Below are 144,179 nucleotides of genomic sequence, written 5' to 3' on the forward strand. Positions count from 1 at the left end.
ATATTGCCATTATCTTGAAAGGGTGAAATGGATGTAGACACAATTTTCAACTGATCTTCATTTTTTTAAATTATTTTTAAATTATTAAGCTTTTTGTCCGGCAGCTCTTCAGTTTGGAATTTCAGCAGCTATCTGGAGATTAGTCCTAGCATCCAGGCAATGATTTGACTGATGGTTTGGAAGAATTATAGCAGAACCTGATTAGAAAGATAAGTAATAAACAACAAGTAACAATGAACTCTCAATTTTAACTACAGGTGTAAGTGACCCCCAACAAACAAATATCATTGCAAGCTGGAAAGAGGCAGAACAGGTAGCCAAATAATTCAAAAAGTAAAAAAAATGGAGACAAACTGAAGGATTACTAAGGATATGCCATTCCATTGTATCTTAAAGTTAACCCGAAGCTCCCACCAAAGAGAATCTTACAGCAGCCCCTCTAGCATTTCCAGGCCAAACCTGAGTGTGGTTGTAGATTATCTGTTTCTTAGCATAGTTATGGTAAGTGCATATTAAAACATGGAAAACCATTAGGTAGTATGTGTGGGATGAATTGAGGTGTTAGGTAAAAAAATAAAAGGACTTATGTTAAAGGATTGAATGAAAAGCTGGATGTTAAGTGATCTCTTGAAAGCCTGGAGGCTTTGTGAGTACCAATGGGAAGGGGGATGGAGTTCCAGAGGATGGGTTCCATATGTGAAATGTCCTGGATGTGGGAATGTAAATAAGTAATGAGTGAGGAGGACAGAAAGAGGTTATATGTTACATCTTGGGTTATACTTGGTAATTAGAGAGGTAATGTATGGCTGTGCAACATTGTCGACTGCTTTGTAAATGAGTATAAATACCCTCTGTGTATGACAGCTAGCCAGGACAATCTATGATGATATCTTTAAGGGGGCTCCTTTTGCCTATGTATTAGAGCTCACTTTATTAAAATCACCAGAAATCCTGTCTCTCTACATGCAGGGTTTGTGCCAAAGTCAGTTATTCTGTTTGACCTGGAATACGCTATATGATTAAGCTCTAATCTTCTCAGAATCAAAAATCTTTTCAGAATTTTGATACATTTGTATAAAAACCGCTACATTCAGACAAGCTCTGTTTGGTAGTTAGGAGTAGAGAGACATAGTTACCCCTTTTGGAATCAGCAGCTTGAATTACTGGGGGTGAACTATGAGAAATGGATATTCATTTAAGGCTTGTTGTTTGAAATGACTGCATTCTGACAAAATGACACACTGATCCACATGACAAATATTTGTTCATATATTTCAGACGGTTAGGACATTTTTTGTAAATGAGCCAAAATTTAGGCTGCTGAGAATCTTGTAGGACTCCCCAATTTTATAAATTGTCCCTATTATATATTTCTACTATGGACTTATTTTATTAACTTGTTTCCAGAATTCAGGCCATAGCACACCCAACTGCTTTTAGCTAGAACATTTCAACTGGCAGAAAAGGGCCCTAGACTGCCTAGTTGTGGACAGGTGTCAGTGTTTTCAACTTAAAAACTGTTACAGAGCATTTTTAGAGCAAACTGCTGATTTTTAAACATAGGTTTTAAATGGCAAAAGTGCAGGTGCTCAGAGCTGCCAATCCTGTCTTCATTTTGTAACTAATTTCTTACTGTTTGCTATAGACAACTGCACTTTTGCAATGTACCACATATCTGTTTGTAAATCAGGCCCAGAAAACTTACTACGCCTTAACTTTCACATGATTCCCATTCAAATCAATTGGAGCAGAGGGTGGCGATTAGGTCAACTGATACATGCAGATGAAAAGAACTGTGTGCGCCACAAACTTTGCCTTATTTTCACCTCTGGGCTTGGCCATTGACAAAGCCATGAGTTATCAGGTGATGTTAGGCAAAGGCCTCTGAATCAGCTTGATTGTCTGCAGAATATTTTTACAGTTTTCCATAAAACGCACACAGCAAATTTCTCTCTGCCAGCAAACACAGATACCAAACTAAATGTGGCCTTTAACATAACTTAGTACATGCTTCATTTCTTTTTTCTTTGTACAGATTCAAACAACATCTTTTAAGATTATGCCAATGAGCAGAACACTTTAGTTACTACTGTTATGGATAAACCAATGTCAGACTATCAGGTAATATTTATATTTAACTTGCTTCTAGCTTCACTTGGTTGCAGTTATTTCCCATCTTGTGTTATATTTGGGATCTTCTGGTACATGTATATTCTACAGCTGAAACCATATTTCGATAAATAATACTTTTTAGTTCTTTCCATAGACATCACCACCTATGTCAGTAAAACGGAATCCCCTCCAGTTACTATTCCTGATGAAGGTAAGGATTTTTTTTTTCAAAATTGTAATCTTGTTTAACAAAACCAAATCAAATAAATATTATTTTCCAAAACATATTAAGGGTTTCTATGATGTTGCAGGGTACACTTGTGGTTTTAGCCTTATCAAGCGTACAAGAGTGCCTGCTGATTGAGTTTCCATGGAGCTGTTACCACCTTGAAGGTAGAGGTAATTCCATGGTTCAATAGGAGCAAAAGGCTTGCGCCTAAAGAATCACACGCAGGCATAATTTAAACACTGAATGACACAATCCCAACTTCCAATTGCATCCTCGATTCGTCAATTGTGATACATTTTTAAGTTCTCAAGACATTATATAAAGTAACATTTGCTATAATAGCATAGGACAGAGAATGCACAACCCATTACTATACAAGCTAGAACCAAAACATTTACTAACATCCTTGTTACTCTTTCCATTCAGGAAATGACACTTAAATACAATTGTTTTGCCCTGGACAAAGCGCCCAACAAAACCCTAAAACACATGACAGGTCATTTATTATTCACCAGGGTGCACACCTTGGGTGGGCGATATCCGGCTAATCTGATAGTTGGCCCTAGGTCCAAACAGTCAAATTCAGGTCTGAACTAGTTGTCAAAATGGGTCCTGGCACTTCAAGTACACAGAGACATAGAAAGCTCCCACCAGTCCACTAAATAATGCAGCAGCCCCTCTGGCAAATACAATAAAATGGCAGATTGTAGCCTTCTTGCACTTTGCACACTGTGTTTTATTGTAAATGACCCATATTATTTCTTGGGAACCAATGTAACAGATGAGGTGGACGATGAGAAAGATGAAAAGGAAGACATGCCCATAAATGACCTTGCAGATGAAATGTATGATGACATTAATGAAGATGAATCTAAACGCAACAGAAACCTGTTTTACAATGTACCAAAGATTATTGTCTGGAAATGCCTTAGACTATGAATAGAAATGTATTTTATTTAGCATATTTCAGTAATAACTATTATTTTTCTTCTTGTTTGCCACACCCACTACTCAGGCTGCCACTACTGATGCAGACACACAATAAAAGGTAAAGCCATTGTTATATTATGACACACTATATTATAAACACTATAATTAGCTGACATCCCAAATATATTTTGCCTTGACTGTTAGGGGCAGATTTACTAAGGGTCGAATTTTGAACTACAAAAAACTTCAAAATTTGACCATCGAATTAAAAAACTTTGAATTTGAATATCGAATTCGAAGTCTTTTGAACAAATTTGGCAATCCTGCGGTCGAATAAAAATCGGTCGATTGTATGCGTTCGATTCAAACGATTTAATCGTTCGATTCAAATGATTTTTAGCGATCGATCAAAGGATTTCTATTTGACCAAAAAAAAAACTTAGAAAAGTGCTGTGGAAGGTCCCCATAGGCTAACATTGCACTTCGGTAACTTTAATTTGGTGAAGTATGAAGTCGAAGTTTTTTTTAAAGAGACAGTACTTCGATTATCAAATGGTCGAATAGTCAAATGATTTTTACTTCGAATCGTTCGAATCGAAGTTGAATGGTCGAATATAGCCTATTCGATGGTCAAAGTGCCCAAAAATTTACTTCGAAATTTGAACTTTTTGACATTCGAACCATTCACTCGAGCTTAGAAAATCTGCCCCTTAGTCCCATTATAACCTTCTGTACAAAAATTCATTCAACTGTTTCCGATCTCATTTCTTTACAGAAAAAAAATGCAAAACTTGATCAGGGGTTGTGTTTTGGGCATTGGATGCCTTCTACTTATTCTTGTACCATGTTGCTTGGACTGCTTAATTTATCGCTTGAATGAGTAGGCATTTCATTTATCTACATATTTTATCACATTTCTTTTTCACAATTGAATAATGTATTTGTGTTTTTTTGTTTGTCAGTTGTAAAGAAGAATTAAGCCAAGCTGAAGAAGGTAAACGTCTAAGAGAGTGTATCATGAGAAAGATGAATCAAAGGAATATATATATATTATGCGTGTGCCGGACTGCAAATAATCCGGGAAACAGTAAAAGTGACTATACTTCTTTCCCTACCCTTTGCCCTCTATTTCCTTGAATTCTTCATGATTGTAAGAAAACTAATCAAATAAAGAATATTTTACAAAACATATTAAAGGGGTTGTTTCACCTTTAAGTTAACTTTTAGTATGTTATATAATGGACAGGTCTAATCAGAAATTCAGTTTTTGAATTATTCGTTGTTTACTCTGACTCTAGTGCTGGCATTCAGTGTTTAAATTATGCCTGCGTGTAATTTTTCTATTGAACTATGTAATTACCTCTACTTTTAAAGTGGTATTATAAAAAAACACTCTCTGGCGTGTCAAGGTTTCTAACAATATCAAAAAGAGGTGAATATGGAAGGTCTCTCTGGCTAAAATGTAGTACATAAATATACAATGTATGCAGATATATGGGTGGGTCACCATACCAGTCAGTTATCCGAAAGCATGTATGATTTTTCTTTCATTGCTTGTGGAATAATGTCAATAAGATTTTCCCATGTTTCAAAAAACTTGCAGGCAGTTTTTGCCTCTCTCCATATAAAACACTATAACCAATTTCTAAAAAAAAATAGCTTGAAAGTCTGTGGGCTATCTAAGATCCATACGTGTAGTATTGACTTCTTAGCCACTGCAGCAAGTATTAATAACAATATTTTAGCCCATCTTGTTATTGTGGACATTGGGTGTTTATGCCAGAATTGCCTATGCTGGAGACAGAGGTACATAACTGATCAATTGCCGGACCGCGTAGTTCCTTAAAGGGGTAGTTCAGCTTTAAATTAACTTTTATTATCATGTAGTTAGTGATATTCTGAGATAACTTGCAATGGTTTTTTATTTTTTGTGTTTTTTGAGTTAATTAGCTTTTTATTTAGCAGAGCTCCAGTTTGCAGTTTCAGCACTGTGGTTGCTAAGGTCCAAATTACCAAAACAAATATCCAAGTATAATAACATATATACAATTCCAATAATTGCTCATATTTTCCTTCCATTATCTTATCCTCTAAGGACTGCTTACTCCCGTGATGTCAGGTAGCGAGAACTTTATGCTCTGATATTAGCTAGTTGTCTATTATCAGGATACACCAGCCTACTGATTCTCTTTGGGTAAACCCAAGTATGCCCATGCTGTGTGGAGGTTGGGAAAGACACGTGTCTTTTAAAACAACATGTAACTTAGCTGGGTATAAAAGATATAGGCATATATTGTTTTCATAGAAGTGTTTGCATATTGATGTATACTATCTTGTCTTTTCTGATACTGAGGCCAAGAAATCCTGAAAGAACAGTAAATTAAAAAAAAAATATTTAAAAAAAAAACATTGGTGGCCAGGCCCCCCCACCACCACCACTTACGAGTTAAAAACAAAACATTTTCAGGGTTCCCCATAGAATTTTTTTTTAAAAACTGGTGGCCAGGCACTAGTGATGGGCGAATTTGTTCGCCAGGCGCGAATTTGCGGGGAATTTATTCGCCAGGCGCGAATTTGCGGCGAATTTGCGCGATTCACCGCCAGCGAATAAATTCGCCAAACACCCGCGAAAATTTGCGAAAAAAATTCGCTGGCGTCAAAAAAAATGTTTTTGAAAAAACGGACGCCGGCGTAAAAAACGGGCGCTGGCGCCGTTTCGCGAATTTTTGGCCGTTTCACGAATTTCCCGCAAAATTCGCGAATTTTTCGGTGAAACGGCCCAAATTCGCCCATCACTAGCAGGCACTCATAGATGCTTCCTTTGATGGCTTTTGGCTCCTTTCGTGGCTTCAGGTCTTTTCGCAACTTGGGCTCTGTTTGCGCTTCAGGACTTCTGCACTTCAGCGATTTGTGGCGGCGCTGAGTACAGGACATACAATGGAATTATATAGAATCATGTAGAGGCTGGGGGCTTATAAGTAATTAGTCATCATATTTGCATTTAATCTGCATCGAGTAGGGAACATAAGTCCATTAAAATGCACCTGTTGCCAAAAAATATTATCCCAAACCAAAGGTGAGAGCTAATAGAGCCAGCACTCATTTTTTAAATGGCGCCCGACAGCACTAGGACACTAGCACTAGGAGGGAGCTCCCGGTACGCAGCCATGTTGGTCATAGTGCATGCGCATAATGTGCTTCTGATATCATGCACATAATGAGTTCATGCGCATGCGTGGGCCTCAACATGGCCACCTGCACCAGGAGCTCCCTCCCGGTGCGGGTGGCCTAGCGCTGGCGGGGGCAATTTAAAAAAAGAACTACTGTTACCCCTAACTGGGGGGTGGGGATATTTTTTGGCAACAGGTGCCCTTTAAGTTCAACCCTTTTCAAAACACTGTACAAACTGATCCAGAGGAGGGCACACAAACCCAAAAGCCAGATCAGCTGCCAAATCAGCCTCACAGGAGGTAAAAAATTAGTCCCTGACCCCATAATAGCAATTGGATTGCTCCCTGGGTAAATTAAAATAAATTATGGTAAATTACAATATTAGAACTAGCATATCAGTCTATCTATTCCTGTTGCAAATATATGTATTTTTTTTTGCTAACTTTTTGCAAATATTTTCATATACCACAAACAGATTAGCAGTAATATATCAGTCCATAAAGAAATATTTATTCTAGTGTTTTTCTTCTAAGAAATACCATTGCAAGAGATATTGATTAGCTAAAGTGGCTTCTTTTTCTATGACTTGCTATGAGACTGATGATCGATTACCCATGCTAAGCTACAGTAAAATATGGAAAACGAGACAATAGACAGATATAGGAACACAATAGAAGGAAATTCTTTAGCTGTATTGCCTTTTCCCATTAAGATAAGACAGTGACGGGACTTAATTTATTTTCACACAATAAGCCGACTTACTGAGAATGCTGCTTTTGGTCTATGCGTTTTAGAGAGCATTAATTGTAGGGTCAGAGTCAATGGCTATTTGTAAAAATGCCAAGAAGGAATTTAAGTTGATCGTGGGATAACGTTGTTTTAGTGAAAGTAGCAGTCTATGTTCTGTTGAACTTAAAATACTTTCCTTTCAAACATTTGTAGAAAAACACTCTGAGACAATTATATAGTTTTTGATCATTATATACAGTATATACATTTTATTATTATTATAAACATTTTGATAGGCCTGCAAAGATATCTGATATGATTTTTTCAGTTGTGTTTTGCACAAAAAAAATCCAAATTTTTGAAGTTTTTGACTTATTTTGAAGTGAAAAATCAATTTTTCGGGTTAAAAAATAACTAGAGTTTTTTCCTACGGAAAACTCAATTAATTCAAGTTTTCAGGTTGTTAAAGGAACAGTAAAAATATAATGTATTCTCATGCTGCACTAGTAAATCTGCTGTGCTTGCTTCAGAAAAACTACTATAGTTTATATAAACAAGCTGCTGTATAGCCATGGGGGCTGCCATTCAGAGCTGAAATAGGAGAAAGAGCACAGGATACACTGCAGATAACAGATAATCTCTGTAGGATACAATGGGATTCTTCAGAATTTATCTGTTATCTCAGGTGTATCCTGTGCTTGAATGGCTGCCCCCATGGCTACCCAGCAGCTTGTTTATATCAACTATAGTAGTCTTTTTGAAGCAAATACATCAGTTTTACCAGTGTAGGGCAACAGTGCATTGTCATTCCTTTAAAACACGTTTCTTGTGTTACTGTTCCTTTAACCCCACACTCAGAGTTTTTCCCATTCAAGTTTTTTTCATAGCTTAGAAATCATTCAAGTTCTGGCATTCGAGGTTAAAAAAAGCTCACATAACTCTTAAATCCGACCTTTGATAAATAACCCATAAGTATAAATATCAGTAGAGTTAGGGTAGAACTCCATGGGCGATTTGACCTGCGAACCCTTCTGTTCCAACGCAATGAGACTAATCGCAGGCGTCACGTTGGATGTGCAGAATCTAATGTAAGTAATACAAATGGCGAACATAGAAGCTGATTGCTATTTCCACTGCTATTACAATTGTGTCCTCTGTCATCTTCTTTGATTTCTTTGTCTTTTTCATTTTGCTTTATTTTTTTCACCAATTCTTCATTGATGTTTTCTTTGAATTTCATCCACAGTCCATCTAGTATTGTCTGTTCGGTCTAGCTTTTGAAAAATATAATCTATTTCATTTTGGTGAACTCCATCTGGTGATGTCCAGGTGTAAAGACACTGCTTTGGTTTCTTGAAAAATGTATTTTAATTAAATATTGTATTTTGAGAGGCAGCTTCTCAATGGCTTGTGATTCACATTCACTTGAGTCCAACCTCAAGGAGACTTGTCACCAAATGGTATGATAATCTTCCATCCATAACCAATTTGCAATTGGTAATATAGTCTGGCAGAGATATATTTCAGACTTTTGGAAAGAGGTATGGGAGGAGACCATGATCAAAACAAATTTGTTTGCACTCACTGACTTGTAACTCTGCTGCTTTTGTTGTAGAGTGCTAAGCCTCTCACAGCCACTGTGCAAACTGTCCTGCATTGTGATTCGACTGGGCCAAACTATTGGATTAGCGCAATATCGTCTAGGTTGTGGTAGCAATAAATAAACCCACACTGTTACTACTATTGCTACTATTCATTCTTCTGATTGGAACTAAAGTTCCTTTTTGGTGGTGGGTGAATGTTAGTGCCCACACTGTCCACATGGAAATGTTCCTTCCCTGGGCAATCTACCTACTATCAACATAGTTTAATTTTTACAATTCTATTTTCAACAGTTCTACCACATCTATATGAAAATATTGGCATTTAACATTTCTTACCCACTAGGTCTAATTTTAAAATCTCCCAGTGGTGCAGAATTTCTATTGTAGGAGGCATGTTCATACATATGTCTACCTTGACTAAGGACAGGGTACTGCTATTCAAAATCATCAATATACTTTACTCACCCCCATCTAGACTGTTCAAACAACCTTCTCTGAAATGAGACAATATGTTTTATTTGATATTACTGATGCCTTGATCATTTAAAGAAAACTAATGACAAATTTCCATAGGCTAAAGCGATATCTGGCTCAGATCACCTACATTATTAGTGGGTTCCCTCTAAGGCCAATGACACACAGGATATTTTGTCACCCGTGACTGTTCTCTACTTCAGTTGATGGCAAAACACCCATTGTTTCCTCTCCTTCAGCAAAAATATGAATCGCTACTGAGTCCTGTGCGGGTCCATTTTTTGGGACCCGTACCCGCAATCCGCAGCCCAATCTGCATTCTTACCCGCTTCCCGACCTGACCCGCAAGTACCTTATCCGCAACCCGGACCCACTGACCATCAAGAATCAGGAAGTGCTGTCAATGTAAACTGGAAGTGACATCATCGGAAGCAGACATGACCAGAAAAAAGGAGTAAATATTGCTATTGAGAAGACCCGCGGCCCGACCCGTAACCCGCGTCTATACATGCACCCAGAACTTCTATCCACAACCCACAGGTTTTTGCAGGTCACCCGCGGGTACCCAACCTCCTGCAGGACTCTAACTGGGGCTACCTCGCACAGCAATAAAATGTCTGTGTGTCATTTCCCTAAAATATGTCAAAGTCTGGCATGCATGGTCATCAAAGCTATCTGCACAACAAAAGCTGCAAACCTGATTTAGTTTTTATGCAACTAGCTTGTCTTAAAATAGCGAGATATTGATGGAAAGAATGATGCCCATAACAACTTAATATGTATTGTAACATACATAGGGCCGCCATACGGGGGTTACAGGTGTCCTGGGCCCGGGCCTTAAGGGGGGCCCGGCAGTGCTGCACTTTCGAAAGAGCAGGGCCTCCCTTGACAGCGCTGAAGCCGTGTGGCTATTTCCAAAGTCACAATTTCATGATCAGCTGAAATGTGGAAGTGATGAAAAGTCATGAAAGGAGGCAAAGTTGAAGTCCTGAAGCTATGAGTTAAATTCTACTCCACACCAATTTATTTTAATCCCCTGGCCACCAATGTATTATTTTAATACTCTAAAGGCCCCTGCCACCAATGTTTTTTTTTAACTTGTTAGGCAGGCCCTGACACCAATGTTTTTTTTAAAAAAATATGCTTTGGGGCCCCAAATTTTTTTAACTTGTAAGGGGGGCCCTGGTGCCAATGTTTTTTTTAGAAAATATTCTTTGGGGCCCTAATTTTTTTTTTAACTTGGAGTGGGCGTGATGTGGGTCTTGGGGGCTGATGCGAGCGGGGCCCAGATAATCTTGTTTTACGGGGCCCTGTGATTTCTAATGGCGGCCCTGAACATACTGTTCTGTTTAATTCACCAGTGTTTTACTGTCGTTTTTAAAAATGAGAAACCTATTTAAAAAAGCTACATTAATCACCATAAATTCTGATAAAAATGTATGTATTAAAAAATGTGTGGGATGAAATGGAAGATTCCAGTGAACATGGAAGGCCATGTGGTTGATGTAGCCAGCAGTGAGGCAAGTGTGAAATTTGTCAGGAACTTTTTGTTTTATGTTTTATATTTTTTTTTTTCAGTTCAACTGCGAGTTTTTGTCCAGCGTGAAGATACAAGTCTGATCTCTGTACTGAAGCCAGAACAGACTTTTGTATAACTTTTTATTATATACAAAAGTATTTATGAGCTTTTTGCACATGCGGGAGAGATATTCCTTTACATGACCTTCTGTTATGACACATAGTCTGATTAGATAATAGACATATGATAACAACTATCACTGCAGATACTACCTGTCACCTGGGTACTTTCGTCACTTGTTCCTTATCACACACAGAAAAAAATGTTCCCAAGATTCTAAGAAAATAAACATACTTTAAATATAATTACATACTTTAATAAGTAAAATGCAGCAAATGTTAAAGAGAAGAGAAAACATGGTTGATAAACTTTTACTTTAAAGGGGTGGTTCACCTTCAAAGAACTAGTTGTTTTCAGATAGATCACTAGAAATAACGACTTTTTCCAATGACTTTCTATTTTCTGAGTGATCATTTTTCTAATATTCAGGTGTAAAGTGTAATTTTTCAACTTCTGAAGCAGCTTTGGGAGGGGGGTCGCTGACCCTGTAAACTGTTCTAAATGGATACATTTAGTTGATACATTTGTTATCTTTGTCCCTGCTGATCAGAATCTCTGGGTTTCATTAAAGGCAGCTGTTAGAATTGATACAATAGTTGCTAATACTCGAGAGATGCTGCTGACAAATGTATCAACTCAATGTTGCAAAATTGTAACAGTTTAGAGTCTGCACCTGAATTAATGAGCTGCCAGACTCAAACACCAGAGACAGGGACTTATATTTTGGAAAAACAGTTACAAATAAATAATGGAAAGTTATTGAAAAATGTTTTTATTTCTGGGGAACAATCTAAAAACAACTGAATTGAAAAAAATGTTTGGAAGGTGAACAACCCCTTTAAGCCACTATTTTGTGATGATCTGTGTGCTCCGTCATTGACCGTCTCATGGAAATAATGCAGCTCTAACTGTGACAGGATCAAGTGCATTAGTGAAAGAGCTCTGTCCATTCATTTAGGATTATCCAATGACACATACGAGTAAAAAAGCATGAATGAAAATGGTTTAAAGGGGCTGTTACATAGGCGATGTTTTAATGCAGTGTCTAATTTTAGACCTACACTGTTCAGGGGTATAGTTTCCCTTCTAAGAAATACAGGAGGAAGGAGGTCCCTGCCCCATAAAGAATCTAGTTTAAGTGGGCGGCTAATTTACAGGCACAAATGGGAGGTGCTGCAATGCACAATGGTTGGAACATTGAAAACACATAAGGAGACTAAAGCTGGCCATAGACGTGCAGATATAGTCTTCATATCTGATGAACAATCATTCAGTGCCATCTCCCGACCAATCAGATCAAATAAAGTAGTAAAAGAACAGATCAGACGATGTTCTGCCCCTGACAGCAATTGTGCGAAAGTTATGTCCGACAAAAGTCTCCCACTGATATTGTCAGATCAGCAATACATGCCGATATATTTCGGTAGTCAAAATGAATCTTCTAACCTGTCCGATCAACTGAACGAAAAATGACGGGACACTCCACAAACGGACCAAAAATCGCACAAAACTGAGATTCGTACAATCAAATCTTTGCGTCTATGGCCAGTTTAAAGTAAAGATGTACTGGAGCTATGATAAGGATTTTAACAGGGGAGGAGTAGGTTGAGGTTTTCTCTTAGATAAGAGCAGGAGGATTTTAGAAGTGGTGTTTAAAACTAGCCATACATGTAAGACCTGCTTGTTTTGCAAGGTCAGCTTTTATGTGGGATCTACTCAATGTTCATTCTGCATATTGTGAAAATCTTGTTTGAAAGTTTAGCCGGGTGTAATGGACATGACCCTACTGGGACAATAAGGGGGCATGGGAGTCAGTGGTGGAGCAAGAATACAGTTGGAGGGAGAAAGGGATAAATAAGTCCTTGATAAATGTAGAAAAGGTTAGGATTTTGGGACCAGGTCAAGGAAGTGACCATCAGTGAGTGGCTGTATTGGTCCACTGGCTCTTTCTAATTGAAAGAAGTGCTTAAAGGGAGAAAGTGAGGGGACAGTTGAAATGATCAATATCAGGGATGTTCATACTTTAATATTACTTAAGTTTTTAATTGTAGATGGGGAATCAAGAGAAAGTTTAAAAAGAAAGATAAGCCATTAAAATGTTCTAATTGCTAACTGAGCTATACCCTCACCTAAACTTTAGAAAAAATATACCTATATATAGCTACTTCAGCAGTGACCTCCTTCCATGTCTGGCTTTTGTACTCCTTCGTGTCAATATAATATATCACTTATTCTGAATAAAAATTTCAAATAATACCAGGAAAACCTGGGTCATACCTTCTTTGTTCTTCTACAAATGTATCTTTGACCCCGTTTAACATGCCTGACAAAATTCCAGTACTTGCACGGCAACCCCAGTGCATTACGTAACAGTTTATATCCATTTAAACACTTACCTTATGTTATTCAAAATCATCCAAAACTCCCCTTAGCGGCATAGGGCCCAGGGCAAAATGTATGGGAACCCATTGTTTATGATCAAACCTGCAGCTTTTAGCTGTTGCTTAACAAAAACATATATGCATATATCATCAGGGGATGATGGGAGTTTTAGGGGGTTATTTACTAAACTCTGAATGCAAAAATCCTGAACAATTCGTGATTTTTTTTTTAATAAAATTGGACTTTTAAAAAAATCACGATTTTTTCAGAATTTATTAAACATGAGGATGGAAAGTCCGAATCAGAAAATCCGGCATCTCAGACCTGTCGAGGTTACATATAAGTCAATGGGAGAAGTCCCAATGATTTTTTTATGTGCGCTGCGTTTCGTGCAATACCATGAAGTTTTCAGGCAAAAAAGCATAAGAAATCGGAGTTTTCATGTGAAAAATCAAAAAAAAATCGTGAAAATTGGATTTTTTTCCCGCAAAGCAAATTTTGGGGAAAATGTAATAATAAATAAGCGTAAAAAACCTGAGCTGTTTTGATCTGAGTTTGTAGCAGAAAATGTTGAGATAAAATCGGACATTGATAAATAACCCCCATAGTGTAATCACAGCTTTAAGCTGCATCATGTCAGTTCTGGCAAGACTTGTAATATCTGTATAGGCATATTTATTTATTTATCTTTTCTTTACTCTTGTCTTTAGTGTCTTATTTTTATTACCATTATCTTAAATTAACAGAAAGTCACCAAAACACACCGTAGAGCAGACTGTTCAATATAGACTGCATAACCAATAAAGGGTGCTGCAGATTTTTCTATTTTGTATTAAAGCAGACTGGGGCTCATTTATCAACACTGGCCAAATTTGTCCATGGCCAGTTACCCATAGCAACCAGCTACATTGCTGCATTCATTGTTCTACCTGCAGTTGCCTGAAAAACAGCCAAGCACTGATTGGTTGCTATGGGTTACTGCCCATGGGCAAATTTACCCAGTGTTGATAAATGAGCCCCAGTCTGCTTTAATACAAAAAAGAAAAATCTGCAGCACTCTTTATTGGTTATACAGTGCCCTCCAGGTTATAGCTGAATGTCACTTATACTATAGCCCTGTTAAAATACGACACACAGCTACATTACAGTGTAATGAAATGTATTATATTATCATGTAGTTACGAAAAAGCCATAACTCTTAGATAAGCATTATTCATACATACTGATTTAAGGAAGTGGCACACAGGATATGATGCACAGGAAATTACTTCATATAGTGGGTTTCTCATAACCACATCGCTTCATAAAATACTATAATCCATTGGCAAACACACATCCAACTAAAGAAAAAAAAATATCAGAGATCATTTAGTGACGTACTGAAATCAGTTAGTTAGAAGATACTTAAAGGTTATAATATTTATTTAACCCATTATGGACCAAATGTTACTAACTGGCCCACACCTCATATTGTCTAATTAAAAGTTCCCTGTCCTGGCCACATCTAGGAGATCAAAATCACACAGCTCAATTCAGTTTCACTGACTTTGAAATGACTCTCTTTGATGGTAGTGAGCAAGTACCACGGAGCGATCATCTTCCTGCTTCTTCTTTCTTCCTTCGGCTGAGCATGTGCAGTAGAGTGAAAAGCCAAACACCCCCAAGTAAAAATTACTTTCCTTCTCCTTTAACTGTTTAAATATTAGTGGGAATGCACCGAATCCACTATTTTGGATTCGGCCGAACCCCCGAATCCTTTGCGAAAGATTCTGCCGAATACCGAACCAAATCCGAATTTGCTTATGCAAATTAGGGGTGGAAAGGGGAAAACATTTTTTAGTTCCTTGATTTGTGACAAAAAGTCACACGATTTCACACATGGGCAGATAAGATGCCGATTTGGTCTAAAGGACTGATATCGGCAGCTTTAATCTGCCCGTGTATGGCCACATTTAGACAGATGTCTGTCTAAACATAGTATTTATTTTTACCTTTCTGTGCTCCACAGTAGATAACACATACCACAGGGGATTGGGGCAGGTGATTTATTAAAGCTGAATGCTAATAAAAGTCAAGCAAACCATAATATGTTACTGTAATAGCCTCTGTCTGTAAGAGTTGTATGTAAGTCGGGTGTATGTAACGTGAGGACTCCGTGTATTTTTTTTTTTGCAACTGACATCATATATAAGCTCATTTCTAGGCCTTTGTTTTTTGTGCCATTCACAGTTCTGGAAATTTATGATTATTCAACCACAGGACATACAAATTATAATCTTATACATCAGAAACTAAACGACTGATCAAATCCATACCCACAATAACTCTACTAGAAGCTTTGGGAATCTGTGTAGTATAGTTTAATGGTATATGCCATCTTTATGGGCACATTATGAGTAGTAACCCAGACACTCTGCACTGTTTTGGATATTCAACATAAATTTATGATGACAAAAAAATGTTGATTTTTACATTTTTTTTCAGGTCCCTTGAAAAACATAAAATGGGGGTTGTACTGTAATCTACAAGAAGAAAAAACTCTCACTGATGTTGGGCTGTGTAGAGTAACTCTGTGTTTGGATATTCCTTTTTCCAAAAGACAGTTGCCTGGCACACGTATTTAATTTCTTTTTTTTTCAAGGCTGGCGACTGGGTATTCCTTCTGCTTTTTTGTGTTATAGAGGAAGGTTGTATTTATAGTTCCAATAAAATTATAATTTTTTTTGTTTCAAAAGAATTTATAGACTACAAGGTCAATTTTGCTGGCATCTTAGTAAACACCTGGCTATTGCTTGTTTTAAAACAAACAGAAGATCCCAATTCTTCCCCCACCTCTCATTTCATTGAAGCCTCAATATTCCCTCACAGATACTCATATACAGGTATGGGATCCATTATCCAGAAAGCTCCAAAATACAGGATGGCCATCTCCCACAGACTCCATTTTAATCAAATAATTAACATTTTTAAATATGATATTCTTTTTCTCTGTAATAATAAAACAGTATTCCCATGTTCCCCTTGATTCCAACTAAGATTTAATTAATCCCTATTTGTGGTAAATACTTAAATTATGCTTTAGTAGACTTAAGGTAGAGTCCTGCAGCAGGTCGGGTACCCGCAGGTTACCTGCAAAAGGGTAGAAGTTCTGGGTGCAGGTAAAGACGCGGGTCGTCGGTTCTGCGGGTAGGGCTGCGGGTCTTTGCAATAACGATATTTACTCCTTTTTTCTGGTCATGGCTACTTCACTTCCGGTTTACAATGACAGCTGATTCTTGATGGTCAACGGGTCTGGGTTGCGGATTGCAGGTTGTGGGTATGGGTCACAAAAAATGGACCAGCGCAGGACTCTAATTTAAGGCATAAAGATGCTAAATTACAGAAAGGCCCCTTAGTCTGAAAACCACATGTCCCGAGCATTCTGGATTACAGGTCCCATACCTGTACATAAGATTTTTTTATAAATCAAAAAGTTGCTTTTTTTGCATCCACAGCACAGACAAAATGTCCCCAGTGTACCAACACTTAGGAAAAGGAACCTAAAACATCCCTGCTGTATAGTAAATGCCTATGCTGGTATACTGTAGTTTTGAAACCAACATCTGCTCGCAACTGGTCCTTTTCTTTTTGGACAAAAAAAAAGAAGCAAAAATATAAATAAATCAGTTTTTCACAGATGTGTATATAATTGATGTAGAAAGTATTAAGGTAATTGTGGGTCTGTAAGAATACCTATAGATGGAAGTACTCAATCAAGTGATTGGCATTTAGCTGGAGAGTTCTAGTGTTCCATTACAGAGCTCTGTCCCCAGTACAGTCCAGGCTAAAATGAAATGGTTGCAGGGGGTGATTCTACAGTGTATCTGCTGTGAGAGGTACACTGTGTGTAAAATAAGGGTACCTAGTGCTGGGGAGGGGTGGTGAGGCTGAGTCATGGACACTGGTAACATCACACTGTCAGTTCTCGACTGCTGCAATGCTCTGCATTGTGCCCCGCCCCCAGGATTTGCACAAATGATAGAGAAGCCATCTCGATCCTGCGTGCAACCCCGCCCCTCCTGCCTTTTGATTGGCAAGTGGAGACAGTCGCATGCCCCCTCCCCTTCCGTATCACTGCCGATAAACAGATTGAAAATGCTTTACACCACACCACTTACCTTGTATCCGCTCTGTCTCGTCTAGTTACGTACAAAGTTTTATGCGCGCGCACAAGCGCACACCTTACAGGAACATCTCCTCCCACTCGACACCCCCTGTCTGTCACTCTGTTGGCTTAGCGAACTCCTCCCCCATTACTCCTCCCCTCCAGTCGCCTGTGCATCTCCATCGTTCTCTCCACCTCCCTTCACTCTCTCCCGCCTGTCTCGGTGCCCTCGCCTCCTGTCACTCTGCCGCTGTCGCTTTCAGGCTCGGGGCCTTTCACACAACATGGGCCTCAGGTGATACTATTGACAGGTCCGCCGGATCTAGCGGGCGGGGAACAGAGCTACAGAAGATCGGGCCTGACCGCCCGCACCGGGGGCCTCATTCACCGGGTATGTGTTCTCATAGCTTCCTCATTAAGCCGGGGGAGCTTCTATCCGTGAGAGGCGGAGGGTCACGGTATGTATTTGAAGGCTAGAGGGTTACGGTATGTATATGGAGGCTAGAGGGTTACGGTATGTATATGGAGGCAAGACCTGGCACCGACTCACCGTGTTTTTTTGTTATCACCTAACCTTTAGTCCATCGGGGGATGCTGGGAGTTGAAGTGTAACAGCACAGGCATGAACACTGCCTGTGAAATGCTCTGTTGCCTCTGTTATTTAATACCGTCTCTCACGTCTGCGCAGACTGTCAGCACTTTGGCCGCGTCTCCCATGGTTGCTGCGTCGCACGTGGTGCCTTTCTTGTCACGCTTGTACACGCGCTGCGACAGTGCCGTGCGTCACGCCTCCCTGCTCTGCCTGGCCTCTATGAGTCGCTGCTTTGTGTGTGTGTCATTCTTCTGGGACCCGAGTATTCCCAGGGGTGTAGGCGAGTACAGAATGGCGCTGTGTGTATTCCCTCAGGCCAGTAGCACAGCGAGCTTCTTAGTGAGCTAATGACTGAATAGCCAGTATCCCCTGCCAGTGGCTGCGCTGTGGGCTCTTCTGGCCTGGGGTACTACGAGCTGTGCTTTCCTTCTGGAAGAGACCAATCTCCTTGTCCTGTTCTTAACATACCTTGTTTTACTGCCATAATGGACAGTGACTAGGTCTTACTGGCCCATAACAAATTCACTTTAGTGATCCCCTGCTTTTTCTATAGTTTTAACCCAGACTGTGGGATTATGTTTCCATTTATAATAAATGACACTCAGTATGCAAATTCAAATTGAATTATTTTCCCAAGTACTGTGTGTGGGGGGTCACTGTGGCAGTTTATTTGCCGAAACTCACTGATTCCCTTCATTTGTTGCTAGTTAGGGGACTGCATTGTGCTTATGACCTAATACTTACTATAGGTGTTTGTAGATTTATTAAAGGAGAACATATACCCCCCCCCACACACTTTTTGACATGAGCTCATTCAGATGGAAATATGACGAAAAGGTGCATGAACTCTTTCAAAAATAAGTACAAATGTTTTTTTTCTTTTTCACACTGACATACCTGACACTGATTGAAAGGAAACCGTGATAGATTTTGACTCGTTCCCAATCCACCTTGGGTTTAGAGTGCAATGCAACTCCTGCTTCACCTTGCTCCACTGTGAAGTGATTGTTTCTAGGACTTGATGTCCCTCTGCTTGGCTGTGCACCACCCACATTGGGATGCAGCGGAACAGCCTGCATTATCCTTATCGTGATCCCATCAGATCAGTTTGATATCACCCAGCTCAATGCGGGCATATTGGAGACATATCCTCAGGTTCAGCAATCTTGCCAAAGGACCAGACCTTTACGTATATGGCAAGCTTAAGCCTAAGGGAAGTGGTGTTTACTAGTAAAATGGTCTCCTTTTAATCTGGGGAATCGGGTATCTCTGTAAAAAGTATGCACCTTTTTTATTTCCCCTTTAAAACATGTAATATGTAGTGTCTCATAGGTGAATATATAGGACATTGCCCTGATAGCCAGGTGGATGTTAGTGAGAATTCCAGTTGATTAAAGGACAAGCAAAGGTTGTCGCGGTCATCAGGTTTGATGCCAATTTGTTAGGCACCCAACCCCTGCTTACCTCATACCCTATTCTGGCACTTCTCTTGTTTAAAAAGCCAAGCTTGCTCCAGTTAGCATTCATATCTTCAATGCAGCTAGGGTCATGTTCTGTGTTTTTTAAATTCCTGCCTGATGATGCTTCCCATCCATTTGCATGGGGAATGCACCACCTATAGCAGGTTTTTGGTGAAAATGCCAGGTATACAGTTAGCCTTACTGTTAGGGCTAATGACACAGTCAATCATCCATCTGCTGGAATCATAGGCATTGATTTTTTTTGTTTTTTTTGTTTTTCAGGCAATTGTCTCTGTCATAAAGGTAGCCATACATACATATTTGGATTAGCAGGGTGGCTTATTTAGCCTATACTGTTTTACTGTCAGGGCATGTATGACACCTCCATTTTAAAAACCAACCTGCAATCTTCTCAATTTGTTTTCTCTTCTTATGCCCCTTCTTTTCACATGGATGGGATATTGGCAAATATGGTGGTGAGAAGAACTGTAGCTCCTCTTCAGGTCCACTCAGATCCACTTATTCTGAATCCTGGCCTGATTAAATGGAATAATATGGATGCTGTTTCCAAAAACTGTTCCCATGGGTCATTTGGTTAGTTAACCCTAAAGTTGGCCTTTGCATTGTTATCTTAAAGGAAAACTATACCCCCCAAAATGAATATTTGAGCAACAGATAGTTTATATCAAATTAAGTGGCATATTAAAGAAACTTACCAAACTGGTCTATATATTTAAGTAAATATTGCCCTTTTACATCTCTTGCCTTGAACCACCATTTCATAGTGGTCTGTGTGCTGCCTCAGAGATCACCTGACCAGAAATACTACAACTCTAACTGTAACAGGAGGAAGTGTGAAAGCAAAATATACAACTGTCTGTTAATTTGCTCATGTGACCTAACGGATAGTTTGTTTGGTATGTTTGTGTGCACAGTGAATCCTATGATCCCAGGGGGCAGCCCTTATTTTTTAAAATGGCAGTTTTCTATTTAGGATTACCCAATGGCACATACTACTAAAAAAGTATATTATTATGAAAATGGTTTATTTACTTGAAGCAGGGTTTTACATATGAGCTGTTTTATGCAATATCTTTTTATAGAGACCTACATTGTTTGAGGGGTATAGTTTTCCTTTAAAGTGGTTGGTCACCTTTGAGAACTTTTAGTTTGATGTAGATAGTGATGTTCTGAGACAATTTGCAATTTGTTTTACATTTTTTATTAATAAAGAGTTTTTGAGTTATTTAGCTTTTTATTCAGCAGCTCTACAATTTGCATTTTAAGCAATCTGGTAGCTAGGGTCCAAATTATCCTAGCAACCATGCATTGATTTGAATAAGACTGGAATATGAATAGGAGAGAGTCTGAATAGAAGGATCAGTAATTAAAAGTAGCAATAACAATACATGTGTAGCCTTACAGAGCATTTGCTTTGTAACCCACTATTTTTTATGCGTGGCTGCGGGTAACAAATCTCCCGAAAATGCCCCTCCATTGCCAATACCTGTGTGCCCTGCTCTAAAGGAATATAAACCATATAAATAACCAGTGTTTTCTTGACATGGTGTTTTGCACCCATTTTGCTGCATAAGCAAGGCAAATTGCTATGAAATTCTGGATGTGGGAAAGAGGCCCATTGTTGGAATTAGTCTGTTTTTGTTAATAGTCCATTCCCTAAATGAACTGCTATTAAAATGATATTGCTGTGCACTGCATAGAGCTCACTTCTGTGCATTCATTGGGAGCTTACTGTTTTGAGACACAAAATGGACTTTTGTTGATAAGTTTGCCTAAAGGAAACAGACTTTCGAAACCTCTGAATGCTGCAGGAGGAACATCTCTCGTACTCTGTTTAGACTTCAGACCTATGTAGAATTCTATATATAATGGATCTTGTTATAATAAGCTGATATCTTTTCCTTTACATTAACTAATCAAGTATAAATAGTACTGGGGTTTTAGTAGCCATTGCCTTAAAGGACAAGGAAAGTTTGAAATTAAGTGTTGTAAATTCTAACTGCATCTATATACAGTTTTCAGAACACTGTTTCTCCTATTGGTGCTTCCCTTCGCTCTGTATGCTGCTCTGATGAAAACCTGCCGGCTGCACTAGGGTGACATCACCAAATTCTTTATATTCCATCCTCCCACTGCCCGAGGCAGCATTTTCTGTTCTAACATTACAGCGCAGCCACATTCCACTTATAAGACATGCTTTGCTTCCTTGATTGATGACGTGCTATGGAGTCTCATGTGCAACAGGTTACCAGTACTCCAGCCCCATGATGAATGGAACTAAGAGCGTAGGCAGGTATATATTAACTATACAAATGCCTATAACAAATTACCTTACCGATTCAGCACACTATAAAGTGAACTTTTATTCCTGCAAAGAATATGGAGTAAGCTTTCCTTCTCCTTCAAAATATTTCTTATTTGGAAACCCCAGGCCTATGGTGTGTGCTTGTTGACGTGAAACCCATGTTGACCCGCAAATTGACCACCGGTTAAATTTTGACCAACTTATAGTGGTTTAAGGTTTGGATGCTGGTCAGACTGAGGAAATACACTCCTCCTATTCTCCTGTAGATTCCCTGTCTTTGAACCAGAGGTGCACACAGAGGGAGAAGTTTTTAGTGAGGGTTAAGCTGGCCATAGACGTGCGATTTATCCTTATGTCCAATGAACAATCTCCCGACCTATCACTAACCATTCTGATGAAAGGAGAAGGAAAAATTAATACTAAGTAAGCTTTATCAGAAATGTCTATATAAATACACCAGTAAACCCTCAAAGTAATGCTGCTCACAGTCCCCTGTCAAAAGAAACACTGCATTTATTTCCTTCTATTGTGTACACATGGGCTTCACATCAGACTTCCTGTTTTCAGCCTAAACATGAATGTCTAGAGTTTGAACATGCTCAGTTTGCTCCTCTCACCTCCTCCCCTCCCTGCTGTATACTGAGCCCAGAGCTATGAAGGAGCAGGGAGAGACACACAGGCAAGAAGTGATGTCACAGCAAGCTAATATGGCAGCTGCTATCCTAAAAAACCAAGACTGTTCTGTTTACTCTGGTATGGAAAATCATGCTTAATAATTAAAATGGCGTTCTAATTTGCTCTGTTCTATTGGCAATAAACTGCTTTGGTAGCTTTCCTTCTCCTTTAAATAAAGTATTACAAAGAACAAATCAGACGATGTTCTGCCCATGAATTGACAGACAGCAAATGTACAAAAGTTATGTCTGTCAAATAGTAATCACCCATTGATATTGTCAGTTAAGTGTATTTTTCCCTAGTGGCCGATACTTGGCCTGCATTTTTCAGTCCCGTGTGTCAGCATGTAACTAACCCATATGACATTTTGTATCACACGTAAAACCCTAGTTTGTTTGGCTGTTAGGATGCCTGTTTCTCTTGTTTCAATTGTATATTTGATGTGTCCTAACAAGACTTTGATTCCAATATTTCCTTCACACTCTCAGCATACCATTCTTTTTACATGATTGTTGTGCCCAAAATGTTTAGACATTTGAAGGGGTTCAATATGTTTAATAAAATAAACAGATATACATTTTACTAGCATTGTACCTCTGTAGATTTGGCGGGGATATTCGTGGGTTAACATGTACTTGGCGTTTCCAGCTCTGCTCTGTACTTCTGACTTCTGTACCTTAGCCCCAGGTTGCATGTTGAGCCAGAGGTGCTAATGAATAATTAAGCTTTTTTTACAGACTTCTGTTTCCTGCAAACAACCAATAATTCAGTTACAGATCACAGGTCATATGAGGACCAGAGGGTTGAGCTGTATTTTTATAACACACAATAGCCTTGACTAACCTGTAAAATCTGTTATGAACAGTTCTTAATGATCACTTGTGTCCATAAATTTTTGAGGCTATTAGTAGGAGTTCAAGACCTGTATAAAAACATTTGGCCTTTAATATGGACATGGAGCGCCATCATGGAGACTATTGATAAGCTTAATCTGTGTCTGTTTAGAAATATTTAGTCCTGGCTCGGGCAAAGCATTTTTTTTACTTCCATAAGAATGGCAAAAGTATGCCACCCATTTTAACTATGGGAGGTAGTGCATAATGGGAATTGTAGCCCCCCTCTACTATTAAAGGAGAACTAAAGCTTAACTAAAGAAGTAGCTAGAAATGTTGTACATTATATTTTGGGCTTCTGTACCAGCCCAAGTCAACCACAGCCCTTTAGCAGTAAAGATCTGAGTCTCCAAAGATGCCCCAGTAGCTCCCCATCTTCTTTTCTGCTGATTCACTGCACATGCTCTGTGCTGCTGTCACTTACTGAGCTTACGGTCCCACTCACAATATACAGTACACAGAGAATATAAATGTCGCAACATAAGGCTGATTAGTAATTAATACAGATAATTACTACATGGCAGCACAGAGACCAGTGCAACTAGCATCAGAATTTAATAATCAGCCTTGTAGCATCAGCTTATATGAAAGGCCAACCTCATTTTCTGCTGGATAATTGGTGACGACATCTAAGCTTAACTTCTCAACAGCTGCTCCGAGCCCACTGAGCATGTGAGTGTCGCAGACACTTTCCAAGATGGTGACCCCCTATTTCCAAGATGGTGACCCCCTGGATCATTGCTGCTATTGAGAACCTGAAACTTTAGGCTGGTGCAACAAGTTCAGTATATAAAAGATGGCATTTTTAGCCCTATTAATTTTTAGGGGTTAGTTCTACTTTAAATAAACTGGGGGTGCTGCCACTGGTGCTTCCACAGTATTGACCAGTTTGATTACTTTTAATCACCTATGCTCCATTTAATTGAGCTTATGTTTAATAGGGGTTTATGCTACGCCTTGAGTGACATAAATTTGTCACCTGAAGGAAATCTGTGCTACTCGCAGGTAAATTGCTTGAGATCCGTTTGCACTGGTAACATTGAAGATAACAGCAGGTAAAACACATCAGAAAGATAATAGTGCAGATTCCAAAGAAGGACTCTTATGAGAGAACTTCCCAAAATTTGGAGGCTTCCGTATACCTGTAAATGAATTAGATATTTTTTTTGGATTTAAAGATGTTTGTAAATGTAATTGCTACAATCTGTGTCTGTTTTACAATTTGTGAACGTCTGGCTCCTGAAAAAAAAAAAAGGAACAGATACCAATTAGTATTTTAATTATTTGTCGCCTTCTGACTTGTTCCAGCTTTCAAATGGGGTTACTGAACCCATCTAAAAAAACAAATGCTCTGTAAGGCTACAAATGTATTGTTATTGCCTCTCCTTTTCATATTCCTGTCTCTTATTTAAATCAGTACATGGTTGCTATGGTCATTTGGACCTAGCAACCTGACTGCTGAAATTGCAAACTGGATAGCTTCCGAATAAAAAGCTAAATAACTGAAAAACCATAAATAAAATAAAACGAAGAACAATTGCAAATGGTCTCAGAATATCACTCTCTACATCATACTATAAGTAAATTTAAAGGTGAACAACCCCTTAATTTCTTTCATTATACAAAATGTTTTGTGTGGAGGACAAGTATAACCATTTTCTTTCTTGCAATATATTTGTAGCTAGTTCATGTAAAAATTTGCAGCTCCTGATATGCTTGTGTAAAATATGCCTTGTAGTATAAATTCCAAACTTTTTTTTTTAAAGGCGTTTCCCTATGATCACTGACTGTTTTTTAAGATAGTAGCAGTAGACTGCAAGGTGATCTCAAACTGCTTGTGATCACATGGCCAACACATTTGAGTACTTGCTAATGAAATGGGACAATCTGAAGAAGGAAATGGCTAACCGAAGAATTTGTGGGTGAAAGCCAAAGTTTTGGGCTGCAAAACTTCTTCCCTGACTTTGCTCACCTTCCAACACTTTTTCCATTTCAGTTGTTTTAAGAGTTCACCAGAGATAAAACTTGTTTTCAATTACTTTCTATTTGTGGCTCTTTTTCTAATATAGGTATGGGACCTGTTATCCAAATGGGACCTGGGGTTTTCAGATAATGGATCTTCTGTAATTTGGATCTTCATACCTTTTATCTTGTCTACTAGAAATTGATGTAAACATTAAATAAACCCAGTAGACTGGTTTTGCTTCCGGTAAGGATTAATTATATCTTAGCTGGGATCAATTACAAGCTACTCTCTTATTATTACAGAAAAAAGGAAATCATTTCTAAGAAAATGGAGTCTATGGGAGATGACCTTTCCATAATTCGGAGCTATCTGGATAACGGGTTACGGGATAACAGATCCCATATCTGTGCTGATGTTTATTCACCTTTTATTTCTGAAGCAGCTCTGTGAGTGGGGTGGTTGCTGATTCTGTAAAACGTTCTACATTTATACATTAGTTGATACATGCATAAGCCCTGTGTTTCAGGCAGCGGTTATAATTGATAAATTGTTGCTAGTATTCCACAGATACTGCTGTGAAATGTATCATCTAGTGAAGCAAATTGTAACAGTTCAGTATCTGTGCCTGGATCACAGAGCTGCCAGATTCTGCAATTTTGAAAAAAAGATGTAAAGCAACTGAAAAATGTCCATATTTCTAGTGAACAATCTGAAAACAACTGAACTGAAAAAAGTGTTTGAAATCCGAACAACCCCTTTAAAGCGGACCTGTCACCCAGACATAAAAAACTGTATAATAAGTCCTTTCCAAATTAAACATGAAATCAATTTTTTTTTCTATTAATGTATTCATAGCTGTTGTAAACTAATTTTAAAATCTCAGCTGTCAATCAAATATTGCCTGCCCCTTTTTTATGCCTTCGTCATAAGGCAGGGCAGGCAATTACTTTCACTTTCCATTCAGCACATTTCACTGCCCTCCTCCCCCTCTCTCTTTACCATTTAATTGTGTAGCCAGGGCATGGGGATGGATATCAGGTCCCCCATTCTTGTGCACAAACAAGATTTTGAGATCATAGAAGGCTTGTCTTAATAACAGTGTCCACAAAATGGCTCCTGCCTGCTTGCTGTAATTATCAGTTCCCAGACTGAAGAAAACAAGATTCAAATAATTTATATTGTGTAATTAAAGTTTATTTTGCTTGACTAATGTGATAAAGTAGGATTTTGATTTGAATAATTTTTTTCAGGAGACAAGTCCCCTTTAAAGGCTAATTAAATAGCAATGCTTGCTATATTCCAATAAGTCTTTCAGAGGAAAGTGAAAAAGAATGTAGGGATTTGTAAAATCTACATGTAAGTTTGGTGCACTGAGGATACTACATTGCTTGGTTGCTTGTATTGCTATGAGGAAGGAAATATACTATAACCATAGAGGGCTGTATATACTGCTAAATGTAGGAAACATTTTCTTCACTAGTATCTCCTTTATTAATGTAATCTCCAGTGAATAATAGCCGGGCTCTCTTTGAAATAGTTGTTGTGAAATGGGGTGATAATTGTTGATGGGAAATATTGTCAGAGGGCATCCTATATCGTGCATTTCTCACAGTTCTATAGCGCTAAGGAACATTCCTAAAAGGGTTATATTTGGGTCCTCTACTTCTTGCTAGAACAGCTATAAATGAGATACAGGTGTTTGAAGGAGAGGTTTGAATATATTTACTCAAAAAACTAGAACACTGGTTTCGCTTTAGGTGGGCAAACAGGGCAGCCGATAATTGGCATCTTGAAAGAGGAGGAATGTACTTGAGGTAAAGTTCTTGTGCCTGTTTTGGCACACTATATTACAAAAAAATTAGACACTGACTTATTGTGATTTAAAGATTATTTTATTGAAGTCAGTGACCTTGCTATTGAGGCTAATCTATGAATACTTCTACTGTAATGTAAATACAGGCTATCTGCTTGCTGCTTCCTTGGTGTTTTTGCAGTTTATTGTCACGCATGAAGAGCTCCTCATGTGAGGAGTTCATGGTTAGCTGGTATGGTAATATTTTGCACACTGTTCTACTTAAACTGGTATGTTTTTCACTTAGGAAGCAAAATATACTTCCTCTTATTGCAGACAACATTTCAGAGTAAAGAGCACTTGTAGTTTGTACATACATTTTGAGTTTTATTTGTTTTTCTTGTTGTTGGTTTGCAATACCTACTTAGTAAGGAGGTGAGAGTTGGGGTTCAACAAGAGCTTTTTCTGTCAACAAATCAGCCATTTTAGCTTTACAAGTTAATCTGTGTATACATCATTGAGAAAGAATTATAGTGATTTTCTTATTTTATTAGACAATGAATCCTATACGTATACTTGTAGGGACTAAAACAGATGGCAGTTTTATTTATTTATTTTTTTTAAATATAAATGTGCATGTTTTAAATGTGTTATAGAAGTGTTTCAAATGTAGATTTGTAATTTGAAATAGAAAAACATATGTTTAACTTAGTCTCACATAAAACTGGAAGTGTGTTGGGTTTGGAGTTTGAAGTGTGGCTTGGACGGTGCCACTGACTCTGTTCGATAGAGCCTTGATGTCTTTGGAGTGAGGGACCACCCGACCATTAATAGTATTACTTGGGTTTGGAGTAGGTAGTTTGTAAACCTTAAAAATTATTATACACTGCTTTTATTCAATGTCACTTCACGTCACATAGACTTTTAGGAGGTTATTTATCAAAGGTTGAATTTAAGAGGTTTTTTAGACCTCAAATGGTTTCTAATTTAAAAAAAAAGGTAGAATGGGAAAAACTTGAATCAGGGAGTTTGAAGTTAACAATTTTTTCAGCAAAAAAAACAAAAAAAAAACTCGATTTGATCGAAAAGCCCCGAAAAAAACTCGAACATCATGAAGGCTATTAACATCTTCAGATGGTTCAAGGGACCTCTGCAATTGACTTCTACATGACCTTGACAGATTTGAGATGGTGTATTTTTGCATTTGAGCTATTTCCAAGGTCAGGGTATAACAAATCTTGAAATTTTTTAGATTTTCATAAAAAGAAAAACCTGAAAAATTCGAGAATTCAAAATCAATTTTTGACTCTAAAATAACATAGAAAACTTGAATTTTCAGTGGAAAAACACAATTGGAACATTTAAAGTGTGAGCTTCCAGAAAAGTAATTAAGAAAAACTTTAGATATATCTTATGTTTGATGATATTTAATTTTGTTTGATTTTGAAAATGCACAGCTGGGTTTTCTGGTGTCATCTTACACTTAGGGGTTCTTAAAGCACATATGATTCAGGCAGTGTGCATCTTATCGCTATATGCCACATAGTTTAATTTTCCTTTCCATATTACATATTAACGATTCAAAATTAAACTGAGATTTATATTTATGATGTATTATTTTGTGCCCAATGCAGTGGTAGGGCATAAGATGAAACAGTCAACTTTAACTAATCATTTCATATTGGGAGTTGGAGCATAAAACATTTTAACCCATTTTGTATTCAGTAGACTGTATTCTTTATTATTTATATAGAGCCGTCAAGAGTAAAGGGATACATATACAAGACCAAGTGGTGTGCATATAAAGACAAGTATTGCACCAGAATTGATTCTTGGTAATAACTGGATATTTTTAGGAGAGAATAGGCGGAGGGCCTTGCTCACAAGAGGTGAAACAATGCTTTATTTGGGTCTGTTTGCTTTTTTGGGGCTCTTGTGACATATATGCCGTCGTGCTTTATTGCAGCAGCCAAAATGTCAGCCAATAAATGTGTGTACACTATTTTCATTTTACACATACTTTGGTAATCCTAACATTAATTATATTAAATGATGCTTAGGATTTTAATTAAAACACAGGTTTAATAAATATCTGATTTATCCTCTCTAGTTAGTCTACTTTATACATGTGATAATTATGCTGGGGAGGATATAACTAGTGCACCAAATAGGTTTAAGAAGCAGGAAATTCAGGACTGTTGGGCTGACAAATAGCCTATTTGTTTGAGCTCAATTGTAACATATCTCTGGCCAATCACAAATGTATGTCTCTTCTGTAATAAACAATGAGAAGACCTTGGTTGCCAGAAGGTGGGAGAGAGCTGACAAAGGCACCCTAAGTTGCCTATTTAATTTTTACTGCTTTTAATAAAAGTATGGGACATGTTATGCAGAATGTGCTGGACCTGGGGTTTTCCGGATAGGGGATCTTTCCATAATTTAGATCTTCTTACCTTGTCTACTAAAAAAATCATTAAAACATTAAATAAACCCAATAGGCTGGTTTTGTTTTCAATAAGGATTAATTATATCTTAGTCTAGATCAAGTACAAGGTACTGTTTTATTATTACAGAGAAAAGGTAAATTTTTAAAAATTTGGATTATTTGTATAAAATGAAGTCTATGGGAGATGGCCTTCCGTTATTTGGAGTTTTTTTGGAAAATGGGTTTCCAGATACTGGATCCCATACCAGTACTACTTGTCTGACATAGCTTTAATGTTCCAACATGCATGGGCCCTGATCCTCGAACCCAGGGCTGTCAAACTGGAGGGCTGCTGGCCTGATTTGGCCCTTCAAAGTTTTTTGGTAGAGCGACTTCACTGTACGTTACTTATTTTAATGTAATCTGGACCTCAAACATGCTGTTGAGAAATAATAGGCCAACTTCATGTAATTAGATGGACTACACTGCTCTAATCCACTCTTCCCATTTTTCCTTCGCCCCCTCAACAGTAAGATGCAAAAAGTGCTTGATACGTGTTCTTTTATTGACTTCTCAGTATATTTACATTGTTGTAAATTTACAATAAAAGCAAGTTTTATGATATGTTAGTGTGAGTGGATTTCAGGGATGTGTACCTGCCAGTGGGTTCTCATATGTGTTCCATATATTTAGCAGTTCGTGCCACAATAGGATACTTTAAATGAAGTATTCAGCATTCCAGACATGTAAATATGTGCCTGCATTTGCCAACACACAATAGTCTTCCTAACGTCTAAACACTAAACAAAAGCGAGCCTCAAAACCCAAATCCTTAGATAGGAAGTGATTAAAATGAGGGAGTACAGAGCTTTGTGTTCATTTTCCATGTATTCATACTGCTATTATGTCATTCCTATTGTTGGCAACTTGTATTTCTGAGCTAAACTTCACTTTCATGGTTTCCGCATTATGAACCATTTTGCTGTTTTATAAATAAAAGCTTTGGAAAGCTCTTCTTAGGATACCTGATGAATATTAAAAGGTCAATATGCTGACATTGGTGCATATATTTCCGAAGTAACCCTTCACATTGCAGATCTGCCAATATATAAGGATGATATCCTGAAAACATATATTGCACATATGGGTTACAGGACAGTTTTGAGAAGTAAGGGTCTACTCTACAGTTAACAACCCTGTTGTTTCCAGAAAGGGTCTTGGGGGGGAAAAAAAGAGAAGGAAGTGGTAAATTATCTTTAATAAATGTAAAAATGTAATAAATTTAATCCAAATAGAGAGTATTAAAAGTCGGATTGATTAACTTTGAATATTTCTTATTCGTTTATCACTTCTCCATTGCCATGCTAATTATACACGTGCCACATGAGCCATGTGTAGGAACCAAATCTCTGTAGTTTGTCACTTTGGATTCTTATAAAATGTGCTATACAACTACTTTGGAAAAACAAAATCCTTTTGGAGATCAGGAGAGGCTGAAAACATATATGTAATATTTCAGGGGTCTAGGTAAGTCCTCAACCTCACAAGGGCATGATGGACCCTTGATTTAAAAAGTTGGCATTCCAGGATTACTTTGAATATTTCAGCTTTTATGCTTTTTCTAAACCTTTTTTTTTTAAAAGCTGGTATTGCTCTACAAAAATCTTTTCATTGTAAATGAAAGGAAGGGTTTGGTCAGCAACATAATATCCTATAGTATTTTAGCCCGTGAGATAACATCAAGACTCATGCATGCACATGGAACTCTGTCCTAGAACTTCATGAGCTGTCTGTTAGAGTTGAATAGAATGAGCCACAGCACTTGTCTGGGCTCTGGAGGCATATCCTCTAAGAGAGTCCGATTAGAGCTTGCAATTGTTTCAAATGAACAAACGGTGCCAAATTTGTTTGATACTGTAATCTTCTGATAAAGAGGTCTGAAAGGCCCTTGGAGACCTTTTTTTAGATTTTTAGACAAAATAGTTTGTGTGACAGGACTTCCCTTGCTGATATACTTGAAGATATTAAGAACTGCCTCAATTGTCCATTGATGACTGAAGGAATAGGACTGGAGGGTGATAGATCCCAGCTAGGAAGAGGTAATCTACTTTAATTGGTCTTTTATATATATATATATATATATATATATATATATATATATATATATATATATATATATATATATATATACACATATATATATATATACATATATATATAGGTCTTAACAAAAATCTTGTATTATGATAAAGTATGCACAACCGACGTTTCGGTCCCCATTGGGAGAAAGTTTCCAATGGGGACCGAAACATTGGTTGTGCATATTTTATCATAATACAAGATTTTTGTTACGACCCTTGGTGCTTTTTTTTTTCTTTTATACTTTTCCTTATACATAATTAACTTGCACTTGCATATATAATATATATATTTTTTTAATTTTAGAATTGCATTCTGCATTTGACATTGTAGAACAAGTTTATATGAAATTTTCACTAACAAGGTTTGGGTTTTATTAATTTTTTTGGTTTCTTTTAAACATCTGAAGTTGGTAATTAAATGGTGGTGACTTGCTATGGTTCCATGTCAGAATATATTTCCTTCTACTGGTGTGACACTGCATTTTATCCTCACTCCTGTGTCATATATATATATATATATATATATATATATATATATATATATATATATATATATATATATATATATATATATATATATATATATATATATATATATATATATATATATATATATATATATATATATATATATATATATATAATTTTTTTTATTTGCGTTGTCAGTTTCCAGAAAGTACAGCAGAATCAGTTTGCCTTTTTGTAATCTGAAACATGCTTTAACTTGTATTATAACTTGTATTATATTGCTGTTTTGTAATGCATGTTGCTGACCTGATGAAAAATATAAAGCCTAGTTGACATAAAATATACAGAAGCTTTGAACTACTATTAATATAAATTAACCCCTGATGTAGCTCAAAAATCAATTTAAGAAGAGAACTTTGAGGTAAAATTTCACAGCTGTATACAGTATATTTACTGAAAGTTTTTATTAGTATTTCTCTTCATCATTAATGTTTAAATAGTTTTAGGGCTATGGCATATGGGACATATTCTCTGCCAGCTGGGAAGCACCCATAGCTGCCACTGCCAACTCCTTTTGACTTAAATGGAAAATGTGTGAATACGCCGACGCTGGCAGAGCAGTTTTAGATTAAAATCACCCTTATCTGTGCTGTCTTGTGTTTGCATTTTCAAGAGAACAGGAGGTAGGGGTTGGTTTGGGGATTTAGTCTCTGGCTAATATACACTGGTGGTTGATATTGTACATGTGTATTTGTAACCCGCTTTTCTGTCACACTGACCCACGTGACCCTCTGGTCCACAAACTCTGCCAGCGGTAAAACAGTAAGGAGAACACTGGCACTTTCAGGTACATCACAGGCCACCAGCCCATCTCTTCTGTGGAGTTAACGCATTGAGCAACAGAACAGTGATCATATAGTGGGTTTTACATAACGGAGAAATTTTAACACATGAGTAAAAAAATACCTGTAAAACAGTAAGGAGAGCACTGCCACTTTCAGGTACATCACAGGCCACCAGCCCACATACGTTACAACAGGCAGTTAATTCAACATATCCCCATTAACATATTACAGGATTTATAAAACTGAAATAAAGAGCAGCATAGCTGATATACTTGACACGTTACCATTTAACAACCTCAGCACAACAATCAGGTGGCAGTGTGAGGATTAAAGCATACAGTTTTTTTTCCACGACAGACATTTTAGATACCATGTGTGCTGCCTGTCTCTATTACAAACTTTTGGTAATATGCTACACACTACTAAACTGCTAAAAGCATGAAGTTGCTATAGCTGGAGGTAAACAAGTCACTTCAGCAAAGAAATAACCCTTAAAGGAGAAATGAACCTGTTCTGAAAAAAACCATACCCCCCCACCCCAGGTAGACCCCCCTCCCCCCAGGCTAACTACCCCCCTTGGGAGATGCCCCATACTTAACCCTTGCCGCAGATTCTTCCAGCGAAGTTCCACGCGTCCATCTTCTGCGTCTCGGTAAGCTGACTGCAAGATCGGCAGATGTCCTTGGAATTCCGCACATGCGCAGTTGCGCAAACTGCTCCAACTGCGCATGCACAGAAATACCGATCTCGCAGTCAGCTTACAGAGGATGAAGAAGAAAAATATAGAGTATGGGGCATCTCCACGGGGGGTAGTTAGCCTGGGGGGAGGAGGGAGGGGGGTCTACCTGGGGTAGGGGGTATGGTTTTTTATTTATTTAAGAACAGGTTGATTTCTCCTTTAAAATCAACTGTGAAACTTTTGAGGTGATTAGAGCATTCACAGACACTTTACCTCTTCTGTGGCTAAAGCACTGAGGAGGGACCACCAATTGGCAGGACATACAAGGGGAGTTAGGGAAAGTCCATTAAGGATTATAGTCTGGCAAAGATTCTGCTCAGTGTGTGGCTATGATTTTCACACAGAAATTAGCTGGTCTGTCAAACTATTATAACTATTATTATTTATTATTACCGTTTATTACTTGAACCTACGAAACAGTAAAAGATACAAACGTATATGTTGCACTCCTGGTCAGTAGATTGGTATAATCCAAATGATTCTTCCTGTCAGGAGTTTAACCTCTTAACATCAGAGATATTTGGCGAATATTCATATATTTAAGTTAACTGTGTTACACATTCAACCCTAAAACATGGCACCCAATCCTCATTCGTCTAACTGTTAAAGAACTGTGACTCCTGACTTCTATTTAATAATCTTCTTTCTAAGTGGTCACCCAGAGAGAGAAATTCCATGCCCCTTTCAGCTTTTTGGAAGTATAACTTCCAGCTTCTAGACCGATGCAGGAATTTGTGCAGCAGCTTGAGTGACCCTATTCCATTAATAAAATTGCAGTTACTAAGGTCTCCATTGAAGTGTTTTGCAGCTGTAGCATTTGCATAGTTTCCTTTAGTCCTTCAGGCTGAACTTTAATGTGTGACATCTTGTTGCTGTGTTCAGTGCTATTTGCTATAAACACTGAGTCACGTTAGCAGAGCTCTGTGTTTCCACAGCCACTTTGTGTATAATCTGATCAGTGGGGATTTACAGGGCTTCACATGTGACTCAGGGCTGCTTGTTGAAATCCCCTTTCTCATATACCAAAGCTCTTCAAACCATTTTGGTGCCTTGGCGAATGGCGATATGCCACATACTCTCAAAGATGGGCCAGATACCGCATTCACTATTCAGCTTTATTTGTAACATTGTCTAGCATATTTCTGCAATGACGTGTTCTTTCCAGCATAAATATTTTGTACCACATAGTTTAACTTCTACTATGGATATTCTACTGCACGTTGCCTAGATTACTGATGTAGTTAGGAAGATCCGCATACTAATGGACTGCCTAGCAAAGACCTACAGTATTACCAGTAAATCTTTGATTCTTTGCATGATGTGTGGTTTATGACTGGATATACCAAATTGGGCAATTAAGTGATTATGTAAGAGACCATGAACTTTGCTTGAAGGGCCAAAATAGGAGAAATTGATGTTTGTTGCTCAGTTGCTTAGCTGAGCCTGAACTGGTTTTGTGCAGAAAGTAAATTACTGGCTTTGAATGTTCAAATACAGTATGTAATGGAAATAACTTTAGGAATGGATGCCATTTCTCTTATAACCATGTGTGTGCACACTTACATGTACAAATGACTTTCTCTTCTCTGTTTAGTGAACAACAAATGATACACTGAAATTTTTTTTTTGTTATTTTCAGTACTAATAACATTAAAATATTTGCGGTTGTGACTTTTTTATGTTAAGGAAAGACAAATAAATGCCAAAAATATGCTGTTTGCATGAGTATTAAAGAGGTTGTTCACCTTCCAAGCACTTTTTTCAATTAAATTTTTTTTAGATTGTTCCCCAGAAATAGACATTTTTCAATTACTTTCCATTTTTTTTACTGTTTTTTTCAAAATCGACGCCTGAACTATTGAACTGACCGACTCAAACTGTTATAATTTTGCAACATTTAGTTGATTTTCAGCAGCATTTCTGGGGTATTAGCAACTATTGTATCAGTTCTAACAGCTGCCTTTAAAGGACAAGGAAAGTCTAAAACGAGAATAAGGCTAGACATACTGTATTTTGTATACTAAACATAAGCATGAACTAATCAAACAAATGATTTATGCTTTCAAAGTTGGCCACAAGGGGTTGTCATCTTGTAACTTTGTTAAACAAATTTGCCTGACCCTGCACATGCTCAGTGTGGTCTGGGTTGCTTAGGGATCGTCATTAACAAAGCTGCTTGAATTCAGCATGGCAGATAAGTAAGGTGGGGTCTCCCCCTGCTGTTCATGAGTATGATTGTTTACCTGATCAGCAGTTAGGGACCATCTGACAATTTCTATCCACAGAAGTAAATGAAGGGAGAATTTCACTGCATACAGTCAGGTTTCTTATAAAACGGTACACATTTTTTAATAAAAGTATATTGGAGATGGGGTTTCTTTTTCATTAAGGAAAGTAAAAATGGCTTTTTCCTTGTCCTTTAATGAAAGACGGGGATTCTGCTCAGCAGGGACAAAGCTAAGAAATGTATCAATAAAATATATCTATTTAGAACAGTTTACAGGGTTGTCAACCCCCTCCCAGAGCAGCTTTAAAAGGGGAAAAAAGAAACTTTACATTTCAATATTAGAAAAACAGTCACACATAGAAAATATAAAGTAATTGGAAAAAGGCTTTATTTCTGGTGAACTGCCTGAAAACAACTAGGTGTTTGTAGATGAACAACCCCTTTAAGTATTTGAAGCCTTGAATATTCTAAGTCTATTACTGTTGATTGTAAAGCATCCTATTGGACACACAGAGTGATCAGTGCTAAAATGTCAGGGAAGTCTACCTCACACTGCTATGAGTGCATCAGTGGGGACACTTTGTATTCAGAAGTATTCGCAACAGTGACAGGCAGAGAGGGGTATTTCATTCACCAAATATTTGGTACATGTGTCAAAGGTGTACAAAAGTCTGCCACTGACCTAACAAAATGACCAGTCCCTTCTGATTTAAAAACAAATGCCCCCATAACATGATGCTACCACCACCATATTTATCTGTAGGCATGATGTGCTTTTGTGGTATTGGGTACTGTTCCATTTCTGCCGTACACACTGATTGAAGCATGGGAAAAAAAGCCTTAACCATCTCACCGGAAAAACCCTTCCTTTTATGGCAGTTGGGTAACCCTCATGATTTTGGCACACACTAGGGGGCAGATTTATTAAAATATGAATTTATAGCTTAATACATAAAAACTCACCCAAGTTCTATTTATTCCTGTGGGATTTTTAGAAGCCAATTTATCAAACGGTGAACTCTTAACTTTCACCCATTGATAAATACGCTTCTTAAATAGAATGAATAGAACTTAGGTGAGTTTTTATGTATTGAGCTTTTCCATTTTGATAAATTTGCCCCTAGATGTTCTTTAACATGTTTCTTTTTCATTAATGACTTTTTGTCACACTTCATACCAGCTATTAATCTTGATATACTTGACTCATTCCCTCTTGGTAAGCAGAACTCTTGATATGGTTGACTCATAATGGTAGTATCATCATGCTGTGAAGATGCTTTTCAACAGCAGGACTAAATTACACTAGTTTTGTGCCATTTACATTTAGATGGGGTAGTTCTACTGTGGGCCAGTATTCATCTCATAAAGGAAATTCCTCCATGAAGAGATGTGAACTGTTCAAATATTTATTTGCTACGGGTGGACTTTTACAAATCTTCCGACCTTTTGATTCTTAATAGTAATCGGTTCCGTGGTTTAAATTGGCCACACATACCTAGTTACATTCGTTTGGCCTAGTGATCAAGACCGACATCTGGCTCCACAGCCAACAGATCTTACTTGGGAAATAGTATTTTATTTTTTCAATGGGCTGCCAATTCAAAACTTGTCAGACCAAATCTGCTCATTTTTTTTTTTTTACTTCCTTAAACCACTTTTGTTGCATCAGAAGTACACTTCATGTGACATTAGCTAGCCATGTCAGAAAAAGAAACATTTAGGAACTTGGCTCAGTTCCTGAGTGTCAAAGCTAGCTTCTGTAATCGGCAGTGCTTTTCTCATTCAAACGGCAAGTGTGTTTGATCATTATGATGTACCCTAAAGGATCTTGTCATATACACCTTACTTTAACTTTAAAGGAAAGGGCACTGAGACCCTTGTAAAGGTAGAAAACTTACCAAAGTAAAAATGGTCCAAACGCACCAGCCCCAGATATAAAGCACCCTGTGTACCATTGACCTCTGGGGCAAAGTAAGTGACATATTCATAGTGATTTTTTGCTGTGTCAGTCTCTAAAAGTCCCTTGAACTTCATCCAAATGGGCAGGAATTACTGCCCAGATCTGTTGAAGAACACAGCAAGCAGTATTTCCCCAAGTAGCAGTATATATGGCCATCAATTTATAGATGAGTGTGTACGGTACCTGAGGAACCGACCAGTATCAACTAATACTGTGTAAGGGCACCCTCCCTTGTCCATAAAAAAACATATTCATACTCTGATGTATCTAGCTGTATTTAGGATCTGGCTTCCCATGTTGCCCTAGCCTAATAGTAAACTATCCTTTAAACCTGATGATAAATAAGGATTTTAAGTAATTATCTCTTCACAGATTGTGAAAATCTGTTTCTCCATAGTTGATCTTTAACACAGCATTTGTTCATTTTAGCAGTTTGCTGGTGTTCTGAAGATAGTTGAAAAGTCTGAAGAGACCAGAAAGTATGGAGAATAGGGAAAAAATCAACAAGGGGGAGGAGGATGAGATGGTAAGTCTGTTTTATAGGTACACAATATTTCTGAGATGCATGCTCAAACATTGAGTATTACTCTGTATAAATCTTTATAAATGAAATATTTGCTGTTTTTTGCAGGAGATTGATGGGTATAATTTGTGCCGCTGGAAGCTAGTCCTTGTAGCTATAGGCGTGTTGTGTAGTGGCGGCTTTCTTCTCCTCCTTCTGTATTGGATGCCTAAGTGGCGTGTCAAGGCAACATGTACTCGAGTGACACTCAAAGACTGTGATGTTGTGCTGCTGAGAACAACTGTAAGTGTGAAATACTTGTGTAATGAAAATGGACAGACATGTACATAAGCACCACGTGCCACAGAGCTTGCAGCCATGTTGTAGCTTTCTTTTTCAGTTTAGAAAAAACAAAATCGATATATATAAATGTTTGCTTCCCTTATTCTATTCATTTACTATTTTGCCACGTAATGAAAGTGACGTCTTGAGTATCTTTTCATTCTGTTTGCTCATTTGTGTTTTTAAAGGGAATGTCAACCCAAAAAATATTTTTTTGCCTAAAAAGAAAACTTATTCTAAGCAACTTTGCAATATAAATGTATTACAATTTATTTTTGTTATTTGTTTATGTATTGCTATTGATAGCAGTGTTTGTCTGTCTGTCCCATTCTATTCTCTGTCCTGGTGGTTCAGACTGTTACAATGTAAGACATGCCAGCTGATTAACAGACCTGTCTTTGCTGGGGAACTAAGACTTAAAGGAGAACTAAACCCCCTTCCCTGACAAAAGTCCACAGCCTCTCTGCGCTCTCCCCACAGAGTCTATTTCAATAAACAGTGCCTTTTCATAGTAAAGCTGAACTGTGCAAGCAGAAATGCTTCTGATCTGTTCGTCGACACAGAGCTTGCTGGCGCATGCTAAGTTGAAATTACTCCAGGAGCTACCTTCAACTGCGCATGCGCCTGCAAGCTCTGTGTAGCAGAACTGTTCACAAAAAAACACACATTCAGAATATGTCACCTGCTATCGCAGCTGTCCATTTCTGCTTGTAGAGGTCAGCTTTACTATGAGAGCCACTGTTTATTGAAATAGACTCTGCGAGGAGGGAGCAGAGAGGGGATCATTTGATGGCTGTAGATGGGGGGTTAGTTCTCCTTTAAGGGATTCTGTTATGATTTTTATGGTGTCGTTTTTATTTCTAGATTACTTTTACACTGCAAATAATTCACTCTACCATATAAAATTATATTCATGAACCAACAAGTATATATTTCTTGTTGTAATATTGGTGTGTAGGCAGTAGTCATTTTGCCTGATCCTGTGCTTATATATATATATATATATATATATATGTAGGGACCCCTACTGGGTAATCTGCCCTGCAGCTTTAAGGCCCCCACCTTTTTTTCTTAGAGTGATCTGCCAGGAGAGAATGACACTCCCCTGCTACACTGCTATATAGTGTGTGTAGGGAGTGGCCACTTCCTCTTTGGCCTGTGGATGGTGATCCAGCTGGGTGTGCTCAGGAGAGCCTGGGCACAGCTAGGCCCAGAAAGGCCCATGTGCTTTGGAAGAAGAAGTCGGGGACCAGGTAACCCCGTGAATGAGGAATAGTTGCACTAGGGCAGACTTGTTATAGTCTCTCTAGGAGAGAAAGGCAGAGAGGTGAGAGAGAAAGAGCAGCTGAAGCTCCAACAAGGATTTGCAGTAAGGGAGTAGCTTCCCAGAGGCTTTATGTGTTGCCTCCAGTCAGGGACCTCAGTGAAGAGGGACTGTAGGGTACAAGCTGCTTTCCTGACAACTTCCAGGAGGGAATGTGTGTGAATACTGCAAATGCCTAATGGAGACCTTTCCTCTGTGAGAAATGCCTAATGTCTGCAGCTCTGTGTGAGAAATGTGCTATTGCCTCAGCTCCTGTGTGAGTACTAAACCTGTGGTCACTTGCCTCGTGCATAGTTAAATAAACCGTTTTCTGTTTTACTGCAAGAACCTCCTGGCGCCCATCTTTTGTTGTATGCACAGTAGCCTGGGGGATGTAGTTGCACTACACCATAGAGGGAACACTTCCACTTAGCGAAGGCCCTGCCCTGGGTGTAAGTCGCGTGTAACCCATGCTCTAGTGTTCTAGCTGGTGAATTAACCCCGAGTGGCCCAAATAGGTGTTACATTTTGGCTGCCCAACGTGGGGCTCAATTCCCTAAATCCAGGCTGTGCATTGTTTTGTTCGAATCGTACGAATGGATGTACGAATTTGTCGGAGTGTACGAATGGATCGTACGAATTTTTCGAAGTGGATAAACGGAACGTACGAATTCTTCGAATCGTATGGATTTCCTTCGAAGTATTTGGCCGTGGGTTCGGGCTTGGAGGTTCGCCCCGAATTTCACGAAGGCCTGCGGATGTCAGTTGGATGGGAGGAAGATGGATGTCCCGGATGGAGCCATTTCCTGCTCATGTGTGATCCCGGATCATGGATCTGGAAGAGGAGAACCTGGAGGATGGATTCTTCTGATGTTTGCTACAGCTCTTCTATGGACTCCTGCAGAGTGAGATGCCTAGAGTGTTGCTTGCTTGTTTTTTGTGGCTGGAAGGACTGCTGGACTAACGTTCTAATTCAGGACTATTGATCCCCACCACCATTTCTTCTGCCTTCACCTACTCGCTGAGTAGTGTTTCTGCACCCAAGGACTGGCCTGTGTGGACCCTTGGGAGGGGGAGAAGTATTTTTGCTGATGTGTAATAAAGTTGACCAACTGCAATGTTTATTATGCAATTGAAAATGTTTGATACAGTATTGTGCATGCTGTGTTTCCTTTACAGTGACCATTGTTACCAGGTATGCCTTAGGAGAGGATACCAGAAGTGGATGTGATGGTACTGTAAGTTGATATATGTTGGGGATGTTTAAACCATTGTCGGGACGAAATGGGTTTTTCCCCCGGGTGTATGTAGGGACCCCTACTGGGTAATCTGCCCTGCAGCTTTAAGGCCCCCACCTTTTTTTCTTAGAGTGATCTGCCAGGAGAGAATGACACTCCCCTGCTACACTGCTATATAGTGTGTGTAGGGAGTGGCCACTTCCTCTTTGGCCTGTGGATGGTGATCCAGCTGGGTGTGCTCAGGAGAGCCTGGGCACAGCTAGGCCCAGAAAGGCCCATGTGCTTTGGAAGAAGAAGTCGGGGACCAGGTAACCCCGTGAATGAGGAATAGTTGCACTAGGGCAGACTTGTTATAGTCTCTCTAGGAGAGAAAGGCAGAGAGGTGAGAGAGAAAGAGCAGCTGAAGCTCCAACAAGGATTTGCAGTAAGGGAGTAGCTTCCCAGAGGCTTTATGTGTTGCCTCCAGTCAGGGACCTCAGTGAAGAGGGACTGTAGGGTACAAGCTGCTTTCCTGACAACTTCCAGGAGGGAATGTGTGTGAATACTGCAAATGCCTAATGGAGACCTTTCCTCTGTGAGAAATGCCTAATGTCTGCAGCTCTGTGTGAGAAATGTGCTATTGCCTCAGCTCCTGTGTGAGTACTAAACCTGTGGTCACTTGCCTCGTGCATAGTTAAATAAACCGTTTTCTGTTTTACTGCAAGAACCTCCTGGCGCCCATCTTTTGTTGTATGCACAGTAGCCTGGGGGGATGTAGTTGCACTACACCATAGAGGGAACACTTCCACATGGCGAAGGCCCTGACCCTGTTGTGTGAAGTCGCGTGTAACCCATGCTTCTACTGCTAGCTGGACAGTTTAACTATTTGTGTGCTATGCAGCCCAAATAGGTGTTACATATATATATATATCTCTCTCTCTATCTCTATCTCTATCTCTCTCTATATCCAGCACTTCATGATGGAACTGCTTTCAGATGTTATTGTTTCTACTACTAAGTGTAACTGAAGGAGTCACAGTGGGACTTGGATTTTTATTATTGAGTACTATTCTCATATCTACCAGCGAGCAGTTATCATGTGTCAGGGAGCTGCTATCTAGTTACCTTCCCATTGTTCTGCTAAAGGACTGCTGGGATGTGTGGAAGGCAGCTGGGTAATATCGCTCCCAAGTTGCAGAGGAGCCGTAAAGAGTGTTAAAAATGTTATCATAGCACTATTCACATGACTGGGGGCACCTGGAAAACTAACAACATATCTAGCCCCATGTCAGATTTCAAAATTAAATCTAAAACAATCAGTTTGCTCTTTTGATAAATTGATTACAGAGCAGCACTATTAACTGATGTGTTTTAAAACAAAAAAAAAATGTATACATTTTTCTGACAGAATCACTTTAAGCAAGTGCTGCTTTCAATAGCAACTGTTTAGAATTATTTTTTCTTATTCTTAATAGGCAAATTTATATTTTGGGCATAATGACTGCCTTCCTACCCCTACTACCATATTACCTATTTGCGAGACTTCGAAAGAAAATATTTAATCGGCTCCTGTGTCTGTGTGTCTGTGTTGTTCTGCACTGTATTGTGGAAAAACACTACATAGACTTTTATAAGTGTTTTATAAAAAAAAAAAAAAATAGACCAATTGTGTACCTATTAGCCCATTTAAACACAGCGATTTTAGTATAGGGTCTAATAGTTTGTCATGTAGATTGTAAAATCAGTTTTGAATAGTTGTGTATCAGTTTTATGGATTAGAATGTTTAACATTAAACAACAGTAATGTAATCACTTACTTTGGACCCTAAGCTGGTGTTTCTGTTTGCTGAAAAGTGCCCTGGTACGACGTATTATCTTTTTAGTGTTACATACTGGTTTGGGGTCTCAAGAAAGCAATTATATTCTTCCCCAGGGAGTTTGAGCTCACTACTTCTTTAATTTGCTCTTATCTTATGTTTACATTTTAAAGCATGTTTCATGTAAGTCGTATGTATTTTTCATAGAATGTGTGTTTTACAATTTTTTTTTTCCAATTTGAAGGATGAATTCAGGCAATGGTTTTGTGCAAAGGTGCGCATTCTCTTGTCTCCTGTGACTGATCCATTCCAGATTCCTGAATCCATAGCAGGCAAAGTGACAAATGGCCACATAGGACACCTTCCAGAGACCCCCACAGAGCACCATGAAGACCATCCAATAAATAATGCAACAGTTCCATTACATGAGGTATAGTATTTTTGCCTATTTCATTTTCTAGTTTTTATCCGATTTTAGTAGTAGATGCAGTTTTCACAAGACAGAGTAGGATCAGTTAACCATTTTTGCATACAACCCAGAAGACCAGCAAACATATTTCCCCGGTTTGAGTAATTCTAAAACTGCTTGTTTGTCTGCAGGCTTCTTGTACCCAGTAGATTCTGAATTGGGAGGCTAAACCTTCTCATTTCATGTAAAGTGCTGAATGTGTGGTAGCTCAGGGATTAAATGGGCAATGTAAACCAAAGTTCAGCTTGTACTAAAAATGTGTACTGCCTTTTCTTTTAGTTTAAAAAACCCTGTGAAAAACAGATTATCTTTAAAATGGCTGAAAATAGAAACATTAAGTACATTCGTAGGTTTTCAGGAGAAAAATCTGAGCAATTTTATTTGAACTATTTGTTTAGGACTTTTAGTGTTCCCATAAACAGTTCTCAAATTGCTGCTGTCATCCAAGTTAGACATGAGGGCATTTTCTTGTTGACTATAAATGCTGTGTGATATTTACCCTAAATGGCTAGCAGGATTTCTGAATACAGGTATATAAGCTTTATAGAGTGGTTTCTCTCAATGCAGCATGGGGAAGTTATCTAGGTAGCCATTAATATAAAGGATACAGCTCCTATATTCAATTTGTATCAAACTTTACGTTTTACAAGAACTCAAACTCCTGTTTTGTAGGTACGTTATTTCGTGCATCACAGTTTGACTTACTACTGGAATGATGTTCACCAAACATTCAGCTTGTTTAAGTAAGTGTGTGTATATATTTTCACTTTCTGCACAATCTGGGTGAGTCAAGCAGTTCTGACCCGCTGGTAACATTTATGGTTTGTCATTTGTATACCATGTTGTAGTTATTCAGTGTAATGTCTGCACAGGCCATTATACAGTGTCCACTTCAAAGAAGAGATGGCAAATCCGTTATTCTTAATCTGTTTATTCATACATTGAGTAGTTTCATTTACCAGAAACGTTTGAAGCTTAGAAGAAAAAAAAAAAAGCTTAGAAAATGACAAAGAACCATATTGCTTGAGCCTACTATGCGGATTTCTACCTTAAAAGTTCCCCTGTCATCCAGCCCTAAAAACTGTATATTAAAAGTCCTTTTCATATAAACATTAACTCCAAATAGTTTTTTTTAATAAAATCCATACCTGTTATTAACACTGGGTGATTAAAGGGAAAATTCACCTCCCACTTTGTATATGAGCAGCTAGGTCCAGGTAGAAAAGGCACATGAACAATATCTGAGATTACAGAAATCAATATAATTTTTTTTTATACACAGACATATGTAATTCCACAGTTTGAAATCAAACGATGTTTAAGGTGGCCATACACGGGCAGTCCTTTAGACCGATTAGGCAGCTTATCTGCCCATGGGGCCCTCTGACAGGCCTCCCTGATCGATATCTGGCCAAAAATCATCCAGATCTCTATCGGACAGGCTTGATTTTTCTGGCAGATCGAGGATGCCACGGCTCATTGATACAGGTCTTGCTCTGATTTTTCGTATCCCCCTTCATTGATAAACAATTGCATTACCACAATATCACCCATTCAAGGTGGGCCTGTTGATGGAGTGATTCGCTTCTTTGGCGACCTCTCCAAACGAACAAATTTAACAGTATATGGCCACCTTTACTTGTAAGAAACATTATACATCCACTCACTCCTTGTTCTGTTGTGGAGCGATGGATTCTTGGACTTGCTCTGGTTTTATAGTTTGTAGTGCACAGATCTCTGAAAAGCAGAGGAACTTCAGGTTCCAGAATCTATTACTTCACAATAAAACAAGGTTAGGGAGAGGTTGGATCACTCAGCATAATGGAGGGTGAGGAATTGGTCCCTCAGTCATTATCCGTATCATTGTATTCGATCATTATGTGGAATTGGTTCTGCGTAAAAAAAAAATATATATATATTTTGAAAGTTTAGAAAATATTTTTATGCACACTTTTTTTATAAATCCTTCAGGATGAGCTCAAAGTAGGGGTTGTATATTTCTTTAAGGGGCATATAGGATTATAAGTGCCACAAGTCTAGATTACTGCATGTGTGCCTGGCACTGCCTGACTATGTGTATTAATATTCTATACACAACCAGACATGTCCGATATGTAAAGTGCTTGCAACTGTTTATTGATATACTTCTCTCCTCCTCAGGGGCTTGGATGAAGGTATCCAGTGTTCTTCAATGCACCGTGAGCATAGCCAGGGATTATGTAAAGAAATACATGATTACAGGTATGTGGGTTCTTTCCTCTAGAGAGGGATTTAAGACCTTTTTTACCCATGAGCCTCATTCAATTTTAAAAAGAGTTGGGGAGCAACACAAGGATGAAAAAAGTTTGTTGGGGGCAAATAAGGGCTGTATTGTCTATTGGTAGCCCCTGCCCCCAAGTCAGGAATTCAAAAATAAGCTGCTCCTTTAAGGTCACTGGGAGCAACATTTTGGAGACCACCTGTTTAGACCCATTTATGCCCTTTCATACCAGCAAGGTAACAAAGGATGCCACCATGAAATGTGTATATAGGTGTATGTTGTAATAAGCACACTGTTATACATCGTACACAACCAGCAGGTTCATGTAAGGCAGCCTCCATAAAATATACAGAGAAGTGACTATAATAATCATACTACAGGTACATAAATACTTTTTAACTGGATGTTTATGCAGTTTCCCTGGCTTCTTTAGTATAGTTATAAAATATGCAGCATAAACACAGACAGAAACCTATACAAATCTTGCCAGCAAACCGTATTTCCAGTTCAAAATGTGTGCAACTATCATGGTCTAACACCAAAAAGCGTTACACCTTTTCCTTTTTGTGTTTATTTGCTGTTTTCATAAACATGAAACATATATTAACCTATTTGTTTTTCTTTCTCATTCCTTATTCAGAAAATTATTTTATGGAATAAATGAAATCACTGTTAAAGTGCCTTCTCTTTTTAAACTTCTGGTTAAGGAGGTAGGTGCCATATTATTTATAAATACAGCCTATCCTATACATGTGCAAGAAGAAGGGTTTAGGAAATGTTGTGGTCACAGCCTCATTGCACCCCCGCTTAATATTTTAAAAATTGGTGGTGAGAACAACTTTCCCTTTTGTTATAGTTTATATAGGAGCTGTGGCCAGCTCCATGTTGTAGCGCTCACCCTATCCAGCTATTATCAGGTGATACCAGTGGTGATCATTAAAAGGGCAACCATGTTTGGGAGTTTTAGCCTTGGAAGCAAGTTAAGGTGGCCATAGACTCCAATCATATCATACAAAACAAATTTTCGTACGATATTCTGTGAGTGTATGGTGGGAGCCGAGCCGACTGATATTGGCAGAAGACTGAATATCGGCCGGCTTGTTGATCGGACTGGCCGGAAAATTAAATTGAGCGCTTGAACATTGCCCATTATTAGTGCTGAATCGTTACATACAGGTAGAATTCTATTGTTTCTACCTGTATATCTAACGATTCAGCTCTACACGTGTGTATCGAAACTAACAATCTTTCCTGGAAAGATCGTAATTGTAACGTCTGTGGCCTCATTAAGTTTCACGTAAAACTTAGTCCCTGTGTAAAATATAAAATGAAGCAATTGAATTCTTAATGAACCAGATGAAACTGAGTGTAGGATTGGCCAGACCAGGGATGACTGATGTCGTTGGCAAGCTTAAATATATTGCAACATATGGACAAACAATGGCCGTTTTGTTTAAAGGGTAAGGCATTTTTGTAGTACAGGTATGGGACCTGTTATCCAGAATGCTCGGGACCTGGGGGTTTCCGGATAACTGATCTTTCCGTAATTTGGGTCTTCGTGCCTTAAGTCTACTAGAAATTCATTTAAACATTAAATAAATCCAATAGGCTGGTTTTGCTTCCAGTAAGGATTAATTATATCTTAGTTGGGATCAAGTAAAAGCTACTGTTTTATTATTACAGAGAAAATGGAAATTATTTTAAAAAATTTGGATTATTTGGATAAAATGGAGTCTATGGGAGACAGCCATTCCGTAATTCGGAGCTTTCTGGATATCGGGTTTCCGGATAAGGGATCCTATACCTGTAGCTTAAAGGTGGTCATAGAAGTTACAATTACGATCTTTCCAGGAAAGATCGTTGTAACAACACGTGAAGAACTGAATTGTCAGATATACAGGTAGAAACAATTGAATTTTACCTGTATCTGACCTCAAGGCACAAAATGCCTCCTTAATATATTGATAATGGGTTGAGTGCAGAGGACCTCTTATTTGTCTGTATGAATTTTGTGGTCATAGCCTCATTGCACCCCTGCTTAATGATTTAAAAATTAGTAGTGAGCACAACTTTCCCTTTTTTGTTATGGTTTAGGAAATTATACTGTAGAAGGTTATAATGTTTGGAGATCCCAAAGTAATGCTGGTTTGTAAATGTCTGTCCCCTGTGTTGATATTTGCTGTTTTTTTTTATTCCAGGTCCTCAATCCTTTTTACATTTTTCAGTTGTTCAGTGTTATTTTGTGGTGCACAGATGAATACTACTACTATGCATCTGCCATTATGCTAATGTCTGTAATATCCATTATCAGTTCACTGTATACCATTAAAAAGGTAAGTTACCAGTGCTGTAAAGATTTTATTCTTGCACATTTCTATTCGTAAAACCACCTCTGTAGTATCTATCATGTGGGCAGTTTATCTAGAATGCTGAGCTTTAGCTGGCAAGCACCTTAGTACCCCATGGCTCCACATTTATATAGTTGTTACAAGTATTCACAGAGTTTCTAGCCTTTCAGACTGCAATGTATACAGTAGGTTATCATGTATTTAACACTAATAAAAGTGGTTTGTTACAGATAGCCTGGAGTCTATTACAAAGGGGCAAGGCCAGATTTATACCCTCCACTGCGCTAAAAGGCTTGATATCCTGAGCCATGCCACGTTTTTGGGTGGAACTCTAGTGCATCATTATTTTAACATTTTTCTAGATGTGACGTGCGGTCCCTTTTTATTTAATCTTCCCTGTGGATATATGAGGCCAGAATGTGAGCTTCCATAGTTCCTTCCTGTTTCCCATGACACCAAGAATGCTCTGGATTCAGAGCATTTTTTTTTTTTTGTTAGTATAATGACTCTATGACATAAAACTGTAGTAGAGGCTTCGGTTTTTGACTAAACATAATATATTGTGTCTTGTAATTTGCAATGCCAGAGTGAGCATTGGTTTTGCGGATTCTTCTCTTACCAAAAAACGGTGTAGCAGGTAGGTCGGTTGACTTTTTTTTTTTGAGACTGGCTTTTAACATTGTCCAAATAGACAATAGATAGGCATTAACTGCAAAGAAGGATCATTTCCTCCATGCAATCTGCAGAAGAATTTTGTGCTGCTGTTGCCCATGGATGCCTGCTCCGGCCTAACCATGAAACTTTTTGTCACATTTGATGACTGAAGTAAATCGATTAAGCACCCTTGCATCATTTTAGTGTGTACAGCTCCTCCTTGGTGATGCATGCAGCATTAGGACAAAATATCATGGAGCATTAGGACAAAATACTTATAAATTGCGTGCGCATAGCTCTTATTAGGTCATCTGAAAGATGATCATTTGAAAATGTATTCTGTTCACATCTTTATATATCTGTTTTTTTTCCAGCAATATATAATGCTACACGACATGGTTGCTGCTCACAGTATTGTCAGGGTGTCCGTGTGCCGAGGAAATAAGGGTAAATTTTGAGTTTTTTTCCTTTTACATCACCTCTTCAGCAATTGTGTACTTTTTTTTGTTCTATGGTTATTTGTTTTATCTTATCTGCTTGTCGAATTGAAGGACAATGCAAGCCAAATTACTAGGATGGGGCTGGGTGCTAGGGACCAAAGTATTGTAGCTTCTATGAACAAATGTATTAAAGGGGTCGTTCGCCTTCCAAACAGTTTTTCAGTTCTTTTCAGATAGTTCAATAAAAATAAAAACTTTTTTTCAGTTACTTTCCATTTTCTGTTTGTAACTGTTTTTCTCATATTGAATTTTAAAGTTATGTTTTTCACCTTCCAATGTCTAAAGTAACTCGGGGGGGGGGGGTCACCAACTCTGTGAACTGTTCTAAATGATACATAAGTTGATACATTTCTTAGCTTTGTCCCTGCTGAGCAGAATCCCTGAGTTTCATTAAAGGCAGCTGTTAGAATTGATACAATAGTAGCTAATATCCCACAGATGCTGTTGGGAAATGTATCGACTAATGTAGCAAATTGTAACAGTTCAGAATCTGCACCTGGATCACTGAGATGCCACACAGAAACACCAGACTTACATTTCGGGGAATGGTCAAAAATAACAGATGGAAAGCAAGTGAACAATCTAAAAACAAGTGAAATGAAAAAAGTATTTGAAAGGTGAAGGACCCCTTTAATTGCTATTACTGTAGCAACATAATTGCGTTGTTACATTGTGTTCCTGTTCATCCCACTAATAATCCTAAGAAACCAGACTGGTGATGTCCAGCCAAATACAGCAATAGTGATAAACCTATAGTTATGGCCACACTGGCTGGTTCTCAGCCTGTGGATAAATGCAGGCCAAGAATCAACCTTTGCGCTTAAATCGGCACACTTCATATGCCTGCACACGGAACCACTGCGTCGGCCCAGATGCAGGCCCACTCTGTGGATTTCGGAGGAAAGAATGCGCGATTATGCATTTTGCCACCAAAATCCACTCCGTATGTTTGCGTTCAGACCAAGACTGGTTCCAGGAGCAGGCACAGAAGAGAGCTGATTCTGCCAGGTTTAGGAGGAAAGATGATCAGTCATGTTTTACTTTGGTTCGGCTTCAGATGGCACAGATTGATCTATGAGGAGATAGGTTGCAGGTACATTTGTCTTTCAGGGTATCGCTGCTATAGGGAAACCCTTTTGAAATAAAAAGTAAAAAATAACAAAAGTGGTATCACTGCTTTATGTTTATGGGCAGTATTAATGCCCCGAGATGAACTGCATATTGGATTTATAATTTACAAATTTACAAGTATGCTATTGTTTATAAGTTTGTTACATTTTTCTTTTCTTCTGCTGTTCTACTCTAGAAGCAGAAGAGATTCTGTCAACTGACTTGGTGCCTGGAGACATCATGCTGATACCACCTAATGGAACAATTATGCCCTGTGATGCTGTGCTGATCAGTGGAACTTGCATTGTAAATGAAAGCATGTTAACAGGTAGTGTTTCCTTTTTGAAAACACTGAAAAAGGTATTGGTTTGAGTTTTTTAGGTTGGGGCCTAAGTTTTACTACAAACTCTGTGAATCTATCCCTATGATTGCTGCTTTTAAAGCTGATTATGTGTTTCATATTTGATGGCATTTTAAAGGGATTCTGTCACTACAAGTATTATTTTAAAGTGCATGCATCTGAAGGATTCAGCTGCATAAATTGATTGTACCTCTCTTTATATGCTGATGTCACTGTTCTGCTTTGGGCTAATATCACATTCTGGCATTGTCATGTATTTTAGCGAGTGGGCAAACAGGCAAAACTGTCGGCCTCCCATTCGTAATGGCACGCAAGAAGGTTTGTTGCCCACATATATCTGCGCTACCTGCCCATTGGAAATCTGCAATACCTGTGAGCAACAAATCTCCCAAAAAAACGAGACGAGCAGGACTAATCAGATTGTATTGAACAGGAGAAACAGTAGCTTATCTGAAATCATTTGCATTATGCAGTTCTGGCTTTTTCTAAAGGCACAAGGACATCAGATGGCTATCTACATAATAATTTTACAAATAAAAAGGAAAATATATTTCTTGGTAGAATTATTTACAATGTACACATTGTTATATAAACAACCCCACACCATAGAAATCATGACAGAATCCCTTTAACAATATTTATTAATCACCGTGCTTTTACATAATATCAATTACTTATTTTTTATTTATTTACATTTTTAACTCTATTTATAAGAAATATTATTAATTCTGCCACTAGGTGGTGCATTTAGTGAAAACATCTGTAATTTTTATTTTGCTAAAGCCTATGGAAATAGCAGTTACAACACCTCCAGATATCATTGTATCCTACAAAAGCAGTGTGTCCTACCCTCAGCCACCAGTCCACTTGCATATGGGAGGGATGTAAGGCAAATGTCCTTCCTTTCGGCCCAAATCACCCTAATACAATGGCAGCTGAAGGGAAATGTAGTTTGAAATCAAAACTGACCACCTGTAGCCGCAAAATGCATATTAAAGAAACATTTCAGCTCTGTTTGCAGACCGATAAGCTACTGCCTAACTCTCTCCTCTGTATATGGGGGTTGTCTTTTAAATTAATGCGAAAATGTACACCAAAAGCATTTGTTTCCCATCTGAAGTCACGGCATCCCTTTAAAAACACATCTTTAGCATATAACTTTTAAAGGTGAATGGTTCACATAGTTAGCTGTTTCTTTTTACTTTGCTCACTTCATATTTACTTCCCATAGCAGCATTTATTTAAGTTATGTATATTTTCTCCCCTGTTAGGAGAGAGTGTTCCGGTAACGAAAACAAATTTGCCAGATCCTACCACAGATTCCAGAACACCTGAAAATGAGACCTACAGCACTGAAATTCATAAGCGGCACACGTTATTTTGTGGGACAAATGTTATCCAGACCAGATTTTATGCTGGAGAGTCTGTCAAAGCCATAATTGTTCGGACAGGTAATCTTGACTTTCTTGCCTTTTTATCATTCTTACTAAGTTATAAATGTGTTACTGTAAATGTCTGCGGAAATTTGATTGCATATCAAAAAAAAAGAATCCTCACACATTTGTTTTTCTGTTGTATCCACAGGTTTCAGCACTTCTAAGGGGCAGCTTATTCGTGCCATACTTTATCCAAAGCCAACAGACTTCAAGCTTTACAGAGATGCCTATCTCTTCTTGCTCTGTCTTGTAGGGGTGGCTGGAATTGGATTCCTTTATACCATTGTTAATAGTATTCTGAATAAGGTGTGTATATAATAGACAGAGTATTGCCATTTTAGTGTATATTATTGCTTTCTAAAAAAAAAAAACTTTACATTTTGAAGAAATAAATAGAATACATATACTTTAACAGTAAAGCCACACTCATTTTAATAAAACCGTATATATGTAGATAACGAGACATAAAAAAGATGGTTCATCAAGTTCATTCATTTGCCTGCTTTTTTTTTTTTTAATTTCTTTCAGTGAATCTTTGCACGCATGTGTTCTTTACTGCACCTGATTTAGTATTGTGACTTTGCTTTTAGGTATCAGCTGGAACCATTATTATTGAATCGCTTGATATCATAACCATCACAGTACCTCCTGCCCTCCCTGCTGCCATGACTGCTGGTATTGTGTATGCACAGAAACGATTAAAAAATCTTGGCATCTTTTGTATCAGTCCACAGAGAATAAACATTTGTGGGCAGCTAAATCTTGTCTGCTTTGATAAGGTAAATCTTTCTGCAACATTGTTAAGTTAATAAGGATGTATGTTAAGATGGATGGATGTTAAGGTTTTGCATCCTTTTTTTTTTATTATTATTATTAGGGAGCAGGATTTTCTAGATTTTGGTAGAACATGATCTTACTAGTCATGTAAGTGGCTATTCTCAATAAAAGATGCAAGCTTAAAGAAAATAGCCTACAAAAGTAACAGACAACAATCACTACTCTACCAAAGCTGTAGTGTTCTTGTAATAGCCAGTGTTTGAAACAGAACAAGTTAATTTGCAGGTTAAATTTAACCATTCAGTGAAGTTTCATATACCACTTAGCAGTGGTATCTTTCAATAAGCAGCAGGGTTTATATGTAAACTAAGTAGCATTCACACTGCATCCCATAGCATATTATATGTACTGTGGGCTGGGACCAGAAATGCCTCGTTATTGGAACTTAAAAGTTTACTTTAAATTATATTTCAGCATAGAGCATTTCCAAACAGTGTTTGAGGTGGTTTCCATATTATTCAAATTGTGTATGATTTTTCATACATTATCTGCATATTCTGCCTTCTTTCAGCGTGCAGCTGAACAATGTTATTTTGTATATCGTACTGTTCTGGCCCTCATTTCTTTATATATAAAGAAATCTAATCTAAATCTAACCTAATCTAAACCTATATCCTTCATTCTAATTTCCATGCTGCTGCCTGGTTGCTAGGAAAATTAAGCCCTTGCAGTCAGATTGCAAAAACACTGTAAAACTTTTAAAAACTAGAAGAAAAAAAAAAGAACATTAATTTCAGATTATGGTAGATCTTCTCTCTCCACTATACCAAAAGTTAATTTTCAGCTGAACTTTATATTTTATTTGAGCTCTTTTCCTTGTTGGTTGTATTTGAAAGGTAAAATCTGAGTGACTATACTGTTTATAGTATAATATAGGGATATAGGGATAAAAGTTCTGTAATTTTTAACGGTGTTGGCTAGCAAAATATATGTTTATTCTTATCCCTTTTTTTCTTGTGACGTTAACTCTTTTAGACTGGCACTCTTACTGAAGATGGATTGGACCTTTGGGGCATTCAAAGAGTAGAGGATGCTCGGTAAGAAACTCTTATGTTAGGCCTGAGAAGACCACTGAATTTAAGTCACTGTTACGGTCCCCATAGACGCAAAGATTTTTCTTTGGTGAACGACTGATTTTAGTGCAATCCAATCAATCCGTCAAATTATCGTGAGGATAGTGTGAATTGAACGATCGTGCATCTAACGATTTTTTGTCCGACATCTGTCAGAAAATTGATCAGCCAGGTTAAAAAATTTTCATCGGTCACAGTGAAATCTATCTGTTGTCTAATTGTTTGCAGGGCTAAGTATGGTATGGCCAGCTTTACTCAATAGCCCATCAGATAGTAATCTTGTTTATATTTGTCCTACAGGGTACATTTTAAAAGGGCACTAAACACAGAATAGATAAGTGTAAAAGAATAAACTTTCTCTTTGTCCTTTTCTTGGCTGTTTTAAAGAATCTTCTGATAGTCAAAGGTATTCCAAATGACATAGGGGTACCCCCTTTCAAATAAATTATCCTGGCTTAGTCATGGTTTTGTCTTGGAGCATCCAATTTTTACCTAATATATTGCTTATTAATTGGGTAGGTAATTATCTCAAATGAAGATGGTAAGTCTGCAACCTTCAGTAATGGCCTTAGTCAGTCCATTTAGTGGAAACTGACTAGTGGCCAATTAATGTGTGTGCAGCAGGAATTCTGCTTTTGGAAGTATTGTAACTTGGGCTGACCTTAAAGGAATAGTTCAGTGTGAAAATAAAAACTGTGTAAATAGATAGGCTGTGCAAAATAAAATATGTTTCTAATATAGTTAGTTAGCCAAATATGTAATATATAAAGGCTGGAGTGAACAGATGTCTAATAAAACAGCCAGAATCCAACTTCCTGCTTTTTAGCTCTATAACTCTGAGTAAGTCAGCGACTTGAAGGGGGGCCACATGGTACATTTCTGTTCAGTGAGTTTGCAATTGATCCTCAGCATTCAGCTCAGATTCAAAAGCAACAGAAATGACCCATGTGGCCCCCCCCTCAAGTCTCTGATTGGTTACTGCCTGGTAGCCAGGGTAACCAGTCAGTGTAAACAAAGAGAGCTGAAAAGCAGGAAGTAGTGTATAGACTGACTGGTTATACATCAAATCACTCCAGCCTTTATACATTACATTTTTGGCTAACTACCTATATTAGAAACATTTTTTATTTTGCACAGCCCATCTATTTACCCAGTTTTTATTTTTACACTGTACAATTCCTTTAAAACATGTCCATGTATTCAACTTATGAATTGATTTAGCTTTCACTACTTCATATGAGCGATAAGTTAAGCAGCAAATATAATTTTTAGTTGTATTCAGCAGACAGTTCCCACTGTGTCTTCTTTGTATATAAAACCAGTTGCTTCCTCCAGCACTGGTCACTATTGAATAGAGGAGTATTTATTTCTCCTGCAGTTAAATACCTTAATGAAAATGGTTTCCAAAGTGTGAAAAATATGCCATTTGCTACATTTGCTTAAGGATGTAGGTTCCTGCATCTCCTTAGATATTTTTCTGAATTATTTTAAGATACTGGTAGCTCAAATCTTGTCAGATTTTAGTTTTTCATTTAGTTAGCCACTTGTTTTCTACCTCCAGCACAACATCCACTACAGAAAAACAGAGGTTATGAAAAACCTAGAAAAAGCAATATTTGATTTCATGACTAATTCCCTGCATTGCCTCTTAGGTTTCTTTCACCTGAGGAAAAAGCATGTAGTGAGACCTTGGTTAAGTCTCAATTTGTTGCCTGTATGGCCACCTGCCATTCACTTACAAAAATTGATGGGGTGCTTTCAGGTGATCCTCTTGATCTCAAGATGTTTGAAGCTATAGGATGGGTAAGTGCCTGTAATTTGCCATTTACATGTTTTGTTTATAGTCATAATCACTTCTGTACCAGCCTGAGGCTAACAGCCCTTTTGCAGTGAAGATCCGTGCCTTTGAAAATGCCCACAGTATCAACTCTTTTTCTGATTTAATGCATCCTGACTGCTGTCAATTAACAGAGCTTAAAGGGATACTGTCATGGGAAAACATGGTTTTTTCAAAATGCATCAGTTAATAGTGCTTCTCCAGCAGAATTCTGCACTGAAATCCAATTCTCAAAAGAGCAAACAGATTTTTTTATATTCAATTTTGAAATCATGGGGCTAGACATATTGTCAGTTTCCCAGCCGCCCCAGTCATGTGACTTGTGCCTGCACTTTAGGATGGAACCACTTTCTGGCAGGCTGTTATTTCTCCTACTTAATGTAACTGAATCAGTCTCAGTGGGACTTATAGTATTGAGTTTTGTTCTTAGATCTACCAGGCAGCTGTTATCTTGTGTTAGGGAGCTGCTATCTGGTTTAGGGATGCACCGAATGCAGGATTCGGCCTTTTTCAGGAGGATTCGGATTCGGCCGAATCCTTCTGCCCAGCCGAACTGAATCCGAATCCTAATTTGCATATGCAAATTAGGGGTGGGGGGGAAATTGCATGACTTTTTGTCACAAAACAAGGAATTAACAGTTTTTACCCCTTCCCACCCCTAATTTGCATATGCAAATTAGGGTTAGGATTCGGTTCGGTATTCGGCCGAATCTTTCACAAGGGATTCGGGGGTTCGGTGCATCCCTAATCTGGTTACATTCCCATTAGACTGCTGGGAGGGGGTGATATCACTCCATCTTGCAGTACAGCAGTAAAGAGTTATTGAAGTTTATCAGCACAAGTCACATGACTAGGGCAGCTGGGAAACTGACAAAATGTCTAGCCCCACGATTTTAAAATTGAATATAAAAAAAATCTGCTCTTTTGAGAATTGGATTTCAGTGCAGAATTCTGCTGGAGCAGCACAATTAACTGATACGTTTTGAAAAAAAAAACGTCTTCCCATGACAGTGTCCCTTTAAGGACTGCAATGTGTATAAAATTCACAGTGCAGGTTGATTAAGATAAAACCTTTCTTTTTGCTGAGGATCCCCTAGTCTTGGCTTCTCAACAGCAGCCCAGTGCACATTGAGCATATTCAATGTTGCTGATGGTCTATCAGGATTGATAGATGAACAATTTTGAAGACATAAAATAATTATTATAGGGCTGGTGCAATAATTCCAGTATATACATTTACAGCTTTTCTAGTCCTATTGTATTCTAGGCTTTGGTTTATCTGGTTTCAAAATAAATACTTTAACAGCTCAGAATGTTTCAGTAAACCAGAAAGGCTCATCTTTGCAGTTCTGATGTTTTTTGTGAAGAAATCAAGCAGAACACTGTTTCTATGTATGCTATCTTCTTTAGACAATGGGGAACCAATTGTTGAAAATCATTCTTGCTGTTTATATATGTAGTATGCAGTGTGTTGTTTCTATTTGGGCCATGTAGGCATTGGGCCATCAAAATTTGTTTCTGGTTAATTTTGTTAGTCATGTCTTCATTGATATTTTGTAACATAATGAGATACCATATACTCCTCCTGGGTGTTACAGGTATGTGATTGGTTATCCGGAAACCCGTTATCCAGAAAGCTCCGAATTACACAAAGGCTGTCTCTTATAGACTCCATTTTATCCAAAAATCCAAATTTTTAAAAATTATTTCCTTTTTCTCTGTAATAATAAAACAGTACCTTGTACTTGACCCAAACTAAAATACAAGGACTCATTATTGGAGGCACAACCAGCCAGTTGGGTTTATTTAATTCTAGTTTTCTGTGCAGTGTTTTGAAATGTCCATTGAGGGTTTTGCTGCACAAAATTACTTTCAGAAAGAGCTGCAGAGGTTTATCCATGACATATTTTTTATTTTTAAGATTTGAATTCCTTTATCCAGCCATGGCTAAGTTATGTGAGTTGATTTGTTATTGGCCCCTTGAGTTTCTTTTTGTGCCAGTTTTTGTATGCGTTGTTGACATTAAATGCTATTTAACACCATCCTATTGAATCTCTCCACAAATTCGTTAGTATGTACTTTGTTTGTTAAGCAGTTTCTCCAGGATGCAGATGTCAGTGCAAAATCTGGTCCATTTTTTTAACTTTATTATGACACTATTTGCAATTGGTTTTTATTATTTGTGGCTTTTGAGTTATTTAGCTTTTTTTCAGCATCTCTCCAGTTTGCAATTTCAGATATCTGGTTGCTAAGGTAGATATTACCCTAGCAACCATGCATTGATATGAATAAGAGCCTGGAATATGAATAGGAGAGGGCCTGAATGCAATGAGTAATAAAAAGTACAAATAACTAGATTTTTAGCCTTAGAGAGCATTTGTTTTTAGATAGGGTCATTGACCCCCATTTTAAAGCTGTAAAGAGTCAGAAGAAGGGAAATAATATCAAAACTATGACAGAATTAATTATGGCCATTTGAATAGTTGCTTATAATTTGCCATTCTATAACATATTTAAAGTTAACTTAAAGTTAACCACCCCTTTAATAATATTATTTTTGAACTTCATTAAGGAATGCTTGGAATATGGTTTGTTCTAAATAGATAATGGATAGTACCATAATCCCAAAGGTTCCAATTCTCCACAGCCGGATTGTTGTTTTTCTTTTCACGTTCAGGAAAAGTTACTGGGAGATGTCCTTGCTAATCTTGGGGAGCTTGATTCCCAAAAATGTATTCAGTTTTCTGAAGCTCTTTTGGGTTATAGCTTGTGTTTTGACATTCACTACTTTTTAACTCTATTAGCAGCATATATTGTACATGAAATAAATATCTACCAGATGCAAGTGTTAATTGAATGATTAACATTCAATGGCTTCTCAATACCTTTTGCAGCCAGTCTTTGTAGTATTTGTAATTGCATAGTGCCAATATTGATAGCTAAGATTTATCTGCTCATGGAATATATGTAGTGCTTACAAAATACAGGCAACCCACAAAATATCTTTATTGGACAGAAAAATATAGTGGATAGAAGACCTACTTAATAGGGTTTAATGTCTGAGAATAAGGATGTATTAAATGATCTTGTATAACAAGTGTTTATTTGCTTTATTTTTGTCTAGATTCTAGAGGAGGCTACTGAAGAGGAGACTGCACTCCACAACAAAATGATGCCAACTGTTGTTCAGCCTCCAAAGCAGCCAATGACTGACCAAAAACCTGCTGCAAGTCAGGAAATGGTAAATGTATATATTAGCAATGATACTGGTCACATACAGTATGGTATAGAGATTGTATACATGTTTTAAAAATAATAGATTATTGTAAACAAGAGGTTACTCCTTTGGACAGCACACTGAAATAAGGCCTGCTCACAGTTTGGAATACATTTTTTTCTGTGCAATAACAGTAGGAATTGCCAGGAATAGTTTTCTTTTGCCAGTGTGCCATATGCCATTTCTTATAAAGTGCTCTTTTTATTGCTGCATGTCATTGATTGAAGAATGGAAAAAAAAGAAAGATTTACATATATGCACAACAAGGTCATTCTGTATGATGAATCTACACTTCAGTGTATATATAACTTCTATTATCCTTTTCGTTCACAGGAGCTGTTTGAGTATCCGGTAAGTGGAATTTTTTGTATTCATCTTATTCAAACTGACTCCTCTAAAATACAGACTGTATATCCATAAAGCTGTTGGTGAGGGTAATCTTTGAAGACAGTGATTCACATGGTGCTACCATTGCAGCATAGAGTGCACCCCTTTCTGCAGACTATAATAATATCCTATTTATTCTTTTCGGACCTTCCTCAAACTGAAGCATTCCATCGGGCTGCAACTGATCAATTTCACACTGACTACATTTTCCTGTGTCTGATACATTAATTTTCTACCATGTTCTCTTGCTGTCTAGTTGATGAAAATAAATGTGGCATAACCTAGGGACTAATTTATCAAATATCAAACTTGGGAGTCCTGTAGGTTTCCCAGCATTTAGTTATTAAGACTAGTCTAAAAACTTTTCTGTCAGGAATGTTTCAAAGAATGGACATATTTATCAAAATAATATTTGTGCCAGTTTGATTGATAAAAGCAGCCACACACAATTCTGATCTGTTGGGTAGTAGTGCTTTCTGGTAGTGCAGCTCTGCACTCTTACTTGTCCAAAATCTTGTTCCTTGGTGCGTATGGAATGTGGACAGAAAGTATTTGGATGTATACAAATAATATACATTAAAATGGCTAAATCTAGAAAACACTGTAATGTTTTAACAAGAAGATACTTTTGTCACACCAGATCAAAAAAGCAAGTGGCTTGAAAAAGTAGGCACTTAATATATTTGCTGTTAAGTTACTCTTTCTTCAGGCACAATGAGGTGGCTGCCTATACACCAATATTACAAGTAAAAACATTTCAATTTATTGTTTCAGGAGAATGGTAGAATGAATTATTTCCAATATACACAGTACAATTCATTTATAAAAATGACACCATAAAAATACTGACAGAATCCCTTTAATAAATTGTTCTCCTAGCTATAGCATTCATTTTTGTACCTTTTATTAGTGGTATATGTAGTAGGCAACATACATATGCACCAAAGCATGGTGTTAATAAAACTTTATTGACTTCAGATTTATTAATGTGGACTTTCATTTTAATACCTATTTTTTGTAAACCAATAAAGGTGTAGTTAATTATTATCTGCTGTGGTGAATTATAGGTATTTCATGCCTTGACTTTTTTCTATTCGGGGAGGGTTGTAATCCATGGAAGCTCCAACATCCATTGTGGCAAAGCAATTGAGTAAAAATTGTGGCGTATGAGACGTGCATTAGGAATAGTATGGTATAATATTAGACCTATTCAAACCATCATACAGTATATGACACTTTTGCACACCCTTCACAGTTGCAGTTGCTGCAGTGGCCACTAGAAGTCAGTATCTGTTAAAGCAGTTTTTATATGCTTTCTCGCCTATTCTGGGGCTCTGCTGTTACATGTTACTTAAGCAAGCTGGCAATGATGTGTGACAGAGCCAGAGTGTCTGTGAAGATGCAGCCCAAGCTGAAGTTTCTTAGGATTAAAGTGTGGAGCACAGTCTTACCAGGATATCATTCATATTATTATTAAAGGAGCAGTAACACCAAAAAATTAATGTGTTTCAAAGTAATGAAAATATAATGTAGTATTGCCCTGCACTGGTAAAACTGGTCTGTTTGCTGCTATAGTTCATATAAACAAGCTGCTGTATAGCAATGGTGGAAATTAAAAAAAAAAAAAGCTATATGGCACAGGTTAAATAGTGGATAACAGATTGCACCATTATGTTCTACGGAGCTTATCTGCTATCTGCTGTGTAACCTGAGCATTTTCTCTTTTGAATGGCTGCCCCCATTGCTATACACCAGCTTATTTATATAAACAAAACTGGTGTGTTTGCTTCAGAAACACTTCTATTACCAGTGCAGGGCAACACTGCATTATATTTTTATTACTTTAAAAACACTTATTTTTGGATTTTACTGTTCCTTTAACATGTATTTGTAAAGTACCAACATCTTCTTTAGCACAGTATAATAGATATTCCCAAATAAGTTTTGTGTTTGCCAGAACATTTATTCTGACAGTAAAGGTTGCTGGGTGTTCTGGTAGTGACTGATGTGCAGATGGACTTTTGGTCATTTCCTGTTGTTTCATTCAAATATTTTAGCTGTGCCTGTTTTCCTGTAAACCAGCAGAGCCTTATTTTGTGCAATAACAATCATGTCACTGAAAGAGTAATGATCTAATACGAAAAACACGAAAAACGGTTGTTCCTTTCCCTACCCATTTATTCACCCACATGCAATCTTTTAGTAACCACTGGTGCTGATTTTTTGGCCAAATAACTGCTGGACGGCTGCAGAGGGTGAGCTCATCAGTTTATCTGAGGATCTCTGGAGAGTTACTGATCTGGCAGTGAGATAGTCCAGGTTTGTACAGCAGTTCAGTTATTAATAGAAATCACTTCAGCAATTGTACTCTGCCGAACATTTTTAAGAATTTATTGTAGCTGTAATGGCACAGGGATGGGTAATAAACAGCAAACCTGATCTAAATTGGGAAATTCTTGGGCATATGGTTTTAATCATGAAGTATTAATAATGTGTGTATCCTAGAAACAAATTTTGTGCATAAAGCTTAAGGGTACAGATATATTTAAGTTCATGTCACTTAGGGCACAACTGAAGAATGCTCGAGCCCAAAGGCTCAAGCTTTGGGTCCAAAAATCCTGCAAAAGTCCATAAACTTTAAAAACCCAAGGCATTGGAAGGAAGAAACCGTAAAGAGTTTCGGAACCCTTGTGTGGTTAAAAGGATCCTGTCTTTATATTTATGAAGTTGTTTTTACTTATAAATTACACTGTTTACATAGTTAAATAGTTAAATTGGGTTGAAAAAAGACAAAGTCCATCAAGTCTGCACACCCCTCCAAATTAAAATCCAGCATCCTTACACACACCCCTCCCTACTTTCACATAAATTCTATATACCCATACCTATACTAACTATACAGTTTAGTATCACAATAACCTTTGATATTATGTCTGTCCAAAAAAATCATCCAAGCCATTCTTAAAGGCATTACCTGAATCAGCCATCACAACATCACCTGGCAGTGCATTCCACAACCTCACTGACCTCACTGTGAAGAACCACCTACGTTGCTTCAAACGAAAGTTCTTTTCTTCTAGTCTGAAGGGGTGGCCTCTGGTATGGTGATCCTCTTTATGAGTAAAAAGGTCCCCTGTTATTTGTCTATAATGTCCTCTAATGTACTTGTACAGTGTAATCGCGTCCCCTCGCAAGTGCCTTTTTTTACTTTGCAAATAATTCATTCTACCACATAATTGTATTCCTTTTTTTTTATTGCTATAATATTGGTGTGTTATCTCAGGTCATTGTACCCGATCCTGTACTTTCAGAAATAGACAGCAGTTCACAATGCAACTGCTTTCAGATAAGTTTCTTCTACTCCATGTAACTGGAGGAGCCATGGCTTGGGTTTTTATTTTTTAGTGTTATATCTACCACTTGGTAGGGCATGGGAGCCTATTTTGCAATGCTGGTGTCAGGGAGCTGTTATCGTATTACCTTCCGATTACTCTGCCAGCGGGGGGGGGGGGGGTGAGCGAAGGGAGGTGGGTGATATTACTCCAACTTGCAGTGCAGCAGAGTGACTGAAGTTTATCAGAGCACAAGTCACATGACTAAAGACACCTGGGAAGCTAACATTTCTAGCCCCATGACAGATTTCAAAATTGAATATTAAAAAAATCTGTTTGCTCTTTTAAAAAGTAGATTTTGGTGTAGGAGTCTGCTGGAGCAGTAGTAATTTAACGGATGTTTTTTTTTTTTTAAAGAGCTTGTTTTCCCGTGACAGAATCCCTTTAAATCGGACCCCCAGTGTTAGATAGTTTGGGTGTCCTCAGATCGCATGTTCAAAAGTAAAAAGGTTGTTTCTTTGCAGCTTTTTGCTTTTAGAAATGTATCCTTGGTCATACAAAAATATTGCAATAACCTTTTTAGCTTCTGCTTTTCAAGAAATCCAATGACAGAGGGGATTGATAGCTTTATTGATAGGGTTACATGACTTAAAGGAGTGGTTCACCTTTAAGTAAACTTTTGGTATGTTATACAATGGCCAATGCGAAACAACTTTTCTGTTGGTCTTTTTTTATTTCTTAGTTTTTTAAATTATTTGCCACATTCTTCTGACCCAGATTTCAAATTGGGGTCACTGACCACATCTAAAAACAAATGATTTGTAAGGCTACAAATGTATCGCTATTGCTACTTTTTATTACTCCTCTTTCTAGTCAGACCCTCTCCTATTCATATTCCAGTCTCTTATTCAAATCAATGCATGACCCTAGCAACCAGACTGCTGAAACTGCAAACTGGAGAGATGCTGAATAAAAAGCTAGATAACTCCAAAACCACAAATAATAAAAAATTAAAACCAATTGCAAATTGCCTCAGAATGGAAGAGCAGCTGGAAAGGAAATGAGCTGTAAATATTCTCCACAATTACGCGGTTTGTGTGCAGCATTCTACCAGATGGTTTATGTAATTAATATATTGCAAATCAATGTGCAGTCATTTGGTGTTCCTCTTAAAGGGGACTTGTCACCCAAAAAAAATATTCTAAATCCTATTTTATGATATTAGTCAAGCACAATTAATTTTTTTTTTTATTGAAATTTTAACAAGTTGAAAAAGATAGAAAGAAAAAAACAAGCTAGATAGAGAAAAGAGGTGGGGAGAAGTGCGGCTGGAAGTGATCATCCATTAGTCGGTTGACGTGGCTGGCGACTCAAGCCACGGATTACATATATTTTCAAATTTCTTTGGGCATCCACTGGCTAGATACGTGAGTTTGTACAGTTCCAATTGCGAATTGATTAGTCCAAGCCATCTACTCAGTGTTGGAGGCGATGGGCCCTTCCAGTGCAGGGTCACCACTTTCTTTACGTAAAAGAAGAGCAGCCTCATCAAACATCTAGTATGCACTCTGGGTATCGCTGAATCAAGGAGGCCCAGGAGACAGGTAGCGGGACTAAGTATTTGGGGGAGTGCCAGTTCAGTGGCCATAAAGTTCACAATTGTCCTCCAATATCTGAATATCACTGGGCAGTCCCACATTAGATGCATAAAATTGGCTTCAGAAGCACCACACCTTGAACAACCGGGTGAAGCTACCTTCACATAGTATATAGTTTCTGAGGGGTGAGGTATGTTTGGTGTATGACCCTGTGTACTGTAGTTGCTGAGGAGGAGTTGGAAATTATGCTGAGCAAAGATGACTAATTTGTTTATATCTAAATTCGGACAGGTCAGGCAGAGAGAGGGTCTGACGAAATTTAGCCAGCGTATGAAAATTCCCATCAGTGTATACTTGGGACAGTCACTTTAACCCTAATCTAGTCCAGGTTTCCACCTCTAAAAATGCAGCTAAATGTGGATAATTACTGTTACCCCATAAAGATGCATCCAGAGATAGTGTGGTTATGGCCTTAGTGACCTGTACCATTGGGTCCCAGGCTCTCTTAGTGGCATCCATAACAGGTAGTAAAGGGCTAATATCCTTCCGAGTCCTATATAAAGCATTGTGCAGGCTTTCTACAGAAGTGAGATATAGTGCCTCTATTATGGATGATGGGTTGTCTGCATCAAACACTTTCCAACCGGCTGCATGCGAGACCTGGGAGGCAAGGTAGTAAAGCTCATAATTGGGAGAGGTCAGTCAGGCATTAAGAGTGACCCTGGACAACGTAGGTGTTTTATTTCCCCAGATGAATTCAGATTGCGTGCGGTCTATATCATGCAGGGCTTTTCTTGGGTATGTGGCAGGGGGTATTACTTAGTATATACAGAAATTTAGGAAGATAGATCATTTTGCATATATTTAGGAGCTTAGTCCAGTGAGTAAGCATATCCTTAAATTTGTGATGTAAAGTGTATAAGTCGTGTTGTAGAAATAGCGTTAGATCTTTGTGTATTGTTATCCCCAGGTATTTAAAATTATCTGCCACTTTGAGATTGCAGTCTGAGTCCGTCACTGGGAGTTGTCCATCAAGGGGAAAGATTATGGACTTGTCCCAATTAATTTGGAGGCCCGAAAATGTACCAAACTGCTTGACAATCCCAAGCCAATGCAAAAATTAGTGGGGAGAGGGGGCACCCTTGGCGAGTACCTCTTGTAAGGTGAAATGGTGATGAAGTAATGCCATTAACCCTGACGGATGCCTTCGGTTCACTATACATGAACTTAAGCCATTTTGTAAAAGAGGGACCAAAACCCATTCTAGTTACTACCTCCCATAAGTATGGCCATTCCACAGAGTCGAATGCCTTGGCTGTGTCTAATGAAGCCACCAGCCTGGAGCCCACATTTTCATGCCTTAGTTGCAAGTTAAGGAATAGCCTTCTCAGGTTAAAGCTGGTAGATTTAGAAGGCATGAAACCAGTCTGACACAACCGTGTCCACCACTGCAGACACAACTGTGACAAGACTAGCGAGAATTTTAATTTCCATGTTAAGCAATGAAATTGGCCTAAAAGAGGAACACAGCATTGTATCCTTTCCTGGTTTGGGAATGACTACAATCGTTGCATCTGAGAATGTTTTGGGCAAGGAGAAATTCTCAAAGGCATACATCAGGGTACGTGAATACGGCACCATTCTATAACAAAGCCATCTGGGCCTGGGGTTTTGCCAGATGGAAAAGATAATATAGCTTCTGCAATCTCATACGGAGTTATTGGGGAATCCATATACTTAGTTTGCTGAGTTGAAACTTTGGGGTTAGGAATTTCATTAAGATAATGATGCAGGTCGGTTTTTGAGTAATGTGCGGTAGAGGTGTAGAGAGAGGAGTAAAATTTACTGAATTTTAAGGCTATCTCTGACAGGGAAGTCAACATCGCTCCTGCAGATGAGCGTATTCTAGGGACAGCAGAAGCACAGTTAGGAGGGTTAGCTAGGAAGGCTAGGGGCTTGCCATTTTTGTCAACATATGCAAATACAGTGCTGGTAGCAAATAAAAGTTGGTTTTTTTGTTCTACCCTGTTCAAATTCAGACGCCTAAGAGCAGCTGCAAATTCCCTATGTGTCTGTGGTGTTGGATTGTCAATATATTCTGTTTCAAATTGGGCCACTGCTTATTCCAGGTGTTGCAGGGTGTCCTTAGAGGTATTTCTAGCTCTGGCAACTGCTACCATCAGGGTGCCCCGGGCCACTGCCTTAAAAGCCTCCCAGGTTGTCGAGGGGTTTGCTGAACCATAGTTTATACTCCAGTATTGTTTGGTGGAGTCAGTAAACTCCTCTACCATGCTAGGGACTTCAGCCAGTATGGGCTCAGCCTCCAGTTTTTGTGTGCATGGTCAAACAGTAGATCTAGTGAAAGGAACAAAGGGGCATGATCTGAGATTCCTCATGGCAAATATTTAACCTCTCTTATTTTGGGAAGGAGATCCGGGGTAACCAGTGCTAGATCTATTCTAGACAATGACTGATACGTAGTAGAGTAGCAGCAAAATTCCCTACCTGTGGGGTACTTCCAGCGCCATACGTCTATCAAATTGTACGACCTGGCCCAATCTGCAAGTTTGGAGGTAGTCACTGGGGGGTAGGACAATCTATCTAACAGCAGGTTACAGCAGTTATTGAAGTCTCCCATGATGCACATCGGGGCAGGGGGCAGCTATAGTAGTGTCTGATATAGATCATTGAGTATCGATTCTATAAATGGGGGAGGAATGTAGATATTCGCTAAGAGGATGGGAAATCCAGCTATAGCACATGCCAGGATTTGGTATCTGCCTGCCCTGTCCGAGCGTACCTCGATGAGATCAAATGGGTAGCCCTTTGTAACCAAGACTGAGGTGCGCCTAGCATATGTCGAGTATGTAGTGTGATGAGTATACGTGACCCATGGTTTTCGAAGAGCTAGAACCCACCTCCCAACTAAATGGTCTCTTGGAGCAGGAGAATGTGAGGGGTGTATGTTTTCATATAGTTAAAGACCAGTTCCCGCTTCACCTAATCGTTTAAACCCCTAACGTTCCAAGACACTAACTTGATAGTAGCCATTTTGTGTTGTGCACAAGGGATAGTTACTCACTCTATGATTTCTGGACACCTCACGGCTCTTCAGCCCGCCGTACAGATGCTTGCTTATCCAGCCAGGGAGGGGAAGGGAAGAACGAAGAAAAGACTGAAACGAGGTAGAGAAGACATAGTTAAAACAACTTACACAAAAATTAAACCCCCATCCACTACCCATGAGTCCTTGTACACAATGGGCCCCAAGTCAAAGATTAACGTCCAAGTAAAGTTGATGGCAGCGCCTAGCTGTCTTTATGTACCATGTTGGGAGAAATGCGGTCACCGCATATAAAGTCTCTGTGTTGTGATTTAAGCGTCTATATGGTACATTTTGCGTAGCGATGTTAATCCAGAGTATTAGCAACTCCTCTGATCTTTATATGGGTTGAGTATGTGCACATTTAGTTCCATCATGTAATAGGGATTACAACCAAATGTCTTGCATAATAGATCAGGGAACTGTTCAACAAGAGGTTCGCTGAAAAAGCAGTTATGGTCTGGGACTCCTCCTGGGTCTTTTTTCAATCCAGTTCAAGGCCTCTTCAGGTGTGTTGAAGAAATGGGTTTTGATGCGTCAATAACTTTGTTTAGCCAGGTACAACATGGCGTAAACCAACTTCAAGTTACGCAAATGCCTTTTAACACCAGTTAAAGTGCTACGCTGCTTTTGCAGAAAAGTTGAGTAGTCTGGGTACAGTGACACATTGGCCCCTTCATGTACCAGCTGGCCATTTGCCCTTGCTTCTGAGAGAGCCGCATCTATATCCCGAAAGTGAAGCAATCTGATTAGAAAAGGGTGCGGGGGGCTCCCGGGGGTCTTGGGCGGCCTGGAACGTGATATAGTGCATGGTAAAGGGTGCATTAGGCAAAAGTTGTTTAAGCCATCGTTCAGTAAAATTGGTGGGAGATTTACCTTCCGCACCTTCCGGGAGTCCCACCACCCGCAGATTGTTGCGGCGTTGACGATTTTCATAATCATCTAAAAGGAAGGCTCGCTGCTTTAATTGCTGCTGTAGTTCAGTGAGCTGCGCTGGTATAGGTGTGCACATATCTTCCATGGCACTGACCCTAGCTTCTACAGTCGTTGTTCGCTCTCTAAATGCCTGCAAATCTACTTTGATTAGAGAAAGGTCTATTTTAATCTACTCTATGTGCGTTGTAAGTGTTGTTTGGCAGGTTGCTATTGCAGCGAGAATTTGCGTGAATGCCATCTCCAGCGCATCCTCAGTTGGTGCAGAGGAGGGAGACGAAGGTGCCATTTTGGGCAGGCCGCCTTACAAACTTGATTCTACTGCTGCGCATAATAAGCTTGTATTAAACAATTCTCAGTGAGGTCCAATTTACAACAGATAAGCTAATTAGCGTATCATCAGGATCAATGGCACCACGGAGCTCTCAGAAGCATATCCTGTTAGTCCGGCATTCGGCCACGTCCCCCACTCAGTGAACTTTTTTTCAAAGAGTCCTTTAGTGGCTGTGCAGTGTTGTAGCTATGCACTATGCTCTGCGTTCCAGCTTGCAGCACTTTAGAAGGATTTTGCAAACTAATAGTTAGTGAGTGGCGGAGAGTATGGCAATGGCTATCCACCTCACGACACTGTGGTCCCAGGCCCCTTTGTTTGCTTATAATGCACAGCTTATGAAATATTGTGCGTTCAAATGTGGAGAGTTTAGGTATCGAGTTATAGCTGGAACTAACCCCAGTTGGGGATCTGCGCAGGTGTCCATATTGTTAAGCACCCCTCTGCTGTGGCGTTTTATAATCCCTTTGCTAGAAATGGCTGCGCTGTATTCTATGTGCCGTGCGTTCCAGCATGGAACGCATGGGGAAAGGACTTCGGTGGGACTGTCACCAGCACTATCGGCACTAGGGGAGCTGAGGGAGTTCGGTATTGCTTACCGCTTCTGTTTTTGACTTTTAAAGCAATCCAGCTCCCTCCCATCTGTGCCTTTTTCATGCCGCTGATCCACAATTTGTAATGGTGCCTCGTGGTTGCTGGCTGCTCTGCCTTTTTTCTCTGGATCGGGTCGCCTCAGCTGCTTTCTATTGCATCCAGACTCACTCCAACTCGTGTCTCTCAATCTTTGAGTAAGTTTGCTTTTATAATTTTAACTTTGGGCAATGTTTTCCCCTATTTTACAAGAGGAGCTGCTCAGTGTGTGTCCTCCCCGATCCGTGGTTAGCCGCGTCCCCAAGTACAATGAACTTTAATTACACCATATACATTATTTGAATCTTGTTTCCTTCAGTCTGGAAATTAATAATTATAGCATGCAGTTAGGAGCCATTTTGTGGACACTGTTATTAAGGCAAGCCTTGCATCATCTCAAAATCTTGTTTGTGCAGTAGAATGGGGACCTAATGTCCATCCCCATGCCCTGGCTACACAATAAAATGGAAAAGAGAACAGGGGAATGTGTGGAGAGCAGTGACTTCTAGGAAGTGCTGAATGGAAAGTGAAAGTAATTGTCTGCCTAAGGCATAGAGGAGGGGCAGGCACAATTTGATTGACTGCTAAAAATTTTAAATGAGCTTACAACGAATGCTTTAATAAAAAAATAGAAATTGGACTTAATGCTTAATCTGAAAAGGACTTTTATTATACAGATTTTTGTGTCTGGATGAAAATGTCATAGCAGTAAGGAAACCTGAATGTCTAATTCTCCAGTTGATGTTGTATTGCCTGTAAGAGAGTTGGCATTTCTGAGATGTTTGTAGTCCATCACTGGTGATCTATATATGTGTGTGTGTGTGTCATTTAAATATGTAAATTAATACATTAATTTTTTTACAGACAACTTACGAAATTGGAATAGTACGGCAGTTTCCTTTCTCTTCAGCACTGCAGCGCATGGCGGTTGTTGCTAGAATTCTGGGAGAAAAGAAGATGGATGCATATGTGAAAGGGGCCCCCGAAGTGATAGCCAGTCTGTGCAAACCAGAAACTGGTGAGGTGGTGAAACCCCCCCCCCCCCCCACACACACACACAAACACACGTAAAAATGGGACATGACAGAACTTGTCTTTCATGATCTAGTATTTATGAGTAATTTGTCAGTTATTCTCTGAAGGGCCCCTGTATAGGCAGATGTAGCATTGTTATTTTTGTGTACCATTGTGCATGTACTTTGCATAAGTGGTCACATTACTTGTATTTATGTCATCAGAATCTGTGCTCAGTACTGTTGCTTTAGTCATATGCCTCTCTGAAACGTGATATTCCATATAATAAGGAAAGAACTCCAATATAGCAATATGCTGTGATTGTTTTTATTAAAGACTATGCTGTGATTGTTTTTAGTAAAGACTACTACAATCTCTGCTACCTCTCTGAAACGTGTCTAACAATATTACCAGTCACAGTAGGTTATAATGACCTGTGCACTGTTCATGGCCGCCTACAACATCTGTTTCCTTCTGAAAAACATCTGAATCCTTCTGTATCTGTGTGGGTAGAAAGCCCAGGTAAAGGCATAGTACAGTGTTAGTTTGTCACTTTGTTTGAAACAATGAAAGTGGTGTAAAGATAGAAATCTCTAAGCTGTGCTTTAGCCACTCTCGAAAAGCCATGGCATCAGAATGGCATGAACGAGCACCATACAGTGTATTAGGAGGGAGGGAAAAGCTGCCTGTGGATTATATGTCATCATATATAGTCAGTGCTGCTATCCTATTTTTTTAATTAAAAAATCTCAGCACTATAATAATAGTTGTTTTATAGGCCATCTGTAACAAAACAGATTATTATTATTTATTCTGCTTTATGTACTTAGATTATATATGAAACAAGACCACATTACCATTAATTGTGCAGCAAATTGTATTTATCGGCAGTGTGAATCTTAAAGTACACAAACCATGTGTACTAGAATGAGAAAGCAGCAATGTTTGACATTAAATATTTCTGGTTAAAAAGAACCTAACTCCAGCAGTATATTCAAGTGCATGATGGTTATAGGTCTTGCAAATGGACTTTCATATTGTGTTTAAAATATATTTTTTTTAAATTGCAGTTCCACATGATTTTGCTAGTGTATTAGAAGAGTACACCAAGCAGGGATACCGTGTCATCGCACTTGCACACCGAAAATTAGAGTCTAAAATTTCATGGCACAAAGTCCAAAATATTAGTAGGTATGCATATTATTGATGTGTGTCAAAATATTTGTGTTAGAGAGTTTCTGAAGGGTATTCAGACACTATATACCGTGATTGTTGCAAGTTTGTGAAAACTTGAGTTTTCCATATTTCTGCCTAAATACGTGCTAAAACAATGCTTTTCATGCATCAAGTCCTAAAACTAGATCATAAGAACCCAATTAAACAAATGAGTAAAAAACATAATGCATGTTTGTTTTTTTACCTGAGGAAATTGATCCAAAGTAACATATTTGTGGCAAAAGTATTTGAACCTCTACGATTCTCAGTTGATCTGAAGGGGAAATTACAGTGGTGTGAAAAACTATTTGCCCCCTTCCTGATTTCTTATTCTTTTGCATGTTTGTCACACAAAATGTTTCTGAACATCAAACACATTTAACTATTAGTCAAAGATAACACAAGTAAACACAAAATTCAGTTTTTAAATGAGGGTTTTTATTATTTAGGGAGAAAAGAAATCCAAACCTGTGTGAAAAAGTAATTGCCCCCTGAACCTAATAAATGGTTGGGCCACCCTTAGCAGCAATAACTGCAATCAAGCGTTTGCGATAACTTGCAACGAGTCTTTTACAGGGCTCTGGAGGAATTTTGGCCCACTCATCTTTGCAGAATTGTTGTAATTCAGCTTTATTTGAGGGTTTTCTAGCATGAACCGCCTCTTTAAGGTCATGCCACAACATCTCAATAGGATTCAGGTCAGGACTTTGACTAGGCCACTCCAAAGTCTTCATTTTGTTTTTCTTCAGCCATTCAGAGGTGGATTTGCTGGTGTGTTTTGGGTCATTGTCCTGCTGCAGCACCCAAGATCGCTTCAGCTTGAGTTGACGAACAGATGGCCGGACATTCTCCTTCAGGATTTTTTGGTAGACAGTAGAATTCATGGTTCCATCTATCACAGCAAGTCTTCCAGGTCCTGAAGCAGCAAAACAACCCCAGACCATCACACTACCACCACCATATTTTACTGTTGGTATGATGTTCTTTTTCTGAAATGCTGTGTTACTTTTACGCCAGATGTAACGGGACGCGCACCTTCCAAAAAGTTCAACTTTTGTCTCGTCGCTCCACGAGGTATTTTCCCAAAAGTCTTGGCAATCATTGAGATGTTTTTTAGCAAAATTGAGACGAGCCTTAATGTTCTTTTTGCTTAAAAGTGGTTTGCGCCTTGGAAATCTGCCATGCAGGCCGTTTTTGCCCAGTCTCTTTCTTATGGTGGAGTCGTGAACACTGACCTTAATTGAGGCAAGTGAGGCCTGCAGTTCTTTAGATGTTGTCCTGGGGTCTTTTGTGGCCTCTCGGATGAGTTGTCTCTGTGCTCTTGGGGTAATTTTGGTCGGCCGGCCACTCCTGGGAAGGTTCACCACTGTTCCATGTTTTTGCCATTTGTGGATAATGGCTCTCACTGTGGTTCGCTGGAGTCCCAAAGCTTTAGAAATGGCTTTATAACCTTTGAAATTGAACTCAGGTGTGATAAACCACAGTTAAGTTATTTTTTAACAAGGGGGCAATCACTTTTTCACACAGGCCCATGTAGATTTGGAGTTTTTTTTCTCCCTTAATAACGTAAACCTTCATTTAAAAACTGCATTTTGTGTTCAATTATGTTATCTTTGACTCATAGTTAACGGTTTTTGATGAGCAGAAACATTTAAGTGTGACAAACATGCAAAAGAATAAGAAATCAGGAAGGGGCAAATAGTTTTTCACACCACTGTAGATGCGTTTCATTAGGTATGAGTGAGGCAGGCCCTGCCTTATTTAAAAGGGAACTAAAGTCTAAAATAGTATAATGCTAGAAATGCTGTATTTTGTATACTAAACATAAACAAGAACTTACTGCACCAGAAGCCTAATTAAACACATTATTTATGTTTTCAAAGTTGGCCACAGGGGGCTGTCATCTCGTCTCTTTGTTAAACATCTTTGCAAGACCAAGACTACGCACATGCTAAGTGTGGTCTAAGCATGTCAAATATCTGCCATAGAAGCCAATAGAACAAGACTGATTAATAACCAGAATATGCAGACTGCACTGGGTCTATGGATACAAATCTCTACACAGTCGCCGGCTGCTTTATAGGGAAACAAACAAAGCTGCTCAAAGTCAGGGAAGTTCGGTGGGGGGTTCCCCCTGCTGTGTGAAAGTATGATCATTTCACTGCAGAGCAGTTAGGGACTGTCTGAACAGCCATGCAGAACTTGAGCAGCTTTGTTTGTTTCCCTGTAGAGCAGTCGGTGTCTGTGTAGAGATTTGTATTGGATTTTATTTTTGCTTTTACATCCTTCTGTACTGTTTCCAACTCCAGCTGCAGGGACAAAGATCACGGAGCCAGATTTAAACAAATAAACTGGGATTCTAATTGGAGAATTATTTTGCTGCAGCCTCTGGAGAGTTGGAGAACGTTTGTATTTTACAATACAAAAACTATAAAATCCACATTAGATTACATGACACCACAGGACCCAGTGCAGTCTGCATATTCTGATTATTAATCAGTCTTGTTGTATTGGCTTCTTGCAGATATTATTTGACTCGTTCTGTTTTGTTTATGATCCCTAAGCAGCCCAGACCACACTGAGCATGTGCACAGTCTTGGTCTTGCAAAGATGTTTAACAAAGTTACAAGACCCCATGTGGCCAACTTTGAAGGCTAGTGGTGAAGTAAGTTTATGTTTAGTATACAAAATACAGCATTTCTACCCTTATTCTATTTTAAACTTTACTTCCCCTTTAAAGGAGAAGAAAGATGTCCACTGACATTCCTTACTTGAAACTGTCTTGTCAGTAGAAATGGGATAAAAGTCAATTGGCAGGATTTATCAGTTACTGGAAACGTTGCTGCCCAAGGAGGGGGCCTTGAAAGTTAAGTGAAAACAAAGGTTAACGTACTTTTGCCATCAATTTTCAGGACTTGCATGAAAAACACATTGGGCCCATTTACTTAGCTCGAGTGAAGGAATAGAGGAAAAAAACTTAGAATTTCAAATGTTTTTTTTGGCTACTTCAACCATCGAATGGGCTACTTCGAATCGAACAATTCGAACTAAAAATCGCTTGACTATTCGACCATTCGATAGTCGAAGTACTGTCTCTTTAAGAAAAAACTTCGACACCTATGTGTACGTCGACCCCCCTAGTTCGCCACCTAAAAGGTCCCCATAGGGTTTCGAATGTATTTTTTGGTCGAACAAAAATCGTTCTATCGATGGATTAAAATCATTCGAATCGAATAGCGCTAAATCCTTCGACTTCGATAGTTGAAGGATTTAACTTTCGACAGTCGAATATCGAGGGTTAATTAACCCTCGATATTCGACCCTATGTAAATCTGCCCCATTGTGTTCTTGGTAATATTCTTGTAATTCCAAAAAGACTTCACTAACTTTCAGGCACCAATGTAAAGGGGAGATATCATCCAAACTTAAGGGTTTTTTTGGGTGTATTTTTGGCAAATCCAGATTTATCAATTCTCAAAACATTTTGTACTTGCATGAGGAATCTATTTTCTTCTCAAAGCCTCTCTTAATTGTTATTGTACACAAACAACCCAAAGACAATTTTCAGTTGGTCTTAGAATTCTACTGTAATTTCCACAGTAAATAACTAGCAGTTATGGCGTAAAATATTTTTAGTAATAACTAAGCAATTGTATGTGATGAATGTGCACAAATGACCTCTCCTGGTTGACGTGGCCTAGCAGTGTAGCCAAATACAATGGCAAAAAGGAACCTATGTTTTTTTTTTTTGTTTTTTTTTTCCCAAGTATTATTTTATCAACTTTAATATTGAAACTTTTATAACAGAGATGCCATTGAAAGCAACATGACTTTTCTGGGGTTAATCATTATGCAAAATAAACTTAAAGAAGAAACTCCATCGGTTCTGGAAGACCTACGCAGAGCCAACATCCGTACAGTCATGGTCACAGGTGAGTCTAGAGAAGAGCAAATTCTTGTTAGTGAACATGTTTTTAAAGAGTTTACCTACTTTTGGTCTATTGCAAAGCATATTAAAGGGTTATTTTGATGATTGGGATAACAGCAATGATATTTGGCTAAAACAGGATAAATTATTTCCCGCATTGTTTTTGTTTCAGTTAATACTTGCTACTTTGAGGAGTAAATGGACTAATAACATCAAATGTATTGCTGTAAACACATTTTCATGTAATGGCCTATTCATTTAGCTAAAATAGAAACCAGGGTTTGTGTCCAAAGTAAATACTTTCATATTATCAATATAGAAAGAAATAATATGCAAGGTCTGTGTAATAAATTTAGTATTACTGGTCCTAAAAACATTAGCAAATACAAGAACAAGCAGCTTCACAGGTTTTTTTATTTTTTGGGATTGTAAATCTCATGTTTTCTTCCTTTGATCTACAGGCGATAACATGTTGACTGCGATTTCTGTTGCACGAGACTGTGGAATGATTCTACCTCAGGAAAAGGTCATTGTAGCTGAAGCACTACCTCCCAAAGACGGCAGGGTCGCCACAATAAACTGGCATTATGCAGACTCCTTGCCAAGAAGTGGTTTGAATACTATTGACTCAGAGGTAGGGTTGACGTCACTCTTCATGGTTAAATGCAGAGGGGAATCGTCCAAAGTCTAACCATGTTTCCACCATTGACTCAATTAAATCATACCAAATAAGGTAGATGTGGACCCTGTTATTGAGAGATTGTGCAGTCAGAAAGAACATTTGATAAAAAGAATAAATACAGGCAATATGTGTTAATGACAGATCTGCAGAAAAGGTTTTTCCTATAAAATTATTTTATAAACAAAACTTGAAAAACATGAAGCTTAAGTTAAAATCACACTAAGCACCATGCATTGTTCCCTTGTGGCAGACATTATGCTGCAGGCTGATAGATTGGGGCCAGATGCTCAAGTATGCCTTGATACTCCCAGAACAAATGATGGGGCAGATATTAAACATAAATGCAGGCTTTCCACAGAATGTAGGGACTAAAGATTACTATATATTTTCTTCAACGCATTCAATCCTTCATTTTATAAATGGAAAGCATTCCTATTGGCTTTTAAGATTCAGTAACAATATAGCAGCTTTGGCTGTCAAGTCTATAAAGTTTTTAAAGGACATCTCCACCCTCAAGAATTATACAGTTATGGGACCTGTTATCCTGAACATCCTAGGTCCCGAGCATTCTTCTACTAAAAAATCGTTTAAACAAAAGGATTAATTATATCTTAGTTGGGATCAAGTACACGGTACTGTTTTATTATTACAGAAAAAAGGAAAGCCTTTTTAAAAATATTAATTATTTGATTGAAATGGAGTCTATGGGAGATGGCTTTCTTGTATTTTTGAGCTGTCTGGATAACAGGTTTTCAGATAACTGATCCCATACCTGTACAGAAAAAATGCTCGGTGATATTACTTTGTCAAACAATCCATCTGCTCTTGTGTACCAGCTGTTTGTAGATGTTGATCTTGGTGCTCCTACTGCTGAGTTCATGTAGAAATCGATGGGAACCATCTATGCCAAATGTAAAGTAATTTTTCAGTGCAAATTTTTCAAATTGAAAACAAGTACAAATTCAATTTTGTTTTCATGGTTTATACAAATTTTTTATATTCACATTTTTTTTTTATTTAATAAGCAAACATTCAAATTTATTTGAAGTAGAAAACCCCTCTTAACATTTTATTTATTTATGTGTAAATGCATAAAGAGCATATATTCCTTGCTATTATTTTACGTTTATTAGTAGTTTTTTGTATATCAGTCTGGTAGAATGAATTATTAGCGAATGCATTCAGTTCTATCCAGAATACTATCATTTGTTTCCCACGTTCTAGGATATTCCTGTTAAGGTGGTAAATGATAGTCTAGAGGACAATCAGATGGACAATTATCACTTTGCAATGAATGGAAAATCATTTGGAGTCATCTTGGAACATTTTCCTGATCTGGTTCCTAAGGTAAAGGCAATTTTCATGTTTTCTGTTATTGCACATTTTTAAAAGCCATAATTGTTTCCTTACAGTGTGATTTTCTTTTAGCTGGTATTACATGGAACTGTTTTTGCTCGTATGGCACCTGATCAAAAAACGCAGTTGGTAGAAGAGTTGCAGAATGTTGAGTGAGTATAAAAAAATGATTGCATACCTATGAAATGTTGAACAGTGTGCCTGCTGTTTTCTACAAACAGACAAGTCTCCCTCAGCTGAAAAGCCATTACTGACGTTTTACTGTATTATCAAACAGTAATAAGTGGTATAAGTTTAAATTGTATAACTTGTAGCTCTACACAGCCATCTTATCTAAATTTATCATGGTGAACAGAGGCCTGTCCACTGAAGATGCTGGCAAAATACAGCATACAATGTCCATCCCCATAACAGAATGTTAAACTGATCATACTGTGCTTCTGAGCACTTTGCATCTGCCATTTTTTTTTAAATGTTTTTATTTATGAAAATTTTCAGAGAAAAAGTAGCATATACAGAACATGACATTTCGTAAGGAATTACATCAATGAAAGTAAAACAGAGTTACAAAAGTAGTAATCAGTTACACAATGAAACCCCTCTTGAACCAAATACTTCGTATGAGCAGTAGTTAACAGAAAGAACAAGGGGGCTGATCCCCGTAGAATGCAAACAGATTAAAACAGAGGGGCAGACGTGCATATTCGGGTGGCCATTGAAACTGAGCCGAAACATCAAAGATGTATTGAAGGTACAACAATAAGTAACCTGGAAATATAGAAAGGAAGGTTCAATAGAGAAGAGGGGAAAGAAAAGGAAAGGGAGAAAAAGAAAAAGAAAAAAAAAGGATAAAGGGACAAAGAACAGCCGTGTAATTGCAGCATCAGATACGTTAATGGTGTAGAGAGTACTATAGATACAGTAGAACCAGTTACAGAAACAGGTTTCACAATGATGCAATACTAAGAGGTATGGAGTCACCAAACCTATATGAGATCCAAGGTTGCCAAATCTTCATAACTTTAGAAAGAGACTCAGTAGCTATGCCTGAAAGTCTCTCGTTTATGAAGATCCAGTCCAGTTTGCTCTTAAACATTGCAAAATTGATGGTGGGGGATTTCCATGACTTAGCGATAGTTTGCCTTGCGGCAAGGAAGATGTGGTTCAAAAGTTTGAGCTTCAGAGAGGGGACACCCCGAGGGGGGACACCCAGGAGGGCTTCAGATGGTGACTTTATCAGGTTAAGCTGTATAATAGAGAAAATCATATTGTATACCCGAGTCCAAAACCTAGTCACTCTTGGACACGACCACCAAATGTGTGTCATGGTACCGGAGGATGAGCAACCACGGAAGCAGTGATCTAGAGTAGAATGATGTATCCTAGCCAATCTCACAGGCGTCAAGTACCATCTGAAAAGGACTTTATATCCCGCTTCAGAAAGTGTGGTATTCCTAGAACTATGTTTGAGGTTGTCCCATGCCTTCACCCAATCGCTTTCTGCTAGGGTAATCTCCAATTCTTTATGCCAAGCTTTGATATAATTCAGGTCTGTGAGATTAGCTGGAGAGATCATATTACGATACAGTAGAGAGACAGCCTTAGGGGTGGTAGAAGGACTAGTGCACCATCTCTCAAAGTAGGTTTGAGTGGGTGCTTCGGGATCCCTCAGAGACCAACATTGCTGTGCCCAGTGTAGAAGTTGGGTAGCCCTAAAGGTTTCAGAGTCTGGGATATCATAGTTCTCTCTCAAATAAGACATTGAAAAGGGGCCTCTGACTGTGAGAATGTTACAAACTCTAAGTAACCGATTCGCGGACCACCAGCCAAACGAGCGGGCCTGTAACCCAGGAAGGAACGATGGGTTGCGAACGATTGGAGCGACCGGGTTATGGAGGGAGACCAGTTTGTATAATGTAGCATTCTGGTCCCATAACCCCAGGGTATGCTGTAGGCTAGGGCTTAGTACCTGCGGTCGCTTGGAGGGGGGCGTCCAGAGCAGCGCTTCGGCAGAGTAAGGGAGTACTAGGGCGTTCTCTAATTCAACCCAAAGGGGAGGTAAGTGTTGTAGGTGTAGTACAGGGCATCTGCCATTTTTTAAATTTTTATTTTTGTTGTGTGGAAAGGGTTGCTACACTTTTAAGATACTTATGTGCCATTGTCTTATAATTTCCTTCTCTTTTCATTTATTTACTGAATACATTTCTAAAATAACTTTGTTTCCATTTATAGTTACTATGTTGGTATGTGCGGAGATGGAGCAAATGATTGTGGCGTAAGTATTTTACTGTACTATATATATATATATATATATATATATATATATATATATATATATATATATATATATATATATATATATATATATATATATATATATATTTATTTACTACACAAACTCCTTCGATGCCTGGGTGCCGGTTAATGAACTTCAATCCAATGTATCAAACACAAACCGCACTCACAGGACTTTCATGAAAAAGCTGTAATTTATTTCTACAGCGTTTCGGCTACCAAACTTAAAAGCTGTCCTCAGGAAGTGCTTGTGTTTGCTGCAACTTGCCACTGACTCCTACCATTCCATGTTTTAATGGTAGCTCTGGGCTGCATTTGTGATACTGTTTAACATCTACATACTAGGTCCTAAATCCTGCTATTTGCTGCTGGTCCTACATTGGCAGTCAGATGTATGTATGTATGTATAATTATTTGTAAAGTGCTTTTAATAAAAGTACAATATAACTAAATGCACAATATATAAAAGTACACAAAGGACAATAAATATACACAGTACACAGAGCTCATATAAAGACACAGAGATTACAGTAGGAAGGAAGTCCCTACCCCGTAGAGCTTGCAGTCTAAGAGCTTTCTTTTATTAAAGTTGTGTTTTTCCAGAAAAATTCTTTTTTTTTTTCTTCTCAAAACTCAGATTTTTTGGGTAAAAAAAAACCCATAATTTTTTGAGATTTATTATTCCCAAACCTGCAAAAAGCCAAAATCCGAAAAAAAAACTGTAAAGGTCATGTAGAAGTCAATGGCAGAGGTCCCTTGAACCATTTGAAGATGTTTTTAGCGATCAATTAGAGGTATTCAAGGTTTTTTCCGGCGATAACTCGATCAATTTGAGTTTTCCAAAACGATTGCATTCAATTGAGTTTTTTTACATTTGCGTTTTTCATTAATTAAGCAAACATGCCAGTTGTGAGTTTTTTCTAGGTAGAAAAAATCAACCTTTGATAAATAACCCCCCCTAAGTGTAACATTGTGTGACATTACAGGCACTGAAGAGAGCTCATGGGGGAATATCACTGTCTGAGCTAGAAGCATCTGTGGCGTCACCTTTCACGTCTAGGACCCCCAGCATTTCCTGTGTGCCAAACCTGATCCGGTATTGTATATTCTTTCTCTGCAAGTTTATTTCCCTAGCAGCTGTTTTCATAAACTCAATGCTTACAGGCATGCTGCTTTATTGTCTTTTGCTGGTACAGTTAAAGGCTTCATTTCATCAGTAAAATACATGCCTTTGGAAAAAGAAAAAGTCCCAAAGCAGAGTAAATCTACAATAAATGCTAAATGTCTGTATGAAGAATTTCAGAATTCACAAATAAGCATAGAGGCCTATAAGGAAACAATTGTAACTATTAGGTTTAAGTTGTCCCATTTTTTTCTGATTTTGAAGGAGTAGTTAAATGCATTGATGATTTTTCATAAATTTGTATGCAGTAGTCCAGAAATAGATTGTGTAAAATTATCTGTTCTGTTAACTTTTGCTCATAAAATTCTTCCAACTTTACCCACAGTGTATATCGCATTCTATGCATACATATAAAGATAGGGATTTCCACATGTTTTTGTTTTTTTTGTGTGGATCCACTTCCCTGCCTCGACCCTCCACTACACTGCCCTCGGTAAGGACTAAATCAGTCTATAGTTGGAATTTGACCAGCATTAAAACCCAGTGGGACAATTTTTAACCTACAGGGTATTCCATGAAAGTGGAACTATTGGTCAAACTGGGTTTCCTTTACATGATTTCTTGATGAATAGGTCTCACTTGAAATGCTTTTACTATGGATAATGTTATCTATTGTTACTTTTTCATAGTATTGTCAGCCAGGTACAGTAAATACAATGTGACAGATACAGGAGTGAGCACAGTGGTGTCTGAAGGGAATGTTTCAAGTGAGGTTGTTCTTTGTTTTTTTTACAGGGAAGGACGTGCAGCTTTAATTACATCTTTCTGTGTGTTTAAATTTATGGCTTTATACAGTCTTATCCAGTACTTTTCAGTTACCCTGCTCTATTCTGTAAGTAAATCCCTCTGTTTCTATTAATGGCACGTGACAGTGATATTTTATATGTACCTCCGCACAACTTGCTGATCCTCTTTTTTGATTATCATATTGTTAACATTTGGTGTGCAAAACAGCTGTGTCCTGCTCAATGTGTTCCCTATTAGGCTACTATTTTGAACCTGTACAGGTACACTTATAAAGTATGTGGTCTAATTGAAGCCACACATGAGGTTACCCTTGTAGGCATTTGACCTCTACGGTGGCTGAAACCATACAGGCATGGAGAAAAGGAAGAGGCACTGCCGTTTCTGCAGTTGCATCGTACACTGGTAGATATAGTGCAGACAAGATAATCTCAACATGGCTGTTCCTTGAACCAACTATATCCATAATACATGGATATGATTTGGGATTGGATGGCTACAGTACCAAAAATTATATAAAATTTAGCTTTGTACCATATTATCCATACCTGTGAATACAGTTTTAAAGGAGAACTAAACTCTAAAAATGAATATGGCTAAAAAATCCATATTTTATATACTGAACTTATTGCACCAGCCTAAAGTTTCAGCTTCTCAATAGCAGCAATGATCCAGGACTTCAAACTTGTCACAGGGGTCACCATCTTGGAAAGTGTCTGCGATACTCACATGGGCTCTGAACAGCTGCTGAGAAGCTAAGCTCAGTTGCATGTACTTGATCCCAAGATATAACTAATCCTTATTGGGAGTAAAACAATCACATAGTTTTTATGAATGTTTACATGATTTTCTTGTAGACTTTAGGTATAAGGAATCAAATTACAGAAAGATCCATTATATGGAAAACACCAGGTCCCAAGCATTCTGGATAACAGGTCTTATACTGTAACTGTAGTACTAGTAGTGTGGGCAAGTGATATTTATTTGCTGTAACAAGTAGCAACTGGGAAAATGCAGCTTGTGTCCTGGCACTTAAAGGTACAGTAATACCAACAAATTAAAGCTTTTTGAAGTAATGAGAATATAATGTACTGTTGTGCTGCACTGGTACAACTGATGTTTTTGCTTCAGATACTCTATTGTACTCTATTGTAGATACTTTATTGTAGCTGTGCAGCCATGGGGGCAGTCATTCAAAGCTGAAAAAGGAGAAAAGGCACTGGATAAACAACAGATACTCTCTGTAGTATACAATGGGATTCTTCAAAACGTATGTTATCTACTGTGTATCCTGTGCTTGAATGGCTGCCCCCATGACTACACAGCAGCTTGTTTATATAAACTATAGTTGTGTATCTGAAGCAAACACACCAGTTTTATCATTGCAGGGCAATGGCACGCTATATTGTCATTCCATAAGAGACCTAGATGCTGTCTTTATAGAAACCCAGGCTACCACTTCATTTTTCATAAAAGGTTTTTAATTGGAATGTGATTTTGCTTATGTGTTTTAGTTAAACTGTATTGCCTCCAGCAATAGGTAACCATACATTACATTAAAATATATAAAACGTTTTTGATGTTTCCAGAGCTTTAAATAAAAAATAGTACAGATTTAACAGCGTCTTGTATATTGCATTCATAAGCAGTCAAGCAATCATTTGTTCATAACTGCTATGTTGTTAAAAGTGTGTGCCATTTTCCTGTCTTCTAGATACTCAGCAACTTAGGGGATTTCCAGTTTCTCTTTATTGACCTGGCAATCATACTTGTTGTTGTCTTTACAAGTAAGTGTTCAGTGACTGAATCCTGCTAATTCCATGTGCTCTTGGTGATGTTGTTTTTTTTTTTTTAGTTTAAATCTTCTCACAGGCTCATTTTGTTTCCTTTAAGTGAATTACTTTATTTATCCACAACCTGAATGTGTCTTACCTGGCTGTTTTCAGGATATTTCAGGGCTGCATTTATAAGCTTGCCTAAGCCACTCTTTTTTTTTTTTTTTTTTTTAAATGGCTTCCTAGCCACAAGTAACTCATCCCATTGGGATGTATTTCAGGAATGGTCAACTGTAGCCAGGAAAACTGCCTAGACTTTCTCACCATCTGTACAGAGTGATACCAAATCTATTCCAGCATAGCTAGCTCCCTATAAGTAAGATCAATGCTGCTCAAAAATGTACGGTCATCGTGGTCTTTAAACAGTTTAAAGGGGACCCTAAAAAAATAATTCCAAATTCTTTCTAGCATGTTAGTTGAACAAAATAAACTTTACTTAACTATATTTATTATTTCAATTTTGTTTCCTTCATTACACATTCACAGCAAGCAGGCAGGTGCCATTTTGTGGACACTGTTATTATGACAAATTGTGCATTACCCTAAAATTCTGTGTATGCACCAGAATGAGGCAACTAATGCCCATGTGCCCATGTACACAATTATAGAGCATGAGGATGGAGGGGCAATGTGGGGAGAGCAGTGACATGTAGGAATTGCTGAATGGAAAGTGAAAGTAATTCACTGTTCAACATTTATGCCTCAGGCATAGGGACGGGGCAGGTAATATTTGATTGACAGCTCAGCTATTTAAACACCTTTATAACAGGTAAGGATGGTTTAATGAAGAAAAGAATTTAGGTTTGATGTTTAATTTGCAAAGGACTTTCATTATACAGCTTTTTATGTGTAGGTGAGAGGTCTGCTTTAAGGCTGGAAATGTAATGATATAGGTATATAGTAATTTTCTATATAGGGCCAGCAAGTAACATACTGGTTTAACATTGTTCCGATGTGCAGTATACCACCCTTGGCTTGCATGCTTGTTTTCATTTTTCCCTTCATGTGGCAAGGGGCTGGCAATGTAGTACTGGGGGTTTATACTGTGCGTGCAGCTTTTTATTTAAGCTTCACAATTTACAGCTGTTTATGAGCACATTCCTCTTTTATATCACCTTGCAACCAATACCATAACAGTCTTTGACACGGCATCTTTATAGGAAATTTAGGAATTTATCCATTCTGTGCAGTTAAATACCAAATGAACTTTAATTACAGTGAGTTTGAACCCTGCCTGGAAGGTACTGGTGGCACAAAGACCTCCTTCTGGTCTCATCTCAGGACCCCTGCTTTTTTCTGTCTTGTCTCAAATCCTCATATGCCTTGGTTTCCAGACCTGGGCTTTCCTTTGGGTCAAAGAACAGCCCTGGTATGAAGTGTGGACTCCTGATTCAAAGTAAGTCACATCCCATTGTCTTAATCTGGCTGAAACTTGGTTTAGTCTAATACAAGGTTAGAGAGTGGGTTTATGTGATGTGCAGGTCGAATAAAAGTCTGCCCAACCCTTCCCCAGCAGTCCTTGATATTTATAGACCTTCGCCCGCTCAGACATCACAAAAGGGGTGGAGCACTCAGGCACCAGTCAAAAAAAAAACGCAGACTGCAGGCGGAAACAGGGCATTGTAAAGTTGCAGGTGGTGTACATGATAACGTTCAGCCCGAACCCACCCGTAAAAAAGGATATTTGGATCAATTGAGTATAATGATTAATCAAGAATGGTTTGATTTCAATATGGGTGATGGTAAACTTTTGTGGTAACTTAGTAACAGATAATAACTTGTATCCTGTCGGTCATTTCCCGTATTGCCTTTTAGCCTCTCTAATGACCTTTTTTATTAAGTGAAGTATATGTTCAAGGCTTGGTTAAAGGAATAGTTCAGTGTGAAAATAAAAACTGGGTAAATAGATAGGCTGTGCAAAATAAAAAATGTTTCTAATATAGTTAGTTAGCCAAAAATGTAATGTATAAAGGCTGGAGTGATTTGATGTATAACAAGTCAGTCAGGACACTACTTCCTGCTTTTCAGCTCTATAACTCTGAGTTAGTCAGCGACTTGAAGGGGGGCCACATGGTACATTTCTGTTCAGTGAGTTTGTAATTGACCCTCAGCATTCAGCTCAGATTCAAAAGCAACAGATATGACCCATGTGGCCCCCCCTCAAGTCTCTGATTGGTTACTGCCTGGTAGCCAGGGTAACCAGTCAGTGTAAACCAAGAGAGCTGAAAAGCAGGAAGTAGTGTCCTGACTGACTTGTTATACATCTAATCACTCCAGCCTTTATACATTACATTTTTGGCTAACTATATTAGAAACATGTTTTATTTTGCACAGCCTATCTATTTACCCAGTTTTTATTTTTACACTGAACAATTCCTTTAAGGTGTCAGAGGACTCCAAACTATTGCTGAAATTATTCTTGGATGTTATCTATACACGAATACATGAACCCTGACAATGTTTTGCATTAAAGTATGCCTCAGTATGGAGTGCACCCTGTAGTAAATCCACTTCTGTAACATGTAATGTGACTCTACCTAAAAAAATGGGAGGAGGAACAATTTTTTACGTTTAAAAACATTTAAATTTTTTTTTTTATGCCCAGTTTTTTAATCTTCTCCCTTACTAATTAGTTCACAAACATACATACCACCTCAGAAATAACTATAGTTTAAATGCAACCCCCCAAAAAGCCCCTACAGTAAATTGACCCTAGAAACCTATATTTTGGGGTAAACACTTACTGACAAATTCAAAGTGGGTAAATATTGAGTTGAACTGTTGCTGCATGTTATCTCCTACATGTCCTTAGCTGCCAGGATACAAATACTGTGGATACTATTCTCTGTCCTGTTTTTTATGCCTCCTGTTGATTTCCCATTAGTACCTCAGATCTGCTGTCTATGAATTTTTGGTCCTTTTATTTACAGGTTGTAGATTCTATGATCTCTGGCATAGCTAAATAGACTGATTTATAATATGCTTATCTGTCCTCTGTCTATTGCAACAATTCACCATACTTGGTAGTTTGTAAATGCAAACTCTCAAATGTGTGTTTTATGCGTTTTTTTTTGTTTCTTTTACTTCAGTGTGTGCAACATGTCTGGAGATCTACACTACAGCAACCATACTGATGAGCACAACATCAAGAATTATGAAAACACAACACTTTTCTATGTCTCCAGCTTCCAGTACCTCATAGTGGCAGTCGTGTTTTCCAAAGGAAAGCCCTTTCGACAGCCCAGTTACAAAAACTGTATGTCTCTAATATTATTCACTTATACTGTAATTATATCAATTATAGTTATACTTCCTCCTTTTTCCAGGACAGTCTGTATAAATGCTTCTTTATGGTAAAATATATTCGCTCAGGCATGTTTATCCTGTCAATTATTTGCAAGTAAAAAAAAGCACTACTAATGTATATTATGTATATACAATTTTATGTAGTGTTACTATGTACACAGTGCTGTACGTTAATATTACAAACCTTAGTACAAATATTGTAATGTATTAAAAATGTCTACATTAACAGAAATATAACCAGTAACAAAGAGCAAGTGTTGACAAGGAGGTCCTAGGCCCAAACAACTTATAGTCTCAGTTGATTCAAGGTGCGGTAGCGGCACTGCATTAAAATTTCCTTGCTTTAGATTTTTAACTATACTGAATATGGGCAGATTTATCAAAATGTGAGTTTAGAGCTTAATAAATAAAATCTCACCCCATGTTCTATTCATTCGTATGGGCTTTTTAGAACTGTATTTTTTCAAATAGTGAGTTCTAACCTTCCCTCATTGATAAATACAATTCTAAATATCCCATAGGAATGGATGAGCTCTATACTCGCATTTTGATAAATCTGCCCCTAAGTGTCAGCTATGAACTATTATTTTAAAGCATTTTTTTTCTATTGAGTGAAAAACTGGCAAGACAATGCTATTTGCTGTCTTGGCCAGAACTTGGGCCTTGAATACAGACTTCTCCTTAACAGTTTGCACTGGACCCCTTCATGTCATCTGCTTATTGTCCCAAAACCCACATAGTTAAATAATCAGCCACGTTTGACCCACTACTTGAGTCAAACATTTGGACCAAGATTCTTATTACTCAGCCTATCTGATCGAGGTCTACCCATTTATACTGTTCTTTTTATTTCTTTATTCCCATTTATATTCAGTTTCTTTTTATTGACAAATCTGATCCTGTTCTCCCTGGTTTTCTGATTTCAAATCTAACTAGAGAACTTTAATCCACTTTCTTGTTACTGTGCAGAAGATAAAGTGTGTGGCCTCATTGTTCAATATAATGTTTATTGCCTCAGCTTTCTGAGCAGCAAAATTATTTATCCTCTGTATCACGTTTTTCTCTTTCTTAACAGGGTTTTTTGTTGTATCTGTGTTGTGTCTCTACGCCCTCATATTATTCTTCATGCTGTATCCCATTAAGCAGGTTGACAATTTCTTTGAGGTTAGTATTCATGTGTATATTTAAATATATATATAAGTATAGAAAGGCTATGGCACACACTTACTAGAACGAAGACCCGGGTGTTATTCAGGGGAAAAATAAATAAATAAATATATATATATATATATATATATATATATATATATATATATATATATATATATATATATATATATATATATATATATATATATATATATATAAGCACACCGGGATTTATCTAATTAAAACTTGTTTTACTGAATCAAGATAAAAGTCCCTCTGAGGACCGAAACGTCGATCCAATAAAACAAGTTTTAATTTGATCAATCCCAGTATGCTTCAACATTCTTCATGTAAATATATATATATATATATATATATATATGTATATATGTATATATATATATATATATATATATATATATATATATATATATAGCTAAAATAATAACAATCCTGTAAATGCCTGTTGCTGTATACAATAGACATTAGAAATGTGTAGTTCAAATTCTTTTCATGCTTCTTTAGATCTATATCATGCATCAAATATCTAGCCATATACAGTTAGGTCCATAAATATTTGGACAGACAACTTTTTTTTCTAATTTTGGTTCTGTACATTACCACAATGTGAGGAACTAAAAGCCTTTTTTTTAACACAATCACTTCATTTTAGGGGCAAAAAAGTAATTGGACCAGGGGTTCAAAAGTAATTGGACAATTGACTCAAAGGCTATTTCATGGGCAAATGTGGGCAATCACTTTGTCATTATAAATGAAGCAGATAAAAGCCCTGAAGTTTATTTGAGGGGCGGTGCTTGTATGTGAAAGATTTTGCTCTGAGCAGACAACATGCGGTCAAAGGAGCTCTCCATGCAGGTGAAACAAGCCATCCCTAAGCTGCAAAAACAGAAAAAACCCATCTGAGAAATTGCTACAATATTAGTAGTGGCAAAATCGACAGTTTGATACATCCGGAGAAAGAAAGAAAGCACTGGGGAACTCGGCAACCCAAAAAGACCTGGACCTCCACGGAAGACAACAGTGGTGGATGATCACAGAATCATTTCCATGGTGAAGAGAAACCACTTCACAACAGCCAAACAAGTGAAAAACACTCATTGGGAGGTAGGTGTATCGATATCCAAGTCTACCATAAAGAGAAGACTGCATGAAAGTAAATACAGAGGGTGCACTGCAAGGTTCAAGCCACACATAAGCATCAAGAATAGAAAGGCTAGATTGGACTTTGCTAAAAAAAACATCTAAAAAAGCCAGCACAGTTCTGGAAAAATATTCTTTGGACAGATTAAACCAAGATCAACCTCTACCAGAATGATGGCAAGAAAAGTATGGCAAAGGCGTGGAACAGCTCATGATCCAAAGCATACCATATCATCTATAAAACATGGTGGATGCAGTGTGATGGCTTGGGCGTGCAGGGCTGACAGTGGCACTGGGACACTAGTGTTTATCCATGATGTGACACAGGACAGAAGCAGCTGAATGAATTCTGAGGTGTTCAGAGACACTATCTGCTCGAATCCAGCTAAATGCAGTCAAATTGATTGGGAGGAGTTTCATAATACAGATGGACAATGACCCAAAACATACAGCCAAAGCAACCCAGGAGTTTATTAAAGCAAAGAAGTGGAATATTCTTGAATGGCCAAGTCAGTCACCTGCTCTGAACCCAATTGAGCTGCATTTCACTTGTTGAAGACTAAACTTCAGACAGAAAGGCCCACAAACAAACAGCAACTGAAAGCCGCTGCAGTAAAGGCCTGGCAGAGCATTAAAAAGGAGGAAACCCAGAATCTGGTGACCTCCATGAGTTCAAGACTTCAGCCTGTCATTGCCAGCAAAGGGGTTTCAACTAAGTATTAGAAATGAACATTTTATGTTCAGTTTTTTAATTTGTCCAATTACTTTTGAACCCCTGAAATTAAGTGATTGTGTTTAAAAAAAAAAAAAAGGCTTTAGGTCCTCACATTTTTAATCTTTTTGTTCAACTGAATTAAAGCTGAAAGTCTGCAGTTCAACTGCATCTGAGTTGTCTCATTTAAAATTCATTATGGTAATGTACAGAACCAAAATTAGAAAAAAATGTATATTTATGGGCCTAACTGTAGCTATAATGTTAGGAACACCTGTATCTGCTGACAACTGCTTTCCTCTTGAATTAGAAATACACAGACACTCACTTAGAAATCAATTGCAAATAAGGAGCTTCTTTTAGCAATATATGTTTTATCTGCTAATATTTTAAGCCTTACTGGTGGAATGCTGAACTACTTTGACTACCTGCCCGTATATATGCGACTGAAGCCCCCAGTGTTCCAATGCAACCTTTTTGTGTGAGCTTCTAAAAGTTGTACTTCTACATCTAGAGGGCCCTAAGTTGTCTGTCCTTAAGTTGAGGCAACCCAAACAATTGTATGCTTTTATTAAAGTGACCATGTTTTCACCCCAATTAGGGAAGAGTCGGCCTATGAAACAAGATAAAGCCCAACTCATTAAATAAGTAGGCCCTGCTTGTTGATATATTGTTCTCATGCACTGCATCTTTCTTTTCTAGTTGGTGTGTGTTCCTTTTGAGTGGCGTATTAAAATACTCATCATTATTGTTACCAATGTGGCTGTATCAATATTGGTTGAGGTAAGGAAGTGTCCTGTCTGTGTTAGTTGATGGCCGTACGCACTTTTTAAGAACCAGAAAAGAAATGGGGGTTTATTTTTTTTTTTTTACATTGTGTCTGCATTGTTACATTTGGCAAATGCCCTGGAATTCCCAGAAGTGCAGTGGATTACAACATTACAGCATAAACGTTGGTGTTATTCACACATAGCCTAATTCATACCTTGGAACCTAACATAGCATTAGTAAGTTATGCATTCGATCTTATTCTGTTACTTAAAGTTTGCTACTTTCATAGCATTGCGAATGATCTTATGTTTACAACTGCTATAGCATGCTGCATTTGCCAAGGCCAAAAATGTGGTTTGTATATGCAAGAACTGCAGTGTGACAATTCTGCTACTGCCATACCCAACTTCTTTAATTCTGCCTACAATAGTGCATTGCTGCTTTTCATTCATAAAACCATTTAATTGCTGTCTTGTTAATAATTTGAACACCAGTCTCTTTTTTAATAACTTTATAATTTAGGTCGACCGAGCAAAATACTTTAACTGTGATTTTAATTATGCACCAGTATCAAGAAAACTGCACAGGCCTGGTCTACAACATGCCAAAAGTGTTTTTTTTTTCTTTTTATAAGTAATTACACCTGCACAAAAGCACGATATGCTGCTAAACATTTAAAAAGATTTTAAGCTCTACCTTACTGGAACATTTCCTACTTCTTCCAGGTAATCTCATTTCAAGGTTCCTCCATTGTGCAGGGTAATGTGTGTGGCTGCTTGCTTTAAAAGGAGGTGTTGCTATTTGAACATAGCAGTGCTTGCCACCTGTTAAAGCAAGCCCCTGTCTGCAGATTCCTAGAAGGGGTTGTCAACCTTATAGTCTGTCCTATTTTCCAGAGTGGGCAGAATCAGCTTCCTGGAAGGCAGCTATGCAGCTTGTCTTCTTGTGAGGCTCAAGCCAAGGTTACAGAGGTATTTGAAATGTCTGCTTTTGTATAGGTGTATATTTTACTTGAAGTAGAGCCATGGCTTAATTATCTCTGACTAGTTCACACACAAATTCTTAATTAATGCATAATACTGAGCACACAATAATTTAGTTTTGTTCTTCTCTATGCACAGTACAATTTAATTTGGATTGCATGGATGTACTGATTAGTCCTTCACCAACTATTTTTATATTTTGAATCAATAACTTTTAAATTATTATTCTTACAGAGGATTTTAAAAAAGTTTAAATGCTTGTACATTTATTTAAGTTCTATTACATTGCTTCCATCATTTCTCTCTGTATTCATCTGCATCTCCTAACTTCCTTTGCACATGTTACTCTGTAGGGATCTTTGTTCTTTCATACCAAACATTTCAGTATCTCATTAAACATTTACTTTTTAGTTTCTGTCCTTTTCCCTTACTTTTACCATTTCTCTATCTAGCTGGCACGCTCAACATCTGCCTTTATGCAGCTATACTGATCAGATTCTGGCAAAATATCACAAATGTATCCATTAACTTGCCAAAATCTGCTTGGTGTAGGCCAACACCATGCCTGCCAGAGTAGCTACCTGAAGGAGCAAATGGGAGTGGGACCAGCTTTTCTCGCCTGTGTACAAAACGTAGACTGAGAAAAGTTTATCACTGTGTGCCTAGCTTCAGGGTAATGGCACAGGGGGTGAATCCGGGTATTTTACAGCTCAGCAAGTGGTTGACAAAAAGTGATAATTGCCTAAACCACGTGCTAACCCGCAAAACACGTATTCTGCTGTGTGCCATTACTGTGATGCTGCCATTATTTGTCTGCACTTTTTTTTTACTGCTACTTTTAATTCCAAATATCACATTTCTCTTCCAATCTGACTCATTGAAGAAGCGGTTTGTATAGAATTTTAAAATCCTCATGTATGCATTGAAGAAAAAAAACTGTGTTAATTTCATACTATGAGAGCGTTGAGATTGTGCTCTCTGAATGCTAGCCTTTAAAATTTTCACATAATTTGCATGTTTTTGTTTTTTTTAATGATGAACTGGTCCTTTTAATTGTTCCCACCACCCATAATTTCTCACAGAATTTCGTCCTTGACATGCTATTGTGGAAGCTTGTGTTCAGCCGAGACAAGCAAGGAGAGAGCCACCTCATGATCACCCACCCCCCACAGGTTGGAAAGCCACTGTTCATATGCAGTAGGAAGCTTTGTGCACTGCATTCCTCATTGTGGTTTACATCGACTTCTGTGCCTTGTCTTCTGTTATCTCTGTCTCTTTAACATGCTTGGAGGCATTTGCTGGGACACATTTGTACTAATGCTTTTGTGCCTGTTGTGACCCTGCATGTTTTCATCTCCACTAAATATGCCTTGTGTTTATTATCATGTTTTATTATCATGTTGATAGTCATATAGAGCCTTTAATGTATATGCCATATAACCTATCTGTAGATATAAAATACAACTTGGAGGTTTGCAATAAAATGCTACAGTATTACACACTCCATAATACAAAATGTTACTGTAATATGAACTTTACAGATGAAGTATCCTAAAATTACATATACTGGTAATGGCAATACTTTTTATATTTTCTTTAACTGTATTGTATCCATTATAAGTTTGTATCCATTATAAGTAGGGATGCACCTAATCCAGGATTCGGTTCAGATTCTGCCTTTTTCAGCAGGATTCTGCCAGGCCGAACCGAATCCAAATTCTAATTTGCATATGTAAATTAGGGGTGGGGAGGGAAATCACGTGACTTTTTGTCACAAAACAAGCAAGTAAAAAATGTTTCCCCTTCCCACCCTTAAGGATTCGGGGGTTCGGCTGAATCCAAAATAGTAGATTCGTTGCATCCCTAATTACACGTTATCTACCCTCCACCCCCCCAACTTCGCACTACTTTTTCATTTACTGCTTCTGAGATGCAGCTGGTTTCTTTCTATTCAGACACTACAGTCTCAAGTGTAGAAGCTTTGCGAGATAAGTGTTCTGCTTGTCTGGACAAAATACATTCGCAGTGTCTGCAATAAGGACTCGCTTGTCTCTCGAGTGGGGCACACTTGACCCTCAATGTTACTGCATGCAGTTTGTTTAGAAAGAAATATGGTGCATCAGCCAGTAGTGGCTGAGAGGTGCTTTGGGGGGTTGGAAAATAAACTTTACGGTCTGTGATAGGATTATAGGTTATAGGCATGAAATTAATACATTATTTAGTACCTGTTTACAAAAAAAGACACCTTAGAGTAGTTGTCAGAGTAGGCGGGAAGTCCTAGTACAGCAAAAGTATAGATTGTCTCAAATTGAGGACTCCATGAAATGGCTCACCTATTCTAGACTGTATAAAGTTAAGTATTTCACTAGCCACATACTATAGCTTAAGAGCTAAAGGTTAAAGGAAGGTACTTTCCGATATAGGTTATGATTTAAGTACCGTATAGAGTAAAAAGCATTTGTCTGCTCTGAAGTGTTAGTAGTGTACTGCTTTAGGATTGGCTCCTACTAATGTCACAAGAATTCACAGCCACTAACCATGCTGGTTTTCAGAACTTCATAGTTTTAGCTTTCAGATGCAGCAAGGAAAATAAGGCTTATATGTTCTAAATGATACTTAAAACGTGTAAATATATTGTATTTGTATTTGCAAAAGGATTAATACAATGAGGCAGAAAATCCTATGTTGTTAAGGACCACTAGCAACTAATCCTATGAGATTCAAAGAAGAATAAAAATAATATGCTGGGGTTTCTGTAATCAATATATCTCAATAGCCTACTAATTTAAAGTGAAATTGATTTAAATTGATTGCAATATATATGAATTAAAATAATACTGGGTTTTCTGTAAAGTAAGAAAGGTGAAATCACTGGGAGAGGTGCCAAAATGTATTACCCTCCAGCGATTGAATTCACCTACCTGATACCTCAGGCCAGTGCTGCTATTGGCAGAAAACTGCACCAGTCCAGCCCCATGGAGCGAATCTTGTTCACTTTACTGTGAGTACGCCGGCTCTTAGGTAGCAAAGTAAGACAAAGGGGAAAGAGAGGATCACTCTGTGGTGGTTGCTGGGAGAACTTTGAATCAGTGCAGTTCTCTGCTAACAGGAGCACCGGTTCAGGGTATCTGATAAGTTAATACAATCACTGGGAGGGTTGCCTCATTTTGGCACCACGCAGTGATTTCTCCTTTATTTATATGAAGCTTTTAGTCAAATTAATGTCCTACACTGAACTAAAGCTTCTTTTCTTCTTATAGGGTGCCATTGACCGATTTGCTGATGGGGTTTTCTCCTGGCTTTGTTCCTGTAGAAAGAAAACACCCAAAGCCAAATACATGCACTTAGCACAGAAACTATTAGTCGATCCAGACTGGCCACCAAAGCCAAAAACCACAACAGAAGCGAAATTGACAACACAAGCAAACGGCGGTTACCAAATCATTACTATGACGTAGCAGATATTGTCGGTGTCCTCGTGTATTTATTGTGCTTTTTTTTTGTCTGTTTGTTTTAACCCTTAACATCCAGATGAGCCCTTGAGACTTCAGTTGAATCTACATGACAATTGATGAATATATTATACAGTAATTGGAGCAGTGGAGTGCTTCTGTTCAGAAACCGAACATGTGGCCATGAATATGTCTCCCTTTATCATCTGAATGGATCCCACAAAATGAAATCTGTGCAGCACTTTCTTGTTTGGCAGCAAAAATGTCTACCAACAAAGCTATTGTTTCTCCTGCCTTTCAGGCAAGGAATGACATAACAGTTCCTACTGGAATCAATATTGGTTTTACATCATTTCCATAAAAACAAAAAGAAAATCAGTATTACATGAAAGGTTTCTTCTGCCAGTTGGGCCAATGCTGCCTGGTGCTGTCCATGTTTCTGTACTGGTTGGTGACAGTGTCTGTAATCCACTCATTTCTGCTCAGAATATGTGCAGTTCTTTTGTAATATTGATCACTTTGAAGTTGTATAAAAGTATTGGAGCAAACAGTATTCCTACTAATAGGATTCGGTAACAGCCCTGAAGTAGCTTTTCATCACTGAATTCAGTACTTTAAGCTAACTCATGCTTTCACAGCTGCATCAAACAGAACACAAACATAATGGTGGCATTTATCAACACTTATTGTATTCTTTGCCATCCTAAGGCAAAATCTTATGTGTACACACAGAAGTGGGTCAAAATAAGCAAAACGTTGTTTTTTTTTGAGCTACCCTCAAAAATTGTGTGCACCAGCGGACGGCTTAGAGGGAACCATGTCTCTGTCCAATGTTTGTTTTTCTTTAAGTAGTAAAGTATGCAGATTTAGTGGGTTCAATTTTTTTGCAGCCCAAAACTGTCCGTTTTTATTGCTGGGTAAGTACTGATTTATGGTAGGGCAAGCCAAATGGTAGACCCCACTCACATGTGTTCATACAATTATATAGAACCTTCAAGCAGTAACTTTAGTATAGGCATAGACTTTAAGTTTATACTTGTCTGAGAGAAACAATTTGAAAACAAACTAATCATTCTATAAACAGAAGTTCCTTTTATTAGCCATAGGAAGTGACATGTTTAGATCTTTCTCTGGCAGTAGAACTTTTTTAAGTTGTATTTTTTGTCCATAAACATAAAGTGTTTGTGCATGAAACTGTTCTGACCCCTCTATAAAACATGTCCCGGTCCAAATTCTAATTCTGTAGGAGCGTCTTTTTAAAACGGAACCAGAACTTTATATTTGTTTCTTGCTATATCTATGCATTTTTGACCTTAGAGCTGTGAATTATATGACATATTGCTGTGGGTTCAGTATTATCACTGACCATTAAGCCGACTCGTTTTTACTTTCCAGGCACTGGAGGGTTAAAGGTCACTTTAAATCCCTTATATCAGTATTTGTAATGCTTGATCACCTATGTGGGGCTACTGGTTAGTTAACTGCAGGGCTTCATCAGGAGGTGAATTAGCCCAATGTCTGTGGCAAGATTTTTTATATTCTCCTGGCTACCATTTTAAATGTTGAATCTCTCATTCGATCTAGCAAAAATAGTTCCTGTCAGCCTAAGGATGTTTGAATTTGTGGCTGATTTCTATCCGTGTACATGTACCTACTTCATAGCCAAAGGAGTAGTCTTACCAGGGTTTGGCCTAGTCATTAAGTTGCATCTAAATTTATTGCTGTACTAGATGTGACTTACAGCTATCTACTGTATATGCGTGGTGTGACCTGGAGTCTGGGCATTCAGTGAATGAAATAACCCAAGCTAGACCAAGGAAGATGTGCTTATATCACCTCTGTTATTTGCACCATAGCACACATAACCATAGGCTTCTTTAACTACTATGGCAGTATACAGGAAACTATTTTGAGAGTTGGCCCAGGATATCCGATTTCCTTATGGCCCAGTCTGATACTGACCCCACATTTCATTTTATTACAACCGATTATCAGGTTCTCAAATGAGAAATTCACAGTAAACCGTTATGCGTAAAATCTTAAAGTCTGGGAAGCTTAATATGCTGCATTTTACTTAACCCTTTATGTGCCTGGAATGTTTCATTTTGCTCAGCTGTTGATGAACTAAAGCTTTCTTCCAGCTTTAGCACAAGGTTATCTGCTCGCCTTTGTACTGAGAAGAAATGGCAGCTTTTCCACTTTACTACTAAGGGCTTTAAATTGTGGCCTTTAACCCTTTAATGCTTTTCTCTCCCCCCCAACTAAGTAAGTTCTGTAAATACTTGTTTTCCGAGGATACAGATATTCATTTTTTCCTTAAATTCTTCAGTTACTCACCAGCTATACAAAAGCTCCATGTTTTTCTTTTCTTTCTGCGTGTTGTTGTGTTGAGCTGCATTTGTACATACTGCTGGTTAATATGAGCGCACAGTTGTACAATAATTTCTGGCTTTCACCGGAAAACAAATTGATTAGTATATAATAAGTATATATACAGTATATATGTATAAGAATGAATTAGCTCTTTTCTATTATTGGATACATTTGTAAGAAATAGAGTATCCCTCAGGGTTTTTAATTTATATTTTCTGTACTAGAGAGCAGAATAATGAACCCCTTGGCAGTAGCTGGAAGTCTAGTACTGCTTACTGATCTTATCACTATGTGTTATCAAGGTGAACACCCCACTCAGCAGGAGGGCTATTTGTTCCAGTGACATATACTCCGTTATTGAAACTGCCATGTGTTGTATGCATTTCATATGAGCCCAGAATGTCAGAAATCATTTTACATAGCCAGATTCATTTTCCCTTATTGCTCGCCTATACAGGTATAGGATCCTTAATCTGGAAACCTGTTATCCAGAAAGCTACAAAATACGGGAAAGCCATTTCCCATAGATTCCATTTTAACCAAATAACATCTCTGTAGTAAGATATAATTTAATCCTTATTGGGAGCAACATAGTCCTATTGGGTTTTTAATGTTTAAATGATTTTTTAATAGACCTAAGACCCCTTATCTGGAAAACCCCCAGGTTCCGAGCATTCTGGATAACAGATCCCATACTTATATTAGAAATGTGAATGTGCGGTTCTCTAAATCTGAACAACATCCTATAGCACCACTATGTTCCCCATGGCTACACAGAAGCTTGTTTATATAAACTATAGTAGTACTTATCTGTTATCTACTGTGTATCCTGTGCTTGAATGGCTGCCCCATGGCTAAGCAGCAGCATGTTAATATAAAGTAAACTACAAACTACAGTGGGCCCTTATACCTAATAGAATATTTGAAAAAAATAAACAAAATGTGTATGTAGTTTGGCAAAAAAAATGATTAAAAAGTGGTGTAAATAACACCTAAGAAAAAACAAATTTCTGAGTAAATGTCACTGGTTTCTTCTAGTCCTATTAATGACCTTGTCTCCACAAGTGACTATTGCTAATGTTAGATTTGGGGAGGAAATTTTATACATCTGTAAAGAATGCTGCAAATAATGCTTGATCAAATGATATAAGTCACATACAAGAGGGCTTTTATATATCCTATTTTTTATTATTACCCCATTCGCTGCTATTTTGCTGAATACGTCCAGTGGCGAAGGAGTTAAACTTGCGATTTTTTTTTTTTTTTATCACAAACGTATTTTTTAATTATTGCAATAATTTATTTTATTTATTTCCCTCTTCTGTGCTTTATTGTACTTTGTGTTTTTGTACAGTGTATTGGAGTCAATGATGCAGTATCCTTTTTGTATGGAGCAAGTGTTTTCTATGTTGGCCTTTGTTTCACCTCAAACCTACAACCTGTTTGCACTGTCCAGGGTGAGAACCTAATTTAAAGCACATATTTCATAACTTATTGAAGATGCATAGTACAAATTTGGGACATTGCATATTTTTAGCTGTTCACATTCTTATCTAGAAAAACTTGAGCCCTAGATTAAATGTGTATCTTGGACAGAAGGCCCCTGTACAAACATGGAATAATAGGAGCCTTCTGAAAATCCAGGCTTTCAAATTTGTCCACTAAAGCTTTATGTATATTTGAAGACTTTCTTTGACATCCCTGGGAATCCACAGAGTGCCTGTATAGCACTACAGCATTCCTAGTAAGCAGTTAGATCAGCCCATTAAGCATATGCAGTGTTCCCAGAGCTGAGGAAGTTGCCTGCCAACACTAGAACAGCATGAAGCTACAGGGATACATTTGGAGTTATAGCTCCTCTCTGTCATAAGATTGCTGTATTTTTGGGTTCATATAAATATCTATGACTATGACATAACATTAATATACAAGTCATCCAAAATACTGCTGGAACACAGAATGGGCAGATTTATCAAAGGTAGAATTTTTAATTTATGTGAAATTGTTTTTACTCAAATGGCTCAACGGACCTCTGCCATTGACTTGCACATGAACTCGGCAGGCTTTAGGTGGCGAAAATTCAAATTACAACTGTTTCCATGGTTTTGGTGAAAAAAATCTAACATCCTAATCTACATTTAAATTGGTGGATTCAAATTCAAATGTGTAAATTCGGACACCAAAATAATTTTAAAAAAAAATTGAATTCAAATTTATTATTCAACCCTTAATAAATCTGCCCCTAAATGTTAATTGCTATCACATAATCTCAGTGTTCAGTTCTTATGAGAAGAATGAAAAGATGGTAACTTATTTCTCTTTGGACACAAAGGCAACCAAAAGGGTAACGTTTACTAAATTGGACCAGAAATTGAGAGATGCATTGTAGCCTGCATTTTCAGGCAGGGGTTACATTCCGACTACTGTTTCAGGGTTTATTTCTTTCTGAAATGTGTTTCTAGATAGACAGTTAGAGATTGCACAGGCAGACAACAAACCAAAGTGTTGTTCCTGGGAGGTGGCTGATAAACATTCCCTGGTTGGACACAGATCGGGTCTATATCGACCATTTCTGCACTTAAAGACCCTTCCGTCATATTTACAATATTCTACACTCTGATCCCCATAGCTTACTGGCATACGGGGGAGGGACACAATGCCTCTTGCAGGTAATAGCATTAGAATGCTTCCTTCTGCATTTTCAAATGATTACAAGATACAACTGGCTAGAAACAGTTGATCTCAATGCTTTTCAGTTGAAAGGTATTTTCTAATTTCCCACAGGCAGAAGAACATTGTAGTGGTCTGACAAGTAATCCGAGACGTCCCCGCACAATTCAGTTGCATTGTACATTCCAAAAACACTGGTTTATGTGTTTGGAAGAGTTCCCATAGACTCCTAATCTGAACCAACATCAAACGCACAAATAAGGGCATGTTGCGCTTGAACTCACAATGAGATAAGTGAGATACAGCTTAAATGCAGATTGCCTGGGTATGACCAAGTAGAATAAAAGGGAATCAGCCAGGTCATGTGCTTAAAGTTATATTGGGTAGAACCCACTGCACCTGTTGTTGCTCAAACCTCCATATATTTATCAGTTACCACCAATTGCTATAATTCACACTACCAACCAGCCCACCTTAAAAAAAAAAAAAAAAAAAAATCTAGTTCGTTAGCTAGAAGATGCATAGCTCATGCTTTATAGTTAACAGCAATCAGTTATTGTAGTCGTACCTTTTCATTCATTCAGACTTTTCCCCCTACTATCATGTTATAGTCTAAGCAGTGCGACAGAAATCGCAAGAGAGAATTCGGCTTTATTCACTTACTCAAGAAAATCTTGTTGCCCACACTGTAGCAATAGTATATTATGTATCTGTATAGCCACTCGGTATTTGGAATAATCCCAGTTCTGAAGTTCAACATTCCAGTTGGTCTAGAGCTGAAGGGAGTTCAAACGTTGCTTTGTGCCTTGCATCTCCATCTGTTGTGCTTTGTTCCCTGTCGTTGGCCTTGCCTGTAAGGAAATGGATGCTGCATCTTTATATAAACAAATTGCTGCTGTTCAAGGTACCCTACTGTAAAAGAAAAAAAAAGTATACACGAAGAGCTGTAAATATAACATCTGTACATAGCCATGTAAATCATTTTGTGATTTAAGCCCTTTTAAATAAAAATACAAATGAATGGATGTGTTGCTTCTTTCTTGTTTTCTTTTTGTTTGGCTCAGTGGTGGAATATGGGCTCCCTTCATGCAGTTAAATGTGCAAACCCAGAATTCCAGATGTCTGGGAAAAAAATGCTTTTTTGAGCAGATTCTTTTTTTATTTAAGGGACCAGTAACAAAAAAATAATTTGTTTGTACATAACCAAAAAAAAAACCACCAAAACACATTTAACTTTAAATCCGACAGGGCGACGATCCATCGTGTAGCTCGATTTCTCCTCCCTGCCTTCTATAGGAGATAACCAGGGAGGAGAAATTGAGTGCCGCATGATGGATAGCCTTTTCTGAAGAGCGCAAGCGGAGTATCGGTAAGTTATTTGTTAATAAAGACTTTGCGAATTTAAAGTTAAATGTGTCTTGGTTTTATTTCGTTATGCACAAACTAATTTTTTTCAAAAATGTTTTTGTTACTGGTCCTTTAAATGAAGTACCCTAATATAATTTTTCAGACTAACGATTATAGATGGCCATATAATGGCTCCCCCTCAACACAAGCAGTCAATTGTTAAATATGTTAAATATTCTTCTAAAAGTTCAGTTAAACTATGAAGCTTTGATAAACCAAACCCTAAGGAGCAGCTTTATCAAAATGTGAGTTTAGAGCTTAATAAATAAATAAGTCGTCCACGATCTATTCATTCCTATTGGATTTTCAGAACCATATTTATCATGATTATTGATAAATACAATTCTAAAAATCCCATAGGAAAGAATAGAATGCAGATGAGTTTTTATTTATTAAGCTCTAAACTCACATTTTGATAAATCTGCCCCTTTCAGTTCCAAAAACACATTTCATTTGCAAGAGCACCATAACAATGTATTGAATCGAATCCAAGGGTTTTGTTCATGCCTGCATTTGATATACAACAGCGGTCAGAATGCTGTTTAAGGATTCAGTTGCTTTCATATGCAAACAGTCAGGCAGCTATTTCATGTGTGACACTGTTAGGAATAAGGCAAGTAAAGTATAAGGCCAAAATAAGGAGAAAACCAGGTTGCTAACAGATTGCATGTTGTAGAATATACAAGGTTGACGGTCCGTGAAATGCATGAAATCTATAATATTAATATATTATTGAATTTTGTCTGCCACCTGCTGTACATTAGGTCAATACAGTTTGTATAGATCATTAGCACTAAATATATGGCGTACATTCGAGCACACTGCCATAGCTACTTCAGTGTCTGTGTGTTTCCTGAATGCTAGTGACTGTGGTGTGAGTGCTTGTTATCATCAGGATGCACTGTATATTACACATCATTCAGCAATGCACTCTTCTAAAGCTCATCTGAAAAACTCCCCATTTTCCCTTAATCTTCTGGAGAGGTATGTAGCCTATTGTTCCTCTGCTCATTTATATTGCTCTAATGTCACAAATAAATTGTTTACATTTTGTAAGAACCATTGATCATTCTGTACAGTATTTCAGAGCCGTCTCGGGAAAATATGGGTTGTTGGTGCTAAAAGTGTCTACTATAATGTCACCTAATATTTGCCTTTTTTTTACGTTCTCTTTCATTAAATCGCTCTATCACCTTTAAAGTACCTATTCATATGATTTGCAATTGGTCTTAATATTTTATTGTTGTGTGTGAAATATGAGCAGTTTTTTTTTTTTTTAGCAGCTCTCAAATTTGGAATTTCAGTAGCTATCTCATTCTTGGCTTATACCCTGGCAAACAGGCAGTGGCTGGAATGAGAGACTGAGAATTGGAGAGGGGAAATATATGGAATAAAAAGCAACAATACAGTTGTAGCCTCACTGAGCAATAAATATTTAGAAAAGTGATGAATTTAATACTTTGTATAACTTGTATTTGTAAGAAGCCCCTTGACAATGTGTTGTTTTTTTATATGATTCTGTTAGGAATGCACTGAATCCAGGATTTGGTTCGGGATTCGGCCGAATCTTTCGCAAAGGATTCGGGGGTTCTACCAAATCCAAAATAGTGGATTCGGTGCATCCCTACATTCTATATATCATCATTTGTGGCTGACAGGATTGAATAGTGAATGGGCAAAAGTCCCACTGACAAAAAGCCGTATAATTTGGGGTATTTAAAAATAAGTGCAGGTGCAATAATTTGAAATGGCTCAATAATAGGAGCAACTGGTTTAGGAAAATATGCCTGGTCATCCACTAAAATAATGTATCCTTAAGAGTGTTGACTCAAGGGCACTACATCGCCTGTAGGAAGACTTGCTCCTGCAGAGGACAAAGCAGACAAAAATATCTTTTCACTGGGGTGAATGGAAATCGCAACTGGTAAACCATTTGAATGACATCGCTGATAAAAATGCAAAAACACAACAACACACTTAGGGGCCGATTCACCAAGGGTCAAATATCGAGGGTTAATTAACCTTCGATATTCGACTGGGAATTAAAATCCTTCGAATATCAAAGTCGAAGGATTTTAGCGCAAATAGTTTGATCGTTCGATCGAAGGAATAATCCTTCGATTGAACGATTAAATCCTTCGAATCGAACAATTCGAAGGATTTTAATCCAACGATCGAAGGATTATCTTTCGACCAAAAAAACGTAGGCAAGCCTATGGGGACCTTGCCCATAGGCTAACATTGAGTTCGGTAGGTTTTAGATGGCGTACTAGGGGGTCGAAGTTTTTTCTTAAAGAGACAGTACTTCGACTATCGAATAATCGAACGATTTTTAGTTCGAATCCTGCGATTCGAGGTCGAAGTAGCCCAAAAAACACTTCGAAATTCGAAGTTTTTTTTACTTCGAATCCTTCACTCGAAGTTAGTGAATTGGCCCCCCTATGTGCCATAACCATTACAGTAAATCTATATCATTAAGGGGGAGGTTTCTTTGAGTATGCAAAAACAACTTTTTTTTTGCATGGATATCCCTTTTTATTTTCAGCGTGTTTGTGAGTAAAAGTATAAATAATATTGGCTGCAAATATCATAGCCAGAATAATAAAACTTCCAGAAACAGCAGTGCATTGTATCTAAGAGCCACTATACAGGTATGAGATCCATTATCCAGAAAGCTCTGCATTACAGGAAGGCTGTCTCCCATAGACTCCGTTTTATCCTAATAATCCAATTTTTTAAAAAATATATATATAATTCTTATTGCAGGCAAAACCAGCCTATTGAGCTTATTTAATTTTTACATGATTTTCTAGCAGTCTTAAGGTATGAAATACAAATTAAAGAAGGATCTGCTATCCAGAAAACCCTATGTTCCGAGAATTCTGGATAACCGGTCCCGTACCTGTACTACATTCTAAAAGTTTCAGTAATGTGCAGTATAAGTTACTACTGTTGCTGTGTCTTTATGGCATAAATCTCTGTACTGGCAGTAGGCAAAACATGGACTGTTTGAAACTCTTACTGGAAAGACTGGAGCTGTTCTGAACACTTTTGCTTTTCCTATATTTGAAATTGGATATTGTTTGAAGTATGTTTAATTCTGTCATTGTTACAGCAGTGAGACACATGATAAAATGCACAGGGGATTACAGAAATAGTTCCCTTTTGTAACAAGAGTGCACTTCCTGCAGGAAAAATAGTCACATTTTTGGTCATTGTAACTGGAGGTTAGGGCATGAACATTTCTGTCCCTATGCTGGAGTTCTTTATAGGAAGAGGGCAAGACTATTATTCAGTAATGCGTGATGAGCAGCAAACAACACATGGTATGGCAACAATTCAACTGATCTCTTTTCAATTGTATAGATCATAAAACTGTTCTTGGTATAAATGCAACCATGTCATACAGGAAATGTTCCAGGGTAACTCTTCAGTTGTGATATTGGAACCATCTCATCCAAACACCTTAAACAACCCTGTAAAAAGCCCCCCTAAATACCCAGTTTCCAACTACAACCTGTCAGGCTTTCCATTACTTTGAAACACTATATAAACCCCCCCCCCCCTAAATACTGGGTTTGCAAATATAACTTGTCAGGCTTTCTCTTAACTATGGACCAGCAACATATAAAGGACTCTGGTAATTTATTGACATAAAAGTTTATTCTAAATACAATTACAAAGAGTTACCATAGTGTACATTAAATCCCATAACAAAAGACGTATACAACATACAAGGCTTATTTATAAGGTATAGTCTAACTACTCTAACCTAATGTCTTGATGTGTGTGCGCGCGTGCGTGCATATAATGTTATGTCTAATAAAGGTGTTTCTTCAGATACATCAACTGTTACTTGGTTTCTTCTGTTGCTATGCCAAATGGAAGAGCTTCCAGTTATAGTCCTATGCCCTCCATGACAACCAGGCCGTTGCTCACTAAAGTTTGTTTGTACACATCCTGTAGTAGTCACTGTAGACCATGAGATACTTCAAGTCCCATAGGCATCCATCGAATTCCAGTATTGTACTATACTGAATACCATCCATTAGGTGCCGCTGTATACTGCATCCCATGAGTCTTCCAGGTTTACTCAATTCCTTTTAAACTAGTTTTCCTTGGAGATGGTCAGCACTCTTTTACATGGATTCAGTTGGGGAAGATGACTCTCTTCATAGTTTGTTTTCGTAACACCAACTGTCTTCTAAACCTTTCTATTGTTTAGCATAGCCATGTTTCCGACAGCTTGCTTGGCTTGGAGTCTTTCACCAATATTATTTCATCATGAAGTCCATTACAACAAACCCGCTATCAGGGACAATCTACAATTGAGATGGACCATTTATTTTAAACTAAAACATGACTCCAAATACACTATGTGACCAAAAGTTTTCAGACACTCGTCTGTCTAACATCTTATTCCAAACCAAATTTTGTTGGTGGGATTTGCTTCCATTTATACATAAGTGATTGGGCACTGATGTTTAGTGATCAGTCCTGGCTTGAATCCAGGTCTGGACTGGCAATCTGTGGGTTCTGGCAAATGCCAGAGGGGCTGCTATAAGGTGCCATAGAAAGTCAGTATTTAGTGGGCTGGTGGGGGCTGTTTGGGCCTCTATGTGGGCTGATTGGGCCTCTGTGTACCTGAACGCCAGGGCCTATTTTAATTCTCAGTCCGGACCTGCTTGAATCCTATTCAGCTGCGGTGAGGTCAGGGTTCTGTGCAAGTCAGTCAAGTTCTTCAACCCCCATGTCTGCAAACCATTTTTATTCTAACATTGGGCACTCATGATTGATGTTAGGAGTGACCTCATTGGTGAGCCCCAATACAAGCAACTTAAACTTTTTCTCAAGTTCTTTGAAGACAGGATGACATCCAAAGCACACAGCCCGTAAATTATTATTATTTGGCATTATACTGATAAGCTGTTCTTTTATCTATACGGTGTGAAGCTCAGGTGTTGATTAATATCAATGTTTGTTGACACAAGCATGTATGATTAAATGAGTGTGTTCATCTGTTGTTTTTTTTTCTCGCTTTAGGTCCTAGCAATGATGACGTTCGTATACCTTCTGATTGCTACACACATTCTGTTTGTAGCCGCTTGCCCTACTCTGTGTACGTGCCGGTTGAAAGATGCAGTCTTTTGCCAAGGACCATCTATCAAAGACATTGGCTCATTACTTCTTCCTTCTAACTTCACATACATCCATATAATAAACACCCTGGCAACGGAGATAACAGATAAAAGCTTTGGTAACATGCCTATTACTTTGCGTCTTCGCTTGGAGGATAGTCGGTTAACTTTCATAACCAGGGACGCATTTAAAAGTTTGCCTCAATTGAAAAGCCTGAAACTTACAAACAACAAGTTAGAGACTTTGCCCGCTGGTGTGTTTGATTCATTATTTTACCTGGAGCAGTTGTTTATTGGTGTAAACCATTTATCTAGCCTTCATCCAAATCTGTTTTGCTGTTTGCAGCATCTAAAAGAACTTATCCTAAATAGGAATCAGCTAACCAGTTTGCCAAATGAGTTATTACGGAATCTCACAGAGCTCATAATTTTAAATCTGTCCAGGAATAAAATATCACATTTGCCGGTGAGCATTTTCAGCTCCTTGACTAAACTTAAAAAACTGCATCTTTATGAAAATCAGTTGTTAACGATCACGTCATCGGCATTTAATAACCTCGGCGACCTGTTAGAGCTTGCTCTTTACTCAAACTCTATCCAATCCATTGCCCCGGATGCATTTCATCACCTTCCTAAACTACGGTTATTAAATCTCTCCAAAAATAAACTGCATTTTTTGCCTTATGGGCTCTTCCTGCATTTGCCACAGTTGTCTGTCTTGACACTCTATGATAATCCTTTAAAAGAACTCCCTGACGTGATCTTCGGTAAAATGGAAAATCTTACTTCTTTGTGGCTGTATGATACCCACCTTGCAACCATTCCAAATTTTGTTTTCTGCAATCTGACTAATTTGCAGCTATTGGTGCTGACTAGAAACCCCCAACTCGAGAGTCTCCCAGCAGATGCATTCAGTGGATTGAGTAATCTGTTGGAACTCTCGTTGCATTCAAATAACCTATCGTCCATTGACCAAGACCTCTTCCAAAATCTACAACAACTTGAAAAACTTAGTCTTTATAGCAACAACCTGAAAGTTCTTTCAGAGAATATGTTTTACAATCTTTCTAATCTTCAGATTCTTGCCTTAAATAACAGCAATCTGCACACCCTCCCAGGGCAAATATTCCAAGAGTTACCCAGTCTGCAAATGGTCTATCTCCACAGTAATCCCTGGGTTTGTTACTGTGATTTTACAGATTTTAAGACGTGGCTTCAGCAGAACCAAAATAAAGTATATAATCCAATGTCACTGGTTTGTGATACTCCATTAACATTGAGCAATATATCTGTCTTGGGTACTGGTGACTTTATGTGCCAGTATACAACAACAACAGAGAATAAGATGGATTTCTATACAACTACAACCTCACAGACCCCCATCAACACCCAAAGCACTAACACCTATCATGATACGACATTTACTAATGTTAAAAGGCAATTTATTCTCTACAACACATCCCCAGCAACAACCACATTGGAGACCACAACCAGGAAAATGACAGACTTCTCTGAGACAAATCCCACCACTGCTATGCAAGACCTCAATGCGGGTGTACTCAAACACACACCCTATATGTCCACTGTCCCTTATGACAAAATCTATTTTTTTCTGTATCTTTTTAACACTGTGCTCAAAATGTTTGTTATATTTTTGTGTTGTGTTTTGTTGGTCTTAATGAGGAGGCTCAATGATTACTTTGTGGGTTTGACAGAACCTGTGGTTTTATTACGCATACTGATACCATTGGATCCAGTGCCCCAAGGTCTAAGGTGGCCATTTGCTGAAAGATCTGCTCGTTTGGCAAGGTTGAGGACGCACACTAATTAATAAACCATTTGTATCTGTTACTATAAGAAAAAAATATGTGTGTGAAAAATAATGCAGTACAGGTATGGGATCAGTTATCCAAAAAGCTCCAAATTACAGAATGGCCGCCTCCCATAGACGCTCCCATCCCCAAATAATCCAACATTTTTAAAAATGATTTCCTTTTTCTCTGTAATAATAAAACCGTACCTTGCAAGTGACCCTAACTAAGATGTAATTAATCATTATTGGAAGCAAAATCAGCCTATTGGGTTTATTTAATGTTTACATTATTTTCTAGTAGACTTAAGGTACGAAGATTCATACCTGCACTATAGTTTAGTGGATTCTTTATCATTGTTACTGCAGATAAAAGGTATTGAATATAACGTTTAAAGATCATTGCTAGAATTTCTCTGCACAAAATTTAACAGAAAACGCTTCTGAGAAATATTGTTGTATAATAGAAAATGTCATTCTAAGTAACTTTCCATTCAAAATAGTCAGTGGTTTTGAAATTATCTGTCAATGTAATTGCTACTGAAAGCACATAGTCTGTCTGGCTGTATATATTTGCTATATTCCTGTACTTTACTCCAATTTCCTCCTTTATGCCAAAACCATTCAGGAAGGTTAACTGACCCATTTGTGGGTAAATGGGAACTGAGGGGGTTATTTATCAAGGTCCGAATTTATCTCAATATCGTCTGCTACAAACTCTAATCTAAGCCGCTCAATTTTTAAGGCTTATTTATTATTACATTTTCGCGAAAATTACCTTTGCTGGAAAATACAGATTTTCACAATTTTTTCAGGAGTTTTCACCCGAAAGCTCCGAAAACATAGTGGAATTGACCGAAACCTGAGACACAACCAGAAATCAATAGGACTGTTCCCATTGACTTTTATGCAACCTTGACAGGTTTGAGATGCCGTGTTTTTATATTTGGGTTTTTTAGCCCTCAGGTTTAATAAATTCCAAAAAATTTGTTAATTCTTTAAAAGCCTATTACAACACAAAAAAAATCATATATTTTTCCGGTATTCGGAGTTTAGTAAATAACCCCCTTAGACTGTGAGCTCCAATGGAGCAGGGACAGATGTGTATGATGAACAACCTCTGTGAAGCTCTTTATAAACATGTTGATGCTATATGAATATGCTATAAGAAAAACTTCCCTATTATTACCTATATAAAATTGCTTCACATTTACACTGATTTACAGCAGAAATCCAGTTTCCTTTTATAGACCCTCGCAGACCTGCAGGTGATGTCACAAAAAGGGCAGGGCGATAAGGCACATGTCTTAAAGGAAAACTATACCCCCCAAACAATGTAGGTCTCTATTAAAAGATACTGAGCAAAACAGTGCATGTGTAAAACCCTGCTTCAGGTAAATGAACCATTATCATAATAATATACTTTTTTAGTAGTATGTGCCATTGGGTAATCATAAATAGAAAATTGCCATTTTAAAAAATAAGGGCCGCCCCCTGAGATCGTACGATTCACTGTGCACACATACAAACCACATGTAAGGTCACATGAGCCAATTAACAGACAGAGTTCTGCCTTTTGCTTCCTCACTTCTTCCTGTTACAGTTAGTTTTGTAGTATTTCTGGTCAGGTGATCTCTGAGGCAGCACAGATAGAGTCACGAAATGGTGGCTCAAGGCAAGAGATGTAAAAGGGCAATATTTATGTAAATATATATTCCAGTTTGGTAAGATTCTTTAATATGTCATTCAATTTGATATAAACTATCTGTTGCTTAAGTATTCATTTTGGGGGTATAGTTTTCCTTTAAAAAAAAAAAAGGAAGTCAAAAGCCGGCCAATAGTGCAAGGTGATGGGCAGAGCAGGAAGAAGATCTCCACTTGGACCTACCCGCAACCGGACGTGTGAGGTCGGCCCGAACCCACCAGACCCGCAGGCATCGGGCCGGCACGCACATTACTAGTACTTACCCATGAAACGCTGCCATTAGTGTTCCCAGTTTATAAGGATTTATTAATTAAATAGAAACTTTAATAAAAAAAAATATATATATATATATATATATATGTATATCTACAGTAATAAAGCATGCAGAATACTAAAAACCACTGATTATACTAATTACTCTAAACCACAAATTATCTGTAATTTATTGAACGAAAAACACTGTTACAAAACTGTGCATTCTAAATGCTGGCAAGGACATCTAGAAGTCCGTGGGATTTATCCTTTTCCAATTGACCAGTTCTGATTGGTCAGTAAATATTAGGAGACTTGGGCATGAATTCCTTAGGCATTCTGTTCAACGCTGAGACAATAGGAGGTATGAAAGGCATTTTAAAAACGGATTTACAACTACCCTTTGCTAGTGGGTGAAGGGGACTTGGTGGGAGTGACTTACTCAGCCTAAAACCCACAAGATGGGCAGGTTTAAGACCTCTGGTTCAGTATTAGCTGTGTAGAATTAGAGGCATAATTAGAGCCATATAAGGAATAGCTAATGTGTGCTAAAGCATTGTTTTTTATTAATTCCAGTGAAAGGCCAGTATACACCAATACTGAGTATAAACCAAATGAATGCAAATGTCTTCTACCTCTATTCATACACATGAAATTAATTGAGTAAGCTTAACAAAGGAGAATGAAAGTGGTAAAAACAAACTCCCTTCTTCTAGAAACAGGCATACAGGATTAACATATTACATGTAGGGTTTACTTTGAAGAGTATTTTAATTAACCTTCTCCTTCTGAATAGCCAAGATGCAGGTGTAAGATTGATGTGATTGTAATATCACTGGTCTGTGCTGTTTAGTACAACAAGAACCAGTAACCAAAGATATTAAAGGGATACTGTCATGGGAAAACATGTATTTTTCTCTTCAAAACGCATCAGTTAATAGTGCTCCCCCAGCAGATTTCTGCACTGAAATCCATTTTTCAAAAGAGCAAAGAGATTTTTTTTATACTTAATTTTAAATTCTGACATGGGGCTAGACATTATGGGGCAAATTCACTAAGCGCTGAAGCGCCTAACGCTAGCGTCAATTCGCTACCGTTGGTCATTTTCGTTACTTCGCAAATTCACTAACGAACGCTGGCGTAAATTCGCTAGTGTTACTTCGCACCCTTACGCCGGTCGTAACTATGCAAATTCACTAACGCGCGCATTGTACTTAACGCTACCTTTTACGCTAGATTTCCTTCGCCACCTCAGACCAGGCGAAGCGCAATAGAGTAGATAGGGATTGCTTCAAAAAAAGTTCAAATTTATTCTAAGTCCCAAAAAACGCTGGCGTTTTTTCTATATTATGGGTGATAGGCTGAAAAAGATCGAAAAAATTTTTGGGGCTCCCCTCCTTCCCCCCTACATTTCCTAACTCATGGCACCTTAACTATACAGTGGGCACATGTGTAGGGCAAAAAAAAAAAAAAAATTTTATTTGATGTTTTGAAGGTTTCCCAGGCATTTGTAGTGATTGTACGTATTCCTCCATTGAAATTTGAATTTGGCGCCGTATGCAAATTAACCATCGCTAGCGTAGCTTCGCTTAGCAAATCAACGCTAGCGCAAATTCGCAACCTTACGCTACCCCTGAGCGCAACTTCGGATTTTAGTGAATTTGCAGAACGCTGGTGAAACTAGGCCTGGCGAAGTGCGGCGAAGTTACTTCTGGTGCAACTACGAATCTTAGTGAATTTGCCCCATTGTCAGTTTCCCAGCTTCCCCCAGTCTTGTGACTTGTGCTCTGATACACTTCAGTCACTCTTTACTGCTGTACTGCAAACTTGAGTGATATCACCCGTTCCTTTCACCTCCCTAGCAGCCTAACAACAGAACAATGGAAAGGTAACCAAATATCGGCTACCTAACACAAGATAACAGCTCCCTGGTAGATCTAAGAACAGCACTTAATAGTAAAATCCAGGTCCCACTGAAACATTTTCAGTTACATTGAGTAGGAGAAACAACCGCCTGCCAGAAAGCAGTTCCATCCTAAAGTGCTGGCTCTTTCTGAAAGCACATGACAAGGCAAAATGACCTGAGATGTCTGCCTACACAACAATATTACAACTGTACAAATGTGAGCAGCATTCCCAATTATCCTTGAAAATTGGAAGAAAAAAAGGAACTGTCTCAGACACTCAGACAATAAGTGAAACATTAAAAATGTCTTCCTGTCTTTTATCAAGCTTGAGCAAACACCTGAAGAGGTCTGAAACATTGCAATTGCGTGAGACCATATATTGTAAACAAACTTTTTTTATACAAGACAGGTTGGGTATGTTGGCTGAATTTGTACCATATCCACTGGTGTGCAACAACTCAATATATTGTGATCGATGCTGTAACCTGGGTTTGGATTCATGCTAATAAAAGTCAAAGCAGTTTTACCCATTTCTCACACAATGCAGCATGTTTTTACAGAACTCCAGCTATTGGCAGACACAAATTTTGTACAAAAAAAGGTGTGATATGGATGTTCGCTTACACACCCCTCAATTGTGCATGATTTATTTGGCCAGTGCACAAATGGTACAAAGACGTCCTGTACCTTGTCAATAGCTCCCTTGCAAAACTGCCCACTGTGCTTTATATCAATAGGTGCAATGTCAACCTGCACTGGACCCTAACCCCCCCTCCCAACCCTAACCCACAAAATGTTGCCATTGTAGGACCCGCACACAATCTGTACCCCTGTGTCCTTGCTCTGTATGCTACTTCTGTGTGTGCTTCTGCTTCCAAGACAAGGAATCTTTGGAAGAAGTGTACTTCTCCAGTCTGACCCTCACCCAACACAAGGTTGATAGGGTTGTCATCTGGCCGATATTTTACTGGCCAATAAAAATGATGGTTGATCCCAATGTTCTTAATAGTGTAAAAAGATAAATATATAGGAAGGCCGGTACTTTTTTTCCAGAAAATGTGGCAACCCTAATGGTTGACCAAATTTAAAATGCAACCTTCCCAAGTGGCGGTCAACCCATGGGTCACTGTGGGGTTTAAGGCCAACCTGCACATCACTACTTTGATGCTAATTGCCAGACAATTAATGAAGGTGATTTAAGGTCCTCAAATCTGTGTGTTTTTTGTGCCTGGTGCTTTGGTCTGTATAAGTAAACTTCCTTTGTGTTTATCTACAGAGGAACTAACAGGTTTTTGTTTTATATACATTTTCTGTTACCGGTAGTAAATTGAATTTGACTAGAAAATACTCTTAAGAATATGTCCGTGCTTAATATTCTTATAGCAGATCTGGTTTATCTGAATGGTTCTAGGCCTCTGCTTCAGACAGCAACTGCTTTTCATTACAAGAGTTTTTCCAAGAGAGACATTTGAGGTTTAGTTTGGCACTGGGATCTTTCAAGGAGCAGGCTTTGATTTCATGATATCCATGTCCCTTTGCTGTGTTGGAGCAGACAGGGATATATCTATCATCTGCATTGTTACCAAGTTACTTAGAAACATGTGGATGGAGAACTCAGGGAATAAGTAGCAGTGGTTTATAAGCCTGGAAGAGGAAATCAAGAGTCACAGTATGTAAACCTCAGTGTATACTTTATTTTTCAGAAATGAATATCACTAACAGGAGCTGGCAACAATTTATTTCGTAGCATTCCAGTAAAACTAAAAAAAACCCAATATGTAATAAATCCATAGTCATGGCTTGGGTCATATAATGCCATATTACTGATAACCCTCAACTGTCTGTTTTGCTTTCAGAAGTTTATTTAAATTTTTGCAATCTTTCTTGATTGCAACAGAATGTCTTTGCTAATTAAACAATCACATAAATAATTACACTTTGCAATACTGTAGGTGCAAAACTGTAGGTGCAAAACAACAAACAGAAGCTAAGCAATAAAAAGAATGAACTTGTGATGATTTTTGACAACCAATGCCTCCCATTGGTTGTCACTCTGGTAGGACACAGTGATTAAAAGTGTAACATAAAGCATTAATAATGTGCAAAGAAAGATTAAATTGTCATATCATTTGACTGGAAACAAAAGGACAAGGAAAGTGGTAAGCCCCCCCCAACCCCCAGTACGTTTGATTGCTAGCCTTGGATCCTGGGCCTTTTCTCCCAGTGTACTTTCCCTGTGACACTCTGCAGCCATCTTCATTCACTTCCCAGCAGTCCCTTGCAATTCTCCAGGTCCTGGACAGCCTGCAAGGGCTACATTGCTCTCAAAGGAAAAGTATCCCTGAATGGGGCATTTTCTGAGGATCACAGGCCCAGTGTGCCCTATTGGTTACTAGATGTGGGCAAGCGTAAGACTTCCTGTTGCGTTATCCCAGAAATGATTTATATTTGTATATATTTTTGATGATTTGATTCAGAATTATTTTATTCAAAGGGGCCATTCAGGAATCTTTTGTCAAGTGAGCCTATGTGACCAGGAGTGTATATCTTATGCAGTTCCATGAAATTACGAAAAATAAATAGAAGGTGGACTGCAAAACCAATATATTAAAAGTACAATTTATTATGCAATCACAAAAACTCTGGCCGGCCAGAAAACACAGTGAATAAATTATGAATAAATAATTCTAAAATCAGTAATAAATACAATCCAGGGTGGCAATCCCTTTTCCTGTGGAGAAAAATCAATTGGCTGTTCCTTGGTGTTGGTATATGCTTCTAGTTTGAAAAAAGAAGGATGGTTGTGAGTTGTAGTCCAACAAGATAGAAAAGTTATTTCCCAAAAGTTACAACTGCGCCCTCCGCTCGACAATTCCTGAAACACTCAGTACTCATTTTAGCCCTCCTTCAGGGAAAATGGCACTATGGCTTGGGATCTTCCAAGACTTTCCTACTTCTCCTCATTTGATGGTTGCACCCAGTGGCGTAATTACTAAGCACCAGGCCCCCCCAAAAAAAAAATCTTCAGAGTGGCTACTTCCCCACTTGCTCATGAATGAGCATAACTTGCTCCCTGCCAGGAAAGGACAGTGAAAGAGGAACCAGACCCCACTGTTCGGGGCCCCCCACAACGGCAGAGTTTGTTTCCTCTATTGTTACGCCACTGGTTGCACCCCAAGTATTTGCGAGCCCTTGGTCTTGTTGGTTGCCTGCTTTATAGGTATATCTGTGTAATAAAAAGATTAGACCCTTTAAAGGAGAAGGAAAGCTACAGAGGGATTTTATTGCCAATAGATTAGCTGCAATAGTGCAAGCTAGAATGCTATATTTATTCTGTAGAATGTTTTACCATACCTGAGTAAAAAGCTCTAGAAACTCTCTGTTTGTTTAGGATAGGAGCTGCAGTATTAATGTGGTGTGACATCACTTCCTGCCTAAGTCTCTCTCTGCTCTGGGCTCAGATTACAGTAGAGAAGGGAGGGGGGAGGGAAGAGGAGCAAACTGAGCATGCTCTTGCCCAGGGCAATGAGGTTTAAGCTGAAGGCAGGAAGTCTGATACAGAAGCCCATGAGTACACAATAGAAGGAAAGAAATGCAATCTTTCTTTTGACAGGGGACTCAGAGCAGCACTACTTTGGGGGTTTACTGGTATATTTAGATGGACCTTTCTGATAAGGCTTACTTAGTTTTAACCTTTCCTTCTCCTTTAAGTAGGGTAAATTACATATTTTTGGAAACCAGAATAAGGTGCGTTTGAAAGAGCATTGTAAATAGATTTTTATGAAATGTTGGTGAACAAGCATTTTCCAAGAAACGTGTAAGAGGAAGTTAAAAAAGGCCAAACCTGTATTGGGAAATAGATGTTAGCAAAGTTTGTTTCTAATTCTAGGAGCTGTGTAATTAGGAAAGAGCTCTCTGTCCCTGTTGGTTGTGAAAGTGTGATTAATGTAACTACAACATACTGTTCAAAACAATACTACAAACTGATAGTGTGGGATGGCTCATAAAGCACAACGTTCATATGTATAAGTAAAAGAAAACTGATGTTTTTTTGAGTACGGAAACTGATTGAAATGATTATAATGAAGGCCACTGTTGATATATAGGACAGAGAGACGAACTGTCTGATGCTGAAGTATGAACTCTAAACAGAATTCAGTGGTATACAGTGTCGGACTGGGTTGCCAGAGGCCCACCAGAAAACCTTAGACCATGAGCCCACTTTCCAAACTATTATTCCTCATCTCCACACCCAACCTCTTTATTCTCCTAGTCTTTTATATCTACTTACCAAACTCTTCCATTAGTAAGCATTTTCCCCCTGAAGAAATAGGGAATGACCATGAAATAGGCTAAATGGTTAGAAGCAAGAAGGCCCACTGGGAGTTTTTCTGGTATATATGTGAGAAGAAATCTGGAGTGGCAACGGCCAAACAGAAAATTATAAACCGCTGCCCAATTAAATTGCATTGGAATGCAGCATTACATCACCATCACATCTTCCATTTAAAGTTTCAGTTATAAAATTTCCAATAAGTATTACATTTCCTGTTTAGTTTTACCTTACCGGTTTTACCTTAGTTTTAACCTAATCAGAAGCATCAGCCTTTTTGTAGATTTTCTTCCTCCAAAATAGGGACTATTTACCATATGATTTGCAAAGCTAGGATTTGAGCTTCATGGGGCTATCAATGCGTTTATTGTGTGGCAAATTAAGATAAAAGAACAAAAAATGTCATCTGAAACTATCACAGGTAGTTAGTAAAGCAAGTTCCCAATTTCATTTGTATCGTTATTATATAGTGCTGACATATTCTGTAGCCCTTTACAGACATTATACTTCATTCACATCAGTCCCTGCCTTAGTGGAGCTTAAAGACTAACTCCCTATAACATTCATACATACAGGTATGGGATCCTTTATCTGGAAACCCGTTATCCAGCTCCAAATTACAGGAAGGCTGTCTCCCATAGACTCCATTTTAATCAAAGAATTCACATTTTTAAAAATGATTTCCTTTTTCTCTGTAATAATGAAACAGTATCTTGTTCTTGATCCCAGCTAAGGTATAACAAATCCTTATTGGAAACAAACCAATCCTAATGGGTTTAGTTAACCCTTGAATAGTTTTTCAGTAGGTATGGAGCTCTAAATTACGGAAAGATCCCTTATCTGGAAAACTCCAGGTCCCAAACATTCTGGATAACAGGTCCCATACCTGCACTATGGTCTGTATTTATTAGGATAGTCAGACGCACACTCCTAAAAATCCGGTTCTATATACCTATATATGTGGCTGCATTTACTCTGAACTGCTGCCTCTAGATGTGAATGTTATGTAAGGGCAGCACTCAAAGCTATTTAATGCTTTAGTTTTTGTCACAAGGCAAAACCTGAGAAACCAGAGGAGACCCACACAGAAATGGGAAACTGAGAAAGCATGTTGCAAATAAGGCCCTGGGAATGGGATCAGGCCTACGACTTGAGAGTTGAAATGCTACCTGTTGTGCCACCTTGTTGCCCCTGCACATTACTTCTTACATATTTAGTTATGGTATACCACAGCAAATGTATTGTTTAAGGTTCTATAATAGGGAAGCTTGTTGTATACAACTAATTGTAAGAATAGTGCATGTAAATCTACTTTTTACTCTGCTCCCCTTCTTATCCCACCCTCAAAACCTGAACCCTTTTCCTATAATTTTGGCTGCCAATGCAGGCAAATATAAGCTATTTCAAACCCTTCTTCACCCTGCCAATCACTATGTCAACTTCCTATGATTTTATTTATGCTTTATTCCCACTTAACCCAGGTGAGACATTACCAGCAGCAGGATAATGGTAAAAGTGCACTGAATCCCATGATCCTTGCAATATTTAATTCCTTTGTTTAAGTCACAAATGTCCTGCCGGTTAGTGCTCCATTGGCTGCCTAAAGAAACCAACACAAAGTCCAACCCAAATCATGAGTTCAGTATGCCATCTGCATACTTAACTATCATTTACCCAGTGCAACACTTCCATATCTGGTCACAAAAAAGGCTAAAATGCAAATATTTGATGGGAATCTGCTGTTGCTGGAAAAATACCAATGATGAATTCCTGACTGAATAATTTACAGGAAAAGTTAAACAAAATATATCATATTAAACATTGGCAATCGAGTTTTCCCAGCTTTTAAGGTTGGGTGGAGAGTTGGGCTTAGCACTTATTTGTTTGCCAAGTGGGACTCAACTCGACCTCTTGTAACAGGAGCTGGCCAGCCACTGTCATTCCTTTCATTCTGCACATGCAGCTGGAGTATTGCCATCCCGTCTGTATTCCAGTCTTGTTTCCTAAAGCTGCTTTGTGCTCCCAGTAACAGCAGAATTCTCACTCTTGTGTAACAGGAATAACACATGCTTTCCGAAAGTTGTTCAATATCAGGTTATCTCAGAGACCCTGGCATTTGCTATGATATGAGTCCTGCATGAGCAACCAGACTGCTTACGGTTATTTCCCAAGCTGATACAGAAGCGAATGGGAATATGTAAATAATAGGTTTTCTATTTTTATTATAGTCATGTTGGGAAATTCCAGCAATACAATGTTTCTGCAGTAAACACAAGCATGCCTTATTTAACTATTTGTGCATATACAAATAGGAGACCTGTTATCCAGGATGCTTGGGACCTGGGGTTTTCCTGATAACAGATCTTTCCATAATTTGGATCTTCATACCTTAAGGCTACTAGAAAATTCTTTAAACATTAAATAAACCTAACAGGCTGGTTTTGCTTTCAATAAGGATTAATTCTATTTTAGTTTGGATCAAGTACAAGATCCTATGTTACTATTACAGAGCAAAAATGAAATCATTTTGGATTATTTTGTTAAAATTGAGTCTATGGGAGAAGGTTTCTGGATAACAGATTTCTGGATAACAGATCCCATACCTGTAGTCTACTCTACAGTGGGATGTAAATAAAGTCATTAAAAGGAAAAATATGCACAGTGTGAAATTTATTATAACAAAGTAATTAGCAAAATAGGGCATTTTTTATTATGGCCCAGTGTACAGTGTGTATTTTACTACTACCTTTTATGCAAAATCTTGCAAGTCTTTTGTGTTTGTGTTTTTAAAATGTTTGTCTTAAGTTATGATTTTTATGCTTTGTTATATTTTATGTACAATGTATGATAAATGAACATGGTAAAAATGTAAAGTAATTATATTTGTAAATGTGATGCATACACAGCATAAAGTACTTTAATGCATCCCCCTCTCCTGCACTGCATCTGATAGGTATTGCTCCTTATCAGGCCCAGCATATTGCAGGGACACTCCTAATGTCCATTTCAGTGAACAGAATTGGTGTGATGTGATAAGACACTCTGCAAAGATACTATGTGTTGGTCAAATGCAAACTGCTGCTTTAGCCACTTTAAATCACTTAGAGAAAGATATTGTTTCAGTTTTTAAAAAAAAAAAATAACCAACACAAACAACTGAAAATTATATATTTAAAGCAGAAGAAATAGCATTTTACACTTGGGGGTGCCAAAAGTTAGGCAGCCCTAAGTGATTGTATTTACTTACCTGACACCCGAGGCCGTGCTCCTATCAGCAGAAAATCGCACCGGCCCCAGGTTCTTCCAGCGAGCACCATGGAGAAATCCTATTCCTGCTTCTTTGGGTCTTCTTGCAACCGCGTGTGTACGCAGTAGAGAGAAAAGCCAAGCTTTTATGAAAAAGCCGTATATATTTTAAGAAACCGGCTATTTCATTTAGTTCTTTAATGTTTATTTAAATTGAAAGTTCTGATTTTAGTGAAATGGTTTCTGCATGTCAGACATTTCTTATCTATAAAAAGTCATGGTCCTATTATTGTCGGAACATTTTGGAGACATATTCATGCTTTAGCCCTCTTTAAAAAGGAAAATAAACACAGATTCAAATATATAGGAATGATGTCGAATTTTTAAAGTGCAGCATAAGTGTATAAAATATATAGGTATAAATATGTCAAAGATTTATTTTCTTGGTGTCACTGTGGACCCTTATTAAAGTGCCAAAAATATCAGAAATAACACCCAATATGCTAACAGTGGAACAAAGTGGGATAATTATAGGCTCAAGCATCATACAGTGTTCATGAAAAAGCAGCATGATAGTTGTATTGAAAGTGTAACAGCAACCAGAAAAACAACATCTAACATATAAGTGCAAAACCAAAATCCGTTATGTGGAAACCTGTTATCCAGAAAGATTCAAATTATGCGATCTCACATAGAGTCCATTTTAAGCAAATAATTCTAATGTTTAAAAATGATTCCTGTTTCCTAATTATAAAACATTACCTTGTACTAGATGGTAACGACGCTCCATGAATCTATATTGGAGGCAAAACAATCCTAATGCATACCTCCCAAGTGTCCCGGATTAGGCGGGACAGTCCCGATTTTACCTGCCTGTCCCGCCGTCCCGGATAGCATGTGAAGATGTCCCACGGCGCTGTTCGGGACTCAGATTAAGTTGTAGAAGGCACAGCTGCTGTAATTCTTTACGAAGCACACGCTTGTATAGTCGCGCTACTGTCCAGAACCACCGCAGAGTCTCTTGTCTCTCATTTCGTAGCGCAAGGCATGTAAGGAAGTGTAGTTTCGCCTTCCGGACCTGGAAGCACACTGCGGAATATGCATGTGGGCTGCCAGATCCTTGTGAGCATATAAACAGTGCATGCTCTATGGAGAGTAGAGAGAGAAGAGCCTGGCGGCAAAGCATGTCGAGAGCTGTAGTTCTTACTCCTCTGTGCTTTACAACATCAACCGGAGCAGCTAGCCAGGTAAGGGGGCATTGGTCTGAAATCAAAGTTGCAGGTGCTTTTCTCTTCTCTCTCCCTACTAGCCCTGGGCCAAGGCTGTAGCTCTCTGGGTGTTGGTGCTGGGAGTTGTAGTTCAATAACCTGTGGAGGGAAGCCAGTTGCACTACGACTTCTACATCCCCCTTAGTAGGGACTGCCATACAGCTCTCCCTGCCCATTTAAAGTGATACGGCTTATTTACAATTTGTAAAATGAACATGGTAATTAGGGGGTGTGGCCACAAAAATGGGCGTGACCAATTTTTGTCCCTCTTTTGATTTCCAAAATGTTGGGAGGTATGCTAATGGGTTTATTAATGTTTCAATGATTTTGAACAAACTTAAGCTAAGGAGATCCAAATTACATAAAGATCTCTTATCTGGAAAATACCAGGTCCCAAACATTCTGTTTAATATATCCACTTGTACACTTATAATATATACACTTGTACCAGTTCTTGACAAAATAAAGCTGGAGGTCGATAACTGATGACTTTTAAAGCAAACTCAACACAAATGACCACCTCAAATCTGGGCTCCTCTTTTCACTGGAGTTGTCCAGAAAGTCTACCAGGACCTGGCAACAAGTGACCACCATAGCTATGTAAGAACTTATGTAAGAACTTTCCAAAGGATGGCGATAACTTCAACAAAAACTGCTTAGCTATTGGTTTTGGCTGAGGCAAATCCCCACACAAATAAACTACTGAGACCCAGAATGGAGTTTCCATGATGGCAACCTTAGCATCTCTCTCTTATGTTCATCTAAACACCTAAATATTTTCTTTTCTCTTTTCTTTATACATCTATGACTGTTGGCAGAACTTTCATACCTGAGGTACAACATCTGTGTATTGTTAGACAAGAGAGTGTGGCTCAACCTATAACTTTTGTATGCTTAATTAATATAGAAATAGATTACGTTGTGCCGTAAAGTTGAATGCTTAAAATATTAAGAATATAATAATTAAAACCACTCCAAACCAAAGGTACTAGCGTTTGCAGTCCAGGTGCAGGTTAAGGGAAACCATCTGGAAGGCTTCTCAGATCTCTCAGAGGGTGACAGGGAAGATATACTTCATGCTCTCTGCTTTATGAATCCCATACAAGTGTTTAGCAGCTGGCTCAGGAAGATATTGTGATGTAAACTATTCAAAGCACAGTTTATTTAGCTGGGACCCATTTTACTTCACTTTTGCTGTGTCTGAGCTGTGTTCAGCTTGGCAGTAATATATATAATATATATATTTGTATAGAACTCCATACGTATATTAAAAACACTGCAATAACTTGTTTGAATGTAGTCCACAAAATAAGGGAACACGGTCCACAAATGAATCTCCTCCACTTCATATTTTGTCAGGCCATTGATTAGAACATTATTATTTCCAAGTGGCCATCCAAACATTCCACACTTTTCTATCCATAGTTTATATTGACTGTTAATTGAGGACTCCCACCTCATTCTACATCTGTCTACAGGCAGGATAGGGCCATATTTAGGGCAGATTTATCAAGAGTCAAGTTTAGAGTTCATGGGAGTTTGTAAAAACTCCCATAAATTCCCATGAACTTGAAATTCAAATCAAAAATGACCAATCAAAATTTTTCAAACTCGGTGAATGGGATCAACCCGCAAACTCGAATCAAATTTGATGTCAAGTTTTTTTCTTAAAAAAACCCCTAGATTTTCAGGAAGGCTGCAAACAACTCAAATTGATCCCAGTACGTCCCCCATAGGCTAAAACAGCAATCTGGCAGGTTTAAGGTGGCGAACAGTTGAATTTGAATTCTTCAAATTGGATTTTAACTATTCCCTAGTAGAATTTCACAAGAAAACCTCGAAAATTCAAATTCGAAATTCGAATTAGAAAATTTAAATTTTCACTTCGGCCCTTGATAAATCTGCCCCTTAATGTATTGAGACGTGAGGTTAAATATGCCATCTAAATATTGCCACAACCCTCTGTAGTCCATAGAGTCCGTTATACCCCTGTGGTGGTGGTGATGAATTTTGCAAGAGAATTAAGCTGTAATGTATATTTATACACATTTTATTTATAATTTACATGATTTGACACTGTCCCAAGCTGCTATTGGACAGTTTGACATTTAGGGGCAAATTCATCAAGGGTTGAATATCGAGGGTTAATTAACCCTCGATATTCGACTGGGAATTAAAATCCTTCGACTTCGAATATCGTAGTCGAAGGATTTTAGCGCAAAAAGTTCGATCGAACGATCGAACGTTCGAAGGAATAATTCTTCGATCGAACGATTAAATCCTTCGAATCGAACGATTCGAAGGATTTTAATCCAACGATCAAAGGATTATCCTTCGACCAAAATAACTTAGGCAAGCCTATGGGGACCTTCCCCATAGGCTAACATTGGGTTCGGTAGGTTTTAGGTGGCGAACTAGGGGGTCGAAGTTTTTTCTTAAAGAGACAGTACTTCGACTATCGAATAGTCGAATAGTCGAACGATTTTTAGTTAGAATCCTTCGATTCAAAGTCATAGTCGAAGTTGATGGTCGAAGTAGATCATGCTCAAATTTTGTTGCCCACATTGGTGAAGGTGGGATCTGTATGCTTAGTTTTGGTTCGTGCTTGATAATTTATAATAGAGGTTGTTGCCTGTAAAGCCATAGTCATTGCAACCAAATTTGGGCCAACTGACCAATTAGATTTGTCCAATAATGTCAGACAATATTAGGTTTTTAGCAGGGGCGTAACTACAGAGGAAACAGACCAACCAACGAGATTGTGAATCTAATAAATCAATAAAGAGTTTCATTTGTTTTTAACAGCCACTGGTGCCCAGGTTATTTGTGAGATCAAGTTCTCTTTGTGGAATCAGCATAGATAACCCTTTCTTCAACATTACGAGGGGTCACCTGAAAGGAAAGAATCCATGTAGCACATGCTCTACTGGGAGGTGCAAGCAGGGTCGGACTGGAGCCATAGGGTTATGGCTATGATCCGGCGATTGGCTGATTGCCATTTCAATCACAGGGAATCCAAAACCAGGCAGGAAGTTTTGACCCGGGCAGTCCATCAAAATACCGGGCTGTCCAGGTCAAAACCGGACAGGTGGCAACCCTTGGTGGATGGGCAGATGGGCAGTTAGGGGAGCAGGTCTGGGTTTTTCCAGGTGTTCCGCGGGCCCAGTCCGACCGACCATGATTGCAAGAATCTGCTACTCCCTAAAGCCAGCCTAGGTAAGATACACACAGACATACATACAATCATTATTAACTCCAATCAGGTCTGGACTGAGACTCAAAATAGGCCCTGGCATTTCAGGCACCCAGAGGCCCCAACAGGCCACACAGTGGTTCAAACAGCCCCCCACCAGCCCACTAAATAGTGAGTGTCTATGGCATCTTACAGCAGCCCCTCTGGCATTTGCCAGAACCCACATATTGCCAGTCCGGGCCTGACTCCAATGATAATACAAGGCTAATGATTTTGTCATAAAATAATTCTCTGTAATTGAGAAATACATTTTTATCTTATCGCCTTTTTATTGTGGTCCACATGATTGTATGGGAACAACTGCCAAGAAAATGTGACACACTTATTCAGTTGTGTAAATCCCTGTTGTCTAACAGCTAGGGATTCCAAACATTCTCCAGATACATTTAAGAACCATAGCTGTTTGCTTTGTCTGGGGTCAATATTTTATTCACAGGCTATAAGAGGAAACTTTTCAGAACTTCATGTCACACAGATCAGTAAATATTCAGCTGTGTTAGGAAGTAGAAACGTTTTCCAAAATGGGACGCAGCCATCTGCAAGAGTTTATCCCCTCATATTTCACTTGAGCCATAGTTGTTTTGATTATTTGTTAGGACATATGGGACATATTTTTATTCTTGAAGCGTATTTTTCAGGTTCAGGCAGGGCCGCCACCATGAACCACGAGGCCCAATACTATAAAGTTAGCAGGCCCCTCTCCCCAGGTAACCCTAATTATTAAGCCATTGGTCACCTGTGTGAAGGGCTGTACCAGCAAGAAGCATTTATTTAAAAAAAAATGGCCTTTGCATGCATGATCACTTTTCTGATCCACCAGTCACTGCTCATTATACTGAACCCAACCCAAAATCCAACCAAACCCCTCCCCTTTTGTAGCCCACAAATTGCTTTTTAACATCTCCCGAGGTCCCTGACTGCAGCACCCCAGAAGGAGGCCCTGTTTTTTTTGACTTTCAAATTATTACCTGGGCAGAATGATCTGCTACTCTTGCACACAGTCAGTTGGATAAAGAGAGCAATGAGAATACTTGTTTAGTGTGTCAGGGAGCCGGGATGCTCCCACCAGGGAGGTTGTCAGGATCAAGGAGGAAGCCCACAAGGGAGTCAAGGTCGCGGTGTCCAACAAGGGGTAAATCAGGAGAATAACCAAAGTCCAGGCAAGGGTTCAAAGGCAGGCAGAATATCAGCAAAGTCCAAAAGTCCAGGCAAGAGGTCAGCAACAAACAGGAACAAGATAAGTCTTCAGCAAAGCAGACAGGAAACCCAGGAAACTTCACAGGAATGAATCCTATACTTGGACGCCATTCTGGCGTCTTGGTAAGGCTATTATATTTGAATTTGGCGCCATTCTGATGTCATCGGCGTCCTTGCGCCATCGACGCGCTGACGTCATTGCGCCGGCGCCGCTACCCACGTGGCGGCCATGGGCGCCGCCATTTTGGGAGCGACGCCGGCAGGGAAGGACGCGCCGCCCGGAGCTCCTGGACCTGCTCCGGGCGGCGATCGTGACATAGTGTTAGCTTATTCTTAGAAGACATACCCAACATTTGAAAAATGAAAAAAAGGAAAAAAGATCTGCCATTAAATGTTTTGACCACACCCATTTTGTTGCCACACCCCCTAAATACCACATCCATTTTACAAACTTTTGCAGGTTATAGAAGGTTTGAACACATTTCACGTTTCACGTACATGTTTTATGTTTATGTGTCAGTTTTGCTAATGAAGGTGAATTTACCCTTTAAGCTGTGAGTCACAGTTCCTCCTAGAGACCTGCTTATCTTATAAGTTACAATTATGTCTAAATGCAGGTGCTAGGTATGCTGAGTTCTCAGCCAAGAGCCTCTTACTTAATTAAAGGGGCTGTATGATGTAGTAATGATGTGCGGGCCAGCCCGATACCTGCAGGACCCACGGGTCGGGCGGGTTCGGGCTGACCTCTCACTCTTCTTCGCGGGTGGCAGGCTATCACCGCCCGCCACTGTCAAATGCTGGCTTCCGACATCCGTGTTCTTCTTTTATAGATGCTAAGCCTGCTCGCCCTGCCCCTTTTGTGACATCATCACGGGGCGGGTCAGCGCGTGTCTATAAAAGGAACCCAGAAGTCGGATGCAGGCAGGCATGGGCTAAGGGAAATCCTGACCCACACATTACTATGATGTAGTATGATGTAGAGAGTGAGAGTCTTGACAATTTGCAGTTTGATTTCATGTTTTATTATTTGTGGTTTTTGAATTATTTAGCTTTTTATTCAGCAGCTCTCTAGTTTGCAATTTCATCAATCTGGTACCTAGGATCCAAATTACCCTAGCAACCATGCATTGATTTGATTAAAAGACTGGAATATGAATAGGACAGAGACTGAATGGAAAGATAAGTAATAAAAAGCAGCAACAACAATACTTTTGTAGATTTACAGAGCATTGGTTTTTAGATGGGGTCAGTGACCCCCATTTGAAAGTCGGAAAGAGTCAGAAGAAAGAAAATAATTGAAAAATCTATAAAAAATGAAGGCCAATTAAGAAGTTGCTTAGAATTAGCTGTTCTATAACATACTAAAAATTAACTTTAAGGTTTCAGAAACTTAGTGTCTTTTTCTGCTATTCAGTGCAGGAGATCAAGCATAAATGAGGGACATTTCAGTAAGAAACCGGGACTGAGGGCTGAGCTGTCAAAATTTGGTGAGCAGCACTTGCCCAGCACTGCCACTGGTTAAATCACCCCATGGGGCAAATTCACTAACCTCCGAAAATTCGCCAGCGACAGCTTCGCTCACAATGCAGCACTTCGCCAGGCGTCGATTAGCCAGGACAACGCTAATTCCCTAAAATCCGAAGTTGCATCCAGGGCGCCAAGCTGTGCTACCGTTAATGCGCTAAGTGAAGCAAAGTTGTGCTAGCGTTGCCTAATTTGCAAACTGCAGGAAGTTAAAGTTGAATGGACGTATATACAGCAAATACATTACACTACACAAGACTGGGAAACCTTAATAAAATAAAGTTGTTATATTGCCCTTCACATGAGCCCAGTGTATAGTTTATGTGCCATATGTTAGGAAATGTAGGGGGGAAGCGGGTTACCCCAAAACATTTTTATGCTCTTTTTCAGCCTATCACCCTGAAAAAAGGAAAATACGATATTGTTTTTTTTGGGATTTAGAAAAATTTTCAACTATTTTTTGAGGAACTCTATTACACTTCGCCTGGTCTGAGGTGGCAAAGGCAAATCTGGTGCAAGAGGTATCGTTCAGTAAAATCTGCATCTTAGTGAATTTGCGTAGTTACGTCCATTCGCCAGAGTGAAAATTTGCCTGGCATTAGGGAGCGAAGTATCATTCGAGTCTATCTCATTCACTAGCGAAGTTACACCAGCCACCATAAGTAAATCGGCGAAGTTCCGAAATGACGTCACGCTGGCGAATTTTCACCAGCATTAGTCAATTTGGTGTGTAATTTGGCATGGCTTCATAATCAGAATCATTTTGTTGGGCTGCTAATTGTCAGTAGCAAATGGCATTTGGCTTTTAGATTGGTTTCTTGGGTACCCAAAAACTTATTTGTAGTCTCTACATATTCTCAGACTATTTTGTCTCTGGCAGGCCAAACAAGATTTAATTTCTGGAAATGATGATTCTGAATGAGTCCAGCTGTTTGTCATTACTACAGAAGAAAGGGCCAAATCCCCAAGGCTTTAATATTAAAATCAAAGGCAGATCCTAGTGGTGAGAAAGAAATATTGCCTGAACAGCAGTGTTTGGATGCTGAATATTCCACCCACATGCTAAAAACGAATGGCCTAAAATGAATCACTCTGTTTCATAAACACATACTTCAACATTTAATAGGTACAGTTTATCTCCACGGCTATACTCAATTTGCTGAATAAGTTGGATGTTTAGTTATTTACATAGTTATATGGATTATTTTGGTTGGAAAACAGACAAAAGTCCTTCAAATGACTCGTAATGAACCCATATATATATATATATATATATATCCTTCACAATGGACCAGCACTCCAGTAAAATTTTAAATCAAAATTTTTTATTTTAACATCACTCTCATGTCCACTAAAACACTTTTGATTTCAAATTTCAGAGTGCTGGTCCATTGTGAAGGATACATACTATTATTGACCATAGCACCCACTCCGAACTGTGGAAGGAAGAGTGCAGGTACTTAAAGAATATATATAAAACTATATAGAGTGACCTATCAATACACTCACATACATAAAAATAGATTTAATCTAAACTAACTTAAAGAGATACTGACACCTGAAATTAAACTTTTTTTTACATCTATTATAATATTGGCTTTGCAAGCTACTTCTAACTTTGCCATAAAGTATTTGCATGATGCTTTTACATTACCTGTCTGATCCCCCATGTTACTGTATGAGGGGGCTGCCATATTTGTGCAGCAGGAGTCCGTTAGCATTAGAAACTGTAACTAACAGGCTGAGATGGGACAGTCAGGTTGGCAAAGTCAGAGTGTCAGAGAGTCAGGCTTAGGAACTTCAACTAACAATTATATACAAAAACAAACCTCTCAGCAACAAATGATCAACATGACCTATAGGTAACATTTAATGTACATTCATATGCTAAAATTCATTTTTTTAGTGTCAGTATCACTTTAAGAGCATTGTTCAAAATAGTGGCTCCAAATTATATTCTTTCTTCTTCTTTTTTTATTGCTGCCAATGAAAATCCTAAGAGATAATCCTAAAGTTACGGTCATATGAAAAAGTTTGGGAACCCCTCTTAATTCTTTGGAGTTTTGTCATTGGCTGAGCTTTCAAAGTAGCAACTTCCTTTTAATATATAACATGACTTATGGAAACTGTAGTATGTCAGCAGTGACATAAAATTTATTGGATTAACAGAATTTGTTGATATTGGGTTGAATTCATCCGACCCTCGACTTTAAGGGCCCCAGTCCCTGAACTAGCCACACAGCCCCTCACCATGATGGAACAGCAAATTTGACAGTAGGTAGCAGGTGTTTTTTTTGGAATGCTGTGTTCTTCTTCCGCCATGCAAAGCGCTTTTTGTTATGACCAAATAGCTATAGTTTTGTCCAAAGCACTTTGTTCCAAAATGACCGTGGATTGTCTAAATGAGCTTTTGCATACAACAAGAGACTCTATGTGTGGCGTGAGTGCAGAGAGGGCTTCTTTCTCATCACCCTGCCATACAGATGTTCTTTGTGCAAATTGCGCACACCATCTGCAGCAAGATGTTCTTGCAGGTCTTTGGAGGTGATCTTTGGGGTATCTGTAACAATTCTCACAATCCTCCACATATACGGCTCCTGTATTTTTCTTAGCCTGCCAGACGTGGGTTTTACAGCAACTGTGCCTATGGCCTTCCATTTCCTAATTACATTCCTTACAGTTGAAACTAACAGTTTAAATCTCTGAGATAGCTTTTTGTAGCCTTCCCCTAAACCATGGCACTGAACAATCTTTGTTTTCAGATCTTTTGAGAGTTGCTTTGAGGATCCGATGCTGTCACTCTTCAGAGGAGAGTCAAACAGAAACACAACTTGCAATTGGTCACCTTAAATACCTTTTCTCATGATTGGACACACCTGCCTATGAAGTTCAAGGCTTAACGAGCTAACCCAACCAATTTGGTGTTGCCAGTAATCAGTATTGAGCAGTTACATGCTTGAAGTTATCAAAATTATACCCACATTTTTGCACAGCCAGTTTTTCACATTTGATTTAATTTCATACAACTGAATACTGCTTCACTAAAAATCTTTGTTCAGAAAACACCCCACTACTCAGATGTTCCTGGGAAATGAAAGGCATACCACTGTTATCTTTTTTGTTGAAAGTAGAGTAAATTATTATGTAGGCTGAGAGGGGTTCCCAAACATTTTCATATGACTGTAGATACAATACAATAGCAACATTTACAATTTAGAATAATTTTTGGAGAAAGTTTTTTTCAGATTATTTTGTTACCAATAATTTGTTACCAATAAATGCTTTTTCTTCGGCTCTTATGGTGAGGTTATTGGGCAGGTCTGTATCTGTTGGATCAAAACTCAGTGTCCTGTTGGACTTATTAAAGATAACCCAAAGGAAACATATCCACATACTTAAACTCCCTGTGTTAACAGAATGTATAAAAACGCCCACGACTCAAATATACAGTCTGCTCATAAACAGACAAACTTGTGCTACAAACCCAGCAGCCACTGCGTATGTAAGAAAATTCTTTGTGCATGAAGCACTAGCGTATATAATGTATACTTTAACATGTTCATTATTTCTCAATCATATTTGTGTTGCATGATCTATAACATTGTATGAAAACCTCTGCAGTTAGGTCAGTTTTAAGTTCATCCACTACATAACGAATCCAGTCATGAAATCAGTGATATATTTTACTGTAGTAAATTCTGATTCATTGGTTGAACGAAACAAAATCAAATGTAGGTTATTAGAGTAACAATATCATCTGTGGCATAACTATATGCAAAATGACTTGAAGATATTAAAGGGGTGGTTTGCCTTTTAACTTTCAGTAACTTTTAGTACGTTATAGAATGGCCAATTCTATGCATTTTATCAATTGGTCTTCATTATTTATTTTTAATAGTTTTAATTATTTGCCTTATTCTTCTGACTCTAAAAAACAAATATTCTGTAAGGTGACAAATGTACTTTTATTACTCATCTTTCTATTCAGGGCCTCTCCTATTCATATTCCAGTCTCTTATTCAAATCAATGGATGGTTGCTAGGGTAATCTGGATCCTATCAACCACATTGCTGAAGTGGCAAACTGCAGAGCTGCTGATTAAAAAGCTAAATAACTCAAAAATTTAAAACAAGCTACAAATTGCCTCAGAATCTCACTCTCTGCATCATACTAAAAACTATTTTAAAGGAGAACAATCCCTTTAAACACAACTGTCAGGTAAAAGCTGATCTACTTCTTTGAGGGGTTGTTCACCTTCCAAACACTTTTTTCAATTCAGTTGTTCCCCAGAAATAAAGACTTTTTTCAATTACTTTCCATTATTTATTTTTTAATGTTTTTCCAAAATCTAAGTTTAAAGTTGAATGTTCCATTCTGGTGTTTGAGTCTGGCAGTTTAATAATTCAGACGTAGACTCTAAACTGTTACAATTTTGCAACATTGAGTTGATACATTTCTCAGCAGCATCTCTGGAGTATTAGCAACTATTGTATCAATTCTAACAGCTGCCTGTAATGAAACTCGGAGGTTTTGTTCAGCAGGGACAAAGATTAGTAATGTTCAACAAAATGTATCCATTTAGAACAGTTTACAGGGTCGGCGACCTCCCCTCTCAGAGCTTCTTCAGAAGGTGAAAAATTACACTTCAATATTAGAAAAACGGTCACAAATAGAAAGTCATTGGAAAAAGTCGGTATTTTTGGTGATCAATCTGAAAACAACTAAGGTAAACCACCCCTTTAAGGGTCTAGCCACGGGCAGATTTGGGGAGATTAGTCTCAAGGCAACAAATCTCCTCTTCTTCACGGCGACTAATCTCCCCGATCTGCCTTCCTCTGTCATCTGCCGGCTAAAATGAAAATCGTCTGGGGGCAGGCACTTGGAGTGCTTAGTTTTCCGAAGTCGTCCGAAGTTTCCTCTTGATGCAATTACGGGCGACTTCGGAAAATGAAGCACTCCGAGTGCCTGCCCCCAGACGATTTTCATTTTAGCCGGCGGAAGGCAGGGGAAGGCAGATCGGGGAGATTAGTCACTGTGAAGAAGAGGAGATTTGTCGCCTGCGACTTATCTCCCTGAATCTGCCCATGTGGCCAGACCCTAAGAATGGATCAGATGGGATTGGACTGAAGATGGTAAAAAGATTAATGAATGAAGGCACAGTGGTAGGAAGAAGTCACAAGAATAGTGCTAGGAGGAGAGAAAATAGCATACAGAAATTGGGGGGAGGTAACTTGATAGGGACTGAATAATATGCAGCAGATTAGGCTCATGTTAGTTGCAGAGATGTGCAGAGACTTCTTGACTGTTCCCATTATGGCAGAAGAAGTTGCTCCCTTGGCTTTGACACTGAACACTGTCGAAAGGAAACATTGCTCATGTCCATGTCAGCTCTTTGGAACTTTATCACAGGCACTAAAATCTTACTGTAAATTTTCATGCTAGTCAGTTACGGTTCTAGAGACTTCAGGAAGCATTTTTATAGATAAGATATCTTGATTCCCGGATCTTCTAAGACTTCTCAGGAAGACATTTGTGCCAATGTTTTTCAATGTCATGTTTTTTGTTGTATAAACTTTAGATTAAAAATTGTATTCACTGCTAATTTCTTTCTTTTAGAAAATATCAGAGGAGCTTTTATTGGTAGGCATTATGATATCTTTAACAAGGCTTGGTTTTGTTTAATTACTTGCAGCTGATTTAATTTAATACATGTCCCATTCTATTTATTCCTGTAGACTAAGCAGCTGCAATGTGCATTATTTATGGTGTGTTTCCCATCCGGTTGCCCTTGGGTAACTGGATACTGTATTTTGTATTTACACTGTTATAGGCACGTCTTAAATGATTTTATTTTAACAACAATCATTTCCATGACACAAGCATAACAAGGATGGGGGGAATTAAGGGGTAGTTTATACCCCACCCATGATAATTACTTCTTTATCTATTATTCTATACAGCAGGTCTGCCTGCAAGAGTGCGACAAAATACGTTTCTGCAAAGCTGGTACTTACTACAAATGGTTTAATGCTATTTTTTAAGGACAAGGAAAGTGTAAATGTAAAATCTGGTCTATGTAAAGGCATACTGTAATCCTCTCTAATGGTGCTCTTAATTCGGCCAACTTTAAGTTAATTTACATGCACCAAATCCACACTGCAACAATTCATAGAGAAGACCAAGACTATGAGCATACACAGTAGATACGATTTCCTATAGGTGCAAGTGCACAAAATCTTTTTAGGGAGTGCATATGGTCTACCATGAGCAGTATCTGCACATAGCAAGGGTCAGCATGCAGGGAGGGGGAAATAATCTTTCATGCACAGTGCAGAGAAATCCTCCATGATGATGATGCAGGAAAAGGGAAAGATGGAAGCCAGGACGGAGCAGACGTATAGAAAATCTGAACAGATGAGCAGTGATTGATCTAAGCGGTGTTAAAAAACGAGCTAGTGATCTAATTCAGCAAGGAGTACCTTCTTATATACTGCAAACATAAAATTATGAAATTCCCGCAAAATTCGCGAAACGGGTGAAAAATTTGTGAAACACAGTTTGACGCAAGCGACAATTCGTCAGCATCAAAGTTGACACCAGCACCCATTAAAGTCAATGGGCATCGCCAACGTCTCTAAATTGTCGCTGGTGCCCGATTCCGTCGGATAAAAAAAAAAAAAACTTTGATGCCGGGGAATCCACAAATTTATTTGCCGGCAGCTAAACGTGGAAATTCGCCGCATGCCGAATTAATTTGCCAATCTTTTAACTTGCTAAAGCTCCCCATAGACGCAACGATTCTTCTTGCCGAACGACCGATTTTAGGGAAGCCCGACCAATTATCGTGTGGTTAGTGGTATTCGAACGATCGTACATCTTACGATTTTTCGGCCGACATCTGTCGGGAAATTGATCGGCCAGGTCAAAAAATCTTTGTCGGTCCCAGTGCAATCTCTCTATGTTTGCAGGGCCAAGCAGGCAGCTCCCCTTTGTTTTCCTGGTAAATTGGTCTTTTTAGTTGATGGTAAATTCGTACGATCGTACAATCGTTCTGAGAAGATCGTGGTCTCACGATCAGGATCTGATCTTTTAAAAATCTCAACATCTATGGCCAGCTTAACACAGTACAACACCTTATCTGGTATTAAAGTAACAAGGAAGTCAACATTTCAGCTATGTCATCAGCAGCAGTGTCGGACTGGGATGCCAGGGGCCCACCAGAAAACCTTAGACTATGGACCCACTTTCCAAACTATTATTTCTCCTCTCCTCACTTAACCTCTTTATTCTCCTCGTCTTTCTACTTACTATATTCTGTTTTTCCGTTATTAAGCCTCTTTTTTCGCATAAAGAAATAGGGAATGACCATGAAATAGACCAAATGTTTAGAAGCAAGAGGTCCACTGACACCTGGGTCCACCGAGAGTTTTCCTGGTATCCCGGTGGGCCAGTCCGACACTGATCAGCAGTCTCTTTGCCTATAACCCCAAAAAAGCCATAAAAACCCCACAGTGATGACATAACAATATGTAATAGCATGATCTTACTGACCCACCAGAATGCCAGGCAAAATCCTGGTGGGCCCTAGTCCAGCTGCACCCCACCTCTTCAACTACTATCCACTAACTGCCGGTGGTGTGTGGTGCTGGAAGGGGCAGGCCCGGATCTGTGGTAAGGCCACATAGACCCGGGCCTAGGGCGGCGCAATTTCAGGGGCGGCCCAGCCGCATCAGTAACTAGCACTGGAGACTCACGTCAGTCTCAAGTGCTGTTCCCAAGTATTAAGATGTGCGCATGCGCGTGCACACACTGAGGGGGAAGAGGACGGCAACTGGAAGGGGAGGAACATCGCTGGACAGGGGGAAGCGGAAGTGGACGGCACAGTGCTGTTCCCGAGTGTTAAGCTATGCACATGCGCTCGCACAGAAAGCAGAAGGCCCTGGAAGGCAAGGGGACATCGCTGGACAGGGGCAAACCGGAAGTGGAGGTAACAGTGCTGGACAGGGGAAGCGAAGGGGACGGCACCGGCAGGGGAGCGGGGGCGATGAGTAGAGCCGACCTAGGGGCGGCAAGTTTGTAAATCCGGGCCTGGGAAGGGGGAGGCTTGACCGTAGTGATCGGGGAGGTGTTTGTGCATCATGCTGTTGGGGAGGGCTCAGCTACCTCAGTCCAACACTATATCATAGTTACAGTATATGGAACAATAGAAATCCCTGCTGCATTGTACGCATTTTGTGAGATATTTTGTTTTATGAACATAATTGCTTTGTACTTCTATGTTAATGTTAAGCTTAATAGTTTATTTTACAACTTCTGCTTTACTACAAGCTCTGCATTTAGTTAACTCTATTCTTTTCTTTCAAACTGTTTTTTTTTCTGCAGAGTAGACATTTTAACTTGTGCTATTTATATGACTTCACTTATCCAGATGTGTTCTTATTCATTCCAGATTTCATCCCAGAGAGACGTTTCTTGGACTTCTTTGAAAGAAGAATTTCTGCTTGGGACCACCTCTTAAAAGTTAACATGCAAAGTACAACCAAGTATTATTGTATTTATATTGCATTTATGTCTTCACTACGGCAGCAATTCCAAATCTTAATCTTCAGAAAGATAATAAAGCTAGACAGTATCATGAGACACTCTCTGTCAGCACCACTTCCAGTGCAGGATTCTGTGTTTCCGTTTCTTGGTGACGGTGAGAACATCCTGCAGCTTCTTTCTAACTGGTACTTCACTTGGATGCTGTAAATGTGCATCTTGTTTTGTATAAATGGAACATTCCATTTTATTGTGATACATGTATAAGTAGCTGAAATGAGAAATGTTTTCATTCTACAGTAATTAAAGACATATTAATAAATCTGGCTATTGTTAACTATGTGCTTTACTCTACTTACGGCCCATAATCTATAACCTTCAAAGATTTGCAGTTTATAATAGGGCTTAATGATTAAAAAGTTGCGCTTAGTAAATTGGGAGCACACAGGGGCAAAGCACCATATTTTTTACCCATGATGCACCTTACTACCCTACATTGAACCTGATGTACTGAGGCACAATGCTTTATGCTCCCAGAATGAAGTGCTGTTCTGTACTATTTTGTTTAATTAGGTTGGTAGTCCTCGGCTGTGTTTGACATAAGCATTGAGCTATAACCCTCTTCCGTATCTTTATTTATAATTAACGGCTGCCAATATAAGGTATAATATTATGCAATTGGTACCTTATTGTTATGTTTTGGCAGCTGAGAATGGGTATGGTGTAACAGTGTTTTATTTACAGCCTCATGCAGCCATTACACTTCAGCAGGAACTTCAACTCTAGCACTTTTATCAGTATAGTACTACGTATCCACAGTATAATTCTTGTACACAGGTCATTTGTACAAACACCACATATTCCCCCTGTAGTAGAAAATACAGTACTGATGTGCTGGCCCGAAATCCATGGGACCCAATTTATAGACTCATGTCTACTCCGCTCCTTTCTAGAAATCCAATATACTGCAGCACACTGTAATTTGTGTAAAAGTTAAAAGGTGTACTTTATTGGCTCAAATACGAGCAGACATGTGGCAACGTTTCGGGCCTCGCAGGACCCTTTCTCAAGCCTTGATATAGTCATCTACTAAGGACAGTTCATGTCTAATCCTGTAGTAAGGTTGAAGATCGGGGCTGAGTTTCTTCTCAAAGTTTGACCACTGGCTTTCCAAGATGTTCTGTAGTTTGAATTGGACATGTGAGACAAACTTGTTTAAATTCAGCAGATGTAACTGTATATGATAGTGTATCAGTCAGTGCTACGATTTCTATGTCCTCATCCAGGTTATCAGAAGTTGCGGGTAAAGGTTCCACAACTAAGGCATAGTTTGGAATAAACTTAAAACCATGAAGTATAACCTAAGAAAGCTTGTAAGGTCTGGAAATCAGAAGGTAGGGAGCAGGTGCTTGTGTAACAATATTTATATCACTATGTGCAGTGTTGATCAGGGTCAGGCAGTAGTCCATCTTGTAAAATTATATGAACCATGAAATGACAGCTGAGTTTTTCTAAAGTGACATTTTGAAAGGTTCACCTACACCTATGTACCACCCTCGCTAACCTCTGCAGAGGGCTTTGTTCAAGGGGCCAGCTGCACGTATCTGCTCTACAAAACAGAGCGCAAGCATCTGTGCCGAGTTACCCTTGCCCTTTTTAATTGCACTTTGCACACTGCTTTCAGCATTACACATGACTCCTTTTGTCTTAAATTGTACTTTAATCATCTGTGCAGCCATATCTGCACAATGATCTAGCAAATGTGAGCGACTGTGGAAGCAAAGAGATGCTTGAGTGTGGCAGAAGCTTACTAAGAGGCCCAAGCACATTCTGTTTTGAGTACATGACACGGCCTTTTGTTGAGCACTGACATATATATAAAAAAAACTGCTAATAATTTTTCAAACTTACAAATTGTTTCCAGCAGTTTAAACATTCTTTTTCCAGACAGAATTCACAACAAGCTGATAATTGCTGTTTTATTTGATAATTATCACACAAACTTTTCATGGCAATACTATTAGCATCATTAACTCCTATTTTTCTCAATAAAGAACAGATGGCAGGAAGTCACACTGGAGTCAATGCTAACTATAAACCTGATGCTTCTTAAACTCATTTTCAGTGGATGATAATTAAGCTTTGTGACCTAAAAAATTGATAGAAAATTACTGTAGATATGCACCTTATTTTAATTGTGATTTTTATTGTAGGAAGATATGCCACCGTGACCCATCATAAGGACCCTGTTTTCACGTAACAATTAAATAAAATTATACCAAAATGTACTGTTTAAAAAAATGCAGATATATAATTCCTCACATTTAGGAGTTATACAGCAAGTTAACTCCAAAATTAAAAAAATGGCTAATAAATGAAAACATAATTCTAAGCAACTTTCCAATATACTTTTATAAAAAGTTTTCCTTGCTTTTAAAGTTATTTGTAAAACCAATTGCCATTGAAAGCAGAATTTGCTAAACCCCTGTTACTTTTCAAACAATGTTGCAAAAGTCTTAGTTCCCCAGCAGAGACAGATCTGTTAAAGGGGACCCGTCATCCTAAAAAATTATTCCAAATCCTATTTTATCATGTTAGTCAAGCAAAATTAGGAATGCACCGAATCCAGGATTCGGTTTGGGATTAGGCCAGGATTCAGGGTTTTCAGCAGGATTCGGCTGAATCCTTCTGCCCAGCCGAACCGAATCCGGATTTGCATATGCAAATTAGGGGCAGGGGGGAAATCTAGTGACTTTTTGTAACAAAACAAGGAAATAAAAAATGTTTTCCCCTTCCCACCCCTAATTAGCATATGCAAATTAGGGTTTGGATTCGGTTCGGTATTCGGCCGAATCTTTCGCAAAGGATTCAATGCATCCCTAAGCAAAATTAACTTAAATTACACTGTATAAATTATTTGAATCTTCTTTCCATCAGTCTGGGAATTATAGCAAGCAGGCAGGAGCCATTTTGTGGACACTGTTATTAAGGCAAGCCTTGTATCATCTCAGAATCTTGTTTGTGCACCAGAATGGGGGACCTTATGTCCATCCCCATGCCCTGGCTACACAATTAAATGGTTAAGAGAACTGGGGGAATGTGGGGAGAGCACTGACATCTAGGAAGTGCTGAATGGAAAGTAAAAGTATATTCTTGTCCCGCCTCTATGTCTAAGGCATAGAGGAGGGGCTAGGCAATATTTGATTGACAGCTAAGATTTTTGAATGAGTTTTAAACAGCTATGAATAAAATAAGAATTTGGATTTCATGTTTAATTTGAAAAGGACTTTTATTATACAGCTTTTTATGTCGGGTGTCAGGTCCACTTTAATCAGCTGCCTTTTCTTACATTATATCAATAGTCGGAGCCACCAGGACAGAGAATAGTAAGGGACAGACTGACACTGTTTTCAATAGCAATACATATACAAATAACTTGAAAACCATAAAAACTGTGTAATGAATGTATATTGCAAAGTTGCTTAGAATTGCTTAGAATTTTCTTTTATTAGGCAAAAAATATTTTTTGGGTTGACATTTCCTTTAACTAATTAGTAGTAAACTATGGGTGATGCCCATTCAAGCAAATGTCTTGCCCTTTGTACATGTGGATAGGCCACAGCTTTTCATAGCAGCCTGGTAACATTCCTGTTACAGCCCTGCATCTTTCAAGTCCAGAGTAGCACAGGATTTAATAACTCATTGATTGCATAAAGACAGATACGAACACTTTGTCCTTGGTCTATTTCTCTGCACTTTACAGCTAATAAGAGGATAACAAAAAGGGTCAGAAAGAGCTATGTTTCTCATGGAATATGCACTTAATCAAGATATCAACATTCCACTGCAAAGCTAGCATCAGTGAGGAGGGCAGTACTTAGACGGAAAGCAGGAATACAGTACAATAACATTCTTTAGGTTGTGTGCTTATGGAGAGACTGATGGAGCTCTAACCCATTGACACGTCCCCTTTGCTGATTCATTGAACTGCTTTTACACAGAGGGAAGGAAGCAAAATCTTTCCAGTTTCCAGCTGCAGAACAGAGCACAGCACAGCTTTGTGACTGTACGAAACAACCAAGGTAGGTAACATCTGGATTTGTAATCTCTTCAGCTCTCCTAACTTGAATAAATGGAGAACAAATCACTTACATGTATAAACTTATTAATTCTGACTTGCCAGGCAGCACACTCTAACATTCCTTTGCTCCTTTTGTATAGGTATTGCTAATAAAAGATAACCTTGCTGACCTTTATGAGCACAGGTTATTGGACCAAAGTCGTTATTTAAGTACCTAAGTGACTTGCTGCAGGTTCTATAAGGATCCCTACAACATTTCTCATTTTAAATAGTCCTGGATGCATTATTGAAAAATCATTGAAAATGATTTAGAGGTTTTAGTAATACCAAGGTTTTTGTTATACTAAAATTGTAGAGGGCGGCTAAAAGGAGTTGTCCACCTGTAAATTAACTTTTAGTACGATGCAGAGAGTGATATTCATTCTGAGAATATTTGCAATGGCTTTTCATTTTTTATTCAGCAGCTATCCAGTTTGCAATTTCAGCAATCTGGTTTTTCCAAATTATCCTAGCAGTGACCCCTCATTTGAAAGATTGAGTCAGGAGAAGAAGGCAAATAATTAAACACAATACAAAATAAATAATGAAGACCAATTGAAAAGTTTCTTAGAATTAACCATTCTATAATATACTAAATTGTATGTAAAAGTGAACACCTCATAATTGAATAGAAATGGTTTGGGCATATAAAACTCATATTGTTTTGCTGCCTGGTCACTATATCAATACTAATATTATAATAACTGCCTTATTACTGTGTTTGTTGGAATTTGTTGGAGTTCAGTAAAATCTTGTTTCCCTGGGATGTTTCTGGAAAGAGACAAAAATACATGTAGGTAAATGAACAGCAGATTTATCTTAACCACTGACTCATTGTTAATGGAATATCCAGAACAGACTGTTTGGCTATTTGGAAGCCAAACCAATTAATAGCAGAAATAAATGAAGTACACAGACTGTGGATGCAACCCTGTTGTTGGACTGGTTCCCATTAAATGATGCTACACTTTGGAAAGGCACATAGAGAACAATATTAGGACCTCATGAATATATTCAGTGCAGGATTTCCTTTAATTAATAATTAATTGTGGCTGCTGTCAGTGTGTTACTGAGCCACAATCATGTGCAATATGTACTGTATGTATAATGATCTACACCAGGGACGGGCAGACAGCTACAACGTTTGCAGAACTACATTTTCAAACACTCCCTGCCTGCACTACAACTGGGACATACTGGAGCTGCAGCCCCTCATCTACAGAGTTGTAACTGACTGTTAAAGGCACACTAACCACAAAAAAAATGTAATTTGTATAACAACGACCAGTATGAAGATAATGCATTGTGTTCTTTCTGTGAGCAAACACAGAGGATCATGTCTGTCTAGAATTTATCTTTTATATTCTCGGGTAAATATAGTTCATGTGCCTGTCTCCTAAGCTGTGGGAGAAGATTGGTTGATTTTTTGGATATAGACAGGAACAATGGCTCTCCAGGAGCATCTTTACACAATCATCCCTTGGTTACATAAAAACCTAAGCAACGTTAAAAAAGTGAATTTTGTATTTTTTTTTGCAAATTAACTGCAGACTCTAAAAGCAGCTGAGGGTTTGGCATTTCATTCCATTCAGATTTCACTAGACTATTTTCTGCTTCATGGTGCAATGGGACTTTTTAAACCCTTAACAGATTCAGAGTGGAAAATATTTTTCTCATAGCCAACAAGTGAACTATACCTAATCTTTTGTTTCTGGAGGAAAGTTCAGGGTATTTAAGGTGATGACTTCTGTGGTTGCTTTTCGGTGAGCTCAAAGCAGCCAAGAGTGGGGCAGAATGGTTGCCTAATAAGCCAAACAGTCTGATGTGGAAAACAATGTGTTGGGCTTCAGTATGATGTTTTTAATTACTAAACTGAGAATATATGTAGAACATTTATATTTGAGATTTGAGCTGCATGCTGTAGGTCTGTTATCAGTCCCTGTTGCAACTGCTTGTAAGCTTGAGCAAGTCACTTAAAGGACAATATATACTTAGGAGTTTGAATGTGTTAGGCACTCCCCACTAAATGAAATAGCTAATGTTTTCCCTGGGTACTATTCCTGCCACGCCTTCATTATTATCAGATGCCCCAGAGATCCTTTACGTTTTTCCAGATAGTAAAGTAAAAATCATGATTTAAAAGTTAAAAATGTTTCAGATCTTTACTTGACTGCCTTGGTGAGGTGTCCATGACACCAAATAGGATCACTTGGACATTGGCACAGATGGAGGTAGGGCACCTATGAAATAGTACCCTGGGCTGACATTCCTGTCTGCTGAAAAGTGCACAGCCTGGGTGGTAAGGTTAGCAATTGTATTCACTGGGGTGGTGAATAATCATCCAGTATAGGGCATCATTTGCAGCAGGATCTTGACAAAGAGAAACCCTGCGTGGCTAAGTGGTAGATGAGATTCAGTGTTATGCACTGATTAAGCACCTGGGATGTAAAAATAACCAAGCCATTTATACCTTTAATGGGACTGCACTAGACAAATCCATAATGCAAAAGGACATTGGGGATAATAACATTGGCTTTAAGACTCAATGCCAATCAGCAGCTGATTGAGCTGTATTTAAAGGGGTATAGATTTAGTGGAGAAGAGGGTCATTCTTTCACTTTACAAAGCACTGGTAAGGCTCCAATCTGGAATATGTTGTGCAGTTTTGGTCTCTGGTGCTCAAATGAGATTTTCTTGATTTAAAGAGAGTGCAAAGCAAGGCAACTAAGCTGGTTAAGGGTATTGAAAGTCTTAGTTGTAAAGAAAGGCTGGACAAATTGCCATCTTTGAGTCAGGAATACTTTTTCCCCCTCTGAGGCAAATTAGAAAGGCTTCAGAAGGGTTTTTTGACTTCATCTGAATCAACTAGTAGTTAGGCAGGTTATATATAGTTACATAGTTAATCAGGTTGAAAAAAGACAAAGTCCATCTAGTCCAACCCCTTCAAATGAAAACCCAGCATCCATACACACACCCCTCCCTACTTTCACATAAATTATATATACCCTTATCTATACTAACTATAGAGTTTAGTATCACTATAGCCCTTGATATTATGTCTGTCCAATAAATCATTCAAACCATTCTTAAAGGGGAAGGAAACCTAGTTGGCGCAAAAACCCTCCCCCCCGTGTGTTTCCCACCCTCCCTCCTCCCCCCTGGCCTACCCGTCCCGCTGGGCAAATGCCCCTAACTTGTTACTTACCCTTCTGCGCAGGTCCAGTCCAGGGAGTTCACAGACGACATCTTCTTCCACACGATCTTCTTCCTGCTTTGAACGGCGTTTTGGCGCATGCGCAGTAGGAGCATTTCGCTGGTACGGATCTACTGCGCATGCGCCAAAAGTCACAATGTACTTTGGCGCATGCGCAGTAGATCCTACCGGCGAAATGCTTCTACTGCGCATGCGCCGGTCAAAGCAGGAAGAAGATCGCGTGGAAGAAGACTAGGTTTCCTTCCCCTTTAAAGGCATTAACTGAATCAGCCATTACAACATCACCCGGCAGTGCATTCCACAACCTCATTGTCCTGACTGTGAAGAACCCCCTATGTTGCTTCAAATGAAAGTTCTTTTCTTCTAGTCTAAAGGGGTGGCCTCTGGTACGGTGATCCACTTTATGGGTAAAAAGGTCCCCTGCTATTTGTCTATAATGTCCTCTAATGTACTTGTACAGTGTAATCATGTCCCCTCACAAGAGCCTTTTTTTGCAGAGAAAACCCCAACCTTGACAGTCTACCCTCATAATTTGTCTTCCATCCCTCTAACCAGTTTAGTTGCACGTCTCTGCACTCTCTCCAGCTCATTTATATCCCTCTTAAGGACTGGAGTCCAAAACTGCACTGCATACTCCAGATGAGGCTTTACCAGGGACCTATAAAGAGGCATAATTATGTTTTCATCCCTTTTTTATGCAAGACAGAACTTTATTTGCTTTAGTAGCCACAGAATGACACTGCCCAGAATTAGACAAAAACCCCTAGATCCTTCTCATTTAAGGAAACTCCCAACACACTGCCATTTAGTGTATAACTTGCATTTATATTATTTTTGCCAAAGTGCATAACCTTG

General features: G+C 38.4%; 3 protein-coding genes across 5 annotated transcripts in view; all 3 read left to right on the forward strand.

Annotated features, from left to right (window-relative positions):
• The first annotated feature begins 17,425 nt into the window (after window positions 1–17,425).
• atp13a3.L (ATPase type 13A3 L homeolog) lies at window positions 17,426–101,434 on the forward strand. 3 transcript variants are annotated; one of them, XM_041563305.1, is made up of 33 exons: window positions 17,426–17,805; window positions 38,353–38,449; window positions 38,555–38,728; window positions 43,349–43,534; window positions 44,246–44,316; window positions 45,734–45,814; window positions 46,474–46,543; window positions 48,032–48,166; window positions 49,210–49,282; window positions 50,642–50,773; window positions 52,078–52,257; window positions 52,391–52,548; window positions 52,833–53,021; window positions 54,055–54,116; window positions 55,805–55,955; window positions 59,114–59,230; window positions 59,600–59,617; window positions 70,445–70,598; window positions 71,665–71,785; window positions 75,617–75,741; window positions 76,199–76,371; window positions 77,644–77,766; window positions 77,848–77,927; window positions 80,008–80,050; window positions 81,057–81,166; window positions 81,989–82,085; window positions 83,712–83,784; window positions 85,051–85,228; window positions 86,922–87,088; window positions 88,214–88,302; window positions 90,863–90,943; window positions 92,997–93,086; window positions 95,175–101,434. In XM_041563305.1, the coding sequence occupies exons 2-33, from the start codon at window positions 38,405–38,407 to the stop codon at window positions 95,370–95,372; spliced, it is 3,744 nt and encodes a 1,247-aa protein (XP_041419239.1). In that variant the 5' UTR covers window positions 17,426–17,805; window positions 38,353–38,404; the 3' UTR covers window positions 95,373–101,434. The 3 variants fall into 3 exon arrangements, with proteins under 3 accessions (XP_041419239.1, XP_041419240.1, XP_041419241.1); XM_041563306.1 differs by having other exon boundaries at window positions 38,356–38,449; XM_041563307.1 differs by lacking the exon at window positions 92,997–93,086.
• A 1,308-nt stretch (window positions 101,435–102,742) lies between these two features.
• Window positions 102,743–108,985, forward strand: gp5.L (glycoprotein V platelet L homeolog). The gene is given in 2 exon segments (NM_001093535.1): window positions 102,743–102,800; window positions 106,860–108,985. A coding segment is annotated over 1 exon segment (1,914 nt). The 5' UTR covers window positions 102,743–102,800; window positions 106,860–106,871; the 3' UTR covers window positions 108,786–108,985.
• A 30,782-nt stretch (window positions 108,986–139,767) lies between these two features.
• The window catches only part of lrrc15.L (leucine rich repeat containing 15 L homeolog), a 20,483-nt gene continuing 16,071 nt past the window's right edge, over window positions 139,768–144,179 (forward strand). The window contains exon 1 of the mRNA XM_018263642.2: window positions 139,768–140,072. The gene's annotated coding sequence lies outside the window, so the exon portion shown is untranslated. The remainder of the gene's footprint in view (window positions 140,073–144,179) is intronic.

This window comes from Xenopus laevis, chromosome 5L (genome assembly GCF_017654675.1).
Source record: "Xenopus laevis strain J_2021 chromosome 5L, Xenopus_laevis_v10.1, whole genome shotgun sequence".
In the NCBI taxonomy this organism is placed as follows: domain Eukaryota; kingdom Metazoa; phylum Chordata; class Amphibia; order Anura; family Pipidae; genus Xenopus; species Xenopus laevis.

Bases quoted from the DNA above. Each gene is read 5' to 3' on its own strand.
- atp13a3.L (XM_041563305.1), top strand. From the start codon at position 38,405: ATGGAGAATAGGGAAAAAATCAACAAGGGGGAGGAGGATGAGATG. The intron at 82,086-83,711 runs GTAAGTAAATCC...CCTGTCTTCTAG, and splicing joins CAGTTACCCTGCTCTATTCT to ATACTCAGCAACTTAGGGGA. The intron at 83,785-85,050 runs GTAAGTGTTCAG...CTTTAATTACAG, and splicing joins ACTTGTTGTTGTCTTTACAA to TGAGTTTGAACCCTGCCTGG.